General features: G+C 40.5%; 7 protein-coding genes across 9 annotated transcripts; 1 reads left to right on the forward strand and 6 right to left on the reverse strand.

Moving 5' to 3' along the window:
• Positions 1-33,135: 33,135 nt before the first annotated feature.
• On the reverse strand, positions 33,136-36,057 carry adra2a (adrenoceptor alpha 2A). The gene is made up of 2 exons (XM_088302598.1): positions 35,793-36,057; positions 33,136-35,141 (listed from the first exon to the last, which is right to left on the reverse strand). The coding sequence occupies exon 2, from the start codon at positions 35,016-35,018 to the stop codon at positions 33,753-33,755; it is 1,266 nt and encodes a 421-aa protein (XP_088158724.1). The 5' UTR covers positions 35,019-35,141; positions 35,793-36,057; the 3' UTR covers positions 33,136-33,752.
• Positions 36,058-41,708: 5,651 nt separating this feature from the next.
• On the reverse strand, positions 41,709-55,625 carry shoc2 (SHOC2 leucine rich repeat scaffold protein). Of its 2 annotated transcripts, XR_015844707.1 has the most exons (11): positions 55,550-55,625; positions 48,580-49,630; positions 48,279-48,416; positions 48,057-48,187; positions 47,398-47,586; positions 46,604-46,726; positions 46,227-46,364; positions 45,987-46,104; positions 44,076-44,773; positions 42,528-43,600; positions 41,709-41,723 (listed from the first exon to the last, which is right to left on the reverse strand). XR_015844707.1 is itself a non-coding variant. In XM_088303636.1 (9 exons), the coding sequence occupies exons 2-9, from the start codon at positions 49,280-49,282 to the stop codon at positions 44,565-44,567; spliced, it is 1,749 nt and encodes a 582-aa protein (XP_088159762.1). In that variant the 5' UTR covers positions 49,283-49,630; positions 55,550-55,625; the 3' UTR covers positions 43,707-44,564. The 2 variants fall into 2 exon arrangements, 1 of the variants encoding a protein (XP_088159762.1); XM_088303636.1 differs by lacking the exons at positions 41,709-41,723; positions 42,528-43,600 and having other exon boundaries at positions 43,707-44,773.
• A 1,406-nt stretch (positions 55,626-57,031) lies between these two features.
• On the forward strand, positions 57,032-58,287 carry bbip1 (BBSome interacting protein 1). The gene is made up of 3 exons (XM_088303486.1): positions 57,032-57,168; positions 57,646-57,710; positions 57,795-58,287. The coding sequence occupies exons 2-3, from the start codon at positions 57,665-57,667 to the stop codon at positions 57,950-57,952; spliced, it is 204 nt and encodes a 67-aa protein (XP_088159612.1). The 5' UTR covers positions 57,032-57,168; positions 57,646-57,664; the 3' UTR covers positions 57,953-58,287.
• Positions 58,036-65,501, reverse strand: pdcd4b (programmed cell death 4b). 2 transcript variants are annotated; one of them, XM_088303484.1, is made up of 12 exons: positions 65,365-65,501; positions 64,856-64,951; positions 63,579-63,896; positions 62,482-62,576; positions 62,083-62,196; positions 61,785-62,006; positions 59,885-59,982; positions 59,464-59,578; positions 59,254-59,361; positions 59,073-59,183; positions 58,861-58,996; positions 58,036-58,770 (listed from the first exon to the last, which is right to left on the reverse strand). In XM_088303484.1, exons 2-12 carry the CDS (start codon positions 64,896-64,898, stop codon positions 58,697-58,699), a joined length of 1,434 nt encoding a protein of 477 aa, XP_088159610.1. In that variant the 5' UTR covers positions 64,899-64,951; positions 65,365-65,501; the 3' UTR covers positions 58,036-58,696. The 2 variants fall into 2 exon arrangements, with proteins under 2 accessions (XP_088159610.1, XP_088159611.1); XM_088303485.1 differs by having other exon boundaries at positions 58,857-58,996.
• Positions 65,502-66,616: 1,115 nt separating this feature from the next.
• On the reverse strand, positions 66,617-92,630 carry rbm20 (RNA binding motif protein 20). Its single transcript, XM_088303147.1, has 14 exons — positions 92,538-92,630; positions 79,928-80,927; positions 78,424-78,488; positions 78,030-78,133; positions 77,404-77,504; positions 73,887-74,033; positions 73,262-73,393; positions 73,115-73,194; positions 72,228-72,903; positions 71,494-71,577; positions 70,829-71,402; positions 70,200-70,265; positions 69,009-69,130; positions 66,617-67,865 (listed from the first exon to the last, which is right to left on the reverse strand). Exons 1-14 carry the CDS (start codon positions 92,597-92,599, stop codon positions 67,803-67,805), a joined length of 3,276 nt encoding a protein of 1,091 aa, XP_088159273.1. The 5' UTR covers positions 92,600-92,630; the 3' UTR covers positions 66,617-67,802.
• Positions 92,631-99,720: 7,090 nt separating this feature from the next.
• smc3 (structural maintenance of chromosomes 3) lies at positions 99,721-115,391 on the reverse strand. Its single transcript, XM_088302672.1, has 29 exons — positions 115,221-115,391; positions 114,754-114,829; positions 114,338-114,376; positions 114,190-114,257; positions 114,030-114,101; positions 113,871-113,950; positions 113,702-113,780; positions 113,437-113,554; positions 113,002-113,177; positions 112,727-112,807; positions 112,034-112,198; positions 110,860-110,981; positions 110,057-110,270; positions 109,669-109,772; positions 109,234-109,333; positions 108,464-108,624; positions 108,026-108,167; positions 107,659-107,809; positions 107,393-107,545; positions 105,912-106,063; positions 105,585-105,743; positions 104,896-105,003; positions 104,378-104,486; positions 103,987-104,234; positions 101,969-102,181; positions 101,690-101,878; positions 101,087-101,264; positions 100,885-100,991; positions 99,721-100,238 (listed from the first exon to the last, which is right to left on the reverse strand). Exons 1-29 carry the CDS (start codon positions 115,233-115,235, stop codon positions 100,167-100,169), a joined length of 3,651 nt encoding a protein of 1,216 aa, XP_088158798.1. The 5' UTR covers positions 115,236-115,391; the 3' UTR covers positions 99,721-100,166.
• Positions 115,392-116,550: 1,159 nt separating this feature from the next.
• On the reverse strand, positions 116,551-122,358 carry dusp5 (dual specificity phosphatase 5). Its single transcript, XM_088303326.1, has 4 exons — positions 121,877-122,358; positions 120,975-121,108; positions 119,571-119,790; positions 116,551-117,316 (listed from the first exon to the last, which is right to left on the reverse strand). The coding sequence occupies exons 1-4, from the start codon at positions 122,238-122,240 to the stop codon at positions 116,910-116,912; spliced, it is 1,125 nt and encodes a 374-aa protein (XP_088159452.1). The 5' UTR covers positions 122,241-122,358; the 3' UTR covers positions 116,551-116,909.
• Between the last annotated feature and the right edge of the window lie 20,626 nt (positions 122,359-142,984).

Below are 142,984 nucleotides of genomic sequence, written 5' to 3' on the forward strand. Positions count from 1 at the left end.
ATCACCCGTGAGCCAAATGAGGATAATAAGTATAGAAAATGGATGGGCCTATCAGTGACAGTGTCCTCGTAACATTTGACATGGACACCCCCCCCTCCCCCCTCATAATGACATCTATAAAAAAAGGCCTTCCAGTCAGCTCGTGGCAAGGTGGTGTGAAGGCTGCATCGTATGCACTCGGGAAGTCCGAATGCGCTCTCTCATTGGAGTCACTCAAAAAAGGAGACTCCTCCGAATGTAACACCACCGCCTCGCTGTGTAACACATTTAGTATAAAGAGTGTGTGAACGCGTCATGTATTGATTCAATCTGATTCCTCTGAATTAAATGCAATTTTACACTCAGTGGCCACAATATTAAGTACGTCAGACGATTGGAGTAATTCAAAATGACTTTACGTATAATGTTCAGCAACAGTTTTACACAATTACAACCACAATAATAATTATATTGTCAAATGATCACCTCTGAAAATGTGTATCTCTGTTAAAGCGGTTTCGGATATAGCTCTTGTACCGGATTGTGCAGGTGTACCTAATGCTATGGCCAGTGAGTGTTTTGAAATCTTTCTTTTTTTCACCACAGCAGACCGCAAATGGCTCAGAGTGCCGGCGCCCTAATCGAATGCATTAGTGGGTAACAAGTGCCGTGCATATGTGCTACGCATACAAATACGAAGGTATGTAAAGTTACATGTTTTAATGCATGTGTGGAAATAAGGAGGAGTGAGATGAAGGGATTACAATGGTGCTTATGTGTTCACGTGATGCCGTTTTTTCCTGATGTACTGGCCCGGTGTTAGTCACCATCCTGTGCTATTCAGCAGTGGATGTCAGGCTACAGGGGTCACGCTGCAATTATCCTCTTTACGCTAATGAGAGAACCTGTCCCTGGTCGTCACGGTCGTCGTCGTCCTCCCTCTCGCTTCTTTGTCTTCTCGTTTGACTCGCATGGCTTTCTGCGTGATCTGTTTGAATCGATGAACGGTTGATGAACAGGATTCTTGTAATTGCTCAAGTCATCAGACATGGCGACATGAAGCGATTCTTTAATGGCAAAAAAGTCAGATTTCGTGTTTGTATTTCATAGTGATGCTCATTAATATATGTACTGTCCCTTTCAAATAAACCGAAGACATTTGTAGGCACTTCACATGCACGGCCTCCTAATGTCTCGTAAGTCGATGCATTGTCAGATGAGCAATATGGAGAACTATAGATAGCTCAGTCGCTTGATTGATCACATGTCAGCCTTTTGACTCCAATTTAATGAGTGTGAACTCTTGACAGAAATGACGACTGCAAAGTCAGGTTCTCGATCTAATGAGATCAAACAAGCTCATTATCACAAAAACAGCTTTGAAAAGTCGATGCGGCGATGGCCTTTGAAATGGTGCGCTCAAGTTGACAGATCTTGTCACAAAAGTGAGGACAACGGCTCACATTATATCATAGAAATTTCCAGTGGAAAATCGCTAGATTTGTCGCTTGTCTTGTTTTTGAAAAACAGTCACATGAGGGATTAAAAAAAACAAAAAAAAACGTCTGTATCACAGCTAGCCAGTTGGTGGCTAGCTAATTCGCGGCTAAAGTCTGTATCACAGCTAGCCATTTTGTGGCTAGCTAATTAGCGGCTAACGTCTGTATCACAGTTAGCCAGTTGGTGGCTAGCTAATTAGTGGCTAACGTCTGTATAACAGCTAGCCATTTTGTGGCTAGCTAATTAGCGGCTAAGGGTAGCAGTCCAGTGCCTGGACTTGACTGTTTTGTATGCTGTATATTCATGATATTTTCGCACTCCTTATTGTCTTTTTTTGGGAGTTTTGGAAAATAGATTGTTTTTCATTGTGGCTTTTGTAAAACACATTCACAAGTTGTTTTTATTGAAACCTTATTTTTGCTGATGTAGTTCGTACTCTTTGACAACCGACACTGTCTTAACATAAAGGGCACTTTTTCTTCTTAAAGCACAAATATGTTTTTAATTTGCCTTCCCATCTTGCTTAACACTGCTTTCCATCTGTATCTATGTGATCCGGACATTTTCGAGATCATCATTAGTATTTCTTAGTTCCACTTGTTGGGAAAATCACATTGATGTGGATATATACACTGCAATCTCGTGGTGGGATGCCATCCCGTCACAGCTGACATGACTACCTTAAACAGTAAATCATCTAAATTTTTTTGGTGTCAAAGAAAAGTTTTCTCCGCTGTAAGTCAACTGACAGAGGCCGCAATGCATCTTTCAACTCGTTTCTGACAACCGACCATCTAGTGACTTCACTTCTGTCGAATCTCATTAGCTCAGTCGACACCTATTTTTCACAGCTACAGTGAAAACGCTCTGGTAACTACCTGCCCATCATCACAAGCAACAAACCACAGCTGTGCAGCATAGCCGATGATTTAACGGCTCAAGTGTCACGCATTTTCCTCTGGAGAGTTCCAATGAAAGTGCATATCGGATAACTGGTGGGCAGAAAGAGAATTCAAAAAAAGAATGCAAATGTTGCTGTGCACCTGAATTCTTTGTTGCACTTTGCTGACACGTCACCTTCAACATGAAATTTTTGCTTCAGAGATGCATTATGCTTAATTATTTTGTTGAATCTTCTTTCGGCAAATTGAATTAGAAGTCCCTTTATATTGAGCATGCTTGTGCTGTATATCATTTTTGTCAGCCTCCCACAAATCGGGAAAGCCATCCCTCAGCCCCTGGGGAGAAAAAAATCCTGGCGCCGTGCCTGCTTTACAGGTTCCGCTGTTGTTCTGTTGCTTCGTAGAACGACACATCGTACCATAAAGAAAATATGACAACATATTTGATTGTCATGGTTGAAAAATCAGAAGAGCATCAGCATTCTGCTGTTGTCATACTTTGTTTTGAATCCGTGTGTTTTTTTATGACACAAGCCCAGCTGGATCACAGTCGAGTTTAACATATAAATCATTTTCTCCCTCATTTGCAATGTTTTTTCCTGAGACATTTTTCTTCACTAGCCAACAAAACCCCTCATTGACACTTTTGTCATATGTGGACCTTCAGTCCGGGATTTATGAACCTGAGAGCCTTGTGGGTTTTTTTTTTTTTTTTACAACACAAGGAGTCTGCTTAGAATACTGTATGAATGTCATCTTGGCTTGTTAAACAAACCGACATGCCAGCACAACATCGTAACTTAATGAATCTTCTAATTGGTTTGTGCAAGATGAACAGATTGTCATCATTAGCCTGTTCAAAAGTCGCTTGTAGGTCCCATTCTCTCATTACTGTGTGTGCGTGACGCAGGCAACATTATTACAAGACTCAATTTGCTGTCATCAACTCTTAATCACTCAGTTGAAGTTGACCTAAAAACTCATGTACAGCTAAAGAGAATTGAACATTCAATGTGTTAAACACCAAAATCCATTCAAGACTAACTTACAGAAATTTGCATTCAAATTTAGAACCCTTCAAACAGCTTTAAATCCTAGATCCCTTAAAAATATGTTCTTTGCAATGAACCACAATTTAGCAGTAAAGGCAAACCACCATTCACACTCGCGTCAAGCAAGCTATCTCGCGCAAGCTAGCTCGCGCAATTCTCCTTAATCGTTTTTAAAAAGGTCACTCGGGAAACAACATGGCCGACATTATATAAACTCTTGATGAGCCGTTTCGAAGGTTACGGCAACATTTAGGAAGTCATCATGCGAGCACTGATAACATCCAATTTAATATATGCTTCTGACAACACATCACCCTTCCGGTTCCCTTCATCATGCGAGACATAAAGCCAAGATTTCATTGGCCTCCCATTGGTGGCTCCTGTCAGACAAAAAAAAACAAACGCTGGCATGCAGGCATTGTCATTACCCAGTGTGGTCTGGGTTCACATGTGGTGTAGACATGTACTTTCTGTTGATGTGTGTGTCTTTACTCAGTGGAAAGTGGCTTCACACTGTGGTAACGAGAGATCCGGCCTGACATCCGTCAGGGCAGATCTCATTATGTCAATGCTGCCCAACCAGTGCATGTGTATTTGCTTTGAGCAAATGTATTTGGAAGCTTTTGTTCAAGTGGGAGAATTCCGTCGTAGCTGGGCTTAGCAACGCAAACAGCTGCTTGTCCGCTCATTTATGCGACCAAGTTAGTCAGTCTGCTGTGAAATATCGTGGTAATGAAGTCTTTGACATTTTGATTATGTGCAACCATCATTATAATGCGGACTACACTGATTCACTGTCACAAGATGAAAAGACCCTTGACCAGCCATTTATTGAACATCCCATAAACGCTATGGCTAATCCCATAAAACATTAAGTCCCCATCAATAGTAGCATAATTAGCCATCCATTTTTTATTGTACTTAACGGGTCATGGGTGAGCTTGGAGCCCTTCCCAACTGACTTTAGGAAAGAGGCAGGGATGTGAAACTCATTTTTTTGTCGTAGTTATGGTTTCCTTCGGAGGGCCGTTATGCGAAACTAAATCGATGTCTGATTGCCTCACATTAACATATCACTTGTGTTGGGCGGAATCCTTGTATGTCCAAAATCAACACTTTTCGGGACAGGACACCCCAAAAAATGAATGCAAGCTATTTTTCAACTCTTTAGACTGGTTAGACTGGGCTGCGTAAAATGATGTGACGGGACCTGACCCACGAGCCTTGAGTTTGGTGTCAAATATAGAGAAGGGAAGGATAAATATTTGTAAATATTGAGGGTCACGACAATCGGCTGGCAACCCGTGCAGGGTGTGTGCCGTCTCTCCAAACTTCGCTGGGTGAGACTCCAGCTCAACCGCAACCTAGTGAGGATAGGAAGTGGTATTGAAAAATGGGTAGATGATGGACATTGAGGTTCCATTGCAGACCTTTAGCATCATGCAGTCTCAAAATAATGATCAGATCTGATTTTACACAAAAAAAATCATATGCCGTATTGTCACTAATTACAGTTAAAAACATAAACTCAACAACATTTAAAACAACTCTTGCTAAATTTTGTGCAAATTAATCTAATTTACTGTATATTAAAAAAATAAGTAATTAATTCATTTATTTATTTATTAAAGCATCCTCTGGCTGTCATCATTGTCTAAAAAAAAAAATTTTTAAAAAGAAATTAAAAAGAAAAAAAAAAAAAAAAAATTAATTGTCTTAAAGGTTCCGGTCAGCTTGCAAAATAATTTCATAGAGACTGTTTCTTTTTTTGGGCTAAAATTGATTAGATTTAAATTACAGGCAGATGCTCATCGCTCGAGGGCCTTTGTTGCCATGGTTATAGAAATGGTATAGCAACAATCATGTCTGCGCATAAATAGAACTTGGACTTTTGGCTGGAGACAGCAACGTAAGAGCAGTCTCCCAGGGAATTCCGCATTTCCTTTTTCCTTTCGATGACTCTTAGGTGCCCTGATTCATCAACTTATGATGCGCTCGCTGTTCGGACCAATAAACAACTTTATGGCACGTCAACATCTGTAACCCCCAACTTGATGCAAAGCCCGCAGGTGCGTTTACACACAACTTTTCAAAGTGCTTCATCTTTGAGTCTTTTATAATATCCTGAAAAATATGTTCACAGGGGGCCAAGCGTGTCACCAGCTGCTACACGCCTGAGAAGACACAAGTGGTATTTAATTATATTTCATGTGTTTATGTAAAACACTCGTCGGTTGCAACAGAATCACAAATTTGTCAACAAGTGTTTCCTAAACAGCAGCGAGTTATTCAACACATGAGCCGGCGAGATGTCAATTTGCGCATATTTCAGCAAGATGCTTGATGTGCACTCAAATCTTTGCATAAAAACTAATTATTTCACTCACACATTTGCTTGTGCTATTACGTGAAAAATGAAACGAGACCGTGTAATAAAATAGCATTTTCTTTGAGAACATATTTGGTCGGCTTTGAGTTGACAATGATGTTAAATGCGCACAGATGTTCTGAAAAGATTCACAAAGGATGGAATTAGTCATTCAATATATTCGCTTTAGTAGCATTCCCATCAGTAAAAATAGATAATACCAAGCTGTCTGAGGTCGTTTCAGAACGCATAGCTTTTGCCAGTGCACTTTCAGATATATACTGTATTTCATGGGACAATCAAACACACAAATACAGAATAAGAGAGCTTGCGCCAGACTTTATTCACTAGACCAGGTGTGGGCAAACTACGGCCCAGGGGCCACATGCGGTTCGTTATTCGTTTTAATTCGGCCCACCGAGCTTGAAATGAATTAAATGAATAAACCGTGTTCATGTTTTATTTTCTAAATACTGTGGTTTTTCACAAGACATATATTGTTGCAATCCTTTTGTTCACTTTCGTTTAAAATTAAATTAATTTTTTTCTCCGATGAGGTGAGGTTATCAAAACACTCCATTAATCTGCTCCTGGTCCGGCCCCTCTGTCAAATTTCCGAACCCATTGTGGCCCGCCAATCAAAAAGTTTGCCCACCCCTCCACAAGGCCATGCCTCTCAAAGGGACACAGCTCTCACACAAATACACCAGAAACAAACGTGATTAAAGAAAAAAAAAAAAATCAATGTAGCAAACAAACTGAGGAGCTGAAGTGGCGAATGAGCTCTTTAAAAGTTGAGGCTGAAAAAAAAGAAAAAGCGCCAGTCAAAGTGCTGGGAAAAAAACTCTCAAGTTATGCACAGAAATTTACTAAAATGGGAGCAAGACGAATGTGCAATTGCGGCAGGTAAGGAAACTTTATTGAGCAAAAAGAAAGGAGGCGTGGAAGTCAGACTGGTGGAAATTCTGCAGTTGATGAATAATGGAGGACATCCCCAGTCCTGCAAACAAAACAAATACAAACTGGAACTAACTTTGACTGCCCACAATAATTTTTGCCAATTTAACTAAAAACAAACTATTTTCCTCATTATTGTGATTGCTATTTAATAGAAGAATATTTTTCCAAGGTACTTTTTAACAAACACCAGCGGTAAATATAAAAATAATATAATATAATAATATAAATAAATTTTATCGGTATCACGAGAAGCAATTTCATTGTTCATTTATATTTTGCGCTAAAATAACTTTTTTTGTTTGTTTTGACTCAGTCTTTTTTAGCGTTCACTCTAACAGCTTCACAAAAAGAGAAAGGCGAGACGCCGACGAACAATGGATATTTATTTAAAGATTTATTTTCCGGATACATCGCCAGCATAGAAACGAAACTCGCTTGTAACCCGAATACCGCCGTTATATGTGCCTTGTGTTAAAGCCAAGTGTAGTTTTTCTGACATGTAATTGGGAAGCGCCTGACGGTGTGTGTCACATAAAAATTGACCGCCTCACAGCGCAACGCGCCACGTGCACTCAATCTTAACTGCCACGGCCACGACTCAGATGGAGTCCACTCTCAGGGTTGACCAACGTGCTGGTTACAGATGCTTGCTGCTGAAACTTTGCAGCCCGGCGCCAAGCATTGGAGTGGACACAGATGGTGCTATTTTGCTTCGAAAGCGCAACGACTCGGACATGACCGCCCAGCTCGTCAACAACCATGTGTTTGTTGGCTGGCATGATGAAAGAGAGAAAGAAGAGAAGGAGGCGGTCAGCATTGACAGATGCTCGCAATTAGGCCGATTGGGAAGAACCTTCTCGTCAGGGCCGTCACGTTGTTTTTGAATAGCTTGCTGTCAAGGTGTTGGAAATGATGCCACCGTGGCCTGACGCTGATCACCTTGGCAAAACAAGAACAGATAATGAGCTCCACTGCATCTCAAAGCGACATGCTCGACAATCTAAATAAAGAACGACTGTCGGGATGGGAGCTTTTCCTCAGTCAAACACTTTTTTAGTGCTGAGGTTGAGCAGGTGATGGATTGTGACATTCACCAGCCAATTTGCTCTCATTGCTGCCAAAGTGGTTTCAAGGTAGAAAAATGCATGACCCCATCCAGGCTGGATGTATGCCAAGGTCAAGTATTGTACGTCTGCATTAATAACTGCCAGTGTGACAGCAGCCTGCATGACAAGAGTGGAATATTGTTCTCTTTCCAAGACATATAGAATCAACAGACATAAAGAATTACAGATGATAGAAAGACAGACCTGATTATAAGCTTTATTGTCAAAGGAAAAATTATAAAAGACCATATGGCAGGATAAAACACACAAAAAAGAACACTATAAAAAAGTAACAATATACACAATCGGATGGCTGCCACGCAAAAAAAAAAAAACACCAAAAATGATAATGTAAAAACTTACCAGAACACAAGAACGCGAAAACTAGGGCTGCACGATATTGGGAAAAAAATTACATTGCGATTTTTTGGGGAGGCTGCGATGTACATTGCGATATTGAGACCAAAAAAATGTCACCAGATGACTCAAATAGCTCTGTTTGGGTAGACTTTGCTTAGCAGGGGGGGTGAGCAAGACGGTCTGTGTAGTCTCAACAATGTAGAGCATAGTGTAGCGTGCTGCTTTTATGAAACAAACCAAAAGTTTCCGTGTTCTAAAAAAAAAACCATCGCACGTCCTACGATGTGACTATTGCGTATGCACACATGCACAGATTGCGATGTTCAAACCACATATCGGGCAAGCCTAGCGAAAACTATCATGTAAAAATGTGTAAATTTCCCAGTGCGGCACTTCCATACAAATACACTAAAATAAAATTACAATTAAATAGAAAAAGAATGAATTGCCAATTAAGTAAATATGACAATAGAAAATAAGTCAATTAAAAATGAACCCGAATAGGTGAGTAGTGAGCCTCCTTTTTAAAAAAAAAAAAAAAAAAAATCTAAAGTCTTTGCACCACTGACGGCCTGTGATTGGCTGTTCCAGAAACAGCGTCTCTGTAGGGTTTCGTTCGAGCTTTAGGAATATTCAAAGGCTAGAGAACCTCAAGGTCTGCATAACAGTTCGATATGATGGCCCAGGTCGTAAAAGAACCTTCAAAATCGTCCCTGAAACCCACGGGGAGCCACTGCAGTGATCTTGAATGTGCCGTTATGACAATCCATTAAAGGAACAATGATGTAGCGCCCGTGAGAGTCCGTTTTCTGGGTAATCCTACAGAAAATGTCCGACTCGCGGACTTGTCATCACTTGGTCGTCATGGTCGAAGCCCTAACTTCGTTGCTTCGTGAAAGCATGTGATTGGTGTTGATAAATGAAGCAATAACGCTTCATTGAACGTTGATGATTCCGAGCGACTTGAATCAACTCATTTGTTCGGCTTGTTGTTTTTCTGACATCGCAAAAAGAACAACCTTAGCACGTCGTTAAGGGTGATTTATGAGTCGAAATGGTTAAAGCGAATCTAATGAACTTTTTTCATGCTTCCACGGCGAAAACACGAAGGTTACGGATCGAACCAGAAGTAATCTTTGGGCCCTTTTTTTTTTTTTTCCTTGACACAAATGTGCGTGAAATACATGCCAACTCCCACCTCTGGATTGAATCTCATTTGATATTTCAAAGACAGTCATTGAAGCGTGTTGCTGTCTGTGACAAAAAAAGAAAAAAGAAATTGCTACTCGGCCTTGCGTGAAAGTGCGTTTTCTAATCGGCCAAATGGAAATGATGCTGCTCTCCGGGCTTATTTGTTGGTAATAATACATCAACTAGACAGCGACACGAGTGCGGCTGGACTGTGACTGTCGAAAAGCAACGCGGCACACCAAATAATGGTTCAAAAGTCCGTCTGTTTCCAGGTGACAGTAACCACGCTTTGAGGTGTCTGGGACATGTAAGAGAGAAACTATGGAGGGCATATTTTGTTCAGAAAGGCCAGGGTCAAAGATGGGAGACACTCAGCATTGCGGTAGAATGACAGTAAATATAATTATGTGTCATTTTCTGCCGCTGAAAGCAGCCTTGTTCATGTAAATACTATCAAAGTGAGAGGTGCACAATAGTTCTGCCAAACAGCACCTCTTCGCCACGGATAATATGACAGCAGATCTCACACGTCCTGATGGATGATTGTGGCGCGATAATTTTCACCTTTGACCCGGTGCGGTAGCACGCTTCCGTTGGTTTCTGCATTGACAATCTCGCTTGTCTTCTGTCCCCTCCCCCCCAAAAAAAAAATTGTGCTCAAACTTTATATTCTGACTAAATTGTGATGCAAATGCACTCTATGATTGCTCTCTTTTCGACGTTATCTTGCCCACTGTGGAAAGAGGAAATTGCGCATTTAACATTATCGCTGGCCATTTTCCTGAGCAGATTGTGAATTTTTCTGATTGATGCCCTCGCCGGGGACGGCAGCTCGCTTTGGTGATGATAGTTTTTTAGAACACTGCTTTGATTCATAGCTTGTATTTTCTCAACAGTAAAACTCTTCCTGAGGATGGATTCAAGGCCGCTGCCACGTTTAGTTGTGATATGATGAAACGCTGGCAAAAAACTGTGAGGAGTGAATCACCTCATTCAGTATACCAATTACAGTAAGATTTTTTTTTTCCACTGAAGAACATGTTTTAATGGCCTCTGCTTTGTTCAAGTCCATATTCTCACTCTGAAATGGATCATTTTTAGCCTCATAGTCTACTTTGGAAAATCGCTTTTTAAGAATGAAACAATAGGGAAGCATGGTAAATAGTGGTTATTATGTCTGCCTCACAGTTGAGAGGTTCTGGGTTTGAAGCAACTGCCGATTTGCATATTACAGCTTCAGAACATATCGCATGTGCTTGTGAAGTGTGTTTCTGAACAGGATGTCCAGATAAGAACACAACATAGTCCTTCGTCTGAATTCCCATGAGAAGAAACTGCGCCAGAATGTCAGAGAATTTATGCCAGTGGTCTCATCTGAACATTGGAATACTATAACGTTTGTCTCCGGAGTCCGTGTGAACGTCTTCGCTGTTGGATCAGATAGCTTGAATTATTTACTATCACGCAAGCTGATAAAATATGAAGTAGCAAAACCTTGAGGTCAATATGTTTTCCTTATAATGACACACAGAGGAATAGTGGGTCAACTACAGTAAAAGGCAGGATATTAATTTCATAACATTTGTTTTGAACGGCCCAGAGAGGAAATTGATTTTTTTTTTTTCCCCCTCCTGCCGTCGTCACCTTCCCACAACCTCTCTGTTCCCGTTTCTCGTGTCAGCGAGCTAATCGTGCCCGTAAAGTTGACTCAAGAGGAGAAGTCCAAATAGAATTAGCCCCGTTCTGCCTCATTAGATGTTATCCCAATAATCCAGCCTTCCTTGCTACGCGGTCCAGCGACGCTTCCCACTTGTGCAGATATAGGTAACCATGGAGAAGTCTCCTTGTCCTTCAGTGTGCCTCAAGGCGGACGGCTGCTCGATTTGATTTCTGAAAACAGATCATTGCAGATCATTAAAATATACTATAAAGCATTGAGTCGCTGGTTCATAGGCAATAGGTGCTTTTCAAAGCTTCATTTGAATACTTTAAAGATACAATTAGGAATTGTCAACAACATAATGGGCAAATAACATACATGCTAATTCCTCACAGTAGTTTTATCGTCATCATCTCACTTCCTGGATAGATGAGATCAATGGGATGAGTGGCAGGTGGACATCTTGGCAATTACATTCAATAGTTGGTTGACTCTACGCGCTTCCGTAGGAGTTGTCTCCGCCTAACACTGACGAGGGGTAATGAGTCACTTGACCCACCCGCATCAGGTGAACAGCCACACTATTTACTTTCTTTTTTTTTTTTTCTGTTTTACCCCACCATAATCCTTTGGTGGGTTATCGCTAATGGCTAGCTATGCTCTCACGTGGGAAGCTAATTTCAACTTCATTCAGTTTCCTTCTTGTCCAACATAAAAAAAATTCACAACCTGATGATTTGTACCAAGATTTCATTCACTAAATTTTCAAGGTAATACAGTTGGGAAAAAAAATGGAATTCCATCTGTCACTACTGAAATGCCGTTTTGATTAGCACAAGCTAATACAAGAATTGTGTCTTTTTGAGCAAATATGTATGAAATAAACACATTTTTTTTTTCTAGTACCGCTTCAAATAATTTAATTACGTCCGCCCCACAGTTAGGAAATAGGGGTTTCAATCTCCATCGGAACATCTCTTTATCAATAGTAAGCATGTTCTCGCTGTGCATACGAATTGTCGTTTTCTCTTCCCAAAAAAATGCATGTAAAGTTATTCAAACATTCTAAATTGCCGATAACTTTGAATATTAATGTGGTAAAGGTACCCTCTGCCTCCTTTCAATGTCGGCTGAGTTTCAAAAACAATTAGCCCAGCCACTGGAACCTGGTTGGATAGCTTGTTCAAGTACAACCATTAAAGTTGCCATTGTGTGTAGATGCTGGAACTTGTTCTCTGTTTGCTCTGTACTGTGTGATCCTAACGAAGCATGAGTAAGACCCCAGTACATGAGCACAGTTCAAGTGCGGTTCAGTGACACAGTGTCCATCTTGCAAACATTGATAACTCCTTTCTTAACACTGTGGCCACTGTGACTGGCAGGCAGTGTGTCCTTCTTTGCACCATTTATCTTCTTTTGTTTACTCGCTCAGCGGTTGGGAAGCTTTAACACGGTTCCCATGGAGGCCGGCCAGAAAGTATGCTGGCTGGTTAATGTGCTATTAGTCTGCAGGATTTGACTCCAGTTCTCTTCCTGTGCATTCCAGTGTGCGCGTGTGTGTCTTTTCCTACTTTGTAATTGGCCTTTTTCTTCCAGCCTGCAGCGTCTCTGACATGAAAGTAGACTATTTTCCTCAACATGTCCCTTTCTTCTCTCAGGTTCAAGCTATTCATTTTCCCTGTGGTACTCTCAGTCTCTTGACACATCCACCAGATGGGAGAAATTACAGCTGGTGGCACGGTGAAGATGTATCACACTCTCTGTCTTTTTTCCCCCCCCTTCATTCTCCACAATTTACTGTTAAAAACGTTTTTGTGTGGTGGGGGGCAGTTTCTCATTTTTTTTTTAGACTGCTTTTGACTTTCTGCCTTTTTGACTCTAGGCAGGATTGGGGGGGTTTATAAAAAAAAAAAAAAAAAAAAAAAAAAAGAATGCCAAATCTTATTTGCTGTTGGAACCCAAACAGGATTAGGCCAGGTTACAATGTAGACGGGAGACCACTGGAGAATACCAAGTGCAGGAAGCTCCCTAACCTTTTCCCTCCACAGAGGGCGAATTGAATTAAGTAATCTCCAGCGCTCGGGCAACTTAGCTTATCATCATATGCCAAAACATGTCCACGCAAACTATAAATAAATGTTATTGAAATGAAACAGAAAACAATGGAATGTGTTTGACAATAACTCTCCAGGGGGAAATCTCTAAATTCAAACTTAAATACACAGTGCGCCAAAAAGTAAAACAAACAAAGCTGCGGGCCAGCATTTAATATTTTATATAAATTAAACATTTTTATTATAAGTGGTTTTATTTTTAGTTTTTAAAATTACTATTATCATTTTGAATGTTACTATTATCAGAGTAATTTTATATAGCCTCATGGGTAATTACACTGTAATTACACTGCGGGCCAAATCTGGCCCCCGGGCCAGAGTTTGATCCCTATGCTGCATGTACGCATCTTGACTCTTAAAATATTTTCTGAACATTTGGTGTTCATATTTTTAATATTTTTGTCATAAGTGCTTATCACGCAGAGCAGCACTAATTGTATGAGTCATGGGCGGCGATTTAAATGTGGCGATAACTTTTAAGTCCACAATTTCCTTTATGCAGATGAAGGCACGTTCTGTTTTAATGAGCCTAATGAAAGCAGTGTGCACATGTGAATATGAAGCGCCAAGAGCCACTAAATTGACCGGCAAAGCACACAATCCATCTGCTCGCACAAACGCTCCAAGCATAACCTTTTTCAACTTCCAAACAGATGGTGAAAAAAAATAATAATAAATGAAAACAGCAGCTATGTCAGCCTCAACGAATTTTCTTTTTATGTTATTTTATTTTACATACCTTTAATTTGGAGTTACATGATTCCATTGGAGCATGCGGATGAGCATGTGGTGTGTGTCGTGTTTGATGGTAGACAAGGTGGAGTGGTTGAACAGCTGCTTCATAAACATGATGAGTATGTTTGTTTTGAAACGTGGATTACAAGAAGAGTTTTCTGCCAGATGTGAACATTGAGTGTCTGCATGGATGGAGCGTCAGATAAAATGCGCCTTCCAGATACCATCCAGAACAAAATATGCCTCTGGTTACGTTATTTATGAATGTAAACACAGCTTTGATGTTAATAAATGTGTAATTAGTCAAAAAAAAATAATCGAGAATGAATTGAAAGAAAAATTTCCAGTTACATACATGAATTAATCAAGGACACCTCGGCAAATAGCCTGATTAAAAAAAAATTGTAGTTTTAATCATCTCTTCATGAACAGTGTGTTGCTGGTATACTTCCCTAAAGGCAAACGCCGTTTAATTGTCTCGGTTTTTTCCTGTTATTTTCAAGGGAAAACCGCACGCTCTGCTGCTCATTTCAAATAACCTCGTGGAAAAAGAGTGATAAATTACTAAATCCCAAGAATAGTAAGATGAATATCAATCTTCTCTTCAAATGTGCCTGTTATCGTCATAGAAGTCTTCATGTGGCTTCAAAGCAATCAAGAGGTGTGGTTATCGACAGGAGGCTGAGGAAAGTTGCCATTCAAGCTCCCTCACAAGGACGTCATTGTTATGGAAACCGTCTCACAGAAATGTAGCCGAAAGGTATGGAAATGCTCCCCCCACCCCCCACCCCCCCACCCCCTCCCCGCCAGTCGAAGCCTCTTTGTGCAAACACGCCGAATCTAACTCTGATTCAGCCGAATGATAGGTTCTCTTTAGTCCTCCAAAATCAATTTTCAAACTGTGAGAGGAAACGCAGACAGATTGACTGTTTTCATGCCGCGACTGTATTAAATCAGTGAGAAGCACAGACAACAAAGAAAGAGTTCTGCAGAATATTTGTTGATACCTTTTTAATAATAAAAAAAAAAAATCATCTAAAATTAATCCCCCAAAAATTGATGAGCTTCTCAATGGCTCTTTGGAGCTAACGGTTATGTTTTGACGCATGCCAACCTTGCTTTTCAAAGGTTAACAACGGCACGGACCGGTTGGACATGATCTCATGCGAGCCTCATCTGATTTGCTGCATGGAAATATTAAGAGTCATAAAGGCTTAGTCATCTGCCACATTTACGCTCATTAACCCTTGGCCCCTGTCCTTTTCTCACAGGTCCAGTCTTGAACTTGCATAAGGATTAGACGTTAAAGAAAGTCGCAGTGAGGACTGTCGTTCAAAGGCCCCACGAGAAGAGAAAAACGGATCAAAACTTGGAGGACGCCAGTCAGATCCTCAGATGTGTCTCAATCACAGCTGAGCATCAGCAAAGTCATTTCTCTTGCAGTTCTACGGTTTGGGATTCAAATTTTAGCTCCTGTTTGTGACTTGCATGTTTTGCCGTATCCCAAAAACAGGCAAACTGATTTTCATCTCAGACTTCAAAAACGGAAAGACCGAACATATTTTCCAGACTGTCAGACACACCTGTATATAAGCCGCAGCAACTCTTTTGGGGGAACCCCCCCCCAAAAAAAAGATATACAATCCACACCAGGCTATAAGCGGCAGTTTTTTATGTTGCAAAAAATTTTGGGGTTTACTGCCTGTACGGAACAATTTTGTACTGTGAATGCACATAATGGTATATAAACAGATAGTTAAAACAGTGCCTTTTAACTTTGCTTATTAAAACAGAACAGACCGAAGAGAAAAAAAAAAATCGAGATTTATCTAGCTCATATACTGCCATTGACGGCTGAATACGTCCAAATGACTTTTTTTTGCCCCACTCGGCTGCTAGTGAATGAGTCAAGCATATTTTCTGAACTATAGAGCACCCCTGCTGGTGAAAGAAATGTATTTGCCGCATGGTTCAAAATCTAGGAAAAAAATAGCGGCTTATAGTCCAGAAAATACGGTACATACAAAAATGAATAGCTTTATTATCATTGGGCTTTTTTAGTCTGTGAGAAAAAAAAACCAAATTTAGCCTGAAATAGAATTTTTTTTTTAAATAAATGCCAATGCCACTGCCTCCTACTGTAGTGGATATGCAATTACGCTTTCATTCTAGTTGATAAAAGCATGTTCTCAGGGTCGCAAGCTCCGCCCCTTCTTCAGTTAATCTTTTTTTTTTTGGAAGTGTTCTACTTCCTTTTTGTGTGGAATTATTTTGGTAGTTGTCTAAAAGTGCATCAAAAATGTGAGTACTTAATTTTAAAACACCACAGCATCAAGGAAAAAGGAAGTGGCCTCGCACAGAGCCTTTGAAATATTTTATCCTGAATGATTCTTCCGCATGACAAGTCACTTCTTTGCTTTGAGTGAATGCATCCATTTAGTGGCACAACATTAGCAACGAGACAGACGGACCCCTGGCAATAATCAACAATGAATAATCCAGACTGCTCTAATGACATCAGAGCCTCGTGGTGATTTTTATTTATTTTTTTTTAATATAATGAGCCTCACAAAATTCAAATTAGACCTACATTAGCTGGCGTTGGTTGCCATTACCAGAGGGCACTTGCAATATGCTGAAGTATTGTCTTATAAAGTTGCTCATGTCTTCAAGCAAGAGAGCAGCAAAATTATATTCAGCACCGTCCCCGACTATGTGATGATATGTGTGATAATAACTCAAACGTGAATATTTGATGAATGGCTCCATCAAGGGATTAGAACATGCATATTTAACTTTCAATAGAATTTGTTCATTTCAGTCAATAATCTGTGAATTTTGCGAGCAATATAGAATATAAATGTATATTTATATAACAACGGAACCTCTCAAGTGAAGTCATGATTTTTATTTTTTTTTTCTCAGCCGGTCAAGCCCAAACCCTTCTTAACTTGTTCACTCCCGTTGACGGATATATACGTCAAAAAGTCGACGCTGGCAGTAAAGGAGTTGACCCGGGGAGGGAAAGAAAATCTTCAAGTTTGCAATGCCAAATCCAACCGCAAAAAACAACCGAAAAACTCTGGAGTCGGATAGCTATATATTTTTTTCAGACAGCGCTTGCAGCTACTGTGAAAAAATATTAATGGCATTGAGTTGAATTGAGTTATTGGCTTTAGACAGGTGTACCTAATGAAGTGTCTGAATTAATTATATAATATGTAAAACATTGCGGGGAAATCAAAACAAAAACTTTATTTAGACTGGAAGCACGTTTGGCCCAGAGGGGGGCCGATGTGTTGACTGCTTGCGTCCTCGCACCTTATTAGAGCTCAGTTTGTGTCCGTGCATGGTCACCTAGCAAGGTTAATGCACTGCGACGATGTCTAATCCGATACACATTTCCATTCGGTCGATGTTCTCTCGTCCTTCGCTGGCCTCGCATTACAAATTCATGACTTCACAACAAGAGAGGACTCAAGAGAAAGAGAAGGATGGGAAGGAAAAAAAAGCTCATTTGGTGTCCTGGCGAGAAAACTGTGACAGAACCAACAAGTCATATGTGAGGCCAATTCCTACTTTTTCTTGCTTCCAAGCTTAGCCATGATGAACTACATCATACATACATGATTGTATACAATGGTAATGTAATAACGTTGAGTGAGGGTATGAATTTATCACACGCAAAACCAACGTCTTTCTTTTGTTAAACGTGACCAATTGTGTCTCACATTTTGAGAATCATCTCCGTCTATTCTCCGGTGGAATAGGTGAGTAATGACATCCTCCTGCCTTACACGACGACTGAAGGAAGGAGGGAATTACAAGGTGCAGCTTGGCATGTGATGAAATATTTCATTTGGTAAACTAAATTAAAGAATGCGGGCAGAAATTGGAGCTTTGAAGAAAAAAAAAAAAAAAAGAAAAACGAGCTCATGCTAAACTGGGGGGGGGCACCTGCCTGCAGGCAAGTCTACAATGTGACTTCAATATTTCATCATTAAAAATCAACAAACATTCAAGCATGCTGTTAAAACTCATTTGTCTGATGGCTTTTGAAGGTTTCCACGGCTTCTTCATATTGAGAACAAAAGGAGTAAGAGAGCAATAAAACCCTCCGCAGGGAGGATGCACATATAGAGAACAAAAACTGAATTAACGAATGAGCGAAACAGCTGGCTGAACTGAGCAACCGCATGTCGTCAAAGTTGGAGTGAAACGGAGAAAAGAAAAGAAAGAAAGTACAATGCAAAGGCAAATAGGTTGCCGCGCGCCCCAGAAGAAAGAGCTTTGTTTATGGAAATTAAAAAAAAAAAAAAAAACACAAAATGACAATGCACTAATCCCTAATTACACCTGCTCAACATCTCTCCATTGTGCAAATCGTTTCTGGCTGCTGGTGGAAAGATTGCGAGCGGGCCACTTATCCCAATTACAGCAAGCTTGTTTGTTTTGTGTTAGAAAGAAATACTTTCAGGACATATTGTTGAGCATTTCTTAACAGTTTTGGGCTACATGAATACAATGACCTGTGAGAAAATGAAATCCTTTCTGTCCCCATCTTGTGCCTGCATACCATCAGAAACAACCAATCGCAGACAAAGGTGTGAGTAACGAGGTGTCAATCATTTCTAATATGGAGTGGAAACTACCAAGTATCTGTCCGATATCAGCCTTATTTCAAGGTATCGAGGTTTCACAAAAGCGACCGATACCAGTCATCAAAACCAGTCCCTGGCGTCCTCTTGTGGCCGTTCTGTAAATAAATGGCATCCATGCTGATAGAACTGTTTTCTAATGGCGCTTTTCCATTCGGCCCAAACAGCTGCCCACCACACCGCTTCGCTTCGTCGGGCACCGCACCACACGTCCATTACATCAAGCGCGAGAGGCAGGATGGGGTGAGATCAACTGGACTGCGCAACCCTGTGTTGCATGATTCACGCTCTCGTCATGTATTTATGCGATTACATTTCTTAAGTGTCGAGTTTCTCCGAATGTTTTTGCGCAAGTTGTAAATTTTTCATTGCCGTTGCATCTTGTGGCGAGAGTACGAACCATCGAATGCATAGACGCTTTCACATATCGACAATTAGACAGTTTACATTCATTTTGAACGGAGTGCTCACGCTAATTCATTTGGACGACACTCGTCAACGGCTCGTTGTCTTGACTCTCCGGAGTCCAAAGCTAACCGGCGGCCGCCCAAAGCCGCCACCCCTGAGGCGGAGGCCACGGCCATTGTCGAGATGGGGCTGGAGACCTCTCACTCAAGTGAATGGCACCCAACAGCGCACACACAACTTTTTACTCCAAGCTTCGTAAATATGAACTCGTAAATATGGTTCAGTGTAGACTAGAAAACAGAAACAAAGTGAAAAAGCAACAGAAGCTAAAGAGAAAGAAATGAACAGATCCCGAGACAAAAATAGGTGGAGGGACCTCAGGCAAGTGAGAAGTGACACAGAATTAGCAACATTTATGCCTAAGACGTGCGTTTGGCACCTCTTTGTGAGTGCCACGATAATGCTCTTCATATTTGTACCACGTCTGGGGGATTATGTGTTATGTTGTTATATATTAACCAAATCAATTCACATCTGTGACATTTGCTCTGCTTCACGGGCAGTTTGAGGGAGCTGACGTACTGGTTTAATCAGGCATAGTGTTTATTTTAGTCAGCTTTACAATCACTGATTGTGCAGCATTAAGTGAATTGTATTTTTGGTCCAGGTCTTCGATGTAAAACAAAATGGAGCAGAAAGCGGAAATCAATTTTCTCACATAAGAGACATACAATGTACATGTATTGGCCAATAAAGCATAAATGCATTCAAATTGGAGCACTGTGTCATGACGGGTGCAGTCAGCGTGACGCTGAGATGTCATCTCAGCTTTGCTGGCCGCATTATGTAATGAGAGCTTTAATCTTAACCTGGCAGAGTTGATACCAATCCCCCTGTTGTCTTTGCGTTAATGAATTACACTAAATGCCAGTAGCTGCTGCCGGCAAATGCGCTGAAGGTTAAGGACAGCCACCCTTAAAGCGTTCGTGAATCTGATCTTGTCCATTAGCCCACAAGCGGAGGCAGAAAATCAATCGGGAACAAAAGAGGCTACCTCATAGGGAGTCCTGGGAACAAGAGAAGAGGAAAGAATCATGTGTAAAAGAAATTTCAACCATTAATTAGCGTGACTGCGAGTTTGTAGCATCCATAAGTGTAAACACAACATACACCTGTAAAGTCATTTCAAACTGCTGCTCATTCAGACCATGAATGCTAACCAGGCCCAACCTTGCTTCGCTTCTGAGATCAGGCAAGGTTTGTCCGTTCTCAGGGTAGGGTGGTTGTGATTTTTAGCTGTGGTCATTTTTTTTGTGCAATATTCAGCCAGGGTGGCTGTTCAAGCAGTTTTGTCAGGTTTGGGTTTCAAGTTATGGGAAGAGATTTTTTTTTTTTTATGTCCTCAGCTATTGCAAATTTAGTGTTTGCCAGGAAGAAATTGTTTCCAAATGATTCCATAACCAGTCAACTTCGTTAAGACAGAGGACAAATGCTGTTAAAAATACTGATAAAAAGTGTGAGAGTAAGAACTCTTCTTTTTGTGGATCGTTTTCGAAGTCGTTGATGTTAGCGCATCTGTTTCAATAGTGGATCTTTGACTGCCGAAGAAAAAGAATAGAAAATGCTGTCGTATTTGCATAAGAGTAGCTCATGACGTGGTAAACGTACTCCAAAACACCGGAGCCTCGGAAGACTTTCGTCTTTGTGAGTGTTTCTAATTTCATAAACATTTATTTTAGGTCAAGTGTGTACTTTATTTTGAACGCAGGTGTATAGAAGTGTGTGGTTTCATTAGGCTAACTGCTCATGTACAGACCTACAGTATATTAAAGTACTCTGTTTATTTCCTCTTTGTTGCAGTTAATATATTTATAAATTACCTTATAATTGTTCCTGTCCGTTTTTTCTGTTAATTCTGCACTTGGTCGTATAAGCTTCTTATTTGTGAATGGCTCTGAGCAAAATGATATTGCGTCTGCAATGAAAATATTTTAACGATAGCCATTCACACGTATTAGTGAAAAGTCAAGGAAAGTGGTGAAAAGTCACAACCAGCCTTGCAAAATCATCCTTGAGTGAACTCACTGTCCCCGTGATGCTTCATTGACCCACACGGACACGTGGACTGTACTCTGTACCAAAGTCGAACTCACAGAAAGTCATAAAAGCACATCAAAAGTGTCCAAACAAGATGAAAGTGGTGACGCATGTTGCTCACAAATTATTTTTTTTATATCCACCCTGTCATTTCACTGTTCAAATACAACAGAAGAAAGCTGACCAGAAAATCAACGGGAAAACATCACATCTGGATGAGCGTGACAATCCACAATTTTAATCTATTCCAAACCTAATTTGTTAGTTGAATTAAAAAGAGCAAAATTATTTAAGACAGAAAGGAAATTAAACAAAATTTTAGGCTTTCAACATTTAACTCTGCCAGGGTTTGTTCGGTCTAAATATGTATTGGTACTTTTCAGAGAATTTCCATTAAATGGCACAAAAGTACCAAAACTTTTGAGTATGATCCACATGGAAAGTATTTACAGGCAATTATTTGTATGCCACCTCAGCGTGTGATTGGATATCCTCCTTCAGCTATCTTGATGAGAGGTGTAAAATGTTCATTAATTTGTATTTTTTTCATTGTTGTTAGTTTGTTTGTTTTAATCATTTTGGGAGGGGTTGTTGGTTTATTTCGACTGACTAATTTCATTCAATTTCAGGGATTTAAAATTATGTTTGCAAGTGGATAGTATGACAAAAAGTATGTTCTGGTTGGTTAAAAAGCTAGTGAAGCCATTTTTTTTTAACAAATCTTTCCTGAAGTAAAAGCTGTCCACACATACAAAGAACCATTTTCTGTCTTTTTTGGCAGGCAAGAACATGATGCTATTCCAGCAGGATTAAGATTTGTGAAAAAAAAAAAAAAAAAAATCATGCCGTTCCCATTTACCACTCTCCATTTCACATCGTTTTCCTCAGTCAAGAGCAAAATGCCACACATTGATGAAATAGCTGCTTATCCCATTAGAGAAAGGCAGCAATCTGTGTACTATTTCAAACTCTGTGCATCCTGACGACTATTCCATTTGTTCCATTTGACATGAAAGGTGCTCTATTAGTGTAGTGTGCTGAATGGGTGCAGTGGGGGATGTTAATGCTGGCGGGAACTCGACACGGGTAAAATCCCCCACTGGGAGCAATACATGCAACACAATATGTAAGGTGCAAGCGGATTTTACAGCAGCCGAGGTGTCACATGATGAAGTCGTTGCTGCAAATTAGATTTTTTTTTTTTTTTTTTTAACTCATCTTAGCGTTGGAACCCTCCAGAGATCAAGGCTAATGTGGAGTTACAACAAGGAGCGGTGTGTTAAATAATACTGTCAACACATGATTAGTTGGATGCATAAAACAACTGTCTAGCTGTGTGACACAAATCACATTAACCAAAAACATAACCTGCATTAATAATATGTGTTATACTGTCGCCTGAATCGGCACGCAAAGCTTTGCTATTCACTGTAGTAATGTATGCGGGAGTGTGGCCAGTCGCAGTTCCTTAATTGTACATTTGTATGCACGCAGAATGAACATTTGTGTCTTCATGGAATTTGAGTGAGGCAGTAATGTCTTATTCCTTCTCCTAATTGTCTGACGTCAAGCCAACATTACGCCAGTGTCTTCCTTCAACCACCTTTGTTTGTTATCTATCACGCTGTGCTCTGATAGACAGAGACGAGTAAAATAATCTTTAAAAAAAAATATTCTCAATACCTACAATACAGCGCTTCTAAAGCAAAATTTATTCATGAAGAAAATATATTCCTGTCAAATTAGAGCACTGAAAATCTCTGATTCCAGGATAATGCTAAATAGGAACAAAAGCGTAGAAAATAAGTGTGTTTTAGGTCGATAAAAGTTTAATATAAATATAATGTTTCACGCTATTTGTGAGTGTACAAGTCATCAGGGTAAATACAAAGTTGCAGTTAAAAAAAAAGGTGTTTTGCGCCGTTGTGGGCATGAACAGCTCACTTGATTCGCTGCCAATCAAAGCGCCTCCTCTCATTCCGTTTAAATTCGCCGCACAAGAGCAACACATCACACATGATGCTCTCTCATTCTTGTGCCACGACACACCGGTTGCAATACCCGAACATAACAAAAGGTGCAGCGGACATCACAAAGGCCAATGACAGTCGATGGTTTGGACTGAAAAAATTGGTTGAACTTTGGTGTACGTTTTTGGTCCGTCAAATGATACGTGTTCATACTTGAAGGTACCACTTACTCACCAGAGTGCACATCGTACATGGCACACGCGCAGGCTGTGCTCCTCACCAACACTCAGGCAAACAATTGCCTATTGTCTGATGACTGACAGGCCTCCCTCTCTGCGAAAACATTCGCATCTCCCCGTTAGGTCTGAAAAATGACATGCATAATCCATGATTTTGAAGACGTCTGCTCTAAAAAAAAACAAGCAAAATGATAATTTCTCCCGTTTTACATTTACACTTTCATCTTAATTGTGCCATTACAGGATATGCATGTTTCTTAGTATCGCATCTCTACTGTGTCACACCGCAAAGCCAAGTTCATCATCCCCCTGCAAAATAGCACCGTAATGGGAGTATGGAGGAAGCGCCATTGGGAGCGCCCTCAAATTGCGCGCAAGGTTCCTGCAATTGAATTCGCTTCAGGTGACCTCATGTTTCCTGTCCGGCAAATGCATTGGCGCCATTACCTGCCAGCTGCTCAATGCACCTGCTTTGGCGGTGTCAGAGTGCCTCTTTCTGTGCGCACGTGTCTGACTGAGTGCATGTCTGTCTCTACGTGTGTGTGTGTGTCTTTTCTGTATGCATCGTATGTGCAGTGGTGGGAAATAACAAAGTACAAATACTTTGTTACTGTCCTTTAAAGGCTCTTGTAAGAATGACAACAGGTGGACACAAAGGTTAATTGGACCATCTGCCATCTTGTGGAAGAGCATGTCATTGTTCTACCTGTCACTATATGTCACTGGAATAGATAGATAACCATTTTTTTTTTTTTTTTACTCGGCTGGTAGTGAATGAGTTATATAACTTAATTTGAGGCGCAATTTCCAAATTTGAGGAGCAATTTATGTATTTATTTTACAGGTTAATCCCAAGGATTTTTGCAAGGGTTTTATTAAACAATAAAAATATAACAATTCAATAAATGAAAATTTTTTTGGGCGTATTAAGTTGAATTTATTATCATCAGAGAAAAGTCTCAAAGGTTTCAAAACAAGAGTTTTTTTCTTTCTTATGTTCACCCTATATATAACATAGTCTAATCCTTGACTAGCAAAAAAAAATAAAAGAAAATATCTAATGTGATGAAATTTCAGAACATTTATCGTGAAGAACTCAAAAGTCAAAATCAAAATTTGATTGTGAAAACAAACGAATGATATTGCTGATATTATAAATATTAATACTATTTGGTTATTCATCTAATTTCAATTTCATGTACGATTATTAATTTCCCTTTCTTGTTTCTCTCTGGAGACACTTCACGAATTTGTCTGCTATTTTGTTGTTCCAATTTGGACGTTGTCGCTTAAATGCGATTCTCGCCAGACATCTGTGAAAAGTGTAATCCATCACCCAAGCGATGTTAAACATGCTATCCGTGTTACTCTTAGGTTAGTTTAGCAATTAACATGACTTTTCCGTCTTTCCTCATCATGAGTAGCTTATTCGCCGCCATGGAGGTGATTTTTCCTCACTCAGGTGATGAAAGCAAATTGCGTTTTTTTTTTTTTTTAAATGAGCCACAAAATACCAATTTGGATTGCAAACTGCGATACGAAGCAACTTATTTGACGCCATACCTCTACTTAAGTGCTCCGTCCGCTCTTCAATGCACCTGCTCTGAAAGTGTGAACGTGCGTGTTTCTGTGTGTGAGCAGGCAGCGTGTCAATTATCACCAGGCAGTGGCAAAATCCCTGTCCCCCGTTATTATACTTCTGCTGCAAGTTCTCACTTAATCAACAGGTCACCGGGGAGGAGAGGTCACCAGAATCAGGGGGAGGAAGAGGAGAAACAGATGAGGACAGGAGGGTAATGACTGCGAAAGACGGGGGAGGAGAGAACCGAAAGGATGGATCGACGTGAGCGACGATGGGAGCAGAGAAAGTGATAAAGCGGGTGAAAGAACGCGAGGAGGGAAGTCATGATGATGAGAGCGAAGGCGACGTGGCCAGTTGGATGAGCGGGGGGGGGGGGGGGGGCAGCTCCGGAATAATCTTTGCTGTTTATGCTTGTGCTTAAATCCTGGGAGAACCGACTACTGTGGAAGCAGGATCCTTGTCGACGGATACACTCGTGCACACGCGCACGCCCGCACACACTGTCGACGACGTTCACAACTCAGCGGGTGTCCAAGTGTTACAAACTAGCTCAGTCCAAGTCCATTTTGACAAAATAATCCTCCGTTGACAGGTTTAATTTGCTGTTGTCTAAATCTCAATGACGGATGACGGCGCTCATGCAAACAAGTCCACAGTAAACACACATGACCAGAACATGCATGTTTGAGTGTCATGTCACGTAATTGTTGATAAATACCCGTCCGTGTCCTGGGAACAACTCCACTCGTTCGTCATCATGCTAGAGAGATTGATGTCTGTATCCCTCGCATCACTCCCACGTGGCCCCGACAATTCCCCAAGAAACAAACAAGGAGCCAGAAAAACGTGACGGGAGTGAGCGACTGTGCCAGATGTTTGGTTTTCCCCAAAGCTCAGCTCGCACTTTGTTTTCTCACTCAGCGGTCCAGCGCCGCCTGTTTTTTTGTATGCAAAAACTTCCATAATTACAGCATCAGTATTCAGCAGCAGGTCTTCTCCTGGCTCCCGTCTACCTCTCTGTTGCTCATACGTAGCCACGCTGTCGCCTTTTTCCACTTTCTCTACTGAATGTTTCAATTTATTCATCCCTAACAGGATTTTCTTTGCCTGCATGTTGCTGCTTTTGGAGTTTCATTCAAATCGTTATAGAAGTGGGAAGAATAGGGAATAAAAGCAGAATTAGTTACAGCTAGTGATGGGTAAATGAAGCTTCAAATGTGCTTCATGAACCAGTTGTAGTATTTTTGGACTCCTGTAGATGGCACTCTCTGTTCAACATTGAGCTGAAAAGCAGACTAACTTGCCATTTTTTAAATCCTTTATTTAAAACAACAGTGCCATCTAGACGAGTCAAAAAATACAACAACTGGTTCATGAAACATCTTGAAGCTTCATTTTCCCATCACTGGTTACAGCTGAAAGGAGCGAACGGAAGGATTGACCACTAGAACATTTTCAGATTCGAGCATCCATCCATCCATTATCTGTACCGCTTGTCCTCACTAGGGTCGCGGGGGCGATGCTGGAGCCTATCCGAGCTGACATCGGGCAGTAGGCGGCGGGGACACCCTGAACCGGTTGCCAGCCAATCGCAGGGCACACAAAGACAAACAACCATCTGCGCTCACATTCACACCTAGGGGCAATTTAGAGTGTCCAATCAACCTGCCACGCATGTTTTTGGAACGTGGGAGGAAACCGGAGTACCCGGAGGAAACCCACGCAGGCACGGGGGAGAACATGCAAACTCCACACAGGAAGGCCGGAGCTGGAATCGAACCCACGACCTCTGCACTGTGAGGCCATCGTGCTCACCGGTCGTTCACCGTGCCGCAGATTGAAGGGGCCCCTATCCTACATGTTTTGGATGTTTCCCTCCTCCCTTCCACACCTGATTCAAACGGTGCCTGATAACGATCCTCGTCTGATGGTTTGGAACTGAAGAAAATGAAGGCTGTCAGGGAAGCGCAGATGCGCTGGCACTCACTTGGCGTGACACACCACCAGCAGCTGTTATTTTTTAATTATGCACAATGTTGGGCTATTGTCTGCTTCCCAAAACCCATTTGCTCCCATCCGCTCCACTGATTCATGCACACGTCACTTGTCTGCTGCGTTCATTTTGGGCTCGCAGCATTCCAGAGAGAACGCTGGTGGTTTTTCTTTCATTTGTTTTTGCGAGCCACCGAACCCATTTTCCTCATAAATATTTCCTCATGTCCATTTTCCGAGGCTGGGCTTCGGCCTAATTTACCACTGGCATTGATATGAAACATGAATCTTGTCCCAAGGAAATCGGATTATTCTTATTGATGGGAAGGAAGAGGTGGAGTCACATCAGCGGGGTTTAGTCAGCGGACTTCTGGATGAGAGGAGGACGCTCACAATGCATTTTGGGTGGGAAGCGATATATTCAGGAATTAGCGGGGCTCGACCGTGAAGAGGTTTCAAGATCTTGTTGTGCAAATGGAGTGGAAGCCTTTAGCATCTAAATGAGATGGACTTTGTGTCCCCGCTCCCAAGTAGTTTGTGTACTCACTCTAAAACTCACCTACTCGCTCGCAGATGCATAAAACACACCTGCGGCCCGTGCACCTCGACTGCTCTCAATTAGCGCTTTGTTTTGGCAAGATCGAGTGCTTTGCTGCTTCTGTTGTTGCTGCTCTTTGTCATGCTCGCTCCCGCTGCTGTCATCTGCCTTCGCAACCATCTCCCGTCTGCCCTTGCCGTATGCTTCGTCCCACAACGAAGATGAATGTCACTTCGACCCGTGTTCCTCGTGGGAATCTGATCACGGGATACCAACGTAGTATGTCGCCAATTGTTTGCACTACTGTATATTTAATGTAATGGTGACAAAATGAGGCACGGCGTCGCTCGTTAAAGGAGGCCGCAATCTGAGGAGACGCTCATTCTTTTGGGGGAGTTTCGCTTCCTCCACATCAAAAATTTAACAACCAAGAACTAACATGGACCCTAAAGGCTGATTTGAAAACTGTCACTACAAAAAAAAAAAATAATAATATTTGTGAGTTTGAATGTCCCATAGGTTTCAGTTGGCCATCCGACGGGAAGCAGTTACGAAAGGAGAACAAAATCAGATTCCTGTTCCTGGAAGCTCTTTATGATCGTTCACGCAAAAACTACGCTGCTTCGAAAAGGCTCCATTTGGACAAACTCATCACTTAGTGAGCGATCGTTGCAGAACAAGTCAGCACAAACAAAAATTGGATTTTTTTTTTTTCTTAAAGAGGACATATTTGGAGAAAATGGACTTTTCCACTGCTTGCGTCCAAATAGTTATGTCTCTGGAGTGGCTGGCCACCAGTCAAGTGTAAAATTACACAAGCAAGTCATTTTTGAGTGAGCCATCAGGGTGAAGAGCTGCCATTTTGTTTGTTTACACGTGAAGCAGGCTACACAGAAGCGCAAATGTTAAAAAGTCATCAGCTAAGCAGAGCTGCAATGTTGTGGGATGTGAATTAGCTGACGTCAGGGAAAAAGCAGACTACAGTCACTTATTGGCGTAACAAACATTTTATTGTAAAAATTTATTTTTATGGTCCATGAACTGATTCCTTTGTTGAGTGAACACTAAAAAGCTCGAATTTAACTCTATTGTTTATATTAGAAGATGCACATTTACGAAAAGCGGTTTGTCAGTTTGAATAAAATATTAACATCATCGTTAAACGCCACATCAGAATAAACCTCAAGTCGAAAAGAACATGAGTTCATTGGGTTAAATAAATTGTGTTTAATGGACCTGAATGGAGTGGGTGGAATGATCCTCTCGGATGCACTTTTGTTCCATTTGTCTCCGTTTATGGAAGTTTACGCTCTGGAATTTTATTTTTAATCGAGCACCAATAATGAGGTCAATTTACCGGAAACTGTAAAGCTTTTTCCGTGATGCTTTACTCGGAAAAATGAGTTGAGATAACGGCTTTCGAGGTCTTCTACACCAAACTCATCCAAGCATGTTTTTTTTTTTTTTTAGTGAGCTGGAAATTTAAAGTGTTTTCACGAAATTGTTGGAACATAGCTGGAAGCATGCAGCACACCTGGAAAAGGTCTACAGCATATCAATTGTTTAATCTGCAATGCGAGTAAACTTTTCTAGATTTTTTCGATTGAGAATCTGCCTTCATTTTTTTTCTGTAGCACATCAGGTTTTTATTACGATAAAATAATATATCATATATATTAGTAATATTCATGAATTATGGATTTGGTTCAACAACAGTTGGATTTTCTTTCTGAAACGTCATAGCTACGAATGACAGCGGAGGGTAAAATCCATATTGTGAAAGTTTTCACAAGTCAAACATAAAAACAATCAATGAAAATATCTCGAAAACAAAATGTCAAAAATACATTTAAGAACACAAAAAAGCCATCTCTGATTAAATGTCCTATTGACGAGTATAATCGAGCCCATTTACAAACAAGGCTTGAACAAAACAAGCACCGTGACAACTTTCTGGATGCTCTGTGCAATCGTTCGGTCTCGCTAAGGGAAATAAAGAAAGACTAATAAAACCTACAGCTAATCGAGCCGTTATAATCGTCCGTCTGAGTCTTTAAAGCATATGCATGACAAACGCGGAGCTATTTACCAAACTGTTGTGTCCATGAAGCGAGAGAGTGCTTGGATGTAAACTCCTTCAAACGCCCACCGGCCCGCCCATCAGCGTGCACTAGACAACCATTACAAACACAAGAGCTTCCCACTTGCGCTGCCCTCTCCTCCACGCTGCTCTCACCCAGACAAACTTCTATTCATCTGGGCTGTCCATCATCGGTGGACAGAGCTGGGATTTTATCACGCGGGGTCCAGCAGAGTCATGGAAGAGAGCTTTTATCGCTGGTTATTACTGCTGCATGCGCCGAATGGTGTTTTTTTTGTTTTGTTTTTTGAAATCTTCCACCGTATTAGAAGCTCTAATGCAACCCTTCACCGTCATCAGCGGCTAAAACAGCACTTGACTCCTGATTGATGAACGATAGCCACCGTGTGTTTGCGTGTCCACTAGAAAGAGGTCGAGTCGTCCACCTTTTTTTCAAATATTTATGCTGATTAAAATCCCTCAAGGAGAAATTCAACTGACATGCTTCATCTACTTTTACTGAGTCGCTCTCCTATGCACGTTATGGTTGCACGTCACGTCCCTTTATGCAGCACCCGACAGCAAATAAAGTGTAGTTACCTGTAACCTGTGTGTCTTGTTAAATTTAAATGATTTAAATAGAAATGTTTTCTTTTCATTTTGACTGAAAATCTCAATTAAATTCATTTCCCTTTAACACATAACAAAACAAATTCAATATATATATATATATTTTTTTTTTTATTATTTAATTTAGTTTTCCCATTCAAATAGATAGCAGTCTGAAACTAGATATGGCCCAAATGGACACAATTCTATCAAATACATTTTATAGTAATGGCATTTTGAGTTGACATTACTCACAAGGTTCTAGTGTGTGAATTCAAAATGGTTCCAGTAGAGCTATTATAAGATTTTATTTATTTTTTTTAATAAACCGCAGCACTTTTAATGTCTTGGGGACATATTTGTTTTACTTTCAAGGACATGGAAACCTTTAAATATCCTTGGCCAAGGCTCAAGTGGAAACAGAGCCAGTTTAATATAAAGAGCCATTGCTAGCATCTAAAATGGTCAACCAACAAAAACAGAAGACGTCCCTTGACTGACATAAATCTCCTTTTACGTAATTTGCTCTTCTGCACACTTCCAACAGGCCGTTTAGTGAAAACAAAGTTTTCATACACCAGCGTTAGCAAGGCAGCAGATGGTTTAAAAAAATTCAACCGGGTGAGAAAAGTCGACTCATCGTGAAAATTCTGAAAATCGTTTGCGTTGACTCGGAAATGGTTAAAAATCTTACTTTTCAAGCAAGGCGCTCTCATTGATGTTGGTCTGTGCATAGAATCTATAATGGTTAGAATTTCCATCTTTTTTACAAGCCGTTCCTTCAGCCAAAGCAAGAATATTGAGGCGTCGTATGCATTAGTGAGAAATTAAGTCAAGCGTTTACATTCCGCACTTCAGCCAGGTGACGTCAAGTAGCTGGGCTCTATCCGGGGAGGAGGACGTGACATGAGAAAGCAGTGGAAGTACCACGTTACCATGGAGACAGTTAAAAAATCATTTGATTAAATAAAAGTAAACACTAGGTGCAACTTTATAGCGCTGCTTCTTACTGTCAGAGGATGACTGTGATCTCTTCTCATGCTCCGATGGGTTTTCTATTACTGTCACCCTGGGAGTTGCCTGCAATCAGTTGAGAAACTCGCTGTTTATTCCCGAGCTGTAATCACAAATTCCTCATCCATATTGTCGCCAAAATGTTTCAGGCATAAAACTGCCCTATTTTGAAAATCGACCACCCGCTCTTCCAACTTTGAAAATATTTTCAAACAGGGACATGAAAGCCAGCAACATGTTTCTCCTTCAGCCAGAATGAATTGCCTGGCAGGTCTAATAATCACGTTGCATAGTGCAGCGTGGTCTCTGGGACCATCAGAGCTGATTGCTCTCGATCATAATGAGCTCCTGGAAAATAGATTTGTCTAGACAAATTATTTTCCAGGGAAATATCTGCTGGCCCGGCATTGTTTTGCGGTTCCAATCATACCCAGAGGCTTGACAGCTAATCAGCTCCTCTTAATGAGACCGGAATCCCATTTGAAATGATAGCCCTGAGACACTTCTTGAAAGTCTTCTCGGAGAAATGAGCCAACGGCGAGCAATGATGCTGCTTGCACCTCAAACACTCCTGGATGGTGCTGGTCACACACACGGCAAAGACACCTCTGTGAAACTGCCATATTCAAGTGGGACTAATAAGTAGGAAAAAAAAAAAAACAAGAGTGAGTCATCGGTGACTCTGTAAATAGTCACATTGAAACCTTCCCAAATGGGTGGATGTCACTCTGGAAAAAAACATGCGCATCAGTTTGTGTCGTATGTGGGTGCCACACTTAACAGTCATCATAACGGCGTCCTTTTCACCCCAACACCTACGAACCGTTTGCACACAGCCGAGACACGCCCATCCTCCCACATCCGTGCGCAAAGAAATGAAATCAGCCTTTTGCTTTCAGATGCGTTACAAATGAAACTTTTGCGCCTTGTCTCATTCTACAAATGAGAGCTTGTCCTTAAAGTTTGCCGGCCGTGTTGACACGTTGCCCCCCCCCCTCCTGTCTCTTTGAATTGCAGCCACCCGGCTCAGCCTTCCGGTGACAGATGTGCAGTCTAACATGATGATCCATGCTTCGATTTGATTCCCAGAGGCGACGTGTTTGCGCGCATGCGCGTGTGGCTGTATACTGTTTTTAAGGTTGAAGTTCAGTCACTCTCCGCTACTGCAACAAGGAAGTGAACTCGGCAAACTAGTGAAGCATCTGACAACTGTTTACATGTTCAAATACATATTTTTACCCCTCTAACCCCCCCGCCCTCTTTCTCACAGGCCCACATGTTGAAATGATGTAGACGTGCAGCCACAAGACGGATTAACCGAGAAACTCTCTCAAGCACCATTGATCTTCCTGAGGAGGGCCTTGTTAAAAAGTCAGAGGCTGGCAGACGGAACACTTTTACTTAAACTCCCTCTACTGGGAAAAGCGAAATTCTCTGTATTCACCGTTGCACTTTTGTTTTCCCCACCACCCGTCTCTTTATGCTTGACAGAGCGAGGTGCGAAACGCGAGAGACATTCTGGTTTGACAAGCTTGTTACTTTATGACACATACACCGCAACACAAAAGTGAAACTGAACCATTATTTTGTGATTTCTCGCTTCCCAGTGCTTCACGCATGCTCTGGATTCATAAACTTCGAAACCCTGAAGCCAACCAGATAATGAGAAATGTTATTTGCTGTGGAGAATGCACAATATTCAACAAAACAGCCTCCATCTAATCCCCGACATGATTAATTCCAGCCCCAAGAATATTTACACATGTTGGATTCCGGCTCATTAACGAGGTTCCTTTTTTAATTGCTTGTAAAGGTCAGCCTCACGGGTGGTTTACTTTTTTCTCTTAGAATCTAAGAGTACCATGTACCATGTGATAGAGATAAAAGCCCAGCTTCCATTTTCAGATCTCTGTCATTTTTGGTAATAAATTCAGACTGCGTGTGTGTGCGCGTGCGTATTCATCCGTTGCTGCGAGATAACGTCACCAAATTGATATCACAAGTTAACGTGCAGCCTAGAATGAGTTTCAGAGAATGGGTTTTATTCGAGTGTCACCATTTCTCCAATATTTTGATCAGCATCATCAACACCAGACAATTTTCATATCGTACAAAATGGCACAATACAGGATTTGAAGCAATATTCACACAGGTTTTATACATCAAATTATAGCAAAATAAAACAATGCCATTGACGGGAATGTGTTTATAAAAAAATAAAAATGACATTTACAATAAATTTAGTGCTGAGCGCTCCGCAGTGCTGAGGCGGTTGTCGAAGATGCTTTTGAAAAATCAACAGGAATCAAGCGGATGGTCAGTGTAAAGCTTCTCCAATTGTGTCAGGGGGGCGGCCCTCTCAGGTGAGAAAAAAAAAAAAAAGAATATACATTGTACAGATCAGATTATTTCAGATACCGGTTAGCATCGTCACAAAACTGATTTTTTTTCTTTTTTCCTTCAGATGGTCTTGGTTGGTGGACGTGAGCCATGCCACAGGCCCACATATATTTTTGCTTGGCGACCAACGCCACGCCGCTGCTCTCCAAGCAGTCACACCGGGAGCACATTTCTAGATTTATCATATCAGTTATGTGCGAAAAAAAAAAAAAAAGGTATTTACAAGAGCTTCAGTCCATCATCCGTATCGTCTAGCATCCCTGTTGCACAGAATCTTCTTGAAGGATCTGCGGAAGTCATTATTGAAGATGGTGTAGATGATGGGGTTCAGCGCGCTGTTGCAATAGCCGAACCAGAAGAAGAACTTGAAGAGGGTATCTGGGACGGGACACGACTTGCACAGCATCATCAGCATGTACGTAAAGAAAAAGGGGAACCAGCAGATGACGAACACGCCGATGACCACCGCCAGGACGAAGGTGAAGCGTTTCTCTCGATTCTGCCGGCCCTTCCAGCGGCTTCCTTTGGAGCTCTTCTTCTGCACCTCACTGTCCCCTGGTTTGATTTTACTTCTGCCCTTGGCAGCTTTCTTCTTCATGTAGCAGGGATTGTTGACTTTGTGATCCGAAGAGGACGACTCCTCAATGTCCACGCCGTTGACCTCGCCTTCTTTGCCACCGACGCCTTCCTTCAGCTCGATATCCTCATGCTCCTTCAGCTTCTCGGCCTCACCTGCCGCCACCCCGTTCTCCTTCTGATTGGAGGTTGCGACGGCGTTCGACTTGTCTGTCCGCTTGCGGTCCCCCGGGGGCGCCCGCGTCCTCTTTTTGGCGATCTGGTAGATCCTGACGTAGACCAGCACCATGATGACGCAGGGGAGGAAGAAGGAGCCGATGCAGGAGGAGATGACGTACCACTTTTCGTTGTTGATCTTGCAAACGGGGTCCTCCTTGCTGTTTTCCTTCTCCATGGTGATTAGGGGCGGGAAGGAGATGACAGCTGCAATGACCCAAACGATGAAGATGATGCACTTGATGCGGCGCGGCGTCCTCTTCAGGTTGTACTCGATGGCCTGTGTGATGGACCAGTAGCGGTCCAGACTGATGGCACAGAGGTGTGCGATGGAGGCGGTGCAGAAAAGAACGTCGAGGGCCAGATAGATCTCGCACCAGACCTCCCCAAAGTACCAATATCCCATGATCTCATTGGCCAAGGAGAAGGGCATCACCAGGGTGGCCACTAAAATGTCCGCCGATGCCAGAGACACCAGGAAGAGGTTCTGTGGCGCCCTCAGCGCCCGGCTTGTAAACACAGCAATGACCACCAGTACATTTCCAAAAACAGTGAGGAGGATTATGACGCTCACCAGCGCCGTGAGTGGCAGGGCGACGTGCAGGCTCAACCGGCTCTCCCCTGGGAGAGTCTGGTTGGTGTCGTTGCCGAATCCCATGATGGCAGATTGTCCCAATTCCCGTGCGATCAATGCCAGGTTGACAAATATCATCCACAAGGACGCACACGGCTCGACGCTCGACACGGGACTCAGAGCAAATGAATCAGTCCTTTGGGGACAGGCTGCTCTCTCTCATGCTGCACTGACTGGTCACAGAGAAGGTGTTTTGTCCATCTGAAAATGTGAAGTCCAATCAGTTTTTATTAGAGTTAGCTTACATGTATAATACTATAGTAATCCATTCTCATTATTGTATTACACACATGCACAGAGAATTGAGGCAAGAGGGTACCCCCTCCTCCCCTTTCCAATAATGAAAAGGAGTGTGATTAATTCAATTGTTTGACTCATTGCCTGGTCAAGGGAATCTCGACAGCACTCGGGAAGCGCATTGGCATCGCCATTTCATTGGTCGTTTTACAAAAGCATATCACAGTCAGTGATATGTTCATAAATAAATAAATATATTACATTATCGGTCTTGCATAAAATGTATTGTCTTTCTTGTAGTCATAAAGTACTCTGTGATAGATTCCGGAAACGTACACTTTTTATAGCCGAAACGACAAATGACAACTACAAAAGTAAAAGATTTTTAAAAAAAAAAGCATTTCAAAGAACACAAGCAAAAGAAAAAAAGGTTTCGCTGGGGTAAAGAGTAAATTACGCTTTTTAATTACTCAGTGTGATGATAAAAACAGGTATTTTTTTTTAGGGGGGGTGATATATACACAAATCGGTTTATATACTTCTATTGTGCGAGCTACCATCCTAAAATCCTGACGCCGACATTAAAAAGAGCACATAAAGTGCAAACAATGTTACCTGAGGCAGCTGTGACTCTCCCGGTGTTCAAGTAACATTAACAACTGTGGGTGTGTAACTTCTTGAAGCGGATCATTAGGAAGCCAAGAAGATCCATCCACGAGGCGGATACGAAGTCCTTCCTGCCCGGACCACCTTCCACGGGCGTGCCGCACATACTCGCGCCCAGCATTGGCGGAGGCAATAAAGCGCTAATCATGTTCTTATGGCGTTGTTGCGCTGAGCGGCCGCTCCTGAGCTGCGTTGTGCGTGCTGGAAGCGAGTTGTTCTCCAAGTGCGCTTAGCCCGGCGCCACTCCCTCGCTTTATAGCCCGCACGCTGTAAGAAGTGACCCGCTGACCGCCGCGCGCCACAGCGCCGCGCAACATGCGGGCGCCTCGACGTGTGCCAGCTCCACCAAAAAAAAAAAAAAAAGTGTCGTGATCATTTTTTGTTTAGCTTCATCGCCACGACCACGTCGAAAAGGGTAAACGCAGGTGTGGAGGTCCGCGGCCAAACTAATATGACCATCACCACAAGTTGAGGACAATCCAGTGGCGCGAGCAAATGTGGTCATTTCGTTCAAGACAAGGAATCGGCCATTTCCCATGAATTAAATGTAATCAGCATGTTGGGGAGAAATTTGAGGGTTTTAATCAGATCAGTGATTGGTTATTGCTTTTTTTTTTAACTCACTAATTGGAGATTGGCTGCAAAATTCTGATTGTGTACATCTTTGTTGAAGTGAGATCTTATCTAGCTCAAGGAAGTATAATTTCTATGTTGTGGGAAAATTTGGTATTTCGCGAAGGATACCATGTTGGTTAAAACAAGGAAGTGACTCAAAGTGTCATGGCGGCATGTGTATGTTCTTGCTTTGCTAAGTGGTTAATTAAAAGTGCAAGATAACCTGCGACGAGGCCATGTAATTGTTGACAATTGCAAGTTGCACTTTTTTTTTTATTTAGTTCAAATATATTGACATTAAATCAGCAAGTCAAGTTGAGGACATGTGTGATGTGGTCCAGTTTCCTGGTATTTTTAAGGACTCTGGTGGCAGCATTTTGGATTAGCCTGAATTATGATTTTTTTTTTTACTACAAAAAAAATCCCACCAATATTCCTGGCTCTATTGTAGCTTTCAATGACAAAGAGAGTTAAGATGAGCGCTGATCTTGGACCTTTCATTTTTTCACATTTGCATGGCACAAAATAAGAACAGTGTGAACATTTGTATACGTTACTATAGAAGAAAGGGTGGGTGGCGGAATGGAAGATATTTCTTAAGGCAAATGAACCTACGGCACAACATATAATTCAAATAGCCCAAAACACAATCAAATATATCACAATCAAATCAATAAACCATTATACTAGCTCCAATTGAGCAAGTCCAAAGAAGCAATAAAATGGCAGATGCTTTCTTATCCGACAGGAAGTAATAACATCATGCCTGCAAGTAATCCATTTCAGTTGGAGCTAGAATGAGTGGTGAAGGGGAGATGCTGTGGTTGTTGGAGAAATGACATGTATTGAGAACGTGAGAGCATGAGGTGCTTTGTCCACTTGTGCCCTGCAACTGACTGGCGACCAGTCCAGGGTATACCCCGCCTCTTAACCAACATCATCTGGGATAAACTCCAGCTCACCTTTGACCCGACAGGAGAGAAAATGCATGGCTGGGTGGATGGACTTTTTCAAGCAAGCTCCACATCCTTTTGGGATGCGCATTTCTTGCAGTGTGCAGCTGGTTGCCTAGCAGCAGCCAGGGCCTGCTACGCTATGTTCTGTACACGTGTAGATGCATCACCTCCAGCATTTTGTCATTAGACTTGAGGCACCTTCCATTTGTGACAAGTGCAACACGCGTGAGAAACACTGAGCTCATCTCACTCGTGTATTAGCGGGAAGAACTTGAGCGATACTCACGTGGCAAGTGTGGAGTGTTACAAGCACGCGGAAGCTTGTCAGTCATCCTTACAATGTCAACATGAGTCGCGTTGCTTTGACGTGAAGACTTCGGTCCATCAAGTTTTTGCTCTCGTGTACCTGTTGGAGACAACAGGGCCCCTAAGCGAGCCGTGACTAGGCAAATATGTACGCCTGAGCAAAGTATTTGCCTTTGCCAGTCAACCTCATCACAATTTGTGTTTAAGCATACATTGCATCTGCAAGCGAATAATTAAAAAAAATTTAAAAAAAATTAAAAAAGGAAAAGGTCTGGGGTGAGAAAACAAGCCTGGGTTTTTGGACAAAAATGTTTGGGATGTTTAAAGTGCAAAAAATGCTACAATATTGATATTATTTACAGCACTGGTATTATTATATAATTATTTACAGTATGAATTATTATTGTACAGTATTGTTTGGGGTTCTAAAACGATCTAAAAGATCCAAGACAGATGACATACAATTTAACCAAGAATTGCAAAGAAAACATGCGCCTGATTGACGATCAATAAAATACGTTAGGTGATATCTCTTTATTATTGTCCGCCAAATAAAAAAACGATCTGCGCTATTTCGAGGGAGACGCATCTCCCCTCCTGACCTACCTGACATGCCAGCCAGATGGAGGGAATCATTATTTTCACACACACACACACACACACACACACACTGGAAGTGGAGCCCTTATTGCCACCAAGTTCTGCACTTAAAACCCCCCCAGGGTCATAAGATGGGAAATGAAACTTTTGGAGAAACTGAGGGAGAACTACATTACTCATTAATGTGGTCAGCTTCTCTCCAACTCTTCTGCAGAAAACTGCATCCAATATTTGCGAGATGATGAAGTGAAGTTGGTTTTATGTCGGAGAGTCCAGACAGTGAAAAGTGAAAGATCGAACACAATCATTTCACAGGTCTTGTGCTGGATATTATTCGGGAAAATGGGAGTGGAGTGTTCATTTACAAAACTGGCACAGAACTCAAACTTATTGCAGCGTGTTCTTTTAGAACGCGAATAAATACTCACGGTTGCGGATCAGCTAATACATGTTTAATATATTTCCATTTAGTTTTCTCGTTTTTCATGAGAGTGCGCCATTATCTCTTTCAAGGGGGGAAATGTTTCATTCCAAATCCAGCCTACTGAGAAAATTAAAGGCACGGGGTTTGACTAGGGCAGGTGTCTAAGACAGGCGTGGGCAAACTACGGCCCGGGGGCCACACGCGGCCCGTTTTAATCCGGCCTGCCAAACTTGAAAATAATTAAATGAATAAACCTTGTTTATGTTTTATTTTCTAATTACTGTGGTTTTTCAAAGACATATATATTATAATGCTTTTATTCACTTTCATTTAAAATTAAATTTATTATTTTTTTTCTCCAATGGCTGCCAGGATGGCCGAGTGGTCTAAGGCGCCGCGTTCGGGACCCAGTCTCCCCAGGAGGCCTGGGTTCGAATCTCGAATTTCCCCATTGTGGGACTAATAAAGGGAATATTATTATTATTATTATGTTACCAACACACTCCATCTATCTGCTCCTGGTCCGGCCCCTCTATCAAATTTTAGAACCCTTTGTGGCCCGCCAATCAAAAGTTTAAAAACTATTTTTTTTTCTCATCAAGACCAATGCCATGGGAAAGAGCTGGAACAAAGGAACATAACCCTGTTTCAATTGTGTCAATATGATAAGATTTTCAAGTTATGACTTTTTAAAAGGCTTCAAAAAGCGAGCAAAAAAAGTCATCTTGTTTCAAATTCAAAACAAGGGCCTGTGATTAGTTTTTCAAAAAAAGTATAAAGCTAAAGTCTTGAGGCCTAACAGTTTCCTTAAATGTAATCAAAGTCTTTCATTTCACAAGGCAAGTAATCATAGTTAATTAATTAATGACAATTCATTAGTTTTAAATTAATTACACGCAATTAAATTGTCACTCACCATCGCTGTCCGCACAGAAAGAAGGAAGGGAGTCAGTGGACGAGCCAGATGATCTTGAGATCTTAATCGATTGAGACTTTGGCAACCCATATAAGCAAAGTGGGGAAACAGTAAAAGCACCAACATGGAAGGACAGCGAACAGATTGAGAGAAGCAAGCTATTCCCCATGTGATGTCTTGTGGCAGCCTAAGACAGACAACTGCGATAGACTCCAGCTCAACCGTGACCCAAATGACGACAAGCGCAATTAAAAATGGATCGATGCGTCTGCACTTAGCTTCGCGTGTAGTCTGAACATTTCATCTTCATCGAACAGCTGAAGTGTATTCATTATTTTGGGCTAAACACTGATGGGAAGTGACGCTGCTTGATGCATGGAGATACAGATGAAGTGATACAGTGACATCTGTCGTCTCCTCCAAGAGCCTTCTCGGCAGCATCATTCTCCATCAGCAATCAGTGGGGACACGTACTTTTATTATTTAATCAGTACTTCAATTGACCGGCAGGGGGTAGTGTTGTACAGGGGCATGAATTCACTACACAGAACACTTGATGACTATTTTTTTGTCTACATATGAAGGAACTTAAATCATCGTAAATCAAGTGTCATTCGTGGTTTTTATTTGAATATATACTAGGTAGTACAGATGTACACTAGTATTTCTTCTCAGAGCCATTTTGAGTAATATTCCTCTTTGCAGAAGCTCAACTCATCAGCGCTTTCACGATAGCAACGGCTGTAACAAAGAGCTTTAAAGAATATAGAACATAAAACATATACATTATATTGTAAATATAAATAAACTATATAAATATACACACATACATATAGATATACATATATATATATACAGACAGACAGCTAGATGGAAAGATAAACAAATATTTAAAAAAAAATAATAATAATAGAAAGACAGATACACACTCGACTGACCTTCAGGCATGTTGGGAATAGGCAGGTGCATTGAGGAGCAAAAGACGACGACTTGTGTGGCCAGTCGTATTTCTTCTTGTCCTGCTAAAATGCAACAAAACGTCAGTTTTGTCACCATTCGGTAATGCTTGCTGATACATACTGGTTATGATCTAAGGTCTTGCAAAAAAAAAAAGTACATGAGGCTTCTCCTCTGCCATCTGTAACGACAATTACATATTGGGAAGGGACCAGTTAATGGGCAGTTTGAACAAGAGGCACAATCCAAGCTAGTGCGTAATTTCACATACAATACCTGACAGTGTTCTACAAGTCTCATCACAGTTGTTTAAAAGAAGACATAAACTGTGAAGTGTATTGAAAGTTTCATCTGACACTTCTTTCTTTGCAGCAAAGATTAGGACCAAGTCTGCGAGTCACTCTAGTTGTCAAACTCAGGCCCGAGGGCCAGATCTGGCCTGCCACATCATTTCAGGTGGCCCACCAAGGCAAATCATGTGCATCCAATTCATGTTTCCTACGACAAGACCAAAACTGGCTAATAATATTGAGAAATTGCAATTATTTTCAATTTCAAACCCCACTTTTAGAATAAATTGAAAAGCAGTAGAAACTATTTTTTTTACCGGCTTTTGATTTCAAAACTAGCTGTGTCTATCAATTTGTTGTATTTTTCTGATGGGTTCACAGTCATAATGGCCGCGTAGGGAAACCATAACAACAATGTGGCCCATAACAAAAATGAGTTTGACAGAACCTTCTCTTGTCAATTTGGACTTTTTCAATTAGTCGCAGTTGTGGACCGCTTACCCAGAGTTCGCTGACAGTCGGCAGCTCACCTGCTTGATTGGGGACAAGCGTCATACACAAAAAAAAAAATAATAAATACATGGATTGAATGAAGAACTAACTGCATCCAAATTGACAACATAAGATGTAATTGTATATCAGGTAAAAAATATGAACAACAAAGGCACATGAAGACAGCCTGTCAATGTGTACAACAAAGATTAGCATTACGATTACACAATGCTTTGACATAGAAAAATGGAACATTTGCAGACATACCAGAAGGCCACTAAAACTAAAGTGATCCGTATAAGAGAAGCTTGCTTCATAAGCACACTGTAAATAAAAACAAAAATAAAAAAATGTGTCAACTCTCCTGCATGCCTGCATTCTTAAAAAGCAGGATGAGGACAAATGGGCGTTAATGCTCACTGCATCATCCTAAAAAGTAAAGGTACCCAATAGAGCAGTCCTCACAGTGAATTATATAAACTAATAATCAGTGATGAGATTAACACGTGGCGATCCAAAAATCCTTTTGTTTGTCTTCACACCTCCTCTCCGCACATTCACACTCAGGACACAACCAGAAATGGAATGTAAAATTGGGTCATGTGCAGCTATAGCATGCCGCCAATCGAATAGCAGTCTGACAAGCACTTGTGGGCTTTTTCACATTATTTAAAGATCTTTTTTTTTTTTTTCAGGAAAAAGCATGACTCAAATGTATGTTTTAAAACGAATTTTGGATATTTTGCATTTACAACCATTGACGGCTAAAGACGTCAAAGATACATTAGCCGGTAGTGAAGAAGTTCATAATTAACTCTGTATATATTTTTGGGGTCATACATAACATCACACCATCTTGTACATATACGCTAAATAATTCTTTTTTTTTTCACCCATTTCCTTTTCTGTATTTGTAAGTCTTGCAATGTAACTACAGTCATGTCCATAAATATTAAGACACAAATTTCCGTATTCCAGCTCTGTAACCCACCACAAATAGATTTAAAATGAGAGAATCAAGCCGTGCTTCAAGTGTCGACTCTGAGCTTTAATTTGAGGGTGTTTACATCCAAATCAGGTGAACGTTGTAGGAACTGCCACACATTTTAAATAAGCATCAGAGCCCACCTGATTTGCGGCTTTGTGGCAGTGGTGCTTCACTTTCCCGACGTAGCGGCCATCCCGGTGGGTGCCCTTGGAGGAAACAAGACAACAGACTAAAAGACATTAAGATGCTTCTGCAGGGGATGGGGGCGGATGGTTGGAGTCTGATAAGCGCAACCGCACATTAAATTTGGTTCAATACACGGGGTGCCGTGGAAGATTTCGTGTCGTGCTAGGATGCAACACATGCACAACATTATAAGGTTTGATTACCATTGTTGGCATTTTTTTTAATGTACAGTCACTTGAAATAATACTAAGTGAATACACATATTTAGAAAAAAAACATTCAATGATATAAAATAAAAACGCTGAGCAGAACAAGTCATTTCACTTGCCATGAAGAAAGAAGCAGGATATGCAAATTGTTTGACTGATCACAAGAGTAAGTTCCTTTGAACATTGACAGGATAAAACCTCCTCAAAAGAAATTCAATTCTTACTCCAAGCCTGCGAAATTCAATTCTTTCCAAGTGATGCAAACTTACAAGATAAACTTAAAGATCAATTACTTCTTAATGAAAGAAAATGCCCCCATTGAAAAATAACCGATGAGAGGCTACTGCGTTTTGTTAAACAGAGGATGCCAATGTTTTTATTCCAAAAAAGTGCAATAGAGCAGCAGCATTACTGGGACAGTGTGGGACAAAATATCATATTAAAAAAAATGAAATTAGACGGGATTTTTTTTTTTTTAAACGAGACAAATTAAGGATATTAATAGAAAAAAATGTCAAGGGATTACCTGCCAATGTTTTATTATCAAACCTGTTTTTTTTTTTGAGGCTCTGATACACTCGCCAAGTGAAGTCCTTTAAAAATGTTTGATATGTTGGTCAATGATCGAGTGGATGACAGCTATGCAGCCCAACACTGAACAAAATATCAAACAAGTAAACAAAACTAAAATTGCACTCAAGGCAACAACCAGGATTTGTATACATTATATAAAAACATCTCCTATCATTTATCCCATCACCTGTTTCTTTTTATCACACAACCACAGATGGGGGCGGAGTCACACAGCACCACCCACACTGAAAGAAAAAAAAAAGGCCAATTTGCTTTTTTTTTTTTGATTGGTATTTCTCATATGTATACATTACTCGCTATACATTTGACAACTACTGCTGCTATTTCTTAAAAAAAAAAGAAAAATTGCCCAATTTCATTAACGATGAGAGCGCTGCAATAGATTCATTAAACAGCTACACTAAAGTGAAAACAGCAGTAATAAGAAAAATTTTCAAATAATTTACGTCTTTGTATTCTCATGGACAATAGTGTTTAGAAATGAACCACTGGATCACTCTAAACATAGGCACAGTTTAAAAAAAAAAAAGAAAAAAAAAGAAAGATTTAAAAATTGTTTAAAAAAAAAAAAAAAGTACAAACAAACCATCATTAGACCTTTGTTCTCTGTGGTCAAAAAGTAATTAACACAAGTAATCATCTCAAGAGAGCGAGGTTGATGTGTAAAGTGAAAATATCAAAAGAAAAGAAAAATGACACCTTTGACTTATGGCAGCAGCAGTAAATGTGAGGATCCAAAGACTTGTTTCGTTTGTTTTTGCATATAGCTGTGTCCTCGCTCACATCGTAGATGCTTGGAATTACTGTAAATAGTACATTGGCAATGGGAGCACGGTTTATATGATTAAAAGACTTGCCACTTAGCTCACAGTTACTCAATATAGAAATTCGTGTATCTTCAGTTTTGGCAAAGAGATGGGAATATTTTTCCTCCTGTACGACTCGGAATGGGAAGATGAGCGTGAGTGACGTGGGGTGGAGGGGGTCCAAGAATGACCAGAATTAATTGGATCCTCAAATGTGTCTCCTTTTGTCTGCCCAAGGATGGTGAGAGAAAGTCTCTTCTGCGTCCATCTCCACCGCTTTGTCACCGACACTGATGCTGGGGGGGGGGGCGTGGCTGACTTCTTTACAGTGTATGATACACGGAATGGGGCGGGCAGGCAGGCATGACGGTGGGCTCTGTCCTCAGACCATGGCACGGTACGGTCCCTGCATCTTGAGGAACTGGATGATGAAGGAGGGGCCTCCGGCCACAATCTGGGGCGGCAGGTGGCTGAGGGGACAGTTTTCAATGCTCATAATGGACAGCTTGCTGCACAGGGCCAGCTCAAAGGGCAGGCTGTGCAGGTTGGGGTTGTCGTTGAGGTACAATTCCTCCAGGTTCTCCAGTGTGCCTAAAGAGCGAGACGAGTGGAGTGTAAAAAAAAGAAATATGTTAACAAATAACACACAGGAATAAAAATGGGGATCGACTGCCACTGTGAAAAGGCTCAAGACCAGCCCTCGTCATTTATGCCGGTAGTTACTCAGAAGCCGAGTTTTTTTTTCTTCTTGCAAATCAACAAAAATAATAAACCTTTTAATTTTTTAAGTGTACAACTCAACAGATTTTTTTCTTCAAGTGGAACCAAAAATAGACAAATCAGATAATGTGGTTGCATAATATATCTACACCCTCTTATAACTTTAGATGCGACTGTGTTCAAAATTAACCAATCATTTTTAAACCACTGCTAAGGAGAAGTCAGCACACACAGGCCGCCACTGAAATTGCCTCTGATGAATACCGAATAAAGTTTAGATATTCTAGTAGACAGTTACTGATGTTTTTCTGAAACATCTTTTAGTAAAAGATGCATGGTACACAGAAAGCTTTTCCAGCATCAGAGGGAACTTATGGCTCAAATTTAAACGCAATGATTAATTGATTCATGGACAAATAATATAATTAATCACAAATTATTTTTGAGAATCGATGAATCATTTAAAGACCTTGTCTAATTTGAAATTTGTCCGAAACCTCTCAAGAATAAATATTCTCAATTTCTTGCAGTCTTCCAAACTTTATTTCACAATTTGAATAGCTTGGCATCATTATTTGGAATTTTGGAAATAAAACACAGTCCATCCTTTTAAAAATTAAAAGAGATGGATTATTTAAAAAAAAAAAAAAAAAAGAAAAATGTAATGCTCCTTTAATATCCATCTTTCCTGTGATTGGTGATGCAAATTACATTGAAAAAAAAAAAATCCACAACAACAAAACAGACAGCCAGAGTAAAACCACTGACCCCAAATAGACACTACGATGTCTCTTAGCCAAGTCCGCATACTTCACCTTCAGTCACTCAGCATAAGCTTCCAATACTAGCACCGATGTCTCCCTCATCCCCCGTGTTAATCTTGGTTGAGCTTAGACGCAGCAGTAACCTGCCTCGCCCCGTCCAATCAACCAGTCCAAGGGTCAAAAGTGGGACAAATTGTGGACTGTTGAGCTCTTAAACCATAATTGTTTACTACATTGTTACGATATTCAGGAACTGATGGAAAAAAAAAAAAGGTTGCTTGGAGCGGCAACCAGTCAACACAAGAAAATAAAGTACTTACCAATCTCTTCGGGGAGATGTTGCAGCAGGTTCTCCCCCAAACCCAGATGAGTCAAGTTGGTGAGGTGGCCAATGCCTCTGGGTAATGTTGTCAGCTGGTTGTTTGTCAACACCAATTTCTAATGAATTTACAGTACAAGTCAGTCCCAAAGTAGAAAAGGCTTTTCTTTAAAAAGCCAAATCCTTCAAGATTTAAAGATTGGGTCTGAACACTACTCAAACGATTGTTTGCAAAACTTGCCTGTAAATCTTTGAGATATGCTATTTCATTGGGGAGACATTCCAACTTGTTTTCCTCCAAGTCGAGCTCCCGAAGCTTTCTCAAATTGCCGATACCGTGCGGTAACTTCTTTAGAAGATTATTGGACAAAATTAACACCTGTGAATAAGAAGAGAAAAAAATATAAATCAAGGTGTCAAACGCGATTTATACGTCTTTCCAATATTCTGTGGCTAAATGGAGCTTATTACGTAACTGTTGGTCCAATCGTGCTTTTGCCTTTACACTTGCCTGATATTTTGAACACATCTCAATTCAAGTCATTCCGTTTCCAATAGGCCATAAAACGGAACCGTTTTGACATGCAAGCTTCTCCCCAATGGGCATTTGAGACTCACCTCTAGAGACACCAGACCGCAGACGTCTTCTGATATTTTCGTCAGCTGATTGGTGGCGAGGTTAAGCTCCACCATGCTGGTCCATGTGCCAAAGTCCAACGGCAGAGAAGTTAACTGGTTGTCCTGAGGAAGACAATGGCATGCATTTATAAGCTAAATGAGAGACAACTCGGAGGGTCAATACAAGAATCTGTTGAAGCAGCTGAGCACGGCAGCGCACTCGGCGAATCGTGTTAGGTGGCGCCAGAATCGATTCATTCAGACTTCAATTCAAATGGCACCCAGTGCCGATGGGTCGGTAAACAATGTCTACCCCAAATGCCAATTCAGACTTGAGTAGAATTATTGTTCACACAGTTTGGGAACAAGGTGAGTGAAAAGACATATAAGGAAAAAAAATTTAAATCCTAAATGAAAATTGCTACAAGAGAAATACTTTAGTTATGAACTTCTCAGCCTTCTTGGACGAAAGTTAAGAGTCAAGAATACCTTTAGAAGACACTTCTTTAGCTCTAGTTGTGATTTATTGTTATTATATTAACTTTTATGACGGTAGACAGTAATTGAATTGAATTGAATATATCAAAATGAGCTTTGTGAGTTTCTCTCTATTTGAGAAGGTACAACTATGTTTTATGAGTTTCTAAAGAGAAAAGACGAAAAGAGCAAACTATCTCAGAGTACGTATTATCTGTTACACCTATAAAAGAGAACATGACATTACAGGTGCAGTAAATTGCTCATGCTGAATGTAATTGATGTGAAATGCAATTTATTCCAGAGAAAACATGTACCTTCATGTTGAGCTTGCTTAAAACTTTGGCCCTGATGAATATTCCAAAAGGGATCTTGTTTATGCGGTTGTGCTCCATGTTGAGCGAGTAGATGGTTGAGAACTGGGAAGGTCCACCCACAGGGTATGACTGGAAGCAGTTCCTTGCTAGTGTCAGGCTGGTCAGGTTGACCAAACTTGACAGGAGACCCTGATTAATAACAAACAGAGAGAGGCACAACACAAGCCAAATATGATCACATGGAAACTCTAGGAAACAAAGGCTGCTTTTATTTGAAACGAACCTCCTTTGAAACACTTCTTGAGTCTTGAGAGTTTCAGCGAAACTAAATTATTGCCTTTTGAGCAGCACTTGAAATCATGGCTGTCCAGCAGAATTTGTGGCCTGATTTCTAACGAGACGATTTGATATCGATATGCATTGCGATAAACACGTGAACAATAACGATAGAAAAAATGTTTGAGAGAAGAAGCTAGCTAGACACACATGCATACATATAAGTACCAAGAATTGTCAATACTGACTTATGTAAAATACTCAGATCGTGATACATTTTTCAGCCATATCGCTGTCTGAAAAATTTTGGGATGAAAATAAAAAAAAAAAACAACATTTGGAGCAACATGCATTTTGTGGACTGAGTTACTGATTTTACTCACCTCTGGTAACACTGAAATGTTATTGTTTTCAAGATTTAGCTCTTCCAGTTCTCGACATTTGGCTAATGATCTGGGGATGGCGGACAATCGATTGTATCTTAGACCCAAGCGGTTTATGCTGGCAAGATTTCCTGAAACATAAGAGTTGCACGATTATTTCCGACCGACATTACACACAAATCGCTATTTCTGAGATTAAAAGGTACACTGTAAATGGCATACCTATAGTCTCGGGGAGGTCTAAGAGCTCATTGTGCTGCAAATCTAAGTTGGTTATTTGTGTGCAATTCCCAATCTCCTTTGGTAAGTGCTCCAACTGATTATGGGCAACATCCAAAGTAATAAGGATGCGAAGTTCCCCTGAAAAAGCATTATTTAAAAAAATAAAAACACAGCACATGCTTTAAAAAGCAAATAAATAAAAATCAAACTCAACTATGTCCTTGAAAAAATATATATACTTCATACGTAAAGACAACAGCAGCCTTTAACAATGTAGATTTGATTCGTCGGTATGACCCACCTATTTCCGCGGGAAGCTGCTTGATCTTGTTCTCTCGGATGCTGAGCATGGTGAGCTTGGAAAGGTTCCGGATGTCTTTCTCCACGGTGGTGATGCGGTTGAAGCGTAGGTAGAGCGTGGCCAGCGACGTCAGTCGGTAGACTACTGGCGGGATCTCCCTCAGCTTGTTGTGCCGGAGATCAAGCATCCGAAGCTTCTTCAGGGAGTCCAATGAGTCGGGCAAGCTGGTCAAGGAGTTCTCGCTCAAGGCCAAAGTAAGCAGGCCCGAGAGGCAACCCACTTCAGGTGGTAGGCTCTGCAGTTTGTTGCTGTATAGGTAGAGTTCAGCCAGCTGAGTCAGCTCCTTGATGGAGGTGGGCAACATGTGAATCGAGCGTTTCGACAGATCCAGCCTCATGGAATTTTCCTCCCGGCACTTGTTAAGCTCCTTAATCACCTCGGCATTGCTGGACTTCTTGCGTGTACCTGGTGCTGGGTTTGGCCGCTTTATCGTATTGTCAACTGAGAAGGCAACACCCGGTGTTGAGCTGCTGGTGTCCTTCTTACCTTCTTTGGTTTCTTTCCCTTTGGTCTTGGTTTCTTTGCCGCCGTCTTTAACGAGACCTGCCAGAGCCTTGGCCTCCTTTTCCCTTTCTTTGCCTCCCGAACCGCTCTTAGGGTCCTTTTCTTTTGCATCTTTTTCTTTGCCTAAATTACTACTCATGTCGACGTTATCGCGGGTCCTGCAGAGTTGCTCATGAGTTTCTTGTCAGGTTACTAATTTAGGGAAAAAAAAGGGACGCGGACAGTTGAGCAGGCTTTTAAAGAAAACATGACTGTGCCGGATCGCGCACTTGTGATTCTTCTGGAGAAAAGAAGATTTTGTAACACTTTTAAAATGTTGTTCTTTTGTTAAAATGCCAGTGGGTAAAAAATCCGTTGAAGAATCTGGACTGTGGCATCCGTGGGCCACATTCTTAAGTGTTGAAGCTGCATACAATCGCTGGAGTTTTAGGGAAAACTTGTGGAATTCTTTCAGGCTCAAAGGGTCATCAAGGTCTTTGTAATCCTCCTGTTGAAAAAAACCCAAACATTTTTACATGTTAACAGTGATTGCAAGCTCTTGCTGTTCAAGAGTTCAAATTATACATGAAACAGTTTATGGATTATTAATAAAACATAACATATTAGTTATTAGTAGTAAAGTAGTAATAAGAAGCTGTAGTTTTCGGCATTTGCCAAGCAGCAATTCCAATCAAGTTGGGACGTTTTCAAGCTACTGTATATTCAATTGAACACACGACAAGACGAGCTGTGCTGAAATAAGCAAGGATGTTCCTGAAAAAAGACGTTGCTTGGATGGCAGCATGCGTTAGGTTGCTCCCAAATCTGGATGTTTTCAGCATTATTGGTGCCTACGCAGGTGTGCAATGGGCACAAACACACCCCACGTTTCAAACTTGCATGTCGCCGTTCATCAAAACAATATATATTATACATGTGCAAATCAACTTGTCAAATCACGGAGTTCTAATCAAGTCAAGTCTTTCCGAAGCTTGTTGCAAGTCATTTTTCGAGTCCAGGTCATGTGACTTCTATACTCGGACAATCATTTTTCTCTTACAGGATGAAACAAAAAGCCTTGCAATCAGGTTTGGTGAGGTGTCAGAAAGTACCACAGAGTACGCAAATGAAAGTTAAAGCGGTCAAAGCAATTCTGTTGAATGCAATGCACCGAACCTCACACCAACTTTCCGCCACGAAATAAACATCGCCTAGCGGGTGTTGACATTACAGATGCCTCAACGTGTATTCGGCAATTGAGCTATTCTGAGTTGTCAGCAACACAGAGAATCATGGGCTATTTACGTCTTTTGTCTTTGCATTTTTAACATAAAGCAGTTGCGCTTGTGATGGACTGTGTCCGTTTCGTGTCCGTTTCGTCTCAGTGAGTGCATAAAGCGGCTTCGTGCATGCTAAGCCGCAGCACAGAGAGACATGTTTGGATGAGGATCAGAACTAAGTGAAAAGGTTAGCACTGCGGAGACTAATCTTTAGAAGTGGCCTTCAAAGCATTGAGCCCCCCCACAAGAGGTCACATGACCTTTAAGGGAAAACAAAAAAAAAAAATCACGGCACCTCTTACATAGCAGACAGACCTTCCCGAAATTAAACATGAAATCATAAATCAAAGGGCTAACATATACTGTGGTCTGTGACAGGCCTGTCTGAGTGTAAAAGAATTCGGACCATAAAATGACAAATGCCAGATCCTCCCCTCCACCTCCCTAGCATTGTCATTTAATCCAAACCGAACAAGAACTTCCTTATATGGATGTACGTTCCGTGTCTCCGCATGAGAACATGCTTTGACATTAAACACGTCATACGAGTACTATTAGGTTCTTTTTTTTTAGAGAGCGATAAGTAAATTAGTATTTTTATTTTAATCAAAACCCTTTTTCCATATGAGGGGAAACGCATCAAGCAATCATGAGCTGTACTGTATGCTAGTTAATTGTTCAAGAGCAGCTTTTAGGGAACTAAATAATAATAAATAATAAAAAACAGAAGTTTGGGTGGCCAAATAAAATCACATTTTAAAGGAAGGATAACTAAAAGAACAACAGCAAAGTTTAAAAAAATAAGAGAAAGTAAATTAGAAAGGTTGGTATTAAATATCATGGCAGTGGCAATATATATTTATGATAGAATATGAGAAGTTTCAACGATAAATTCATATTTGGCATCACTAATGTATTTAAGACAAAAAGAAAATATTACTTCTGTGTACAGTAGCTACTTTTTTAGCATGTTATTCTTCCCCCACGGTTCCACATCTAGTGAGGCAGCAGTTCCAACCAAGTCAACAAATGACATCAGTAGTGCTGTACGAAATAATGATGCGAATAAATTACATTTAAATATCCTGTCGTAAATAAACAAACTAAACTCAACAAACCAAGAAAAATCTCATTTAGTGCACCAACAAACAACAAATCAATCCCACACAGCGCAACATTGTACGAGCAAAACTAGAGCACTTAACTCATTAACTCCCATTGACGGCCAAAGACGTCAGAGATCCTTTTTTTTTTTTTTTTTAAACTCGGCTGGTAGTGAATGAGTTAACTCCACTTTTAAGAGGTAGCTGCACGGACACATTTCCAATCCCATTTCAGTGCTGTGCAAAATGTAAACCGACTGCTCTCGTTTAGAAATGAAATAAATCTCAGTTCTACCTAAAACACTCCATTTACAGACATTACAAGTCAACGTTGCACTGTCATTACATTCCAAATTAAACTCTTTCCAAACTGCAGACATTATCCCCGTGCTGAGACACCAGCCTGAGATTTCCACACGATACAGAAGGCCAAAACGACTAATGCTCCCTCAATGTTCTCCTGAAACTTGTGTTAAGTTTACCTCGGCTGCTTCCTGCATGTGTATTGTGTAACAATGAAAACTGATGTTGACGTAACGGTCGTTCGGGAAAGCGAGTTCTCGCAGACCCCCCTTTTATACAACAGCTGTGCCACAAAGAGGGCACAAAACAGAGACAACACATATTTTTCTAACTTCTCCCATCTGGCAGACGCTACAGGAACGTCACAACGAGAAAAGGAAAATTAAAATAAAAAACAGCTTCTATACCCACGCGCCAAAAGACTCCCGAAATAATGACATCACAATCTGCCAACCAAATCATACACTATTTTTCTTTTGCAATCCTGCTCACTTGAATGTTTAAACTGCGCAACACCGCTGCAACTTGCAATACTTAGTCGAATGCCGGCATTTTCCACACACAGTAATCCCCCGCTGTGTGGCCAATTTATTTTGTTGCGTTATTACTGTTTTGTTAAATTGTTTGTACAGTGTTTTTATTATCGATTGATCTTGCTCAATATATTGCGCGTTTAAACGTGTTTTTGCGGTTTTAAATGTTCTTTAAAGAGATTATAAATAACTTTAAGTGTATTTTATGGCGGGCGAATTTGAACAGGGAATTTCGATTTTGCAGATTTTCTCTGGTTGGACCACCGCAGGAACCGAAACGTTAATTGTGTAACATAAAAATAAGATAGTGCTGTTCCATTTGGCAATATATTTGTTGTAACAATTTATTCAGCAATTAGAGATAATTTCCACTCATTTCATGAAAAATACTATATCAGGATTAGTGCTGTGTGATACGGGCAAAATCTTATATCTTAATATAAGTAATTGCATATCCCAATACCCCTCCCAACATTGCATTTTTCCTTAAAGTTTCAAGAAATCTGCGACAATTTTATTAAAACGGAACACACACAGCACTCTAACTTTTGATTACAAATGATACACATAATCACGGCGAGGCATTCCAAGTTAATGTCGCAGCCAATATTGTCACTCAGGGCTCGCTTCTTGTCAAAGAGCATACAAAAATGCGCGACAACAGTCACAGATTATCCCGATCAAATGAACTTTGGGTGCAAAAAAAAAAGGTCGCTACCGGCTCCAAGTGAGCATCCAATCAAGCCAATGGAAAGAAAAACAAGCGGGAAATAAAGTTAATGGCAGGACGCAATGGACCCAACACTTCGACATTCACACAGATCAGGGCAAGCATCTCCAACTGGCATGCAACCGAAATAACTCTGGTCAAAAGTACTTGGACAGAGCCAGAGTGCGCTTACGTCACACTAACTCGTCCCCCCCAAGAATATACAGAAAAGAATTGTTGATCACAGGCACCTTATGTTCGCTGCAGCGGAAAATTCCGCAATCGCAGAACTAACTTCTGGGGCATATTCTTATATTTTTCACATTATTCCCCCATTCTGGAAAAAAAAAAAGTGTTGTAAAAGACAAAACACACGAGAGTTATTAATCCTTTGAGATGTTGGCTGAAAGAAGGTCTCCAGTGAGGTGCACAACCAGCAGGCATAATATGCTGACATCACAATTTGACCATCCAATGTCCAAAGTATGCACAGCACGTAAAGCATATTTTCCTGAAACATTTGGTCGAGCTCCAAATTTCACAAGCTTATAAGGCATTCAAGGACTGACATTCAGCTGCAATAGCTTGGTACTTCTCATACAGTTGAGCATTTATATATTACGTTTAGACATTTCTTTTAGTTTGGTTAACTTAGACTGTTGCTGTCATACAAAACATTGGTCTCCTAATGAATGTCATATCAGAATTTTTCACTGTCAGCACAGAACCTGTTGCATTTCCCTCCTTTGTTCTTTACACAGTGAGAGTAGGAAAAAAAACGACAGGGTTTGCTTCAAGTTCAAGTGAACATTCAAGCGTCAATCAATTGATAGCAGCATGCCAAATGTGCACATCGAAAAAGTTTGCAGGATGCAACTTGAAGTAATTGCTTCTGGTAAACAATGATTTTGAAAACTATTGACAAAAAAATAGAAACTGGTTGAGCTGTACTTTTATGTTAATAAAATGGAAATATGACAATGCCGTAAGTCTTCAACAAAACTGGAAATTAGGCCCATTAGCAGCAACGACACAACAATAACACGGTTGCTCCACACTTCGATTATGTTACAAGTAATATTCATGAATTAAGGGTTAGCAAAATGGTGAATTTATTTCAATATAGTCGGTGCAAAATCCTTATGACAGCTTCTATAGGTCAAATTTAAAAACAAAGGAAAATTTCTCAATACACTGATGTGCTATGGAAAAAAAGTATATTTTTTTTTAATCAGCACCAAAAATAAATTTAAGGGCAAATCAAGCCATCTCTGATTAAAATTAGCAGTTGACCAGTGTAATATAACATGATCAGAATTAAACATATTAATGAATGTCAATCGCATATGCCTTTATGGGATTTAAATTAAATAAAGCTGGCTGAGAAAATTCAATTCAGTCCTTGCGTTGCTGATAATGACAACCCATTTGATTGTTGGTAAGACTACAGTTCAAATTCTGCACGGCTGCTGTGCTTAATGACAAATCCTGGGAATCAGATTAACGGCACATCACTAGCAAGGACGTGCATGTCATGAGTCGTGACACCTTTTCTAGATTAGTTCATGTGCATGCGATGCAATAACGTGTTGTCTCATGCCTGGCACACACAACTTCTTGACGTCATTTTTGGGGTTACGTGGACTTGAGGTAACAGACTTGTGAAACATCCCGCGTAAGACAAAACACTTTCGACTGCTTGGGTGGGGAAGAACGAAAACATTTGTTGCACCCCATGAAGATGAAAACTATTTGAATGTGGGACTGACACGGATACATGAAATAAATGCAAGTAAGCTAAACGTCAAGAGCCAAATGTCAGTGTTGCAGACTGCTAACTTGCTAACGTCAGCGAGCCAGGTTAGCCACTCGAGCTAACTGAATTCCAAGACATGTAACAAGTAGAAACACACCGCTGCAGTTCGATTTTTCCTAACAAGCTCGTGTTCTTTCCGTTTATTCGGTGAGGTGGCAAACGTCTTGTGTTTGCCACTGTCTGCGAGCGATGATCTTTGTCTCGAATGGAGCTAGCGGTTACGTAGGCCCAAGCAGAGTGACTGGCTGACGCGAAGCCGCTCGTCAGCCACGACTTGGACCGAGAAGCGAAGCCTCCACTGAGGCCAGCTGAGGGCCATCGCTCGGTCGGGCGGTAGACACCCACCACCAAGAGCCACGGAAGCAAGCGACATCTTGGCGCAAGAGTCAGTGACGCTAAAGAGGGCGCGGACTGATCTTTACTACAGCATCCGAGCGGTTCCAGTATTGAATGTGAGCCGAAGAAAGAAAGGGGGAAAAAAAGAAAACACTCCTAAAACAGCGGCCATTCCGAAGCTGAACAAAAGAGTGCGTTTGTGCTCGTTACAGTAAAAAAAACACTCGGGCGTTACGTAGGTTTTTGCAAAAGCCTGATCAGTGTACAGTCTCTGGACTTGCGTGACAAGGCGAAATGTGTGCGAAATGTTAAGTGTGAATCTGATAATATAGCGTAAGTGTTTTTACCTTCAGAGGTGTGACTCCGCCATCCTCGCTGCTTCCTCCTCTTTTCCAACCAACACTGGTGCTCGGCACCCCAACCCCGCCCTCACTGCCACCAAACTGCGTCATTACCTCGCGCACCAATCGCGTCGCTCGACACCAGCTGCGCCTCGCCTACCTCTGCTCCGCGGACATGCGCAGTGGGATGCGGCGGCCGGCGAGACAACAGGCTGCAACCAACCAACTTCTGGTCAGCTTTCCAAGAACAGGAAATTCAGAGTGCCTGTCCACTGTCCACGAAGTCTCTTTACAATTAATTAATATTTTTTGAGGAGATAGCGCGGCACGATGGCCTCTCAGTGCAGAGTTCGTGAGATCGATTCCGGCTCCGGCCTTCCTGTGTGGATTTCGCATGTTCTCCTGGGCCTGCGTGGCTTTTCTCCGGGTACTCTGGTTTCCTCCCACGTTCCCAAAACATGCATGCCAGGTTGATTGAACACTTTATATTTCCCCTAGGTATGAGTGCAATCGTGGATAGTTGTTCTTCTTTGTGTGCCCTGTGATTGGCTGGCAACCAGTTCAGGGTGTACCCTGCCTACTGCCCAAAGACACCAGCACCCCCCAGGACCCTTGTGAGGAGAAGCGGTACAGATAATGGATTGAAGGATGGATGCCACTCTGTTGCGCAGGCTTATCCTGTAAAGTAGTAAACCTGACTCTACCAATGCCTCAACTGCTATGACTGTCGCTGCATGTCACTGAAACAAATGAATAACTTTATTACATACCCCACATTTGTAATCATTTACACACTTCTATTCCGCAGGAACCTTTTGGGCAGGAGTCTTAAATTATGTTCCTTAAGGGTCGTAGTCCTGCCTGTTTTGCATCTCTACCTGCTGCAACGCAACTGTTTCAAATGATCAGGATTGCTATCTAGCTTCTGCATTGCTGATTATCTGATTATTTGGGTTTTCAGTTCCAGACAGTGGCAATCACTCACTTGTTTTGGACCAACACTATGAAAACGTCTACAGATTTGTTCACTTGACTTAACTTTAAGACTTTATGAACACTATACTTTTGTCAATTTTGTTTCGTTGTTTTTTTTTTTTGCAACACATTTTCAACAGATCAGTCATTGGTTCATAGCCTTCATAATGAATATGTTGTATCAGAGGTGATGAAAAGTAGGAAAAATAATATTTTGCAACTGTACAGATAAATATCTTCTACAAATGTTTAACCGAAAAAAAGAAAAAGTCTCAAAAACCTCATAGGAAAAAGTAGGCCAACAGAGTTTTTAAATCAGGGTAAAAAAAACGTAGAGGGACACACAAAGCACTGTGTGATTAAAATTAACTTTTGACCAGCATTATCAAAATAACCAAACAAAACACTTTAGTTATGCTTAATATTACAGTTTGTTGCAAAACAATCAAAAACAAACATGCTTTTTATGTTACTCACATTTCCTCATTAACAGGAAATCAAGGGAAAGGTCGCCGAGAGCTCGTGTTTGTGTTCGTCTCAGCGTTGCCTGTAGGTGTCAGTAGATCACACTTCGGGTGGTAAAGACGAAGAAGAAAGTGACGTCATCCATCAAAAACGTTGTCTTGACAACTGCAAATTCCGACTGGAAGGTGAGTAGTCAAACATCCTTTGGCAGTACAGCAATTGACGGAACGAATGGACACATTATTTTTTAACCGCAAATCAAAGCCTGCGTCGTGAGCACGTTTCTCCAAATCGTCCGTGTTACACAATACAGCAGTGTTTATGCATAATCTAGCTACATGCTAATCGGAGCGCCAGATCGGCTAGCTCAATGTTGTTTTCAAATTACAAAGCACTTCACCGTGAAATACTTCATTCCCATTTAAGACTAAATTCAGTTCAGAATTGCCGTGCACGGCATGCAACAATAGATGCGTGCAAAATGCCAGACGAAAGCACTTCGCATGAGAAGCGTTCATTGCATGCACTATGCCGGTGTTTTGTTGTGCCGTATTCACAGAGAGATGTTGACTATAGTCATACTTTACTGCCTCTACTCGTCTGGGAAAAATACTGCAGTATAATACGTATCGTGTATTCAAGTATTTACCGCTCATCAACAGGTCCCACGAAGAGGACACAATGCCCGAGGTGAAGTCAGTCTTCAGAGAAGTTCTGCCGAAGCAAGGTTTGCAATTTTTAAATGTAACTTCCTAAGATTGTCAAAAATCTGATTTTGTTCACATTACTGGTGTATTTCTTGTCATCACAGGGCAACTTTCTATGGAAGATGTCCCTACGATGGTTCTTTGTAAACCCAAACTGCTCCCACTCAAGTCAGTCACACTTGAGAAGCTGGAGAAAATGCAGATGGAGGCTCAAGAGGCTGTCAAACAACAAGAACTTGCAATGAAGGAGCAGTCACAGTAGAGACCTGCGGCGGATTCCCTCCATTAGGGCTTTGAATAAACGAAGAATTGCACTTGTTGGATACAAACCAGCCAGCAATGAAATACATTTATAATGCTTTATTGAGCTGTGGATGGAAGTTGGTAACTGAAATGTTCGTCATTTACAACTATGTCTTATCTTTTTAGTTTTATTTATAACCTGAGTGCTTCAGCTGTGAATTTTTGGTACAAAAAAAAAAAAAGAAATAAAAATGTAGTTTTTATCGTTGTTTTAATGAACAAACAGGGAGAAACGCATGGTAAATCACATGTACCAGTATGTGATTGATATAAAAATAAACACTCTTAACACCACTTCTTGGAACCTGAACTGACCTTCAATAACAAAAGAAAACGAGTCACACAGCATAGAAAAAAGCAGCTAGTAAAGGGGGGGCAGTATTGCGTATAACATTTTCCCCTTTATTTTCCACCTTTTTTTTTTTTTTTTTTTATAAAGCTCTTGACACAAAGCAGTCGTGTGTATGAACAGTTGCCTCTGATAACACACAAAAGGTGTGGCAGTGAACTCAGTCGAATACTGTACATCATAACATGGAATGACTGACACAGAGGTGTGGCACTTTCAAGGTTAGCTTATGTTATTGTTTATGGTGAAACACAGAAGGAAATCAACTAATGAGCTTCAGTTTCAAAAGTGCATTTTTTTCGCCCGTGGTTTGGAAAAATATGCAAGTAAAAAAAAAAAAAAAGTACGGGAGCTTTAAAAGCACTTCTCCTTAGCTTTCAGTTTTGATGACACCCCCGTCTCCCTCACTGACAAATCTCTTGCGACCCCTGTCAGGAGACAGAAACTGGCATTGTTCAGAAGTTTCATACACGTATACGTTTTAACACTTTTTGCAAAGAAGGAGTACACTCACCTACAGGGACAAAGATCTCGTAACTTTACATCAATGATTCCCATATTAAAGCTCTTTTCAACAAACTGCTCAAGGATGAAGTACGCACGAGGAACATCTATGTTAATTTCAGCTATATCCATATAAACTCTTTCATAGCCCTAAGGAAGAATAAAAAAGAAAATACTGAGTGAAACCATGTGCAGTACTTAACTAAAACAGCAGGTGGCGTCTTACCCTTCTCATTTGGTCCACGGTGATAATGGAGGACACAGAGAGTGACATAAGAAGCTGCAGAACCATTTTGAATGTCTTCTCTCCCTTGGACTCCAATACCATTACTATAGCCTTAAAGAAAAAAGTCACAATTCAGAGCCAGGTCTGTCGGTAGCTGCCTACGCATGCAAGACCGACTTACCTCATAGACAAACTCATGGTGAAAATGAGGGACCTCCAAATCTTTCAGGCATCTCTCAGCCTCCTTGCTGTCTCCGGATAGAATGTATTCCTTTAACAGCAGGTTCATCTGACAAATAAAACATGTTTTTGTTTTACCTTGCAACAGTGGCTTTCCAGCCGCTAAATGTCAACAGCAGATGGTGAGAAGTGATGATGCAATGAGCTTTACCTCTTTGACAAGCTGTGTGACAGGTCTCTGACCCCCGCCTGTGCCCCATTGGTTGTCAATACGAACCCCACCCTTACTCATCTTCAAAAGCACAGCCGCCCGGTCGAGGGCCGCCCTGCAAGATGAATGACTTAAGTCACAACATGAGGTACACTTCCTCATTCGGACAAGAGCTCGATCGAAACTAAATCTGCCTTTACAAGGAAAATAATGCGGCAGTGAGATACAACCAACACACATCTTGGTATGATGCTGAAAATTACAAAAATAAAAATATCATCGTGAAACATTGACTCTGTGAAATGTTTTTAACTTGAACTTGAGTCATATTACTGTAAATAGCAGCACTCTTACTTGAGTCAATTTTTTTTGGGCAACTTCACCCACCTGTGAGTAAACGGCCTAAATTTAAATCACATACCTTGTGTATTCACAGCCAACTCTGCCTTTGTAGCCTTCAATGTAGCTCCTTGACAATATTTGGTCACAGACCGCACGTGCGATGAACTGGCCCATTAGCTAGGAAACAAAAAAATACATTTGTCTTTAACGTCGCAATGATTTTCACTGACATGATTTCCTTTATGTATGAGAACGACAGAAACGACTCAACTGTAAGGGGAGTGTTGGTTGAATTGGGAGTGAAACCACCTGAAGTTGTGGTCTTCTGCTCATGACTTTCATATCATGAAAGCTCAAATGATGATGAAATGTTGTGCTAACTGTCATGTTCCTGATTTGCTGATGACTAACGAAATGCTTACGTTATTGTGCCTTTTTTTTTTTTAATGATCAAAATAAAATGCTCAATCTGATCCAGACACTGCCATGAACCAGCATTGCGCCTCACTTTTTATTTTACATTTCACGTCATAAAGGGGAGTCACAGTTCTGAGGTTCAAGGTTTGAATCTCAGCCCAGGGCTACACATGAAAAGAGTTGTCCCCCATGCATTCCCAAAACATCCAAGTAATCCAAAATGCATGCTATATTCAAAATTATCAATTAATGTGAACGTGAATGTTCGTTTGTCCAAACGTGCTCTGCGATTGGCTGGCTGTCATGTGTGCGTACGCTTGTTTACAGTTGTGCAGGCGTAATTTTCGGTAATCAAAAGAGCTGGCTTTGTCGCCCCGGCACCCGCAAAGCAAGCACTCAGCACTCTTGACTGTTGTTCCTGTACAGACGAGTCAGTTCACTCTCAATTTGGTGCTGGCTTGACTGGCTGCTGCGAGAAGAACAAAAGGGGGTGTGTGTGTGTGTGAATGTATGAGAATCTGAGAAAACTAGAGGAGTGAGGGATGTTTATACTGGCCCTATGAACACACACAGATCTGTGAGAAAGAGCCAACAGGACCAACTGAGACAGAGAGGGATGGGTCATGAGGGAGAGGGCCACTAATAGGCCTTTCAGAGCGCTTTGCTGAGCTCGCATTTTTACTGCTCAGCCAGACAATGACCGCAGATCTCATGTCTGTGCTACAGAAAAAGGACACACACACACACACACGCGCACACATTTGCCTCACTTGCGCAAAATGTTTGAAATATGTAGCTAAATACGTTTAAATCCTCAAGAAAAAAAAGTGTGGACCAGAGATTTGGTTAAACTTCAAAGGTTTGAATATGACAACTTTTGTTCCAGAAAAGTACTGCGCGCAACCTAAAAAGTCCAATGCCACGTGTTACAATTTGGATGCCTCAAATGTCAAATAAAGCACCAGAAGAATTCATTCCACTTTTCTTTTGGCTTTTGTGTGACGTCACCACAAAATTATTACAGTGATTAAAAAAACGCGTGAATCTAGCGATTGAATTGAAAATTCTCACTACAATATTAGCATTACACTTATCGTATTTTTGGGACAAGTGGTACTGTAAGCTGCATGCTTACAAAATGGGTTTGCATTTTTAAATTGAAAACTAATTCCATCAATAAGACGTAATTGAATGAGGGGCTTTCCTGTGAGCGGGTGCCAACGCAATTCAATTCCAGGACCAGAACCAAAATGATCACCAGTTCTTAGCTGGGTAATTGTAGTTTTGGAATTATTATTATATTAGTTTTTATTTAGTTTTGAGTTGTTTTTTACTATTTTAGTTTGCTTTCAAAACACGTAGTTTGAGGTTAGTTTTAGTATTAGTTTTCTTTTTTTAATTTTTGTTTTTTAAAAAAGACCATGGTAAGTATTGAGAAGAGCTGGACTAAGTGGCGGGGGAGTGGGAAGTCTGGGTTTCCCTGCTTAAGCTCCCCCCCCCAACCTAAACCCCGATAACCAGAAGATGGATGGATGGCTGGGTTTAATGACAGAAACACTCACCTGTGGGGCTCCAGGTGTGTCCAGCACCAGATCTGGGAGTTCTCGTAGCAGTTTGTCAAAGGACTTCTCCATGTCACTGCGGAATAAGATAGGCCCACAGAGGTCAGCCAGCAGCCTGGAGGTCAGCTCCCGCTGGCTGGCTTTGGCCTCCAGGGCCAACGACACAGCCAGCGAGGGCACTTCGCTTCTCATGGGCCCCAGGTTGAGATCTGCTAGCAGTTCCTACACGAGGAGAGAGATGTTAACACAAGGTGTAAACTCAAGTCTTTGTGTCAGAGATTACATTCCTTATGCTTACCGCAACTTCATTTGTGTCGCCATGTTCAAAATACTCCTGCACGATGGGCGTGACCATCTTCTCAAAGTCTCTCTCATCCAGCGGAGGGACCACAGTCTCATACACGCAGTTTTCCTGGCAAAACATTTCAGATGTTCCCAACAATATTATAGTTGAACCATTGTATGACATTTGATTTCATTCTGCTTTGTTTTACTGCAGCCAGGTTACAAATGAGACTGTTCTCAATTACCGTCGGATAATTGTTAACTTTAATTAGTAGTTGACCAGGTAAAAGTATTGATTTAACCTAAGTTTAAAATTCACATAATTCATTGGGAAATGGTTATCTCCTTTTATAATTTGGGGGGTAAAAGTACTTTAACACAGGTGTTTGCATGTTCTTTATCCACTGCGTACCTGAGCTTCGTCATAGTTTGGGTCTTTCTCGTCTACTTGCTCTGGTTCATACACTTCACCGGATCTGCCCCACACGCCTTTGCCTCCAGCCCCGCCTGTGGAAACAGTACAATGTTTGAAATCAAAGCCAATGATAGAAACAAGTACAATAAAATGATTTATATGCTCATATGTCGTGGTTTGTAGACACGCGTGATGTGTAATTGTTAAAGAAGGGGGATAAGGCAAGCAGGAGTGTGTGACTGGTTTTGAGTGGGAGTGTCTGCAATATGATCCCTGATATTTTGCTACAGATGTAAAAAAAAAAAAAACTTTTATAGGGATGATGTCATTCAATAAACACTGTTACAATCGGACAGAATGCTGATTTAAATCCGTCTTTAAGCTTAAGGAAGCTTTTCTTATACTGAAGATGAAAACGATTTGCTTCTTGTGAGCCACCCAGGCTCAAGCACAAGACCAGTTCTAGTAGCCAGACCCCCCCCCCCCCTTTTTACTGTGAAGGGTTCTGCTCAGCGCCGATTCTTTGGTCAATATTGAGTTCTGTTGTGAAGAACTTCTACATGCAGCAACAGATTGCAGATATTTTGAAACAACGTGTAGCAAAGCAGCTTTCGTGCCAAGCTTAACTCGACATCTTACTATATTTAGCCCCGCTGGTTATGTGAACACATTTTCCTCAGTCTCTGTCTCTGTTTGCACGCTGCTCACATTACTCCTTTTAAACTTTTAAAGCAGGAGAGATCAGACATAAAAATTGCAAGTGTGCTGAGAATATCCCGTCAGTTATGAGGGGATTGGTGAGTTGACGACTTGTCTGAAATGCTCCGACATATTTACTAATTTCTGTCTTATTTTTTAATGGATTCTTCTTCTCATCAATTTTTCAATTTCTTTGAATGAGCCGAATATGAAAATGAAAAAAAGCCAATGCAGTTCGCATTATAATTTTTTTTTTTTTGATGCACTGTATGCATTTGTTGTGCGCAGGTTATATCTATCCAAGTATAGCAACCAGGCAATAACAATCACTGATCACACGTTTGCTAGCATATACAACAGTTACTTTCATCACTTGTTATTTTCCGCACTCTTGCCTTTCTTTGGCAGACCTCTGCCTTTGCCCAGTCTGGACTTCCTGTCCAGCAGCTTACTCTTAGGGCTGGTGGGGGCCACCGCCGTCCCCCTGACCAGATCGCCGTTATCACTAAGTGAGTCCCCCCTGCCAGAATCCCTGGACGAGTTCTTCCTGAGCCTCCGTTTAGCTTTGGCCTTGAGACGTGCCTCATGGATGCTGTTGCTCGACGACAACAACCAGTTGCCATTGATCTCGTTGCTGACGTTCTTGTTGGCGATAAGCGCGCCGCCGTTGCTTTCGTCTTCAGACACAAAGGAGTCACTCCCATTGTCGACTTCTGTTGGGTTAAAAAAAAGTGTTGATTAATTATGACGTGAAACAATCAAGGCAAAAATAAAGATTGCTCTAATTTGCGTCAACCAGCTGTGGCGCTGTTGATTCATTTCTGTAGAATAACATGACATTATTCAACCATGTATTTTTTATATTGCTTGTCATTAGAATCATGATTAAGATGGGGCCTGTCCTTTCGAGAGGTGCAAGACAGCCTGGACTGGTCGCCAGTCGATTGCAGAGCACATCAAGCCAACCAACCATTAACACCGGCATTCACATCAACGTACAATTTAGAGTTAACCAAACATGTTTGCAATGGTACTACAGGTTGTGTGAGTTTGATTACTGTGGAGTAACCCAATACTCCAAGGCCGGATTTGTAAAAAATCTGAGGTTTGCGTCAAAAAGGGCAACAGCTGTAAAGACTGCGCCAAAAAAATCATGCACTTAGCTCACAGTGGTGACTCCCGATGGGACAAGCTGAATCAAAACAAACCAAAAAAAAAACCATACCAAACATGAATGTTTTGGGAACGTGAGCAGAAGAGTACACAGAGAACACCTCAGCAAGCACAGGGAGAACATGCAAAGTCTACACGAAAAGGTAGGATTTTCTTCACAACTGTGAGGCAAGACGTGTTGCAGAGACATGACATCAACTTGTTACATCGCATGTCATGTTTTAGTACGTAATTATTGAGATTACATCACACGACATCAGACACTTACTGTGTATGAGGAGTGACGTTTTCACATATTTCAACAAGTTTTTCCCAATAAAATGAGTTTTAAAAAAATAATAATAAAATAAATGCCAAACCGAGTATTATTCCTGTTTGGGCGACTGATTATTTTCTGAAGGAATGAAAACTAAGCCCACTTCCACGTACAAAGCCCCTTCTTCGCATTCTAACACAGCTGATGGTCCACTTAAAATGGGTCGGAATGGCTCACACTCACCGACGGGGTTCGAGTTGAGCCAGGCCTCGCAGTCAGCTGCCATGTCCGACAACAGGAAATAGATGTTGCAACGCCAAAAGAAGATTTAGAGGAAACCTGTAATGTCCAGAGCAGAATGTAGACGTCGGACGAAAAAACATGCCCAGACACGAACCAACGCAACAGAGGCCCACCCCCACGGTTCCCTTCATTCAAAGTCCCACTGTTGATAAACAATGGCTAGCAGTAGCATATAGCATGACAGTTCACTGACAGGGAGTGGATATATAAACTATATTGAGCAACGATACAGCGATAATACGAATGCTAGATGAGTATATGTGCAGTTTGCCGTCTGTTTAGCAGCCACGTCGTTGAAAAAGACAAGAAGACACGTCATTAGGCAATAAAACTACAAACTAACGCGTCATTATATGCATATAATGTATCGTTAAAAAAAATCTCAACAATGCATTAAAATATACAATTTTTGCCAACACTATGGCGAGTAAATTGTGTCAATAACTCACAAAAGAATCAGTGGTCGTCCGCAGTCGTCAAGCTCAGTGTTGACTAGAACTACGTCGTTTTCGAGTTGTCTACCCAGCAACTCATACACGTAAGCTCTATGTTTTGTTCTCTGATTGGCTGATAGAGGCGGGGTTTTAAAAACACCTCAGCCAATGGGAATGTATGGCTTATCCAATTTTCAAGGTCCAGCTGCTGGATTCGTTTATTTAAATGAAATATCTATACCGTATTACGATTATAATTGTGTATGAGTAATAGAAGCAAAAATATACATTTCATGTGTAAAATTTTAGCTGCATTGTGTAGGTCCCAGTAAATTTAAACTAAATGAAAATTTGACACCCTGCAGAGAAGAAACCATGCCTGAGCTAAAGTATGTCAGTGCTGGTGGGCATTTCACAATAACGACCGACCATTTCTTTACCAATTATTTGCCACAAATTGTGGACAGTGTAATCATGTAAGTTTGACTCAACTCACATGGCTTTTTTGTTGTTGTTGTTGAATAATAGCTCAGCTCTGCCTCCATGACCACAGTCAACGTGTTCGTTGAAACATCTGTTTGTGCGTGTGATAGTTTGTGTGCATGCCATAGATTGTGATCTGTTCAGGGTGATTTTGAAACGCCTGGCCTGTTATAGCACTTCTGACCCGTTGCCCTCCCAACTCTCATTCACACACTTGCCAAGTCAAACGCTTCTAACTGTATTGATGACAAAATTAATCTTATCCTAACCCTTACACAAATCCCAGAGAATCTTTACTAGATGATGCTCTGGAGAACTCTTTTGAGTGATAAATTTGTCTCTTCTTGTCACGTTAGGTGATCCCTGTCATACACCAAACCATCAAATGATTACCCGAATCTGATTTATACTGTATTGCACACTGGACCGATTTAGGATGAAGTTCTGTTCTGTATGGGTGCGACGCAACCCGAATTTGTACGTATGTCGGAACACGCCGGAGTGACAGAGTTTAAATTCACAGTCATACGTAGTCGTAATCGCGGACCCCATGTAACAAAAATTTCAAAGTATAGAATTTAAAAAAGCAGCAGTCTGTTGTATTAAAAAGGCACTAATGGACAATTCAATTTTGTATACGGGAAAATGAACCCAAATGAGTTTTTACCCAACTTTAAACTATTCTGCCTCAACACCGAGGGGCGCTCTTTTTTCAAATATAATATTCAGTTGCTTTATCACTAAATAGCGGGTTTGCAGTTAAGAAAGATAATAAAACAAAAAATTCAATGAAGTATTTATTCACATGAAAATGACATTTGTGAAGACAACTTCAGCATCAAGGATTAGGTTTCATAGTGTAGAAAATACATTTGGCTCCGAAACAAGCAACAGTTATGTATGTTGCAAGTTTAACTACCGCACTGTACATGGTCCAGTTTAATGTACCATATTTAAAATGTCAAGGCAATAAATTAAGATCATAAAACGGCTACTGTGAGCTGTTGACATTTTAAGGGACATTTATACACAGCAGAGATGATTTGCAAAGCCATTGCATTACTATTCTTATACATAAAGTGATTTTTACCTGAACGACAACTGTAGTGCACACAAGACCAGAGTTAAAGAAAAGCTTTACAAAGACTCCAGTTATTCGTAAATTGCAAAGAATACACACTGAGTTCAAAACTCAACAAATAAAATTAACCTGAGAATCTGCCTCAGTTTTAACTGAGTAAAAACATCCACCCATCATCTATACCGCTTCTCCTCACTAGGGTCGCGGGGGGTGCTGGAGCCTATCCCAGCTATCTTCGGGGAGTAGGCGGGGGACACCCTGAACTGGTTGCCAGCCAATTGCAGGGCACACAGAGACAAACAACCATCCGCACTCACACTCATACCTAGGGACAATTTCGAGTGTTCAATCGGCCTGCCATGCATGTTTTTGGAATGAGGGAGGAAACCGGAGTACCCGGAGGAAACCCACGCAAGCACGGGGAGAACATGCAAACTCCACACAGGATGGCCGGAGCCGGGATCGAACCCACGCCCGATGCTGTCTCTCACTGTTAGGCCATCGTGCTAACCAGTCGGCCACCGTGCCGCCGAGTAAAAACATTCATTGGCATAATTTAAGTCACTAGATAGTCGTAATAATAAAATATATTATTGTTATTTGGGTAATTCAGAGACCAAACGAGAAGTCAGTTATCTTGAAAGCAAATGAACGCGTAGTGTCAACATCCAAATTAAATAACACATAGCTTTGTAAGCACAAGAATACAATTCATAAATACCCTTGCTATACAATAGAGTATATACAAAATTGAACACAATTTATCATAAACATTTCAGATATCCAGCCATTATTCCAATATCCTAAAACAAGTGCAAGTATCCATATATATATTTTTTTATGCCTCCATGAAGTCCACTTGTGCCACTTGCTGTCAGAGGACAGGATGTTACTGTGTGGTTGAAAATTCAGCAAGGTTTAGGCTCTCGTGTGCCAGCTGGGACAGGTATTTCTGCATATACGGAAGAAAAACATTAAAAAAAAAAAAAAGTGTAAGCGAACGTCATTCCCCGAATCAGATGTGTGCCAACATTTATATTACAGTTGACTGACTATGTGAAAAAACTGCGTGTGGTTTAATGCATTATTATTTATATATTGGAAGAAATGTAAACCCTTAAATATCTATCTCCATAACACAGGGACCACATGCAGCTTTGACAGACAGCACAAGTGTGAAGAAAATTTTTCTTCCCGGAATGTCACACGCCGAATGCTCGGGAATCATTTCTCATCTGACTTGCGTCAGCTGTGCTGCCAGCCAAAAGAGAAATGTGACACGGCTCACTGCTGAATGGACGATATTGTAACAGACAACGCTTATGGATCAAGAGAACATGAAATATTTGTGTTTCTGCGTACATTGGGCGTGTTTTTAGACTTATTGGATCTCACGGAGTTGGCAAATCTGATTGAATGACATCCATCCATTTTCTGTTCCGCGGGGAGGGGGGGGGTCTTCTGGAGCCTATCCCAGCTATGTTCAGGCAGTAGGCGGGGTACACCCTGAACTGGTTGCCAGCCAATTGTAGGGCACACACAGACGAACAACCGTCCGCGCTCACAAACACACCTTGCGCTAATTCAGGGTGTCCAATCAACCTACGACGCATGTCTTTGGAATGTGGGAGGAAACCGGAGTACCCGGATAAAAGCCACGCAGGCACGGGGAGAACATGCAAAGTCCACACAGGAATTGAACCCTTAACCTCTGAACTGTGAGACCAGTTAGTTAAATTGTCATGTTCTATTATTTAGGAGTAGATCAGCAGGAATTGTCTTATGTATTATCTAGTAATTGTTGAACACTAAAATCATAACCTGAAAATAAAATACAATTATTGGCAGACTACATTCTGCTTATGTTTATGCTTGTTCCCGTGGCTTTTCATTTTCAACACTTATGTCACCCTGACTTGAGATAATTTTCCAACTGAGAAGCACAAAAGAAGCAGAATTTTAACAGTGACCCTGACGATTCTAACACAAGCGATCACAAACAGGAGTATAATGTTTGCTTGTTTCGCTCACACAATTATGAATTTAGTCGAGTGGCGCCAGTCAACTGGCTGGAGTACATTGACAGCACACACACCTGCAGGTTCCTGTAGTGCACAGTGCTGCGACAGTGACTCATTTTTGCTGTTTCCTCGCTGGTGTAGAACAGCTCACAAAGTTTACAGTAGAAGCCGGTCCTTGGCTCAATGAACTCCACCCCTGAAAAGCAATGAACATAATGTCAGGTTACTGTCTTAAAGGGAACTATTTCAGAGGCAGAGCTACAAAATGGCCAGGAGTGGGTATTGCCAACTCTTGTCACTCACTGGCCACGCCCACATCTGAGGGAAGATTTCGATAGCTGTGACTTTTTGGCTCTTTTCAAATGGATGGAGCATTCTTCGACCACTACATATCCATCCATCCATTTTCTATTGTGTTTCTCCTCATTCGGGTTGTGATGAGCTAGAGCCCCTCTCAGCTGATTTTTGTGCCGAGAGGCGGGGTGTACCCCGAGCTGGTGGTCAGTCCATCGCAGAGCACAGAGAAGCAACCATTCCAACTCACATTAACACCTATCGACAATTTAGATATTGTCACTCATTTACTGCCATTGACGGCTAAAGACGTCCAATATCCAATTTTTTTAAATTTGGCTGGTAACAAATGAATTAAAGTATACCTCAGTCCGTTGTTGCCATGATTCAAATATAAAACTCAAAAACAACAAACCTAGACACACAGTGACAAAATAAGTCCCCTTTCATTTGAAAAATCGCCAATTTCAGTTGTGCTGAGTTTGTTCTGGATAGAAACAGATTGTCGAGGCATCAGACAACTAAAATAACCTCATTACTCATGGCAGACAGCTCTCGTGTCTGTGATCTATTGTTGCCACGCAGCAGCGGCTTATGTAAGTCCCTCTGCAGCATGTGCTGGGCCATGCCATTCCAGTGCTAATAATAATATAAATACTCATCTCTCAGGGGTGCAGTTCTCAAGCAGATCACGGAAATAGGTCAGCAAGTGGCCAGCCAATTCCCGTCAATTAGAGTGCTAATGCAACAGGTTGTCGGTGGCGTTATTAGCTGTGTACACGATAACGCTCCAACGTTCACGCCAAGACGGCAGACGCCAGAGTCTGAGATCTCAAGGCTGTTTGATTGATTGACTATAAAAAGGACAAATGAGCCTTTTCTATTTGGAGTATAACTGGAGAACCTTAATGATATTTTTGCTCATTTCTATCTCACTCGAACAGAGGTGCAATAAAATGTATCCATCTTACCTAAAGGGATGATGTGCTCAATTAAAACCTTCTCCTGTTCAACAGATGATGAGGTCGCTTCAACATCTGCAAAAAGAAAATTACAAAAAGGAGGGAAATAACTTGCTATTAAACATTTCAAACATAATAATAATGTACTTATTTGTGGTCATAACTTTGTTTTCTTTCGTGCAGGCTAGTTTATGTGCAACTTTTTGTGTTTGAAATTTTAATGATGGGTCGTATCACAGATCAACAGCAAATTCTAATCAGAGCGGGCTCTATGTGTCGCTAAAAATATTTTGTTGCTAATTTAAAATAATGAAAAAAAAATCTTATTTTGTGTAGCACACTGGGTTTTTGACATATTTATTTTTTTGGTATTCAAGTTTGACCGATGAAAGGTTGCGCAATATGGCTGTTACCATGTGTTGTCATCTCAAACTGACATTTCAGGAAAAAAAATATTCCACCTGTTGCAGAACCCAACTCTCAATGCCGAAATATGACTAAATATATTACGACATTGTTATTATCATTATCATCATTATGAAAAATGAGATTAAAAAAAAATTAATAGATTTTTTATAAAAAATTAAGTGGCAATGAAAAAAACATTGAATCTTGAAAATATCTCTGGAGTAAAGTACCTTTTTTAAGAATGCTGTCCTTGTGTTGCGTGACATTAGAACTTGTCTCGGTGACCTGTACTTCGTCCTGGACCTTGCTGTCCTCCGATATTTGAATGTGGTTCTTTACGGGCTCTTCTTCTAAGGGGTCACTGTTAGGAACTTTGTCTTCTGTTCGCGTCTCCTCCGGCGCCGGCTTCAACTCCTCATTGGGAAATTCGCTCTCGTCCACTATTGGTGACTCAGAAGCCACAACACTCTTTATTTGTTCCTCCACATTTGTCTCGGTTATAACTGCTTTTTCTGTTCCAGAACTTTCTGGGACTTCAGTGCCCTCACTTGTCTGGTCCTGGACGGATTTGTTAACAGACGTCTCCTGCTCTTCCAAACGGAGTGAAGGCGGCTCCTCCATTGTTTGTCTTTGTTCCTCTACAGACTCTTCGGGACAAGTCACATCCTCTTCCAGCTCTGGAAGATCCGGCTCGATAATGAAATTGTCGTCTTCTCCCACTTCATCAACTGTAAGAAATTCCGCCATGTCCTTGGGATAGCAACACTCATCATCAGTGCTTTCTCCACTTTCCAACTCCTTCTCCTTTTAAAGTAATCAAGAAAAAGTCTTTTAATACACAGAGAAGCACATTTACAGAGGTTGCCTTCTTTTTTGACGTCTTCTCGTTACTTACAGTGTCTTTATGCTTCAAACATTCAGCGGCATCTTTTGACTTGTTGCCGCTCTGAGGTGAGACGTGTTCTTTAGATTGGCCATCCTACAAAGGAAAGTCAATAAGTGTCTCCAAGAAGATGGCGACTGTATTTCAACTGCCTTCGGCTCGCGTCGTTTTTTAAAATTTCTTTTTTTTTTTTTTTTTTACACACAGCACAGTATAAAGGTGATTTGTTGATTTAGTCTTCACTGAGATGCACTGGAAGAGATGGAGCATAATTAACAGCAAGACAAGAGGCAGAGAAGGTCCCTAACTAATCTGACTTTTTATTTTTATTTTTTCCCAGTGCCTCGTTTGCCTTTTCCATTACATTAAAATATGCGTTTTAGTTTGAATTCAAATTCACTGCTAATTTTTGACGCCATATGGAAAGTGCTTTGTTCCAGCTCCAGCTGTTCTGAAATGCACTATATAAATTAAGTTGTATTATATTATATTTATTTATCTCGAACAATTAAAAAGTACAATGAAAGTAAATAAAGACTTATACAAAGAGTTAGGTTCAAGAAGGAGCAAAAGGACCCCAAAGCTTAATTTGTTTTAAGTCTTTGGATGGGGGTGGGGTCAAATTATAAATTGGATGTTTTTTATATGAGCCTTATAAATCACGGATTTTCACATATTGCGGGTCTGGAATTTATCCCACAAGATAAACTGTGTTTCACTGTAATCTAGATGTATTTGTTACTCACAGCACTTGTAGCTGGGCTTTCACGTTTCTCCGTAGGGGTGCCCCTCTTGTTTGACTTTCTACTCCTTCCTCTGCTGGGTGAATGCAGCTTCTTATGTTCTGGAGTTCTGCGGTGTGGCTCATTATTCATCTCGCCCTCCAGATGCCTCGAATGCCTGCTGTGGTCGCTGCCATTCCTCCTTCTGGACTTGCTATCGTGCCTTTGGTATGTGGATCTGCTCACCTTGTCCGACTTCATGTAGTAGTTTTCCTCCATGCTCCGATAGCAACCGAAGGACTTGCTTTGAGGACTGCCTCGAGGGAACTCTCTATTTCCAGTCGTCCCTTTATCAAATCCTCGCTCATCTGAAGACCTGGAGATGATGTAATCCGAGGGTTTCCCGTAGGCTTTCCGCCGGTCTGATGGTCGTTCGAGGTGGCGATCGCCATCAGTGCTGCAGCCATTCCGTCTGGTGGGTTCATCCCTCTCTTTGTCATCCTCACCTCGTCTATAATGTGAAGACCAGTCCCAAGAACCTCGGCGTGGGCCAAGGCCATTGGAGCCTCGCTCCTGAGCCCTGCAGGGTGCCGCTTGGGGGCTGTGGGCTGAGCTACATGATGTGAAACTGGGACTGTGCGAGTGAGGGCTGAGGGAGCTTCTGAGGGGGCTGCGGGAGCGAGCTCTGTCTGCCATGTAGCTGGAGGAAAGTGATAGGTAAATGAAATGAATAAAATAATAATAATTTTTTTTTTGGTTAGTTAAATTTCAAACATGATTAACCTTGCTGCTGTCATACACAAGTAATTTTTTTTTGCCTAAATGGCTAGCAAACTGTTGCTGTCAGAGATTGAATGACATTCCAATAATCTGATGTTTTCCATGTTAGAGAAAATGAAACATTTCCTTACTGCTCAGGTTCTTTCATGCCATCTCTTTCCCAATGAGAAGCAATATCTTGGATGATTGCCTGGACATCTTTACCCGGTTTCTATACAAATAAGACATTTGAATTGGAACTTTGAACACAAGTCGTACACGTTTTACTCAAGTCTTACCTTTAGTTGTAGCTCCTGGTATCTTTTAGACATTCGGATCAGAAGTTTCTGATTGTTTATCAGAGCTGGAGTCAATTGATAGTACTGAACCATGGCTTGAGCTGCCTCGATGTAGGCCATCTCCAGAAAGGCCTGATTGGAGAGAGCATCAAAACTAATCTTGATTTTTTTTTTTTTTAGATGACATTAAAAGGCACTCTGGTTTCCTCTCAAATTGCAAAAAACAGGCCTTGCGATTTTGCTGACAACCAGTTCAAGGTGTACCTTGGCTATCCTGTATTCTGCTTCGGATAAGGAATGAATGAATATTAAAATACAAGCATGTATTACTTTTCATATTAAAATTGAATATTTCATGAAGATGCAAATTGAAGCTCGTATTTTAATTTTGGTGGTGATCTCAAGGTTGTGGTCCAGTTTTGACTTGAAACACTGGAACTCGAGTACCAATAAACTGCAATAACAAAATGTCACCCAAATGTGCCTGGGCAAAGTTGTTCAGCAACACAGATTTCGTCAGAGTTGTAATAAATATTTGAGAGAAACAGGCCTTTTGTGTACACAGAAAAAGTATTAACCATTAATGAAGCATCAGTGACAAAAAAACAATATTTTCTTGTTCTACCTGATGGGTTGAGCGCATCAGGATGTAATTGGTAACTTTGCCAAAGGGCAGTCCCAGATTGATGACATCATTCTCTGTACAACTGCCTTCAGGGAGGTTGCAGATATGAACAACACGTCCTGTGGTGGCTTTTCTCGGGGGAAACGGCTGGAAAATATAACAAGAAAAACATCAATATCGGCAAAAACAAAGAATTGAAAGCAGGGGTTCAGTCTTTGACTTGGCAATTAGGACATGCTCCCCTTGAGCAAGGTCATGAAACCCCAACTGCTTGGGGGTGTGACATAGTTGCGCAGCAGCCTGACTCTGACATTTCTCTTCAGAATGTAATGAGAATTTCCCAAAGGGCCTCCGGCGAGTGTGAAGTTACCATAATTGGTAACTTAAGCAGGTGTTCGAAACTCAACTAACATGCACAACCATGCGATTGGTCCTTGACAATCACCCCAAAAAGAAAAAATAATGATAACAATGCCACTTGTGTGATTAAATATATAATATCAATTTTATGTCAGAATAATCTATGCAGCATTGTAGTGCAGGTTGCAGCAGAATATTATTCTCCTCATCTCTTTGATCCACTTGCTTCTATTAATACCAACAGTAGAACTGTGGCAGTATAATTAAACTTTCTCACATTTAGATTTACACTCTTGTCAGCATACTGCCAAGAGAGGTTGCAAACATTTGATACTGCAAAGTACACTGACCTATATTTAATTGCATATTCAACATCCCTTTTCATAATGAGACACAGGTCGTACGTCAATAAACAGAGCACCACATGTAATATCTACTTACTTGGGGGTGTTGTATTTTTGCCACCATTTTTATTGCACATTTTGTGAAATGGTAGTTACAAAAATATGTATGCATCAACTCCTTCTGTGGAAAGTTTTTATCTGTAAATATATGTACAGGCTGTCTGACCCATCAGGCAGTTTCATGTGAACAACAATTGTTGTTTGGAATTACTCGTTCGACCAGCAGAAATCCAAACACTAAAAATTCCATAGTTTAGAAAATACGCTGAATAAATCTAAAAAAATAATTCTCATGGGTCTGTTCTGTTTTAATTAGCAAAGTTTTAAGAAACTGTTTTAATAATCCGTTTATGTACCTTTACGTGTATTCACAGTGCAAAATGGTTCTGTACATGCGGTAAACAACAATTTTCTTTTCAACATAAAAAACTGCAGCTTATAGCCTGGTGCGCCTTGTGTATCGTATCGGGCCGGTTTTTAATTTTTTAATTTTTTTAATTTATTTTTTGGCGACTTACTAGGATGTGCGCCGTATACATTAAAATACATTACTCATTATGATTGTATGCTTCTACCTGTTGTCGCTAAAGGTTTTTAAACATGCAGCCCACATACATTTACAATCAAACCCCGTTTAAAAATAAGTGCGTTTTTTGTTACTTGTAGTTTCAAAGAGTGGAAAGTCTGGATAACGGTGACAACTTGATGGTTTTTGGCCAGCAAGATAACTTTGGCAGTTTGTAAGGTACAAGTGCGATAATTCTATTAACAGCTCTATGCCACCATCTGAACACATAAAGAAAGGTCAATATACACCGGGCTCAATAAACAGATCCCATTATAGGCTGTTAACGTTTGCTGAATGTTCAAATGAAGACGCGTTTTGGCCGTTGCTCTCTGCACTTTACTAGCGTTGCAAATGTTGTGTGCTTGTGAAAAAATTATTTGCAATAAAATGTTTTATACGCCTCCACAAGTCGAAACACGGCATTCTGATTAATTTTGCTGATTGATTCAGAGACTACGGGCGACAGTGCGCCACTTATTTTCTTTTTCTAAATCAGTATGGCGCTGGTTAGTCAGTCCTGCTTTGTGAGTGTGCGGCAGAAGAGCCCTTAAAAAAAACAAACAAAAAAAAACCGCAGCTTTGACGATCTCAAAATCGCATTGTCTGAGATCACGATTTTGGTCCCAAAACGAAATATCGTTCAGCCCTAGTTGGTGAGGAATCATTTTCTATTCTTAAGTTGGGATTCTCTATCAATTTACATTTCCAAAGTAGCCAAATAAATCCTTTATTGTGAATCAATTTGAGTGTGATGAATAGCTTTTTAAGCGGCAATTTTTTATTTATTTTGTGAGCTCAAATTAATTATGGAAATGCTGTATTAAGTTAAACATTATGAACATACCCAAAGCTCACTTCTCAAAATATTTCTCTAGGCTATCTATTAAATACACTAATTAACTCATTCACTACAAGCCAAATAAAAAAAAAAAATGCATCTTTGACGTGTTTTGCCGTCAATGGTAGTGAACGAGTTAAAAAAGTGACAGTAATAAATAGCAAAATCGCCACGACCAGTGGTCAGTTTAATTCAGTGCAATACAATGCAAGGAAAATTAAGAAATCAATTTTCAATTGAATTTTTATTCTGACCGCCCGAGCTAGTTATTCACATTCTGAATGTGCTCAGTCATGTGAACTGCTGCTGAATTTTCCGGCCAACCATATGGAGCCTATACAAGTCTTTAACATGGCACTGAGTGACAGGGAGCTACGCGGAGGACATGCTGCTTGTTTTTACAAAGCAGTATTCATGTTTGATGATCCAAGAAGTTGGGCCGCTTACTTTAATAGTTCCTCCCAGTCCCAACGTTCCACAACTCTTGCATGCTGATCCCTGGGATCACTTTACTGGGCTCGACTCTATGTGTAGCGTCACACAGCTGCCGGGAGGTTGTCAGGGCTCACAGTATTTAACTTTATAATCCTGTGTTTACTGTTTTTGTATTTGGTTTCTCCTTACTTGATGCTACCGTCTTAGTTGAAGGGGGACAGAGAGAAAGTTTAGTTTGAAGAAACTACTGCGTATATGGCAGTATGAAAACGGACTAAATTTGTATATAGACACCCCCCTGTTTTACACTCATTTTCAAATCCTTCGTTCTGATTGGTTACTGATTTTTTTTTAGAATTCTTTTTGATTCCATTGTTTGAACAAATAGTGTGTCACAGGATTTTTTTTTTTTACTTTCACTGTGGACACATTCAGTATATAAACACTGGACAACACTTGGATTTAAAATAACAAAACTCCACCGCTTCTGCTCAGCCAAGAGTGTGTTTATAGAAACTAACTTCCGCTCATGTCGAAGAGCCTACAAATATTTTCACACTAATACAATAAAAAGAATTTCCCATCACTGGGTCTGATGCATGTGTGGCAATTCAAAATTTGCATTCAAATGTTTGAATATTTTATTACGTTAATATTTATATTTCTTTAATAACTTACGGACAACAATACTGGTTATTGATGTCGATACCACTTTTTTTTCCAGTCCGAAAACAGTATGAGCAAAAAAAAAAAACCGCACTGTCAGCCATGCAGAAATTGAGTTAGCAAATAAACACATTTCCTGAGCCACATGCTAATAATGCTAAATATGCTGCTTTGCATATTTTCATTTATAGGGATACAGGACTTTAATGTGGTAGAGAAAAAAAAAAAAAGCAACATTTGTCAGACCTTTGACTCTGCCTGGTGTGTTGTAAATCCCGTGCTGGGCAAAGCGTAATTCTTCATGGCTGCAGCTGGCAAGTACGAGTTGTTGACTCCAGAGGAAACATCTGTATGACAACAATTTCCGACATGTAAATTGGGCAATTGTAACAAATACCATTTTGATAATGATGAATATAGACACCAAGGGTAAAAATGTTGCAATACTGTTACATGGTTGGATGTAGAGTATTTTAAAATATTAGTCGTAGTTTCCTCCATGCTTATATGTACCTGAACAATAAAATAAATATAAATTAGAAGTCCAGCTTTAATATCTGCCGAAAATCTCGACAATGGTTTTGAAAAGTTTCCCCAAGCTAGCTAACATTTTTAATACAACATATTGGCACCATTGATTTTTTTATTTTTAATCAATGCTGCTTGTATATTGGTCTTGCCACGCTCAGTAATTAGACACAATCATAAATATGGCATGTAACGAGAGGAGATCGGCCCATATTTTCACATCTTGACACGGCAATGCCCTGTATCTATTTATAATCGCGTGTTACCTCACTCTGTCATTTACTCTCATTTATGTACTGACATCATTTGAAAAACTGCACACTGACAGACCCACTGTAACTTACCTTGACCTGCAGCAGTGTAGCTCATTGAGTCGCTTCCATTGAGAACGTCATCAGAGGGCCTAGCAAGCGTGTAGTGAGCAGCTCCGGCTGATACCACCGCCGAGCTGGAAAAAATCAAGCGCACGGCTCATTTTAGCCACCTTTGCCCTGCCCAGCGCGCTCGTATCTTATGACAGTGCTCATATTCATGGAAACATCAAGACAGTTGTATGTAACAGCAAACTAATTTTAAAATCATTTATAAACATGTATAAAGACAAAGAGATACATCTGTTGTTAGCAAGCTAATATTGTGTAAGATTAAATCAATCAAATTTTGGGGACAATCACTGAAAAGGTAGCCGGTTGGCAACGATATGCTAATAAAAATAATGACATTGATTTGAGCACTCACCCTTCGTTTTTGTACAACATAAGGTTCTGCAGGTGTAGTTTACCCTTGACATGATGCTCCCAGTCCTGAAAATACACACACACACGCACACCCCCACACACGTACACGTGAGTCAACACGCATGAACTTGACATCTAACACCAGAAGCATTCACACTTGTGTACAAACTCAAAGCTACGAGCAATTAAAAAAGCTTGACGTATGTTGTGGTTTTCACTTGTGATTTTTACATGCGGTACAGTACTTCGACCTTTGTGACAAAAATTGCAACATATCCCACAATCCCGTGCGGTGGACCAAACTCAGTTTAGCGTTTTCTGTGCGAATGTTGGTGTGCTACTAAGTGTAAATATTTGGATTCGTTTACGCGACTCCAAGCTTTAAGTGGACTTTGATGATTTGTAGCCATGGAGAAGTACACAGAGACCTAAGCCAGGAAACTGTGTTTGATTGGAGATTTGAATCATTATAAACTTCAAGAGGAAGACTGGATTGCTGACCCGATCGTACTGCCAATCTTGTCAATTATGCATGCAAAATAGATAAGTTTGTGCAAATAGTCCAATGGTGGTAATCATCTGAATTCAGTTTGACAGTACTGCGACGTTAGAGGCAAATTAAATTAGCGTGTTCTCGATTTAATGTTCATTCAAGAGTATCTGTTGGGGTTGGGCACTTTTCAGTCATTTCCACCAATAAGAGGCAAAAGTTCTCACCTCAAGTTGTTTATTTGTCACTCCAAGCTAACGTGTAAAAAAATGATTCAACAACAAACATCTGCTAGCTTAATGCTATCATACAGTAAAAGGCAGACATGCTAACCAAAATTAGCACGAGTGTTACTGATACGGCAAACCTTCAAACAACAAGCAGTTTGTAATCTTAGGGTTTTGTAATCTTATTTTCTTCTCTGATAAAACTATTAACAAGGACACAGGAAATAACAGCACATCCGCGTTTAAATGTGAAGCTCTCTTCAGAATGCTAACCAAATGCGATGTGTGTGCCTGGTAACCAAGGCACAAAAAAAAAGTGATTCAAATTTTTTGTTGACATCCGCTTTAACTTCATTTGTCGCACTAAACCTCACAGAACCAGGTAAGCTATGTTCCGTTTAGCTAGCAGATATCTAATAAAGTAGCTATGAGCTAAACGCCATGTCTGTTATGCGTTTAATCGAGACGAATATTAAGAACCATAATTGCCAATACAGAGACCTTGTTGGCACCATTAAAAAAAATTAAAAATAAATAATAAATAAATAAATATATTTTTAATTTTTATTTTTTTAATGTACAGCTAACGAACACAAGTACTGTCTTGACTCAAATTGCTTGATTTTTGCTTCAGTAACTTGAGACTTGAAGTTTGGTTACGTCTTGAAACAACGCACGATATGCTAAACGTTTAATAAACTGGGTCAAATTTAATGAATCAATAATTCACCTCTTTTTTCTTTCATCACATTCTGTTTTCATGACTTTTTACCAAATTATTGACTCACCTTTAGGTTGTAGACTTTCTTGTCACAAATGCTGCACTGGTGTGGCAATTGAGCTGGTGTGACAGCATGGTAGTCATTAACTTGGTATGGCTGAAGTGTCCTGGAACCGGAACACAAAGTTTCCTCGCTTCCATGTAAGGGTTGGTAACTCCCAAAGCCCTGCATGCCGTCAGTGACAAAAGACGAACCGCCACTCTTGGCCTTGAATTTGTGGTCAGAAGTCGGCTCCTCTGGGTTATACAGATCATTTCTGGACCTCACTGCTTGCCCAGCTGCTGTCCAAACAGTGGCGACATCAGAGGCCAATGGTGCATTCACGGCGTGACTCACATTTGTTGGACCGTTCCATTGTTCTGTCTGTCCAGTACACTTATACAGATTTCTGTTCAGATCACCAACATTGAATCCAGATTGTTGGCTGGAGATATCTTGTCCATAGAAGTCTTGTTTGAACCCAACATTGTTCACTTGTTTTGCTTGAGCGCTGACCATGGAGTAATGTCCATCAGCAGCAGAGGCTGTTGCCGTAGACGTCCCTCCCAAGTTGTACTGAACACGCCTGTCGATATCCGAGGGGAACGTGGGCCCGGATATTTTACCAAACTCCACGCCTTTTTGGCCCACTGTTGGGCCTCCACCATGATGGTTCAGTCTCACATTCCCTGGGCTCGGGGTGAAGGCAGAATTTGAAGTGGGAAACCCGAGCATGCCCGTGGGAAAGCCAACTTGGGGGTTTCGCAGTTGATTGAAGAGGGGCTGGGCCATGGCAACATCGGAAAGAACCTGATTGAGAACAGTGGCTGCCGTGGCTGTGTTGCCTCTGTGAGCCAGTTTAAGGCGATGGAGGGTAAGCTGGGCCTGGAGCTGAGCAAGCTGGAGGCTGGCTGGTGTCAGGAGGAGCTGTTGGTTCTGCTGCTGGGCCCCCAGTTGCAAACTGCCGGGCAGCTGGCCCCCCGCCTTCGGGCCCTTCTTGTCTGCACTGTCCACCACTGGCACCGAACTGATGGCAGACGGAACACAATTATGTTTTTCACATTTTTAATATGTGAATATTATTTTTCAAGGAAATCTCTTAGTAATCTGCTTTGATCAACACATCCACAATATGAATACAAAATCTCTGATAACCAAGATGGGCAAATGTGCAAAATATCGGAAAATGCTTTCAGCATAATGTAAGAACAGTTTTAGACTACTACAATCGACAGCACATTGACACACTTTGCTAAATTATAATCTGTCAATTAAAACCTTAGAATGATTCAGAATTTTATTGTTGGGCATTATACATTCTAAAATTATTTTTTTTTATTAATTAAAATATTTCTTTCTCCATAATTCAGTCATTGTGATGGCATGTACTTCAGTCTAAACATGGCACTTTCCACTTTGAAAGACGTGCTTAGAAACAAATCGTCTATACGATTGCCATGACCCACTTTGACTGGTTGGTCATGTCGTTTTCGGACAAATACTCTCGCATAATCTAAATTTAGTCATCTCAATTATTCGTCACTTCATCTGTTAAATTGTGGACAACACGATCTTGACCCAACTGTTACTCGTCCTACGAAAGCAGGGACGGGCAAACTTTTTGATTGGCGGGCCACAATGGGTTCTAAAATTTGACGGAGGGGCCGGACCAGGAGCAGATGGATGGAGTGTTTTGGTAACCTCACCTCATCGGAGAAAAAAAATAAATTGAATTATAAATGAAAGTGAACGACAGCATTACAACAATATATGTCTTTGAAAAACCACAGCATTTAGAAAATAAAACATTAACAATGAATTCTTTTTCCAAGTACGTCGGGCCGGATTAAAACGTTTAATGGGCCGCAAGTGGCCCCCGGGCCGTAGTTTACCCACGCCTGTAGTAAAGGGTTTTTAGACTAATCAATTCAATTGTATTGTACGGTTGTAGAGGCCAATATGTGCAATTATGATCATACAAGCATCATCTTTCAGTTTAGCGCTACCCGAAGATGTTTTTGAGACGTCAACTATTACATGCATGCATTGAATTATGAAAAGCAATTTCACTTTGAACAATAGGCAATTACCAGTCACAGAGTGGACTGTAAACACTCGTAAGTGAACGTGCATGCTGATGGAGCGAGATACCCTTACATCGCCCCAGCCGATGACTCTGAAGCTATAAATACAAGAGTTGCCCTCTTCCACCACAACAGAGTGTCCTTAATAGACCAGTATGGACCATTTGGTGAGCTAGAACACTGATGAAGTTTAGAAATCTCATGCAAGCACGTGTACATTTTGAAAGAAATCTTACTATACACTGAAAAATAAAATTAACTGACTCCATTTTATTGCGCAAAGTGGTAGCACAAAATAAAATAACGTGGGTCCGGATATTTCTTTTTTAGATGGATATTTTATTAAAAAAAAAAAAAAAAAAAATCTGCATCCACATAATTTTGTTTCAAAACCCTTTAAAAAGTACTATTTGAAGTTCAACCAAATATTTGAAGAATAATACATCTTGAAAGTCGCAGGAAAGCATTATGTCACACACTCGTGAGTTTCATTTAGCACCCAAAGCCATGCAAGTCCGGTCCTCGAGAGCCGCTATCATCCAGCCTCTTTTCGATGTCTCCCTCTTCCAACACACCCGATTGCAATGATCAGGATCAGGATCGTATTTCTCAGAGCTTGCTGATGAGCTGATCATTTAAAGTTTGTTTTTTTTCCCCCTATGATGTCACGACATAAGTGTCGGTACCGTTGTGGACAAAAAGGAAAGGTGTAATGACCACGGACCCTGAAATATAATTTCAAATTAACTTAACTTCTTTCTCCACTCCGAACTTTTATGTTCGGAATTTTTACAATTCCATGAAGTTAACTCGACTCATTCCCGAATAATTACGTCTCTGTAAGACATCATCAAATGATGAGTAATTTTACTGTATTTTAGTCTTATATAATTTCATTTTACACGTATGACGGAAAATAATTTCTAAATCTGACTTTGCCTTATAGCAAATATTTTTTTTTACATTTACATGATTTCTAATGAAAAAAATCAAACATGTTCTGTACATACAAATTGGAGGTCCATCATCATCCTAGAACATACATGTTTTTTTTTTTCTTTACAATTCTATTACCAAGTGACAAAATCAATCACATTATTATGTTGAAGTATTTGAAATGGTCACACCTATGAAATATGTCCGGCACTCATGTCAGAACAGTCTCTACACCAACAAACCAGCTTGTTTAGAAACAGGATTACATTTAAAAAAAAAAAAAAGAGAAATTAAGCATTGTTTTATATTTAGATTAAGATCAACTTTTTTTCCAAACATGACAAGCCCGTTTCTGCAGACACACTGCAAAACAAAATCACGCATCACAAACAAAACCATGTTAAAAACCTTACTCCCAAAGTTTCTATTTCGCCGTGACTTGAAGGCAGACACATCTTAATCAAGCTTTTCAAGAATATTTAAGTATCAGGACGTGTGAGAGCCTTTCCCTCCTTGCAGAACGTTCAGCACCATATCAGACAGCTGAACAACCAAAACAAAACACCACATGGACCCAATCAGTCCGCACAGCCTCACTGGAGGATGTAACAAATTAGTTCCAATTCCCGTCCAAACCCAGAAAAGCCCTCCCGTGAGCCCCAAGGAAACATGCTCCGCACACACCCCGACATCCACACGCCGTGTCGCTTCACAGACAGCTGCATGTCCCGCCGGGCTTCGGTTCGCCGGCATAGTTCAGCCGGCAACGCTTAAATCCACCACGCTTGTAACGACAAGTCTACGGAACAAGCAGTCAAACCTTTAGGATGTGCAGCGAGGCTCCGAATTAAAGCTGAGACACAAGGCGGCACACGGCCTTTCTGCCCAGGGTCGACCTCTGCTCACAGGCCGAGACTGACGCATGACTCGCTCGGCCCTGAGATAAAACATGTACGCCAGCTTAACATCACCGCAAGTACTCTGCAGCCTATGCGAGTGACGCGGCCGGCCTCCGTTATGAACCGCCAGACAGGCAACGGGGGCCCATGTGATGAAAAGGCACAAGTGGTCAGCTTGTGTGCGGGGACGGGGGGGCTTGACCGACACACATTGTGACGAAAGTATTTTCAGAGGAGGCCTGGGGGGTCATTTCGTGCCAGCTACGGTATGAGCTGCTCTTGGCCCACGTGGAGATTGAGGCACACTGCAGCCAACTTTTGCAAAAGCTTGAAATATTGTGTTCTAATAAATAGTTACGCTCCATTGTATGAAGATGAATTTAATTGCAGAGTAAAACAACAACGTTGCAATAAATTGTTTAATTTTGCATGTTTTGGAAATGTCTTTTGAGATACCGTTTTTTTTTTCCAGCCTACTCTAGTTTACACTGAGACGTGGGTCTACGATTTTGTCAGCCTACTTACATGTACAGGATTACTAACACCTCCAAGTATAACCTAGGAGAATTTTAATAGCAACGGAAGATGCGGGGAGGCACAGACAGACAAATTCAGCAGTACTTTAAAAAAAGCAAACCGTATAAAATTAAAAATAAAAAGTGCACTCGATTGATGTGTACAAGTGGGTGGGGGGTAACAATTTAAATACAATACATTGATAGAAATTGAGTACAGAGAGTCCCCTTTCATGATATATTCAGTCAAGGTAAAAAAAAAAAAAGTTATTTAAAATATGTTTTATGCAGCCACACTAGACTAAAGACACTATGCTGATTAATATCGGGTTCGTGGACTATGAATTAAGCTCTCTCTCTCTCTCTCTCTCTCTCTCAAATGGGGAGCGATTTGGGGGACTACAATGGGATAATGCAAGTAAGCAGATTAATATTTAAAAACTGTATATGATAAATAATTTAAAAATGCGTCATACATTGGAATTACTTGGCACTGATATCAAAATAGATGCAGACTCATTTTGATGCACTGTCACTATCAATATTGTCACTGAGAATAAATGACAGTACACGCGACCCTCGTGAGGACAAGCGGCACAGGTAATGGATGGATTGATGGAGTCTATATGGAATTGGATTTGTATCAAATAAATATATTATTATAACAATTGTGGTTTTCAAGCCAAAAACAAAAAGTGTTGACAGCTCAGGAGAAGGGATACAACTTTAAACTTCAAGTTCCAAGCTTTTGCTGTTTCTTCTTCATCAAGCCACTAGATGGTGCCAGATCTTGCCATAAGTGATAGATGACAAAAGAGTGTGTGCCACCCTATGAGGGCGCCTTCCCCATTACCAGTAGTTGAATTGTTTGATTATTGCCCTTGTAAGGTAAATTATTATCAGACACCGAAGTAGCAGTTATACCATACAATAACAAAAATTAGTGAACTCTCTCTAAGAACAGATAATGTAAAGTTGGCCAGGACAATTCCAGATCACGGGTGTGAAGTGGGGACTTGGAGACCGCTCTCCAACCAGACCGTTCGAGTATGAGTGTGGACCCGCTATGTGCGGGGGTCCACTGTACACCGTCTGCACCAAAACCTAGACCTGGTTCCAGCAGGTATAAAGTTTCAGCCACTAATTGCCAGGTACGTTAGCATAAAAGCCCCATAACATAAAACTTTACAAGAACGCGCTCACAAAGAAGTCCTCCCACTCACGCACATATAGAGTCGTACGGCACACATTATTTCTGATTGCGACGCTGTTTCGGCCGTTTTCATGGTGCCACATGGGAAACTGGGCTCACTGAATCCAAGCGGGTTGAAGGAAACTTTCTGCTTTGACAGCTGCCACCCAACTGTGAAACCTAAAGAGCATTCCAACAAATACATCCCCTCCGCCGTACAAGTGCAATTAGTTTTAGAAGTCCGCTGACACCGTTCCCACTGGAGCACATCAGAGTGGCACCTGTCTGATGGATTTGCTGAAGAAATTAAATCTCAGGGGCCACATGCCAAACCTGTAACTGATAAATGTAATTCTGTTCAGGCGGCCTTGTTCTCTTTTAAAATGTAAAGCATGCTGAGGTTTTTGTGACAATATTTCAACACTTAGCCTCTTTTCGGGGCTATCAGGTTTTAGTGTAGTTAGCTATGTGTCGAAAGTGATGACAAGGGCTAAGAAAAACAGCCCAAATTACCACCAATCTGCTGAGTGTCAAACGGGGTGCTGAGAGCAGAGTGAGGGAGTCTCCAAACAAGAGCTAAACTGGTCGGCAAGGTGATGTAGTCACGAATCCCATCTACCCTCGCTTAACCCCTCCTTCCGTATGCGCAGCATCTCATTTTCATTCTTACATCACACCGATGCGATTCCAGCGCCTTCAAAAATCAAATGCAACCCGTTAAAAATGGCCTATGAGGCTCAAAGATTTTTAATACTGCTGTTCGATAAATTAGCGGCAAGGACTGATTGTCAAAGTACTTTTCTATTTTTTCAAAATTCAAAGGAAATCTGTTTTTCGTATTTTTGATGTTGATGATAAAGTGCCTTTAAAAAAACCCATCATACCCCCTGGAAATAATTTGTCATAAAACTAGAAATATATATTTTTTTCCAGATTTATTCGCAAATTTTGTCGTAACTCAAAATAATGAAACTAAACGTCAGTCAAATATCATTATTCACACCATCAGTTAAATAAAGCACTAATGAGAACGCTATCTATACCTTCCAGAACTTCTTTAAGCATCCAGACCATTCAGGTCCCATGGGACGGGGTAGAAGTCAGTGCTCTTAAGATAGCGACCCATGGAGGTTAAGTCGCTGTTGGTTACGATGGTCTTTACCGTCAATTTTGTTTTGATAAAAAAAAACAAAGCAAAAAATAAAAAAGAGGTAATAAAATAAAAAGGCAAAAAGGAGTTACTCTAACATTTGTTAGTTTCTTATATCATCTGATATAAATGACAGTCGTTGCATTATCATCAGGAGCGGAAATGAATGTTCGGAGCCATTAGAGCCGAGCGGTTGCAGGCAGGCAACGGGATTGTCGCTACCCCTCTATCTTCAAACTGATGACTTACTGACAAGCGTGTGTCTGAGCAGATCCAGACGCACAATAAACATGATCCCACTTTAATTCATGCCATGCAATCCTTTCGCTTACGTGCGGGAGACTGAAATAGAAGAGATTCAGCGAGTAGCCACAAACAGTAACATCGTCCGGACAATCTCAAACGAAGGAAACTATTCATTTGTAGCTCACTTTCAAAAAAAAAAAAAATGTCAGAACATCTCTGACTTTTTTCATCGAGATAATGATGATATATGAATCCACCCTTACTACATGACGGCTTTACATGAAAATGGAAGAAGAAAACCACAAGTGTACGTTGAAGGCTGACCGTACGTGCGTCGCTTCCATGCAAGGACACAAGGTGATCGTTCTCAGCTGTCGACAACTTTGCAAAATGCCAGCGGCCCTGTTCACCTGCTGCGTCTCTTATGGCAGAGGGCAGTCACATGACCTACACGGTGGATACCTGACATTTTTATTCATTAACATCGCTCCCCGTCGTGGTGACATTGGCATTCGTGGACCGCTAAGGTTACTGAAGCACAACCCCCCCTCCTCCCTTATCAAGCAAGTACTGGGAATTCGGCGTTCTCCATCGTTTACACACTCCGCACCTTGTGACCCTTTTCAAAATATTCCGCACAGAATCTGGCAGCTTAACACCTTAACCTCCAAGCCTTCCTTCAGACAGGTGAAAAACAAAACAGCAACATGATCCAGAGTGAGCCATTTAACATGTCTAAATGCATCATATTGCCAGCGCAAATCACACAACTTTCATGAGCGTCCACAGCCAGACAGAAGTGCGAACAGTTTCACTCGATGGAAAATAGCCTCCAACATCATTGTGGGGCAACGCGTGTAACTTTAAACCCTATGAACAACAAGTAAGTCCTTTCTGTAATGCTTTCACGTGTCATGAGCCACTATTCACTCGAAATAAGTATTCGGCTCGGAGTGTCTTTCACGCGTCTAGAGAGGCATGAGAGAGAACAAAATCAGACCTTTATGAAATAGTGCAGCTGTTGCACGGCAATGTGCCAAAGCATTTTCTGTCGGGGCTCACAATGTACACATTCAAATACATGAACTGCGGTCTGCAGTGAATTGTGCACATAACACAGTAGGACACAGGTGCAAGCGAGAACAATGGCATTGTTAAAGAGTCGCGTATAGGAGCTTCACGCCAACAGCAGATATCTGTCATCACTGTTTGACAAGTAAATGCAGTTGCACACTTTATGACGTTTTTTTTCGGGTGATGTTGATTTCAGTGATACCGCTCTAGGAATGTCAACGTAGCAAATCCAAACCAGTGATTCACCACATGGACGGCGCTGAATATTAATGTGGCATGAATATCGGGGTACTTCGGGGAATTAACCAATTTCGCTTAATTAGTCTGAAAATAATGGATTGACTATTAAAAAATTTTTTTGCGGCTGCAATGTTAAAGGCTCTTCATAATAAGTGGAATTTTCAAACAGACAATGGTATTAAAAAAAAAAAACGCACAATAAATAAATAAATAAATTATATATAAATAAAAAAATAAATTATATATAAATAAATAAATTATATATATATAAATAAATAAATTATATATATATATATATATATATATATATATATATATATATATATATACATACACACATTAGTTTTATTGTAGACGGTGAAAACAAGAAACTAACAATCTGAACTAAATTTAAAATTAGGACACGGATTTTGTTAAGCAATTCACATCGATCAAATTAAGCATTTAGTTCTCCCAAAATATGTCTTGGGAATTTTTTTTTACCACAGATCCCAAATTGATAGTCAATAATTGGTTAATCACAGTTACCCTAACCCGAAACTGTAAAATATAGATAAAAAGTGTTTCATGACAGAAAACCCTGGACCCCATGACTGCAAATTTCTTTCACATCAAAACCAAACAGTTGAAAACAGATCCAACAATATGCATGTGAGATTTAAGAGGAAACAACGACACAAAGCCAAGCTTTTAAGAAGTATCAAGCACGGTGCATCCACTATCTTAACACTGAACAAAGTTATGAGAAGGCCTGACATCAAATTAACCATTCGATCCCCACTGAAGCCCACACCAGATGACTTTTGAAAACTTAGTGGCAAAGACAAACACACGGCTCAAAAGCTGTTAGAGGAACGTATCAGAGACTCCTCCACCTAATTACATAATTTTCATGGAGTCACATTTCACTCGCAGGTCATTTATCTCGCGATTATGAAGAATTACAGGATGGTAATCATCACTCCTCACCTCTTTCCAGCCTGCTCTGTGTTTGCTTTAAATTTTGAGTAGCCAATCTCGTTCTAGACACAGAGGCGGGACCTGCTATCTCTGTTATTCAGGACCTAAACATAGCCAGACCTCCACTCATCATCGCTATGACAGTGAAAGAATTCAAGCCTTGATTCAATAATCGCTGACAGGCCTGCTTTTTTTGCTTTATGGAACCAGTTAAATTAGAGTAAATCCTTCGCCTCTAACAAACCGTATGTCGCCGCCTCTGTTCTTCTGGGCTGTCTGCCTCTAATGTACTCGTAAATTCTTGTGTGGGCCCCGTCATTCCAAAATAAGAAGGGATTTCATAGATTATCACGCTGCAAATTCATCGGATATAAAAGCCCCGAGCCAAGTTTTGATTTCCACGCAACCGCAAGCGTTTCGAAAGTGTCCAACACAGCTCAACTCGACTACTCGTTGCCTTCATGTTTAACACTTTAAGCTGGAGGATGATATTGACACAACTTAACAGACGACCAAGCAAGGAGGCCTTTCGTTTTACAACACAATGATCATAATCAGTTCAAACAATATGAGTAAAGATGTCCTTTATTAGTCCCACAATGGGGAAATTTGAACGTACTATCCATCCATACTGTTTCACAATACATGAAATTGGAAGTAAAATAAAGCTTCATAGAAAATAAACATGGAAGCGCACAACACTGTGGAGAGGACACATAGGCGAGTGGAACGATAATTGCTGTAAAAGACGCCTCCTGATAACATCAATCAATAAATAAATGAAGAAAAAATCAATAAATAAATGAAGAAAAAATCAATAAATAAATGAAAAAAAAATCAATAAATAAATGAAGAAAAAAAAATCAATAAATAAATGAAAAAAAAATCAATAAATAAATGGAAAAAAAAAAAAAAATATATATATATATATATATATATATATATATATAGTTAGCGATAGAGTTTGTGGGTTCAGTTGTGTCAGTGGTTGAACGTCTGTGGCCCCAAAAAAAAAAAAAAAATAAAATAAAATAAAAAAGAAGATTTAGGGGAAGATGACAGAGTTAGAGATTTTATTTGAGACAGTGTTTGCTCAAGCGGAGGCTCTTATGTGAGGAAATATGTTGTTTGAATTTGATGTCTGAGGTTGTCACATTGCCAAAAAAAAAAATAAAAAATTCTGCACCATTATTTGTCACCCATCAGCATCCATCCATCATTCGTCAGTGTGAAATTTTTGCTCAGTCGGCACATCAGTCCGACCCCCGTCCACACCCAAAAAAAATAACACGTCAGCAAAGCAAGCGTCCATCCGTCTGACGGAATGCCCACCTCTGGATAAAGTCATATTTCCCAGTAATTCCAACCAAATTTGGATAAATTATTATTTTTATTTCATGCCTCTTGGGGTCACCAATGACCACAAAACTATCGGGCAAACAACAGCGTTACATTTAGCAATGACACTTTGTGCTCGTATGTGTGTACTTGAGTGTTTTGCACCTGTCAGCTACAATAACGTGGATTTCCTGTTTTCTTGCCCTCCCATATTGTGAAAGGCACAGTGCCATTAGGGTGAGCACATGTGTTTTAATGACCTTACTTCAGCTGTTGGCCGTGGTTCCGAACAGCAGTCTGTATGGGACATAAAACAGGAGGTTGCTGTATGTGCCACTTCACCACCCCCCCGCAATTCCTCTGGTCAACGTCGGTGGTAGCATGCACACCGTTTAACGTCTATATTCGCATCAGAACTGATTTTTTTTTTTTTTAACTATGAGTACGTTTGCATTGCTGGCTAACGAAACGAGGCGAGTGGGGAATATTAAAATTGCAACGAAAATCTCGTAAGAGCAGAGTTGATTTGTGTCCTTGTCAGGTTCCATGCAACTGTCGCATGTGAGATTAGCGTCAGAAGCGGCAATGTGTCAACGCAGCAATGAACACGTGCTTAAATTTGCGGCAGCAGAAGAAGGAGGTCCGAAAGAAAGCAGGAGGTTTCGCTATCGGCCTGTCACGATAATTGCGATAACTTATCGATTGTGGGTAAATTCCACACTTATAAGGCACAATTCTTCAATTTATTTTTTTTTGCCCAACATATTTTGTTGTTCAATATTTCATTGCAAAGGTTCAACATTCTTGACAGTTGACAGATAATTGCTCTTTAAAACTCCATTTATCGTTTATCATGACAGTTTCTGGGAAAATATATCTTCCTGAGAAGTTTGTTATCGTGACGGGCAATTATAAGGTATGGTCAAGAACAAACGTTGAGAAAAGACACCGTCGCGAGCAGTTAAACAAGCAGCAGATCATGAGTTATCACCATTTTTTTTTTTTTTTCATATTACAACCACCTCTTTCACACTACATTTTTGGGGTAATCGAGAATCCATGAGGAGCTATGACATTTAAAAATAATAATAAATAATAAATAATAAATAATAAATAATAAATAATAAATAATAAATAATAAATAATAAATAATAAATAATAAATAATAAATAAATAAAAATTCTAAATCTAAATCTAAATCTAAAAGTCCTGCCAACCATTCTCATGGCGGAGAACTCCCAAATCATATAAGATATAAGAGAAGGACAATCGGTGGCAAAGTGCTGAACCATCATTGCAAAATGGTTGTAAATTATCAGACAGGCCGCAGGAGCCCCGAAGTCAGACTGCTCACGGTTAGCAACTGTGTCACATGTACACATACAAACACACCAGGACACGAGGGAAAATGCGAAACTGCAAAATGCTTCTGTGCGAGTTGTTTTACAACTGGCACATACGTAATAAAATGAATCGTTTACATATGAAACCAAATGTTCTCATTCAAACTTTACTTAACTTTTGAAACTTTAATTAAGAAATTCAGTTATTTTAATTTATTATTAGACAAATAAGACATAATAATCCTTAATAAAGTACTCTGGAAATTTTGCCTTGAATCTGCTAAAGAATCATTTGCAGTGATTTATATTGAGTGGAAATATGATTTTTTTCCTATTAATAATACAATTTTTGTATGTGCAGTGAATTAGCTAGAGAATTTTTTTCTGTGATATGAAGTCAATCTTTAAAATACATTTGTATTATGTCAGTGGACATTTTAATTTCAACATTGTTAACACTGTTCATATTCCTGATTAATTAATACATGCTCAGGCAAATATAAAATACTTTGAAAGTTAGTGCACAGACATGCTAAAACAAATACATTTTTCAAAACACATTACGAACTTTAAGACTTTATTGACATGAATGCCAATAAAACAATCTATAAAAATGTATACACAAGTGGCTGAGCGGAGTCTATTCGAAATTTGTCTTACCTTTGTAAAACATCTCCAGGTGTCTCTGAGGAGTATCCACCACTTTGTCCTTTCCCAAGCATTTTTCTTTGGCCTTCCTAAAATAAAAAAAAAAAATAATAAAAAACTTTCCCGTCTACTTCTCCGATCCAAAGCCTGCTGCAAGACGGGATGCAGAAAAAAAAAAACCTCCCTAGCACCACCTGCAGCCTTAACACCTCCTAAGCCTCGACCACTCACAGCGGCAACTTTCTCTTGGCAGCTCAATTCTTCTCAAGCTGCCTGGTGGGAAACGCAAAAAAACTCTTGATCAACATCGAATACTCTCTTGTTTCCTATAAGCAACGATGTACTGAATTCGGTTCCCCCCGAAAGATGTGGATATCAGAGCAGGGTCTCTTCCATTGGCCACGGAAGGTTGAGTGGATGGGCCTCTGGAGGGGGAGGGTGGGCTCTGGGGACGGCCCAAAGGGGGGTTGAGTTGGAGCAAGCCAAGTGGAAGTCCCTGGCTGGAACAGCTCAGTACAGCAACAATCGGGACAAGAAATCCTCTCAGGACATGACTGATTAGCACCTCGGCGCTCACAAGTAGACAGACAGACACACACAAAGCTCACAAAGTCTGGGAAACAGTGGGAGGCAATGGTGTTTGGTGGCCCTTGCATCCTTTATTTCTTTTCTGTATAAGCCCCTTGAAAGAAAATTTAGGAAATCCCTGGCTTAAGGCCTCTGGTGCTTTCCAGGTTGTGATGATAGGTGCTAGCTAGCAGCTAGCTTGCGAGCTAACAGGCTTCTGGGGCTGTTCTCGGCCTGTGGACGGGTGACAAGGAGATGATCTTAGCTAGCTAGCTAGCATACTTTGTCAACACACATATTTCTGAGTAAGATACATTAGTTTCAGTTACCAAGGTAACTAGTATTTCCTTTACTTTGTTACGGTTGATTTGGCATTAGAAAGTGAAAAGGTTTTGCTCTCTCTCTTCACTGCCTTTCCGTTCTTTTGCTTTTTCCATTGATTTTTTTTTCTTTCTTGGCATTCAATGTTAAATTGAAATCCAATTTCATGAAAAGGAAGTCACAGTTTGAAAACAGGCTATTTTTATTCGGACACCTAGATTGACTTATGATCCAACCAGTTATCGAGGGGCAACATACTATTCAGAATGTGCCCCATCTTCACAATGTCGGTTTCAATAACAAATGACAGACTTGAGTAGTTATCTCTTTCGGGACTGACAAGCATCCGGAAAAGCTTACTCCCAAGCGTTGTGTTATGCAAATATTCCCGACAACTCTACACAACAATCTCTCCATCTATTTTCGGCTCTGTGAGAAAGGAGATACCACTGTATCATCAACTGGTGTTGACAATAAGTCAAGCCAGGATGATGGAGAGTCTAGTGACATGATAATAGTAAAGTGATAAAACCTTCTCAGAGACCACCAACACGCCACTATTTCTCACAAAAGTATTTATGGATACACAATCACTGTTAAGTATTACTGTATTATTCAAGTGACTGCTTCTCACAACTTAATTAACGGAAACATAATGCATGTTTTGGATGACATCCAGTGATACTATTTCACAATACATTATCTTCTTAAGCCAAGAGGAATTGTGAAAATTTGAAGGACTTAACCCAGGTAAACAAATCAGAATCGCCATTCCACTATCATCACCGCTCATGGTGCGTTTAGCCCTGTAAGAAATGTGACATAAAAAGAAAAAAAAAAATCTCTCAGACGTTATGAATGCCACCTGCAACTCCAGACAGACTAATGTCAGGTTTTGGTTAAATAATCACAACCTGTGTTTTGACGCCGATTAGGGATCAATATACATAATTCAAGTAATCCTGACTTGAGAATGTCCCAGTGAAGCTGAACATGCACATGAAGGCGAGAACGTTTATTCTGCGGTGGATTTACGATGACATGTGTGAAGTCATTAGGTGGGGTTAGTCTACTAATTAAATCATTCTAATTTTCTACCTTTAACCTCATCAGAGGTGGACTTTTATGTTGGGATCCCAGAGGGCGACACTAGCTAACCAACTAAAGTTGTGACACAAACGCACGTTGCACTGAAGGTCAAATATCCTTAGATTGAGGAGAAGGGATCTATTTCAGGTTGCTCCTTTTGTGCACACACAAATTCATAACAGTGTTTAGCTACACAAATTCATAACAGTATATATAAATATATATATATATATATTATATACAATACATTTTTTAAGTTATTGCAACAATCTAAATAAAAATTCCCACATTAATTCCAAGATTTTAATCAAGTTAATATCTGGTGCAAACTTCGTAGAAATATTTAGTTGAAAAATGTGATTGACTGCGATAAATTATCAATAATTATCAATTATTATTATTATTATTTTTTTTAAATACTTATGGTTTATTTTAATTTCCCTAAATATTCAGCAGAAAAGATTTTCATTGAAATGCCTTGCATGTTATAATGTTATGTAAAAAATGTTTTGTTTTGATCACTGCTCGATGCAACGCATGATGTCACCACTTGGAATACACAAATATTGAATTTTTCATTTTGGGAGCCTGATTACATGAAAACAAAAATAAAAAAAACAACAACAACAAAAAAACAAATATACACAGAACAACCACAACTTTCCATTATAGTACACAGTATTAATATCCAAAACAATAACAATGGCATTTCTTTTTTATCTTGGCTTGGAACCAGTGAGGCCACAATTCATTTGTGCAAACCAAAAGAAAATAACCCAGTTTTACAAATTCATACAACGTAATCATGCATACAGATGCACCAACAGGCAAGGCATTTCGTTCTCTTAAAAAAAAAAAAAAAAAAGGGTGAAAAATGACACCAGCGCTGGCATTTGGAAAACGATCCAGAGTCTTTATGAGGTCATAAAGCCAACTTAAGCGCAGGCAATCACTGACAACACTCGCCAAATTGTAAAAAGAAGATATAACATTTATTAATGTGCAAAAATATTGCAAAACATTTCCAATTCCAAATCATCGTCGGGCCAATGTTACCAATGTTATAGGATTCGAACAGAGCTGGTCGTTTTCAAATAAAGCCCAAAATAGAAGCAAAGTTATAAACAGTTAACATAAAACTGAACGACAGCAACACAAGTACTGCATCCTTGTAAATGATTTCACCCACTTAATAAGCTTTGAACAGCCAAGCCTTAGCTTACATGTTCCATTTTATTGACGCCAGCCTAACAGCCATTGCATTGTAAACAAGTTTTGACAACTTGCATTCCTTAATTAACATTTGGCACTTTCAGTAAGCATGTGACCGAAGCTCTCTATCCCAAGATCTCATTTTGGGTGTGGCTCGCTCACTCACCTTTGTGAACACGGAACAGTACAGGGCAGTACGTGAACGTAAAGTAAAGGGACAGTGTGTAAAAAAAAAAAAAAAAATTTATTTTGTAATGTTCATTATTTCAAAAGCTCACTATTAATTTCAATAATATGCAAAAAAAAAATGTTCTATCACATCAACTTAATTTTTTCTTATGATATTGTAGGTGAAGTAATCGCTAATTATATTAGACGAGGCATTAGTTCCTTATAAACAAGACAGGAAATAAATCACCCGATCATAAATTTGCTGGATTAATGACAACAGCATGTGTAACAAACGCAATTCACTTACTTGGTCACTTGAGGGAGTACTAAAAAGTTGTTTGCGATGACATTTTGCTTGCACCTCGACTGGAGAAATTGGTGGTAGGCTTGCAAAGTGCGTTCTATCTGAGGCACCGTATGACAAGTTCCGGTGGAGAAAACGTTGACAAGGATGAATGAACAAAAAGAGATTTTTTACAGAAATACAAGACCAAAAAAAGTACAATGAAAGACGCTGGCAACAAAGAGCCAGAGTAAAACTAAATTACGGCAACATAAAACGCTTGCAAAAAGGCACAGAAATGAACAAGAAACCGAAAAATCAAAGCAACATAATGAAATACTTACACATTGAGACAAAACACGACGACGGGAGGGCTATGAAGGCAATACGGAGAAAATCGAAGACTTGGTACAACAGAAGTGAGCAAGGTTGAATAATCCGACAATGGAGTGCTGTTGCGATTGCCCGTTTTTGGACGGCTTATCCTGTTCCGGTAGCGAGGAGGTGCTGGAGCCGATACCATTTGATTTTTGGCGATAAGTGATGTACACCCTGAACTGGTCGCCAGCCAGTCGCAGGGCACGCAGTTAATTAATGCCAGAATTTTTCACGAGAGGAAAGCCCTCAATTCCAGCGTTTTTCTGGATTTCGACGGATTTTGCGAGGCCAACAGAATATTGTGTTCTAATATTATAAAAACACGGAGATGTAACGTAAAAAAAAACAAATAAATCTCAGACGTATAAATGCGTCTTTGGGAGGGGTGACTACTTTTTTGAAAACGCATATGTATGTCTTATGAATTGAATGATTTACAAGGGATACTTCACATACGTGTGCCGTTTAAACTGACGGAGCAACTGATAATTACCATTTGAAAACATCGCCATGCATATCTGGCTGCAAAGAAAATTGCGGGATTATTTGCGTACGGACATTTGTACTTTGTCGCCATTGCTTTTGACGGAAGAGTGGCGAATACGGCAAATATTTACCACGCCACTCCCCATTTGAACTCGTCATTGGCGACGCGGCTAATGGGGGAGCGCGAACCCTGATATGTCCCAACAACCTCACACTCAAAGGTCAGAGCGCTGCTTTGGTCCTGTGTCTCCTCAGCTTAATTTAGAAGCGCGGACTGCACTCGCGTTATGGATCCAACACTCACATCGCCGCCTGCGCCCGCTGGGGATGGCTGAGGGCTGAGACAGCCAGTGGGAGGGGCTCAGCATCGAGACATTGAAAGGAGACAGATGAGGTGGCTTGGGCAACTTGTCACCTGACTGCCTCCCTGTTACGGTTCTCCAGGGATGTCCCACTGGGAGGAGGCCCCGAGGACACCCGAGGGACCATGTCTCTCGGTTGGCTTGGGAACGCTTTGGGATCACCCAGGACAAACTGAATGAAGTGGCTCGGGATAGTGATATATGGAGTGTCCTGCTTAAACCGCTCCTCCCGCGACCCAACCTCGGATAAGCGATAGAGAATGAATGATGCACGTCATGACGCAAATAGACGTCATTTCTGCTTCTTACTTCTACCAACGATAAAGCAAAGATTGTCGATGCCAGATTCCTGATCTCTGGAAGTCCATCAGTGATTTAAAAAAAAATATATAATACACTCATGACATGGCCGAACTAACTTTAAACTTTGCTGTTGAGAAGTGGCCGCGAAATACCATTCTGCGGGCAGTAATTGGCCCCCAGGCGACAAGTTTGAGACCCCTGCTATACCAAGATGTGGCCGGCGATGAAGTTCGACACCGCTGCATTCCAGTTTCATTACAAAAATGAAACATCAGGAGAGGAGAATGCTCAGATGGCTTTGGTCATGTGACAGGCGTATAAATAAGAATTGGAGAAGACGTCGTCGTGTGTGGCAGACAAGACCGCTGGATAGTGCAAGAAAACAAGACTTGACACAGCAGTGCCAGCTGATGGACAACAAATTAACGTGACTAGGACAACTATCAACAAGCATAACTTTTTTTTTTTTAACTCATTTACTCCCATTGACGGCAAAAGACGTCATAGATCCTTTTTTTTTTTTTTTTTTACTCGGCTGGTAGTGAATGAGTTAATTAATGAAGAGCATCTTTACGATGGAGCAATGGTTATCCGTCCCCCCCTTTTCTGATAGCAGAGGCCAGGGCGAGACCTTGAAGCGATGGTGTCACAAAGGAAGACGGCACCAAGGAGTAAGGGAGGGAATGGACAGCTTTGGACACGTTTGAGAACGTGTTGGGGCCAGGCAGACGTCAACAAGGAGCGTGAATCTACCCGATGGTGGCCATCTGTCATGTGAATTGACGACAGATACAGTAGTTTGCAGGCTTGTAAATGTTTGGCACGCAAAGGCTGAGCGGCGCATGGATATGAGGTGTTCTGTCAATATCACACCCAGCTCAATGACATGTGGCCATCTGCTTTCCAACCAACCGCCTCTGAGGTCATGGTGGTTCACTCCAGTCCAAAGACAGCCACCAGCGCAATGACACCATTTCTGCAAAATCACACGCACACGTATCTGGCCGTTTTTTTTCGTTAAGTGCTGTAAAATACAGTCGATTGAAATCACATTTTAAAGGCAGACTTAAAGACAGAGTATTTCCATCCAAAACAGATCAAAAGTGTAACAATTAATACAGTTTTTATACTGTATTAGCCGAACAATTTTTCAGGGACCGAATATAATAGGCCGGGTAAACAATCATAAATCAAACTTTCATTTTTTTACGACTTGCTTAGAATTTTTTTTGCAATCAATTATAGCCCAAAGTCTGAAATAGACATCACCGGGTGTTGGATTTCATCACTGGTGATGCTCTGCCAAGCCTCTAATGGAACGGTCTTCAGTCCCTGCTTGTTGATTGGGCATTTTCTCTTCAGTCTTGTCTTCAGCAAGTCTGCATGCTCAATCGGTTTCAGGTCAGGTGATGAACTTGGCCATTGTATAACTTTGTTTGAAGTGTGAATGATGATTGTATCAACAATGCAGTAAACTGTAGAGCAAAGTGAAATGTAATAGCTCAGTTGGCTGTTGGAATATTCAAAGCATAACTGCTGCGAAGAGGAGGCGTTATAAGAGAGGCTGGCGTGCACCACGCCATGACAGGCAGCATAATCTGGAGGGCTGCCACATGAGAGCCACGCATGTGACGTACGAGCTCCCAGCTGAGACGCAAGGCCACAGGAGCAGTGACAGTGAGTCACTGCGACTGTGAGCTACTGTTGCAAGAAATACTGCTACTGTTGCTTCAAATTAAAGGATAAAATTGGCATGTAGACTTTTTTGCAATTGATGGTGGCAAATTGACTGTGGCAAAATTGGATTGCTCAGTAAATAGCAATATAATTATTAATTATTCCAGCAATGAAATAGATGGTTTTAACATTTTGCAAACTATCATGATATTAATTTTTGATATTCAATTTTTGTTTATATTTTGTTAGAGCAACCTACTCGTCATAAAATTCTGTGTAATAAACCAGCTATATACGCTACAGTAGAATGGCGCCATCTAGCGGTCGGAACAGGAGCAGGCTATCCTTTCCTTTTCCCCCTCACTTTATTGCATACAAAAGGAGCAAATAAAATTGCAAATTCAAATTAACAGGAAGATTACAACATCATATTCAATGAGAAAACTGACTTTCTGGAAAATGACTTTCCATCACTGGCGCTGCAGATTTCAAATCAACTCATGTATATAAATATGCTAAAAGAGAAAATGACAAGATAGTAACTAGGGTGCAAGCGCCACTAGCTTTGAACATTTAATGGCACAGAGTATAGCGGGACAAGTGGTTTAATTGGATGGAACGGGTATAAGTTAAAAAAACATTTGTAAAACTTTTCCGCAGAACTTTAACCTCAAAATGTTCAAGTCATACAAATTCAGTCAAATCCAATTAAGAATCCCTGTGAACAACTAAGAGGGTAACAGTGTACTTTGAACCTTAAGAACACAGAAGAAGCAAAGTCGGAGTCAACCATTAACCATGGGTGGTGTCATCCTCCACAAAGTCTTTGGCTTGCTCTGCTGTGATAACGTCAATGTGGCTCACCTAGAAAAAAAAATACAAATCACAATTTCATACCCATTGGGGACTGTTATATATACGCTTACAAAAGACCATACGGATGTACAGTATATATCATATTGATTTTTTTTTTAATATGGGTTTGTTTTGGAATAATATAAAAGTAATTAAAATGATTCAAGTTACATTACTTTAATATTATGGCACTTGGATCACTAACTACATTCATTTTAATAGGTAACTAATTATTGTATTGGATTACATCTTTAAAATTACGCTCCTAACCCTGAATATATGTAAAGACATACAGTAGATATGATGCATGCGTTTACAGTGTCCATGAATATGAGGGAGGCTTGCTGATTTGACTGCATTACTGTCCTGTTTTGCAGTTTTCGACAGTTGTGACTCAGAAAAAGCGTTACTATCACTCGTGGCAGCAGAGGGCGCTCTTGCTATGGCTCAAAAAGCTACCAAGTGTTGACGTGAGGATGAAAAGCCTCAACAGGGGGTCTGTAATGTTAAGCACACCAAACCAAGGGCCACTTCCTTCAGGTTTACCACATGTGCAAGGAAGGCAAACCTAACATGCACCCGCAGAACACGCGGAAAATCAACTTTGCAAGATCTACTTTAAGACTTTTTAAGGATCCAGCGGCACCCAGCTCACCTTGTTTCTGAATTTGACTCCATAAAACTTGTCAGCAGACTCCAGCAGCTCGGGCCTGAAGGTTGTCGTGATGAACTGAGCGTGGCCGGCCAACTCGACAATCATGTCTTCAATGGACATGCAACAAAAATATGTGAATGTTAGAATTGTATCCACGTTAATTGCATGTGCCCAGTGTTTGTGCGAAATCGCCCCCAGTTACCTGAGACAGCCTTCCTGTGTTGGGCGTCAAGGGCCTGGTCAATCTCGTCAAAAAGGTAGAAAGGGGCGGGGTCACACTTTTGGATGGCAAAGATCAGAGCCAGGGCTACCAGAGACTTCTGACCTCCAGATAACTGCTGCATTTCTCTCATCTCACCCTGCTTGCCGGTGAAAGACACCTGCACACACGTCGCAACACACCGAATTGTGTCACTTTCTCTGTCAATCTCTGTCGAATCAAATAAACAATCCAACACTGCACAGTACATAAAAACGGGAAAACTTGGCAACACAGACCAGGTTAGCAGCAGCCAGCAGGTACGATTAACTCAAAAATAGTTCTTGTTGAGGAAAATTATCATATCTCCCTTTTCAGGCAGTGTGCTTGAGCAACGTGGAAAGACAGTGTCTGCTGCAGTTCAGAACACCTGCTCAAAATAGATATGTTAATTTTCACAGTTTTTTGTTTCCATTGCAGCTGAGTTGACCCGTCATTTTAGTTGCGGTTTAACCTGTTGGCCGTTTCAGTGTTGGCATAAGACTAAGTAGGGAACATGTCAGAGAGGGAACTCTGTGACTTGTGGCGAAGGGGGGGGGCTCTTACCCTGATCCCTACTCCGGTAAACTGATCCACAGAGGGCACGCTGCTCTGTGACCCGGAGCCCCTTTCGCTGTCCGCGCCGCCCTCTTCATCCTGGGACTGACTGCCTTCAGCGTCTCCCTTCTTCATCACCAGCGTAGCTTTGCCTCCAGGCACAAGCTTCTGGAATACTTCGCTGAAATTCTTTGACACCTGCACGTGCGAGACAAGACAAGCGTCAGGTGACTGACTCAAATATGGAAGCTTGTCAACATAAAAAAAAAAGTTTGAGGAGAGCGATACCTGTTTGAATGTGAGCTGGATGGCTTCATACTTGCGCAGCTCCAGGACATTCATGAGCTCCATGATGGATTTGTAACCTCGGTCCAGTTCGTCCTGACGCTTGATCAGTTTCTCCTTTTGCTCAGAGAAGTTGACAAACTGATCCAAGGCCTTTTTGTTTACGTGACTATACTTCTTCAGCTCCGTGTTGCACTGCTCCAGTTTACGGAAGAGCTGGCCGGGTGAAAGAATAGAACGAGTAATTCAACACGATAATGATGCGTTTTTTACTCCATGTGCTACTATGGTCAATTTTTACAGAGAAGAAAAGAACGAAATACAGTGCTGCCCTTTCATTGGTAGTAGTTTTACCAGGTCGCAAGCTGCCATAGTAGTTAAGTATGGTAGTTTACCGCACCGAGGTGCATTGATAGTCTCTTTTGTGATCACACTGATGACACTCGAAGAGTAATACTATTTGGGAGCTATGGAAAAAAAAAAAGAGTGTTCATGAAACTAAGGTAATTACAGTCACTAAACATTTTTGTCCACCCAATGGATAAAGAGAGGTATCCTTGGAGGTTTTAGCATGCTTTTGGATGATGATCTCAGACACTAATGGGGGCACTGTGTCTATTAGAAGGAAGGCCACTACTTGAGAGGAAATGCAGTGCAAGAGTCCTTTGTTTACGATCGAGAATGAACTTTTAAGTAAGATGTAAGGCACTTTTGCTTACCACTAATTTAACACATTCAGTACCGGACGAGTAAAAAAAAAAAAGAAAATGGATCTCGGACGTCTTCAGCCGTCAATGGCAGTAAATTGAATGTCATTCTCAGTTTCTGAAAACAAAGTAAGCTGATTACTAAGCTTGCGATACAAAAAAAAAAAAGCTCTCTAAACCTCATGACCTACAAATTAATTGGAGTTGTAGAAGGAACAGCACTGAGCATTGTCCATCATCTCTCTGATCCACTTCTGTAATCAATGCCATAGTCCTTCCAAAGAGAAAGCGTTATTATGTGGGCTGTTTGACAAAAGTGTAGGGCTATTCTCAGCCTTGTCATAGAAAGAAAACAGCACACACACACACTAGAGTACCAGTACATGCTTAGACATTAATGAAGTTGCAGCCAAGTGCACTCAGTCACAGTCCGAGCCCCCCAGAGGCAACAAGCTGAGCACTGACTCGTATCTGAGTCACTGTTGAGAGAGTGGGTGGGCGAAGGCCTCAGGCCTCAATCCTGAGGGGAGCGTCTGCTTTCTCGACTGCATCAGAGTTTAACAGTCGTTTATTTTTTAATTGCCCAGTGATTCAAGTGGAGCAGAAATCTACTTGGCCAAAGCCTATTTTGAAAGGCTTGTTTTGTGTCTTAAGAGTGCTTCTGAAAAGAAAGCAAGCAAACTACAAAAGGCAAAGTTTGGTGCAGGCCGAGTAACAAATAACATTTTTGTGAATATTATAATCCAGTAGAAAGGGGGGGAAAATAACCACTGTGAGGCTCAAAAGTCAAGTTAAATTAGCAGGAGCCTGTGGGCCTGTTCTAAAAATAGCTCACCAGTGATCACAATAATTATTGTGAGGTATCATTGACATGATCAGTGCATTCACATAGATGAATACTCTTAATTATTAATAAAAAGACGATTAAAAGACATTTGTGCATTTTTCTGTTTTTGTTTTAGAAGCATGTATCAAACGGCATTAATCAATACCCAAGAAGTAGCTCTAAAAAACGGTTGTTGACCTCTGCTCTACATCAATCTGTAGGAGGCTCGAGTTGCTCTATTTTGTTCAGAGTTGGTGTATGCTGTTTTCATTCGCGGCCCAGAAAACAATAAACTCAAATTAAATACATGGAAAATTATGACAACAGGGCGGCGATGGCAATACGTTATATGTTGGACTCTTTGACAATTGATGTCAATTTCCGAATTGGTTTGGCTATTTGGAGAGGTGTGGAAATAGGTGATCCCATAGTTGTTTTTTTGGTCAAGAAGTCTTTCTTCTAACAGAGCAAGTGAAGGATGGAAATACCTGCTTAAGTGTGAGGGTCTGGTACTTCTCAAAAGCCTCCTGAGGTAGCGATCCCAACTCCCTGATCTTCTTCATGCACTCCTCCTTCTTCTTGAGCAGCATGCCCTGCCGGTTGGTCATCTTCTCCAGCTCCTTGGTGTCGTGGTTGATTGCATCGTTTTGTTCCTTCTCAATGTTCTTCCAGCGGTCCATGCTCTTAATGTGATCCTTGATCTCTGACTCTGTCTTGTCAACCAAAGAGTCCAGGTCTAGGTAATGACACGAGTAGTTGTCAGTGTTAATTGTAATCCATTTTATAGTAGTACAGATCACCAAGTTGAATGTTTGTTCGATTTTCTTACTTCACAGCGTCATACTAAGACAATCAACCGATCCGTGCTGTTGACCATACCTTCTGATCGTGCCAATGTCTCCTTCACCCGTTTGTTAATGCCATCGAGCTCAGATGTTGTGGCTGTGAGTACAGTGCCTCCTTCGGTCTCTCGCAGCTCATTTAGCTCCTGTGTTTGCAAATCAAAATAATTAGCTTGTGATACAAATCCCTATTCTGCATGACATGAACAGTCAAATTTATTCTGGGTCTTGCCCAGAGTATATATAAACATGTATTTGCGTGGATAGGATCAAAAATTAATTCACAAAACACACAGGTTGAACACCTGGCATTTAAATGCATCTCTAGTGGCCACTTGAGACTGGGATCTGAATTTCCTGCTCTGTATGCAAATAAAGTGGAGTGGACCAAAATCTCTCTCGGTGACAAGAAGGTAAGGAAAGTACTAAGTGGGGTTTGGCTAGGGGATTGAAATACAGTACCTATATCACTCAATCAAATGCATTCTCATTACATTCAGCAGGGAATCTCATAATTACGTCCCCCTCCCACAGGAAACTGAAGGCGCACTATACCTGCTCCACTTGATCAAGACGCTTCCTCAAATTCTCATTAAGGTACGTCTCCACTCGTGTCATGATGCCCTCCAACTTGATTCTCTCATTCAGCAATTGTCTGTTGTCCTGTGGGTGACACAAGAAAGCACAATGTCATTGGTCTTGCTTTAACAACCGAGAAAAGAAGTGATATAATCTATTCACCACTAAATACTACAGCAAAATTCACTTGAATAAAAAGTTTGTTGTGTTACATGTCACACAAGAATAAGTTCAAACACGGGAATAACATGCATGAAAGGCTCTGGGTCGTGCGGGTGAAGTTGTGTAACACAAGTGGGGACAACTTGAGTTTATCCGGGTGAGCACTGAAAGAAGCTGGCACGGGAAAAAAAAAAAAAGATCACAGGAACCTCCCACACACAGCTGCTGTCTACTCCTTTTACAGCACCCAGGTCATTTAAATGCACCAGCAGCGGCGGGAATAAGAGGACGATGGCGTAATTAAGACAACAATGGTTTGTTTAGCACTGAAGTGCACATGAATTGATCTATTTTAGTCAGAAAATTTTCAATTTTAATAATGTTGAAAGCAATAACGAACGTTGCCAATCCGTCTGGTAAATTGTTCGCGATCACCGCTCATTTTTTAATTCGGAGACTTTCTAAATTTTTATTAGGTTCAATGAGGGCCATTTTCTCCTAACCTGCTGAAGCTGACGAATCTCATCATTGAGGTCATCCACACGCCTCTGGTCCTCCAGGCTGAGTTGGGAGAGCAAATCTGTGCCCAGCTCATCCTTCAGGGACTCCCTGGTGGACTCCATGGCATGGAGGCTGGCCTCCAGACTCTGAAGACTTCGTTGCTGCACAAGAAAGAAACGAAGATACATTGGGTCAACAAAACGGAGAGATGATTACGTTTCAACGAATGACCTGTTTTTACTGAAATACAGACAATGAAACATTTGGTATAAATGACCACAAGTCCTGGTGATATGTGGTCCATAGAATATTAAGGTAATCTTGGTCACCTTGGGCATGAAAGTCTTTTCTGACTGCTGCCTCTTCTCTTTCAGCATCTTCATCTCTGACAGAATACTGTCACGGGAGGCCTTAAACTTCCTTTGCTGTGTCTCTATCTGCTGCATCTGGTTCATCAGCTGGTCGATCTCATTGTTGATACGTGAAAGCACACGTTAAGGAAGTCTTCACTGTGTTTTATAACTATTTTTTCATTAAAAAAAAAATCATTAAATGTTCAATAGTATAATTTTGCGACATTGTGTAACACATACTTGTGGAAAAAGTCAAACAAAATTATTGACTTCATTTTGGGAAGGATAAAAATGCTCATCCAGGGTTCTTACAATTTAAATTCAAGACTGTTGTTAATCCATTTGCAATTAAATTTGAAACCAACATCAGATGGTTCCCAATCATCACTATATTTGTTGGTGCCACTATTGCGACTGCGCATGTCACCACGAGAGTCTTTCTGTAAATTATTTTTGAAAGAACGGTTTGGATAATGGATGGATGTTTTGAGACGCGAGACAATTATACAATCCAAAAATCCCAGTGAAGACTCAAGACTTTTCACTTTTTAACTTGAGTGGCATGACAACGCCGCTGAAGAACATGTTTTCGGATTTTAAAGACTTTTTAAGGATCTGCGGGAACCCCGCCACCTCAAAGCTAATTGAACAGGCAGCATTATTGATTGTCAATGACTTATACACTCCACAGGGCCTTGGAGGTTTCAATGAAGTCCATTAATCCAGGGAAATCAATTTGCTGGTGGCTTAATTGATTTAATTATGGTCCAGGCAATGCAGCTCAAGAGCATTTCCTTGAGTGAAAACGAAAGGTGTGTAACAAATATTAAAAAAATAAAATTAAAAAAAAACGTGACAAGCACTCAAACAAATTCCAGACTAAAAATTGTGTAAGTGCTCAGCCATCTGAGCACAGCTTCTTTTACTAGTCAGTCTCAGCAAAAAGCAGATGGACTGGACACTAAAATCTAAGTGACAGGTGGGGTGAATCAGTGCCATCTCCCGCTTAGACAGGGCAGAGGTGGAGAGATAGAAAACAACGATGGGCTTTTGAATAATTGAAGTTAACTGTGACTCACCACTGCGGTGGAGAAAGATGCGGTGACATAATTTGCTCATTGGTCCTTTTGTCTGCCTTCTCACGTATACTTAAGCAGCAGGTGCACACACTAACACGCATCGCCTGATTCACCACAGATATGCCAACACAAGAAGTGACCATGTCATCAAAAAATACCGCAGCAACAACACAAAATCCTCTTGCTTGTTTATCCTGACGTGCAGGCCAGTTCTGACAGCAGTGAGTCATTGTGGCTCTGTCCAAAATGACCTATTTCTTAATCCTCCTTTATTACATTATTAAGACAGCCATGGAACATACTGTATATACACACACAAACCAAGCCCAAATCCTACGGAAAATGCGTTACCAAAGCAGTGCATATCAAAAAGGATATGTTCAATATTCCTGCGCAGATTCTCATTCAGCTTAGCCTCCAGCTCACCCAGCTCCTCCTCAGCCTTCCTCATGTCCTTCTGCAGCTCCAGTCGAGACTTTCTGGTATCATAATAGCCTCCTGTCAGAGCTCCGCGGTGGCTCACCTGGTCACCTACAAGGTCAAACAGACGTCAAAACCTCTTCACTCCTTCTACTGCTTAGCTTCCAATTTGAAACGGTTCTCATGGTGTCCCATCTATGACTGTGGAGTGTTGTTGACCATACCTTCCAGAGTGATACAGTCCATGGTGAAAGCTCGGGCCAGCTGTGTAGAAACCTCCATGCTGCGACAAATCAAGGTCTTCCCAAACACGTGCTTGAAGGCCTTGTCGAAGTTGTGGCTGTAGCGCAACTTGCTGATCATTGGAATGGCATCCTGATGTAAAGTTTAAACAAGGTTGCATGAACACATGAACGCACTCTTGTGGCCGTCTTGTACAATGGCTCGCATGGCTGGCAAGTGAACTGTATCTATGTCAATTCTCTCATATGCCCATAAAGATGCAATACTTAGGTTAATAAGGTTTATAGTCATGCTCAGAGTATTGCTACTAGGCTCTGCATACAACAAGTACAGCACACAAGTCCTTACGTTGGTCTCCGGGTAGGCAGTGTCCCTGACATCGAGCTTGCTGAGGGGCAGGAATGTTACTTCTCCAGGGAGATTCATCTTGTTGAACTCCATTAGTATTTTGGTGCTGACCTCATCGGTCTCCACAATGTGGTAGAACAGTCTGAAAGTACAACCATGTTAAATCAAATCAACACGGATGGCCACGTACCAAAATATTGAACATAGAAAGAATATAGTGAATCTGCCATTTCAATTTATTAATGGTTGAACCCCTGCGAATAGTGGTCATAGGGACCAAGCATTGTCGTGACATTGATTAATTTCCATCCAGGTTGAATGCTTCATGATGCAGAGTCTTTTATTCACCAGCTCCAAATGGATCACTTGTAAGCTCCAAATGGGATGATTTGTTATATATAATAGAAGGAAATGGTTATGTAAAACAACATGACGCACCTGGTACCAGCAGTCACCTCCACACAGGTGTAAAAGGCAGGCTCACACTCAAAGTTATTCATAACGATGCCGTGGTAACCATTGATCACATGCTGGTTAATGCCCTTGCGGCGGAAATGCTCAAGGACTTTGTTGATGCTGTCAATGCCATTCAGGATGGCCTGAAGGGAGGAAAAACACATCAATAAATTATTCATTGCTGTTAAAAAAAAAAAGACAGAACCTATTAAAATCTGAAGAAAGACGGTCAGGAGAAACAGGAAGTGTATCCCTGAGGCATGAAACAACCATATTTATTGTGGTAGTCCTCAGATGGGAATAATTTGCACATCCAAGACTTTGATTTGGTCTCATGGCGGAATTTAAGGTGAGGCAGATAAATGATACTGTGAAAAGAAGGGTTATCATAGTTTTTTTCTACTAAAGGTCATTTTCATTTTGAATTCAGTTATTTTTAATTACATTTTAGAGCAGGTTTTGTGGATTTTATTTATTCATTTTTTTAGATGCTTCATTTTAATTGAGTTTTCATTATTTATTTATTTTTAATATATGGAGAATTTATCGAGTGCAAGATTTTAAAAAAAAAAAGTCAATACGTATTGTGTAATCAAAAAATAATAATAATCTATATATCTATCAATAGATACTCTCTTCTTGAGTGAAGCTTAGACTTTCTCTTCAACAAGCCTAGCCTGCTGGAGTACAATTGTGCTCTGGTTCTTGCTTTTGAAACAATTTATGATGTGTTGCATCAGTCAGTGACAGACCTTGCCTGTGGCAGCTCTGAGGAGCTGCTGTTTCTTCTCCAGGTCTTCACGTTTGGCCGCCAAAGCCTGCTGCTCTGCGTTCTCCTCACGCCACAGGTAGCTTCACACAAAGTTACACTTATGTCACCAGACAAAATTCTTCACATCTAAAGTACCATAGGTACATTCAATATGGCCAGAGAGGGGAAAGCACTCATCCACTAAGAATGCATAATGAACATAAAAGAAAAAAATATTATTAGTTATGTATACAGTAACTAGTGGGATAGGCAGTAGTTACTTGTGCCCCTCATGGGAATGCAAGAGACAGAAAATGGAAGGATGAATATTTGGAAGTAAGAGACTCCAGGATGTCATTTTAAAGACAGTTCGAGTTTTTCAAGCACACTTTCTAGTGTCTACATTTAAGTGAAAGGGTTGCAAAATGAATCTTACTTTCTTTCACTCTGCAGTTCATCTTTCCGGTTCTTCACTTCGTAGTACTTTTTGTCCAACTCCTCAACACGGGTCTTCACTTCGTTAAGATCTTGGTCCAGTTTCTAGAGACAAAAAAAAGTCAACTCAACTATATATACTTGCCACAATTAAGAGCTCTTGCTTACTCTCAATCTAGTCACAAATGTACCTAAATGCACTTCAGAAGAATGTAATTCAATTATTTTTGTTTTAACATCACTAAATAAATAAAAGTTGTATTGAATTGTATTATATATCAGTGTTATAAACAAAAAACAATATTTTATTTCAATAGTTTTTTTATCATGACAGGCCTAAAAACACATTATAAACACACACATTCTAACATATTAAAATGACTTCTTACATTATACTGCTCCAGGTTCTTCTCTTTGTTGGTCTCTGTATCCTCCAGATCTTTATTGATAGCAGCAATTTGCCTCTTTTTATCATTGATGGCCTGGTCCAGAGATTTCAGCTCTTTCTTGATCCATTTGTCCCTCTCCTCTTTGGAGGTGAACTGACTGCCACGGCCCTGCTTGGCATACAGGTCTGTCCTCTCCTGTGTAGCCTGGGCAAGTCTGAACGGAGATGAAAATGTTTCCACCAGCGTGTATTCATGATGCTATGCGTGTTTCGATAAGATTCAAAGATTTCCACCATTTTAGGTATGCATTTATATTTCTGTTTAGCGTCTATCCATAACAACGTGCACTAGAGATGTCATGACTAAATCACCAATTAACACTTAACATCCAGAGACTTGTATAATTTATAATTGTCCAAAGCCTCTGAATTTCAGCCTCAATGCTATATATTATTTCTGTAGTCTTCCATGGAAGCAGATTAATTTATTTGAGTTTAATCAAAACATTTCTAAAAATCTGTTTTTACTTTACAAAACAATGAGTAACATTTTTGCCTGTTTTCTGCCATTTTACTAACCAACCCACAAACTATATTATCAACAAGTTATATAGTTATGTTATATAGCTGCACTGTCAATTTCAAATAATAAAAGGATGGAAGTTAGTAACAGACCACACGCTCCAAATTTCCAGCAGCTGCTACGGTCAATATACATTTAGATTAAGACAACTGACTGACAAAATTAGATCTGCTCCACAGTTGCTCAGGAAATTTGTGATGTGGTGAATGAGTCATCCCTACCTGGAGATACCTCGCTCCTCCTTTTCTTTCACCATATTGAATTTGGGCTCTGTCTCCTGCAGCTCCTTTTGCTTCTCCTCAATTTTCTCCAGCAACTTCTGACGTTCTTTCAGCAGACGTTTCTACAAAAGTGAAATTGTTTTTTTTTTTTTTTTTGTTTTTTTATTCTCTATGCTTGCTTCTTCATATTTAAAGATTTATCACACAATTGTCTGCTATTCTATGTTGGATTTCCTTGACCAAAACAAACTAAAGCTTAACTCATTCACTACCAGCCAAGTAAAAAAAGCAAAACAAAAAACAAAACAAAACAAAAAAAAAAAAGCCACATACACACACACACACACACAGAGACACGCACAAACAAACAAAACCACTATGTAACCAATGCCAACAAAAAGCAGCACTGTATCACTCATATTGGACTGTCAAAGCAAGCGACTCACAAGACTTCAACAATGTGCTGTAATTGCAAAGAAAGCCACGCATTGCCAACACGCTTTGTAGAGTTCCTCTGCTATCGGATGTATTATATGAGCAGACAAAAAACAAAAAAAAATGGCATTGATGCACAAAGTAGCAGAGCATAAAATACTCCTATTGAAAAGGACAGTCGTAAATAAAACACTGATATACTTGTCCAGTTGGCCAACACTATAGCCTCACTGCCAGCAGCCAGAAGGTATTCCTTTTCATTTTGCTCCAGTAACATTTGGCTGATGCTAAGCCACCACCAACCAGCATGCTGCCCGGGACTCATCATGGCCATCACAAAGACTGAGCCAATAAAGCTGTTATTTATGACAATCTTCATACACACACGCACACACACGTGCCCACAAACATGAGGCCATATTGAGAGTGAGTCATACCAGCTCTGCAAACAAATCAATGCCAGTAAGATGTGCAGTGGGAATTATGCATGCTGCTGCTTCCTCTTCTTGAATCACAAATTTAGTTATACAGAAATACAACTCAATAGTATTATGATAGAGGGTTAAATGGAAGATGAAATGACACCTTGGCTACACTTTGTGCCACTTGCCACGTGACTAAGTTGAGCAGAACAATTGAACACATGTTCAGTGACTGCAGGGGGGAATACATACAGTGCTCTCAAGGAAGGATAGGTGTTGCTGGTAAGCAGAGTGACGCAGATGGGAGGCTTCCATACCCTCTGTTCGCTGTTTCCTGCCAGCTCATCCTGCAGGTCCTTGGCCTTCAGCTCCAGTTTGGTCCTCTGTTTAATCTGCTCCTGGCGCTCGGCCGACAATTGCTCCCTCTCCTCCTTCATGGCAGAGATCTTGGATTTCAATTCCCGCACAACTCGCTCTGTCTCCTACATGAGGAAAGAAAAGGAAAAGGTGATTGGAGTCACTAAGTAGGGCAACAACTGCTTATTTCTATTCAAGGGAATGAATTACTTTAGATGTATCAGACGTGCAAACTCAGAACTGCTTAGCTTTTTCAAGCGCCTCTGTGCGTTTATTATAGGACTACCAGTACTTTTTTTTAGTAAAATGTCAACAACTACTTGGCACATTGTACAAAGCGTGCAAAATAAAGCCTTTGTTGTCGGTGCATCACCAGCCGGTTGTAGGAGTGTGAATATTAGCTACTTCAGGCATGTTTCCAACAAACACTCAAATTTGGTGTAAAAATATGTGGGCATCAAAATAGCAAATGTACTTGATACAACACAACCTTTTGTTGCTTTTCTGTTTACTACAGATGGCAGGCACCTAAAGAGCAAATACAGCTTTTCCCAGAAAGTACATGTCAACAGTTTTTACTTCCTGTGTTTCTTTTGGTAACATAATCCAATATTTTTTTTTTTGTTAATAGTTTGGATGGGGTTTTTTTGTACCTCAACTTTGTCTCGGGCATCTTGCTGAGCGTCACGTAACTGTCTGGATTTGTCTCCACACGTTTCTCTCTTGGAGGACAGCTGAAGAGAATAGACAGGGAAAAAAAATTGATGCAATCAACACAATAAAAAGAACATGTGACGTAAATGGCACTTTTTTAAATTATGATTACTACTGCAGCAATTATTACTAATACCATTAATTGCACAACAGTGGGGAAGTTTTTTTTTTTTTTTAGCAAACAGACATATTCCCTCAACTTTGGCCACAATACCTCATCCAATTTGGCGCGGGTTTCATTGAGCTCCTGGTTGTAGATGGTATACTCAAGAGCTCTTCTCATCTTGTCCCATTTCTGGTACTGAGCCAGCTCTTCTTTTTCATCCTCCAGTGTGTGCAAGCGCTCCTCAATGTACTTCAACAGCTCATTGATCTTCTCCCTTTTCCCCTCTGATGAACACATGCGTTATCATTATTATTATTAGATTACCGGTACTAGGTTTATAATTACATAGAACATCAAACCAAGCAGAAAAAAAGCTTATTTTGCAAATTAGGGATAGGTACATCTGAGAATACATGTGCTGACAGTACATGATTAAACTATAGTAACAGTAAGTAAAATTTGAGTTTGCTTTACATCAGATTATCATGCTCAAAGTTGATGATGGTGCTTTGATCTCAATTTGACGGAAATATCCGAACACACCTGTCTCCTTCATGAGCGAAATACTCTCTTCTTTGCGTTCATCATACACTCTTGTTCCTGCCACCTCTCTCAGCAGCTTCAGACGCTGAGAATCAGGTGCTGTGGCCATTTGGTTGATCTGTATGAAACATTGAAATAATAACATATATATAAAGAGATAAAACATATATTGCATAAAGTGACGTATGAGAGTGGAAACATAAGAGAGGAAACCATTTATGACACGTTGAGCAAGTTGGAGATCAGACCATCACTTCTTTCTCACCTTGCCCTGTTTGACAATATAGTATGGGTTGCAGCGGGAGAAACCGGCACTTTCCAGAAGGTTCATGACGTCATTCTTCCTGCATCAATCACAAATGCCACCAAACATGTGATCACATGAATTCAGCAGGGCCAATATTTCCTGTGATTACAGGGACACAAACACTTACGTCACCATCTTCTTGTCCAAGAAATACTGGTCCTTCTTTGCACCGATGACGCGACGAAGGGAAACTTCTTCCTTGTCAATCTAGGGAGACAATCAAGTCGTTATTAAGTCGTTACATATTAATAAATCACAAAAGCTATAGCTTTGGTCACAGTCTTACCGGCAGCCGGTTGTCCGAGTTGTCAAATATAATCTCCACAAATGCAGAAATGACTCGAGGACCGGTTCCCTCCTACAAAAACGTCAGAGGAAAAATTATGTCTGCATGATTACTAAAGTAAGCCAAACTTACATCTTATACTACCTGTGTAGTTACTTACATGGAGCAAGGCCAGGCGCTGCTCAGGTCGGAGGTGGCTGAACTCATCACTGAGCACGAACTGAATAGCTAGGGAGGAAGAAATATGCAATTAGCCCGAACTCTCAAATGATCATGGAAGTAGCCGTTATTCTAAGTGGCCCACTTACCATAGAAAAAGTTACTTTTTCCTGATCCATTTCGCCCAACTGTGAAAGACAGGGGGAAAATAACTAAAGTGTGTCAAAAGAGATAAAACTATCCACATTCACTTATTCATTATAAAAATAATTATTTTCTACAAAGGTACTGCGTAATTTAGTGCCAGGCACAACAATTATGTATCAGTGTATATTGTTCAACCAAACAGGTGCAGAGTTCACCCAAAATAATACAAAATAAATTTCTAAGTATCAGATTAAATATGATTTTTCTAATAAACAATATATGCCTTGATACAAAAATGTTGGGAAATGCTGCTCTACTAAACTCATGTGGCTGTCATCAATCAAATAACTCAGGTGTCTGTTCTCAATAAAATATTGTAAAATAAATGAGGTTGAGCCTCAGTGAACCAGTTACCCACCGATGACATTATGCTTGGGACTAAACGGGTCTACCACAGTCTGATCCCGGTAACTTCGGAACCCCTGGATGATAACCTGCACAAGAACCAAGGGACATCAATGCATCTTTTTGAGAAGGTACGAGAATTTCAAACGCATTATGTTTATTACAGTGCAAATGAGAAAGGGGTTATATTTATGTTTAATGATTCGGATTCGTGGATTGACATTTCGGCTAGCTTTAGCCTAGCATCCTTGAAAGTGGGACGGGCAATTTAAGGGAGGACTTTCTCTGGAGTTCTGGTCAACTTTAGCATGGCGGCTATTTATTTTGTGTTGAATGCGACATTTTAGAACTTTGTTATCGAAACGAAACAAGTTTTTGAATTAAAATTGCATTTTCATCAGAGCGTTCATTCAGTGCTAGCCCATTCGGCCCAGTAAATAACGAGCACGTAACAGGGACTCATTCGTGTCATTAGCTTACCTGTTTGATGTACATCCTTGTCTATTTCGGGTGTCTCCTTGTCTGAATCAGGAGGCAACCGAACAGCTCCACGTAAATGGAGATGGAAGGCAAGTAAAAGCCCACACTTGGACAAAGATTATCGTTTCAGCATTTAAAACTGGTGAACCACTCCGCAGTAGAGGAAAACAAGGAAAATGGCGGCGGGGGCGGGATGAAATGGATCGTATCAAAATGTAAAAACAGGGTGATAGCGTAAACATCCACATGGTAACGCGGAACGTTCATCGGTTTTGGGTCAAATCTGGCAAAATTACTACGTTTAAATAATACAGGCAAAACATCTAATATTGTATAGTTGCGTTTGTGCAAATATATAATAATCTTGAAAGTTTGGTTGTTTCAATGAGTCCCCATTTCTAAAATTGGTACAGACCAGCTGGCTTTCTTATGGGCGCGAAAGAGGTGAGATGGAATCATATCGCTACAAAAGTGGTGTGAGATGATGGATAGAAAAAAGCCCGAATGAAACTATACATGTAGTTTAAAAATCAAGTCTAAATAATACAGGTAAATATAATATTCAATGTAGCAATACACTGTGCTCATCCATAGGGAACTAAAACCTGTGTACAACATATCTAAAGAAAATTATGGAATCCATGTTGGTGTCACATATACAAAGACTGTATTGTATTGTATTAACAAATCAAAATTAAAGCAACCTGTTCATCTACACGGAATTAGCCAACTAAAAGCCACTCCACATGTTAGTCTTGCCTCTTTATATTAAGAGGTTGTGGAAACATTTGCATTTTCTGACATGTTCATTTTGCCACCATGTGTTACGCTGATATGCTGTTACCTGTATATTTAGCAGTCATGGGTGAAGTACAATGAGTGGATTTTTTTTTAGGTATCTGTGCATTTCTTGAGTGTTTCTTTTTCGATTGACTTTTTACTTTTATTCAGGGATGAATTTAGCCATTGGGAGGCCTGAGGCAAACCTAGTCTTGGGGCCCTCCACAGATGTGTAGTGCAAGGATTTGGAATATTAATGTTAAATTGTGAATTGAAGGAAATACTCTCTTTTCCAGAGCTCGATAAAGTCCTTAAAATACTTATCAAAAAAGTGAATCATCACAACGCTTCAATTAACATTTGGAGGCTGAGTTGTATGCACCCCCACGGTTTTAAACGGCATTCTTATTAATGTTGCGTTTGTAAAATATCAGATAAGCAGCAGTGAACAGCAAGTGACAAAATGGCCGCCACCTGAGACTTCTACCGAGTACAGTTTGATTACTTTTGTCACCTCTGATATTTATTCAATAACAGCATTAGGACAACGTGATTTTTCAACTTTTATTAAACACATTGACATCAACATTATTGAAAAAAATCACAAAGATTGCAATTTTAAATAAATTAGATTCAAATGACTGACTGTATTTGTGAATGAACATAAAAATCACAATATCAACCTAAGGCATGTATATTGTAGGTTTATCACTGTGCTGTTGCCGCTATAGCGCCATCAATGTCATACTATGAAATGTGTACTACTACCAATTTAGACTTGCTGGTCTCCAGTCTGGTCTGCTGGTTTCAACACCAGGTGCACAGGGAGCTTTTACATTTGATTCATTTTCAAGTAAGACTACAAGCGGTCACAGTTCTTTCTTTCTTTTTTTTTTTTTTGTTTTTTTTTTAAGGCAGTGCAGTTATTGGGCTCAGCTTGAGCTGATGATGGACCGGAGACTTCAGGCAAGAGGTAGGAAAGGTGAAAACAGATGGCTCAAAGTTTTTGGTGTTGAAGGAGGTGGTGATGTCATTGGCAAAAAAAGAAGCAGTCTCTGGGATACAGGGAATAGCGGGTTCAGGTGTGGCTGCATGAGCGGGCGCCGTCGAAAGGACCTCAGACTCAAACTGCAGCAACTGACCCATGAAACTAAAGTTGGGTGAGATAACAGCCCGGCGCTGCTTGATGATATCGAATGCTGCATCCAGTCTCAGCTGCTGGGTTCTCATGATGTAGGCCATGCAGATGGTGGGGGAACGAGAGATGCCCGCTTCACAGTGGACGAGGACCTTTCCCCCAGATTGCTTTACGTGATCTGGACACAGGACAAAAGGCCAACGAGTCAATCATTGGTCATAGATGTGCGATTTTCTTCCAACAGCTTACATAATATACAAAAAAAACTAACTAACAGTGCAATCACAATGGGAAATTCCAATGGACAACTCTGAATACTGTCACAGCATATAGAAAATTCTAAATCACATTTGAAGGAACTTTGAAGACATACCCTGCCTGCTATTTACTCCTACTCGCTAATTTGACAAAATACCACAGAGAACCTTTGCAGGGGCCACGTTTTGTATATTTTTATTATCTTTAATCTGTGTCATTTGCACACACATGCGAAGGTTCTGTAACACAGCTGCATGGAATTTCAGTCCTCCTCAGCCATTGTGGGGGCGATGGGTGCTACCTACTATGGCACAGTGAAGCGTGCACTTCAACAACATAGTGTAAACTATGTATGCATATGGTCATTCCTCGAAGTGGGTTTTCTTTTGAAGTGTGTATATATATATATATATATATATATATATATATATATATATATATATAGAGAGAGAGAGAGAGAGAACTGAGTCAGGCTTGATGGGTGGCCAGTCCGCCTCAGGGTGCTGCCAGGTGTCGCCATACCGGGGAAAAAATAAAGGAGGACATTTCTCCTCCAGGGCGGTTCGGCCAGCGTACCGCCCTGGCCACCTCAAAAGTGCACCTTTAAGTTTCAACGGGGCCAACACAATGACACAATACACCCATATATCAGCAACTAATTAAAGGAAAGATGTTTTTCATATCACATTAAGGAGAACAGTATCCTATCAACCAAAGATTATTTACATGTTGCATATGTTTTAAGATTAATGAGAAAACAGCACATTCAAAATCAACTATTCTGAAAAAAAAAATAGCCATCGCCAAATCAAATGATCTTATAAACCTGATAGGAAATGAAAGCTCGTTAAAAAGAAATAATTGTGGCATGGAACCTTTAACAGAATTCCTTGACTTAAAGGTCATTAAAATCAGCTCCAGTGGCCACTTTCCCTGATAGATCTTTTAATGACCGCACTGGTGGTGTTGTGATGGGCTTTGCCAGCTATTTTCAGTCAGAAGGTCAATAACATTTATTTTTAGCTCCTAAACTACAGGTGGGGAGCTTCCAGCTCTAAGAACATTTGAGCCAACCTGCCATACCACAGTTAACCCAGAGATGCTCATAAAATATAATAAGCATTTATTGTTCCATCATTTCAGCAGGGCTGGAAATAGCTTTAGATAGGAAAAACTTTCCCCACCCCTGTCCCAAACTGTCAATCATTTTCACTTAATTGAATAAACTCAGGAGCTTAGTAGATGAATTTTAGAGCTCCCGCAGGCTAAATGTAGGTTAAACCCGCTCCTGGTACAATTATCTGCCTTATGTAATGAGGACTAAATGTAGGCTGCATCCTCAAACAATACACAATAGCAACAACAACAGCCATCCAATACAGGTTAGACCAGTAGATCCTGGCTGAGCATTGTCCTTGCTTCTGCCTGTCTATAAATAACCATCAAAATATTGTGTGCGCCGCTTGCTGCTGCTGTTATGATCTACCATCGCTCTCCCACACACTCTTCTCCACAGGCTGCTACCCTCAGGCCCACCTGTGAGCAACCAACCGCTGTCGAGGTGTGGCACCCCTCATTCAACCTCCCCTGCCTGCTCATTACCACTCAGCCACTTGTCACACTGACCGCACCCACCGGAGATTAGACCTAGTAGGCGATGACAACATTCGAATTGCTTTTTCAAGCTAAGAACCAGGAGGGCGTCCACTCCTAAGCAAATCCTGAATGGAAGGGAGAGGTTGGATGCGTTGGCGGAGGCTTGAGGGCAGGCGATCAAGCTAAACTGATTACCACTGGGTGTCTTATAGCTCTATTTGTGAATGGTAGGAGGCAAGCACAGTGAGGGTTTATTTGAGGGTGACGAAGACGCCTTTTAAAAATAAGCACCTATGCATAGGCGCCGGCTAATTCAGACAGAATATTTCCATGACTTTGTGCGTGTAATCTGCAACTATAAATATACAGACGCTTGAAGGTGGAGTTATTCTGGGTTAAGATCTATCCTTAGGATGGTTGCGTATATCTCCCTTGGCAAATAGTCCGACTGAGCCCACTATTTTGAGCAGGGAGTCAAGACAAAAAATAAACGAGTGGCATTTTGGTTCAGAAATAAACCTTCAGGTGGAGGCCCCAGGAAACTGGTTTAAACACCCATCTTAAAAGTTTGAACTCACCGATAAATTCTATTGCCTCTTGGAAGTGGGAGCTGATGTCTGCCATGTGGTTGTCTTCCACCGGGATCCATTTGTAATTGTAGTGGCCCTTGGTGGGCTTCATGTCTCTGCGTGACACGTTGAGCAAGGCAGTGATGTGAAGGTCAGTGAGATAGTCCTGCCTGGAGGCGTGGTAGGCACTACCGAGGTAGAGGAAAGGCAGGATCTCCACGGGTTTACCCTGAAAGTGAGAAATGGGTGGGGGGAAACCAGATGTGAGTGGGCTCAATATACAACAAGGTGTAATGTGGGCCCCTCAGGGGTGGCCAAACTTTTTCATTGGCGGGCCACAATGGGTTCTAAAATTTGACACAGGGGCCGGACCAGTAGCAGATGGATGGAGTGTTTTGGTAACCTCACCTCATCGGAGAAAATAAATAAATTTCATTTGAAATGAAAGTGAACAAAAGCACTACAGCAATATGTATGTCTTTGAAAAACCACAGTATTTCGAAAATAAAACATTAACAAGGTTTATTCATTTAATTTTTTTCAAGTTCGGCGGACCGGATTAAAACGCTTAACGGGCCACATGTGGCCCCCGGGCCGTAGTTTGCCCACAGCTCATCTAAATGATTGTAATGCTGCTGGTACATTAGCCAGTGTGGGGATGACATCAGAGTAACCTGACTGAATGATTTATGGTGATCCAGTAAAGTTTCTCCACAGTACAGTACATTCCTGATGAGGCTATGAGGTGTCAAGTGTGGATGGCAGAAGCTGTGACATCATAGCAGCGAGACAGCGTATGAATGAATTGAAGCACTGTGCCGTTTGGTGAAAACAAGACTTCAGCAAGTGCCTCAAGGCAATGCCATGACGTCACGAGTCTGTTTTAGTAACTGATGCAACTGCGCATTTTCGCATAGCGACGTCGGTGTCATCAAATATTTTAGAACAATGTAACAGGACCAAATCTGAAGAATACTACTATTCTAAATAAAACGGTCAACAACTACCGTTATATTGTCAAAATTTAAAAAAACATGACACCCATCCATTAATTTTCTGAAGTGTTTGCTCTCATTATGTGAATTGGTTGCTAGGAAATTTCAATACACAATTAAAATGTGGATTTTTATTACCGGTAATTACGTTTTGGTATCACACAATTGATATTTGAGATGATTGTACACAGAGGAAAGGTCATGGATGAAAGGGTGTTTTTCTCCTTCTGACCTACTCCCTTTCAGGGCCTCATATAGGTCACACAATATCACAGCAGCATATGGCTGTGTACAGTACAGATATGTATAGACGGACAAATATAAATCACACTTGTATTATATCATGCTGTTGGATGTAATGATAGAAAACGATGGGTGTGGGGGTGGGGTCGTTGGTGAGATGATGAGTTGCCCTCACCTGATCATAATCTGGTTTGCGGTGACCAAACTTCTCACTGCTGGCCCTTTTCTCGCTTTCAGTTCCGCTCTGCTCGATGCTTTTCACTTCAGTGCAAAGTTCAGGGTATTGCGAGTGGAAGCTCTCATATCCTCCTATGAAAATGAGTGGCAGAGAAGGGGGACGTGAAGACTCATAAGCAACACACGAATACACACCTTGTGAAATCGCAGAGTTTATGAAACAGGTTTAGCGACGGATTATAAACTGATTATAAGAGCCCCATTAATTACTGGAGTCCGCTAATCCTTTTCACTTCCACAGGATGTAAAGGCGACAGACGGAAATTGAGGTGTTTTAACACATGATTACAAACACGGCCAATTATTTAGATTACATTGTAGTTGTTTTCCTTGCCCTTCTTTTGTTTCTTGCGACAGAGAGTCGCTTTCAATTTGTTCATATTTGTCAGCACTGACTCATCGGCTCCGTTGACGCATTATGTAGACTACTTACAACACCAACTTGACATATAAAGAGTTTAAGGTGGATGGCAATATAGATCACAGTTGTTTTAAAAAGCTAGAAACAAATAGAAACAGACCACACGCGAGATAAAACAGATTGTGCAGCTACATCAGGAAAAACGTCATTTACAATGACTATTTTTGGGGGCGAAATTTAATTTTGATGTACTGTTCTGAACAAGGGGAAATGAGTCATCTTCAAGGGATAAAGGTTAGGTGTCGACGATGAATTATTGTGTGTCAAGACACTGGCAACAATATGTCATCGACATGACTGCTTGTGCTTTCTTTCCTACATAATAAAATAGTCGATTTGACGAGCAAAAGCAAAGTACCTTCTTTTTCACCCAAACCCACCACTTTTTTTTTTTTAAATATAGAAATGTTGTTCGTTACCTTTTAAGAAGCATATGTTGGCCCCGCTGGCCACATGCGTCAGGGTGTTTATTACTATTTGTGCTACGCTGTCCTTCTTCAGCTTCTGCCAGTGGGACGTCCGGTCGTCAAGAGCCACCACCGCCGATATGCTCCCCTCCCGGAGCCGGATGAGGGCTCTCTCGTCCGGGATAACAAACTGCAGAGGCACCGGTCCTCCCCGCGACCTGCGGACCACCACGGAGTTAAGAGTGACGTTGACGGAGCCGTTGATGTTGGAGTTCGTAAATGACAAATAAGGTCGACAGTCCACTATAAGGCAGCTCCCGCGCTCCTTCCTGATGATCCTCCGCAAGTGGCGGCAGTCGATGCTCGACACTTTCATTTTTATTCTTTATTATTGCCCAAAGAATGCGTGTGGATTCCTGAATGAGAGTGGCTGCGGGCGAACGATGAGCCCAGCGCGCCTCAGTGCCTACATTGCCTCTAAGGGGATTCCGGTGGAGTCTTTTTCTACGAATGGGACTTCAGCGCGTGTGACGTCACGATCCATATTTGGACAGCGGTAAGGCGTGGTCGCAGCTAAAGACACGCCTGCCAGGGTGACGTGAACCGTAATCCCGCCTTCTATGACGTAGCACAGCGATTGATTAACTACTACTATTACTCATTTTACGTCCTTTTCCCACCAGCTTTCAGTATCACTCACGAAAATCATTGCTGCTATATTTACTCATCAAAACAGATAATGTTGAAGGAACGACAAATAAGCACAAAAACGCTTATTATTTAAATGTGAATCATAGGCCAAGCATCTACATTATTTAGAATACAAAATGAATTTATTTGAAGCAAAGGACACTTATTAACCACTAATCAAGGGTGCCAATAATTGTGAAGGGTAGCATAAGTATCAAAATTACAAAGGTGCTACTGCTCAATTATCAATTAATACCACCACGTTCGTGTTACAAACTGCACTTTACAAAAAGTGCAATATAAAGCAACTTCATCTGGAGAATTTCAGAATCGATATTTAATAACTTGATAAACAGACAAAACATTTCAATAAAATGCATCATGCACACTAAGATGACCATTATTAAACTATTTAATGTGTGCAGCTCACTAGGGGTGGAATGGTTCACAAAACCCACATCACATTTTTGTGGTCACGGTTTTTGAGCCTATTGAGAATATTGTGATTGTTAGAAAAATCAATTGTCTTGTTTTGTCAGGTTAAAACACAAAGACTAATAAGGCAGCGAGAGAGGATGGATTACTGGTTCTAACGTGTATTTCATTTATTTGGCAACATAAATTATCTTTAACAATTGTTAGAAACAAATAGCTATTTACTGTCACTAAGACATAGTGGGACATGAAAGGAAAAATGTCTCTAGAAGTTCTGATCATTGAATTAGTCCATATAAGAGAATTTGCTTTTACAAAGTCCATTAAGGCGAGTTAATCGTAACATGCGGAACGCACTGAACGGTTCTCGCACTGTCACAGCCCTACTACAGATTTGTTTTACGAGTTGAAGTCAGCTATAACAAGTTTTGCTGTAACTAACCAATAAGAGAACAAAGAAATGCTGAGTCATGAAGAGTCAGCTCGCTAGCCCTTGCTGGCCTCATGAGGACAAATTTTAAATCTGATTGGTTCAAGAAACAGACCCTTTGCTTTGTTATTCTGAATGAACATAGCAGGTTGACATTTCTCAGTAGTAGACAAAAATAATCCAACATTTGGAAGCAGTGTATCCAAGATAAATGCCACTCCTCAAAAAAGACCCGACTGTTGGGACTCAACTACTTTGTAATACAATTTTGTGGAACAAATATTGGAATTTAGATTGCAAAAGTGAGTGAAAAGTCAGATTATTTAAAGGGGAAGTCAACCGACACAAAAATATTTCTTCACTACTCTTAAAATGACATTCTGATTAATATTAGTTAATAGAATGGGGGAGTCAAATTGTTTCGTGAATATTCAACCCTGAGAGGTAGTATCAGAGCTGGCTCTGACATAATCACGCATCTAATTATCTCTGAGAAAAAAAAGCACCTTAAAGATGAGTATGATTGAATATCATTCATATACACTGGCCAATATTATCGACTATTCACACAGCTCAGTTCATTAACAGAAAGGAAATAAAACTTTACTGGGCGTTCATTATTTTGTAAAAACGTTTAGTTTTCAGTCAATGCTATTGTTTTTTTCTCCCCCTAATCGGTCATGCTGTGCTATAGGAGACTTCACAGAGAGCTCAGCGGCTTGACAAGTCGCCGACAGAGGCAAACGCTAACTTCCGCTCAGGCCCATGTATAGCCGAATGAACCTGCCTTATATCCTTTGGCGTGTAAGCCTAAGCCGTCAAATGAATCAACTGGTTTAAAATGTCACACTGCGTGCACTCACATGACATGCAATCAATCCCCGGGCTCAAGGCTTGCCTGTGTTTGGGTCATGTATGGTTCCTGTGTCTTTGGCTTTCAACTGGTGTCAAACTCAAGGTCACGGGGCCAAATCCGGCCTGCCACATCCTTTAAAGTGGCCCGCGAAAACAAATCATGCGTGTCAACTTTCATGATTATTTATGTAACCTTTTACTTGTTTTTGACTAAAAAAGACGTAGCTCAGACGGAGTTAAAAAGTGGACTTCTTTAACTCTTCCGAGATAATTGGAATATCCAAGACTTAATAGATTTGCTTCAAGCCGTTGTCTAAGGAAAGTAAAAATAATAGACCAGTTACTGTGACTGACCAGTAGATTTGATTTGGGAAAAAATATTCAACTGACCATCATCAATTTCATTATTTTATTGTACAGAGTTGCCAAAATCCATTTCTACATTATAAAACTTGTGTGGTGGATGTCAGATGTATTTCATTCATAAATATGTGAACATCCGGCATCAAACCCTCGGATCATTTTTATTTTATTTTTTTAATTTACCGTGGGATGGGCATGGGGCTTTGGGGCAGTTCTCTAGGTGCGCTCTTCTCGGTCCAGATGTGCTTCCACCACGTCGAGACTCTTGTGAGTGACTAGCACGCCACATTTGAAGGGAATGAAAGGGCTTGATTTGATTGGACACTCCCACAGCTGCACAGCCCTCCCTCTTGCTGATTCGCCTACCTGTGCTTGTTTGGGAAATTACCAACCTCGGGTCTAATCTGCCTCCACGGGGATTTACACAGGTCACTGAAATAGAGCCCTTAATCTTTTCATTGAGCCTTTTGTAGTGTCATCAGAAAATCACCCCCCCCCCAAAAAATAAATAAATAAATAAATAAACAAAAAATAGAAAAGTTAATAAGCTAAATGTCATTGAAAAATTGAACACAAAAAAACATGAATAGTAAATATTTTCTAATTAATTTGCACGGAAATATAAATGAACAAATTTACTTTGAATGAGTGTTTAGTGTACTCTGAGTACTTCATACATACCATGAAGCAAAACGATTTGACCATATAAGTGTGGAATCTTGTGTCGTGTCTGCACTGTCATGTCACACATGTCCAGACACCAGATGAAAATCCTTGTCATCATGGCATCACGACGCAGTGAGTGGGCACTGCCCGAGAGAACCGAATGAATGAGTGAGTGAATGTGGGGTGGAGTTGTGCATGTTTGGTGTGGGGTTGGATGGAGGGAAAGATGTCTGGAAGGCTGAGGCCAAGCGGGCCAGCAGGCAGCATGCCATATGCTCCAGTCTAATCTGGGTTTGTGACATCACGGCTGATGAGCGCGCCAAGCCCTCATTTCATTATGGGGTTTGCTGGTGTCAGCTGTAAATAACAACAGTGCCGTATGAGCCAAAAAAAAAACACACCAGGTCTTCGACTCGCCTTTATGAGCACCTTCTCCGTTTATCTCACTTTCCTCTAGTTTCCACATGAGCAGTGTGAGCTCCTACACACGAACAGAATTGAATTCAGATATGATAAGTTTCCGCTCAGAGGATTTACTCCATTTTACATGACTTTAACATAGTTCCTCAGCGATGCAAAGAAAAGTTATTCTGTAATGTAATTTTCTTCCCAAACACACTGTACAATCCAGTCTTAGTGTTTTGCTGGAGAGCTACAAACTTAGTGTTCTACCCAAATATTCTTCATGCAAATTCTGTCAAACTTTTCATTTTCATAACCGACAGTAATGCTGGTTCGAGAAGTTAGTGGTTTGGTATGTGAGTGCGTCATGTCACTTCCTGTCCAGAAAGGCCCTTTTTCCATGTGATTTATAAAAAGCGCCCAAACACAATAGGCCCACCCCCTCCTCAGAGGCACAGGTGTTTCCTGGTTTGCAGCCATGTCCCAATAAGGCCGTGTGACTCATTTCAGTCACATGATTTGACCACAGTTGGCACCCAAAGCACGAGTTTCAAAATATGATTGTTTCAATACGGCATTTGGCACTGTTAAGAGCAGAAATGTAAAATCAAAATAAACGATATGTAATAATCGGCTTATTACTGTGTCGTAACTAACACCCCAGTAAAAAGTGAAGGAATTATTCTGATGCTAATGCTCCTATCTAAACACTTAATATATACTCTAGGTATAGTAACTAAAATGTGTGATTGTCTCAAATTAAATACCTATCATATTTTCATAGTCAATTGAGAAAATGTGTTGTACAGTGAAGGCGAAAGTAGGTGTGGGACAATGACTTTTTTTTTCTGTAAAGCAGAAAGATGTTCAAACGAATATCCCATTGCCTGATTCAGAATACAACAGGAATGTTTGGCATTCATGAGTTCAAGTCATGATCTGATGGCACATATGACACACGCTGCACACAAACACTCCGCCACATACGCACATGCTTCAAAGGCTTGAGTCATTCCTCAGTCCCACCCACTCTGCTCCGTTGCATGACTCCTAGAGACGAGCCAGTCCTTTCGCAAGACAGGCGAGGGCAGAGAAATAATAACAATAAATAAGTAAATGCAGTAGAAGTAAGCTCACCCTCTGGCTGAACTTTATTATTGTCTCACAAAAAGTCACTCCGAGTGAAATTTGAGCAGATAAAAATAGTTCAGGCCTCGGGATGTGACACATTTTGCATGTTTGTGCGCCAAAGGAACGACTGTTGTGGGATTTCAGTCGGAATTCCGAGCACTGTCATTGTATTCTCCCACTTGGTGATGGTTCGGGATACATTGTTAGTGTCTAGTGTAATGCTCTAGTTAGAGTTCTATTGCCAAGTTTGTGTTCTTTCTCATTTTGACATATCAAACTACCGTATGTAGATTTGTGAAAATGACCACAAACAGCAATCGTACATGACCGCACTCAAAAAGCTTTGTCACAACTGCCTATAAACCAAGTGAAGATTTATTAATGTCCCTTATTTGGACGAGACACTACAAAAGTATTACTACTGTGGTATGTTTTTTTTTTCTCATTTATTTTCAAAAAAATGTGTACAGGTAAATACAACCTGGAGTGTGTTACGGTAATGAAAGGAAATGACAAATTTTCCCAGACACAAATGCTGATGATGACATAAGATTTTTTTACATAACTTTTATAACCCACATTGTGGAGTACCTCATGCACCCTCTCCCTTGTGTTGCATTTTGATTCCCTTCACACTACTCGCTTACACAACCCCCGAGAATAATTCAGAGTAAAATTAACAATTTGGATTTGCTAGTCAAAGTTAAATCATTGTGATCATTTTTCATTTATTTCCCCGCCAATTTTCCCCACACTTGTCATGGAAAACACATATTGAATGTTTATCAGCATTTATAGTAAAATTAAACAAAAAAAATCCAATTTGAATTCAGTGAAGATCAATTGCGCGTTCGGCTGCACATGGTACACAATGATGGTTAGTGAGCACTTTTATAAAGAATATTTGTCTTATTGCTTGTCAACTGGTTTAAACTCAAACGCACAGCCATGAACCCATTTTTTATACAAGAAATGTTAAATTTAAACGGAAATGCATACTGTACTTGTGTTTGAAATTTTCCCATGGAAGATGTTTCTTTGTCTTTCGTACTTGGCTAAAGTTTGTCACACAGTATACACAAGGGAAATTACAAGAAGCACTTTTTTTTCTATCCAAAAGAACCCATGCTCCATATTTCTCAGCACCACCGACATTATGGCTCCTGTTGCACTAAATCCGTTCACACAGTCTCTTCCTGTTCCGACAGGATGTTGGATTAGAACATTAGACGGTGAGAGGATCACTGACAAGTATCACATGAGCACTGTGTGCAAGCCACGCACTACTTTGACAATGCAACACTTTTATAAACTTCAACCCTTTACAGTGAATAAATGCACATGTTCACTTTGTCATTGGGTCACCATAACGACTGAGAAAAGATGTCAGAGATTGCAGTACATACAGCGTACGCAAAAGAAACCGGAAAGGAATGATGCTTTAAAGAATAAAATTAATATCAATGAACGTGTGTATGAGCTATTTTAATTCTTTCTTGTAGATATAGCTTTGTCAGCTACCGTACAGATCCATACATGTGGCGCATGCAGCGGACACGTGACAAAACAACTCCCATCCTGTAACATGAAAATAACTTCAGCGAGCAATTTATTATATGTCACTGAACAGAAGCCAATGCTAATTAGAGTACCCAACGATACTAAATAAAGCCGACTTTGACAGAGTTTTAGACTGTGTTGTCCACTGTGGCTTGAAAGTGCTGGCGCTTTATGCTAGTCATGAGCAGAAAAACTCACTCACAACAAAATGGATACGTTCCCTACACAGATCACTATATAGCTGATAGGTAGTGAAACACAAAGCCTTTGTGCACCAGTGAATAAAAATTGGAGTGTCTTTCGGTATTGAATGGAAATGTCACAAAATTTCCCTGACACAAATGCTGATGATGACATAAGATTGTTTTCATAACAACTTTTATAACACAATATTGAAGAGTCCCTCCTACACCCGCTCCCATGTCTGTCACTTTGTTCCCCTTCACACAATTCGTTTCTCCCCGCCCGATGTCCAGACGGCTTCCTCTCTCCTCACCTGTGTGGGAGGCCCAAAACCCAATTCACTCAGCTGAGATTAAACTCACTGGGACCTTACAGATTGTGCTGAGCTGCCTTAATCACTCGCACACACACGCACCCCCCCACCCCACCCCCACACGCGCACGCGCACGCACAGACGTATACGTTAACAGAAATGTTCTCACAATGACACAGAACAGAAGTGCTCCCACTCAGTGGATGGAAAGACATGCAGAGGCAGGGATGGAAAGATGTAATAGATAGGAGCGTTGGGAGAGGGTGGCGACGTGATGGGGGAAGTAGCACACGTCACAGGAAGTGGGCACGGCTGTCACACGTACACACACACACACACGCACCGCACACTGTGTAAGCACACACTGTTATCATTGGAGGCAGGTGCCAGTGTGTCAGAGAAAGGAACGGTTAGCATGGTTCAATGATTCAATGCAGTACATTTCTCGGCTAAAATGGACTTTCTTAAAACTACTTGGCCAATTTTCACATCATTGTATTTAGTGTCGCGTTTCTTGGAACATAGTTTCAAATGCTTTGGCACATTCATTAAAATCAGAGGTGCGCAAACTTTTTGATTGGCGGGCCATAATGGGTTAAAAAATTTGACAGAGGAGGAGCAGATGGATGGAGTGTTTTGGTCACCTCACCCCATCGGAGAAAAAAAAATACATTTAATTTTAAATGAAAATGAACAAAAGGATTACAACAAAATAATATCTGTGTTTGACTCACCAGAGTATTTAGAAAATAAAACATTAACAAGGTTTATTCATTCAATTTTTTTCAAGTTTGGCGGGCCGGATTCAAACATTTAACGGGCCGCTTGTGGCCCCCGGGCCGTAGTTTGCCCATGGTTGCTTAAAATGTTTATATACAATTCTTGTCTGTTTTCAAAATGATCAATTGTTTATGTCATTTGGCATGACTTGGTCAAATAAGTCTTTCCATGCAAAATGGCTGAGTCAAGCATTTTTAAATACACTTCAAGTACAGTTTTTTTCCCCAGGCAAATATTGACTTTTTCTAATGAATACAAACGTGTGTAGCGTTAGATCACCAAATGAGCAACCAGTTTTGTGAAGTAGCTAATAGTGAAAATAATTGTTGTGATGTGGATGAGAATGCGTGCCTCAAAGGAAATAGTCAGATTGCGCGATAATTCCATCAGTGTCGCAATTGCTTTACAGTTTTTCCGAACGAGAATGCTCCAAGTTCACATTTGTACTATTTGATGAGTTTTTTTTTTTTTTTTTTTTACTTCACACCATCCGGCAAGAAGGTCTCAGAGCATCTGAGGTAGGGGGGACACGCCGGTGACTCATACGCAATCTCCATCTAACCTCCCCTCAATTAGTGGAGGAGGATGGAGTCAAGGGCGTAGGTGGTTTTGACTCTAAATTTCCTGCTGGTTGTACCTCCCCAGGCAACCACTTCAACCCACCGAGTCTAGGGGGAGGCTTTTTTTGATTGAAAGGACAGAAAGGTTATACTTTTCTTATTTTGGGAGCGAGCCCACCTCCTTTTGCCAAGCCTTCCTTCTTCCCACAGAGCTATCACGAGACTAATTTTATCTTAACCCACAGTCTTGATTATGAGGAACCGCTGCTTGATAAAGTTGGTCAGTGGGTGTTTTTCTAGGGCTGTCCAAAGTAGGAATGGTGGTGGGGGGTGTTCAGGAAAGTGTACAAGTGGCTGCATCCTATTCAAAGAAGGAAAATGGAAGTCAGATGAATGAGAGAGAAGAGGTGGCCACCTGGTTGACTGGTTAAAAAAAAAAAAAAAAAGAAGTGCTCCGACCAGAATGAGCTCACAAGTTTAACATTACAAAAATAAATGCAGTGTAATGAGTTCACCGGCCCTTTCTGCAATATTTTTGGAGAAGGCCGTACCATTATTTTGTAGTGTGCAGGCGTGTTGGGGTTTTGCACATACTCATGGAACTTCAAGTTTACAATTGCTGGAAAAATTGTCCACAGTTAAATAAAGATGTTCTTAGCAAATTGGCATGAAGCCAAATAAAATAATGCAAATATGAGCTATTAAAAATATATAACAGTTTTATTTAAAATGCAATCCGGGGTGTTAGACTGGCAAATCAGGCACCCTCCAAATGGAACAAGCGTACACGCATATATCAGCACATTATCTCAAGGAATACATTCTGAAGCATGACAGACTCAACTACTCAATCCGCAATCTAAGTGCGATGAATATAGTGTTCAATTTGTCGACCTTACTCAGTCGGGTCGACAAATAAACTGTGCTATGACGATAAGTGGATCAGAAAAAGGATGGATGGATTTTTTTTTTTTAAATGATGATCAAAGCATAGCACTTCATTGCGGCTCATTTTATGTGCAAGCTTTCAAATAATATTCCGGATAATTCCGTCCATCTTCTGTACCGCTTCTCCTCACTATTGCATAAAAGAAAATATCCGACTGCTTTTACTGCAAATGACCTTGACTGTGAAACGACATCAACATGTCCGAAGCGTGAATAACAGAATCACGAGCAAAACAGCTGGCAGGGTATTCTACAATGTTCAAATTGTACTATTTGACATGGCCAATGACTGGATGTACAGTGACAACAAGTAAAATCCCGAATTACTGATTGCTTTAGGCATTAATTTATTTTAGGTTTGAGGTGACATTAAAAAGACACTCAATGACTCAGCAAGGGAGAAATTAATTAAGTAATTTATTGATTGATTATTTATTTATTATTTATTTAGTATTTATTCATGATTAATAATAATTTATTTATTTAATAATATTTATTTAATTTATTTTATTCATACCAATTTATTTTAGGTTTGAGATGACATTAAAAAGCGTGGCAGAAAACGAATATCACTCTCGAGACAACTTTGAGAGATATGACGTGCAATAAAAAAAAAACTCCAACTTAGTGGTCAAGCTGAAATATATACAACGGAAGACATCAGGCCCTCGAGGGAACGCTCCATGCAGTCGTCATGGGGGTGGGAGAGCAGCGACCTGTTCATTTCCCCTCGCAACAAGCACGCAACGACAGCTCGGAGAAGCGAAATTAAAAGGAAAGTTCATGTGAACAAACATCAGCAACTCAAGAATCTCCCCTTAGTCATGTTATGGACTGAGAATTCACAGGGAATTTTACACTAACAACCATAATGAAAGACACATTTCTAAGGAAAAGCCATGAATTGTTTCAGTCTTTTTCCATTTCTATTTATTCATTCATTTAAAAATCTAGAATGCAGACATGACTTTGTATACAAGCTAATAATGTCACCGTCTTCAAAGAGACGTGTTCTCTCACGTCTTTGTAAAGTGAAAATAAATGCCTTCTGAAATTGTCTCATCACAGAGAAGAGTTTTGTTTATAAGAAGAATTTAAAATAATCACCAACTTTAAAAAACGTAGCTTCGAAAAATCAAGGTGCTAGCTTGGCTAGCAAACGCCGCTAGCATGTCCGCTCAACATGTGAAACTACGCCACGCTGAACAACGGAACCTTTGAAAGCAGAAAATATGTCTGCTCATAAGCCTCCTATGTTAAATTGCGTGTGTGTGCGTGTGTGTGTGTGTGTGGCGGGCGGGAGGATGTGTTTGGTTGACTTGTGCTAGTCGCCTGTGTCACTGGGCGCCATTTTAGCCCTCATCGAAAAATAAAAAAATTAAATGGTAATGAACAGTTCTACCGCCACAATTCAGCATGACACAGTTCTTAGTTTTCGGTGATTGTTTTTAAACACGTTTAGTGTGTTTCAAAACAAATCTGTTAATTTACTTTTCAGGGTGTTTTTAAGTTTGTATAAAATGACTGGCAATGCAGGACAAAAATAGCAAGTTTAATACAAATAGTCAGGAGAAAAAAACAACTGTTTCTTATTCAAGCAAGAAGTGGTCATTTCTTTTCACTGTTGATAATTTATTTTCAGTTTCTCCTTTTTTGTCCACTTTTCTACCGCCTATGTTGCAACAGTTTGAGTCATGTCATATCATCCAAGACTCATTTTGTGCTCTCTGAATTGCTTTTAAATGCTTTGTTTTGTTTGCGCTGCACCAATGTCCCTTCTAGCTAAAAGCCAATCACAATTTTGTGAGTGTATTAAAAAAAACACAAAAACAATTGGACTTCAATAAAAGGCAAAAGAAAATAAATTGAAGTAAATGACTGTCTCCTGTAACACAAGGCAGTGATTGTAGACTGATGGAACATTTTGCCACAATCCCTCCCCCGAGAGAGTAAACCGGGTTATCTCCCGTCTTTGTTTATCTGAGTTTTACTGCCATATTGTATGTAAACACAGAAGTCTTGAATATGAGTCGCCGAGATAACTTCTGGTCTGATTTGCTGCTATATAAATAAACCGGACTTGACTTAATGTGAAAGGCTCCGCGGCGTCTGCTCACGGAGGAAGCGATCAATAGCTGCAAACGAGGCCTTCTACCTGAATCCAATCAGCGTTGCAGCACAAGCCTGTTATCATGAGCTCTTTCGAAGTCTGATGAAAGGGGACAAGGCACGCAGACGAACTCCGGGGAAAAGGAGGCGGGTGGCGTTAGACGCACTGGAAAGAATTTTCTTGACAAATGGAATTCTTAGAGAGAAACAGAGGGCTGGATCCGGGTTGTAAATGTTAATGCGGAAACATTACGATTTTTGGGGACTATGGTCTCCAACTAAACTGCTGATTGAAGAATTGGCTTAAATTTGACTGCATTGAAGTCCAATGACGCCGTACAACGGCTGCTCCAATTGGAAGGCTCCTAGTAATGCATGGTTCTTTTCATATATTTGATCAACTTTTATGTAACAAGATCAGGTAGGCCTATAGGTTTTCCCAAAATAAAAAAATCACCAAAAAAATCTTTGTTTTTTTTAACCATTGAGAAAATAAATATACATTTTTAAATGAAAATACTATAAATGCTAAAGAGTTTTTAATTAAAAAAAATTATATATAAGAATCCCAGGCATGTTTAACTTCATGATTTTAAATCCTTCCAACTGGTGTTATAATGAGACTTAAGGTGTATCTACCGTACGAAACGGCAATTTGAAACATTAAGTACAAGTGTGAAAAATAATTCACCGTTTTTTTTTTTTCCAGCAAATCCAAATGAACAACACTTTGTTAGTAAATCTCCAAATGGAATACTCAACATCCATTTGTTGAACAACTGACCAATTTAGGCTACCGTAATGACTTGCCGCAACTGATTGGTAGCCTATATTGATATATTGATTAATGGATTGCTGATTGTTTGAAGTGGGTGGGTTGAGAATAATAATTAGGTCTCCAACAATATGCTTGCATCAACAAGTGCATCCCTGTGGACGTACAAACATTTATGAAGGAGACGGGTTCGTTCCTTTCGAGCAATCATGACTTGATCAGACCCTGCTGTGTAGCAAGATATTTATTGACCTAACAAATTTTGGTAAATTACAATCGACTTAAACCTCCCATCTTGCGTCGGCCCCTTACACATTGGACAACGAGCTGGTGAATGGATGGAGGGATGATGATGATGGAAGGATGCCGGAAAACAGAGAACCGACCGGCAAAGTAGGTTCAAGTGCCCATCTCTGTGACAGAGTGACAAACGATGCTGTCAAAAGCGTGTCGTTTGAATCCGAGGAATGACCACCTCCACCCCACCAACACTCAGCGAGCGCGTCTTATTCTCACACTTTTAATGACACTTACCTTTACCTCTTGACTCATCCGACCATCGAGTACTTTCTTTTCACCCGCCACAGAAAACCTGATAAACGTCACCTCAAATAGCTTTCGGTCTTCTCGAAAAACCGTTCTCGTCTATTTCCCACCTGATGTAATTTATTGGACGATATCAGTCATTGATCTGCTGAAGTAAGTGCACTCGTGAAAAAAAAAATGATGTACCTCGTTACAAACTATTTTTACTTCATTCATTTGGCCCGGCTGGAGGAGTCGAGCTTCACCCAATGACTCACCGCTCCGCAATTGCCTGAGCAAATTTGCAGTCGCATTACCAAGCGTGCTAATGATGTTGCTGACGAGGGGAGACGACGGACTGAGGTCATGACGATTTCTGTGTTTCTAATGTGATCCCTTGAATATTAGCAAGGAGGGGTTGTGTGACGAGCTGGATGACGGCAAAGCAATCAAACTTGGTTGGAACCAAATCAAACAATTGGAAGAAGTCCTCTTGGTTTGATTGAATAGTATGTTGAAGTCATATGTGAATCTGCTTATATGCCTAACTTCTGATTTACAGCGCCACAAAAAAGTATTTGGTCCAACTTGATCCGTTTTTTTTTTTTTTTAAGATGACAGCATATCCATTTGATTTTAGTCCAGACTTTGAGTTGGCCACTGCAAAACCTTGTAGACTTGCACGTATATATTTCTGGCTCTTGTCCTGCTCTATAATTCAACAGTTATTGAGTTTGATTGCAGGATTTTGTGGTCGAAAGCTGATTTTTCCATGAATCACAGGTCATCCAGGTCCTGAAGGAGCAAAGCAGCCCCATGCGTCACCTTTTGACGGCTCTTTTGATTAAATACAGTGTTATTTTTACACTAAAAATTCATATAAAAAACACATTTTGTATTAATTGTGTTGACTGCGAGATAATAAAATTGGCTTGATGAAAACACAGAAAACGGTTCATCAGAGAAGGGCCAAATACTTTTTCATGGCAACTGTGCATTCTTTTACACGTATTGCCCCTTGTTGAGGTTTTTCTGAATAAGTGTTGCAAAATTTCAAAGAACGGGGTACCTCAACCCACAGCACACCTTTGACAATTTATGAAACTCTCTTGCGAGGAAAGCCGACGATAATGATGGCGATGATGTAATGCGAGACACAGCTTGTTCTCCAAGGTTTTCAGCTTAATCGTAGAGTTGTAATCCCCCCACTATTTTGATGTACTGCATTGCATGTGTATGAACTCGGATCGTTTTGAAAACAATGGCATCAACACTTTAACCACACAAATTGAAAAAAAAAAAACGCTTGGTACAGTATGTTGAAATTTAGAGTATCACTCATCACAAAGAAAAGAGGAAGCAATTTGACGCTGTTGAAGACGCACAAAAAACGAGACAAATAAGGTAGACTTCCTGTTTCCGATACTACTGCAATGAGAATTTCTCGCCACATTGTAATTACAGACTGAGTGAAACGTGCATTTATGACGCCGCGATAAATTTCAACGTGTCGCGTTGATATTTTCATTATAAATGAAACACTGTTTTCATAAACTAATAATTCGGTTACACAATGTACATCCCATTACGATGAGAACGACGCGTCTGATTGCTTGCTCGTTTTCATTTCGATATAGACGTCATTCTAATTTGCATATAAATTACTGACATTCATGCATGTGCAGCCGTTCGGCCACATTGGAATTATAGATTCGAGCTAATCATTTATTCATTCAGTCCTTTTACTCTTTAACATTAGTCTTTGCTGATACATTGTGACTTTTGTCTCCTGTTATCTTGAAACAGGCTTGACAAGTTGTAGACGTCCTATGTGGGTAAAAAAAAAACTGCATTCAAGCTACTACAATTGATAAAAAAAAAAATGATCACGCAAACAAAGGGGCTGCAAAATGTTTGTCATGCTTGTAGAAATGGCTTGTTGCTGGCCAGCCGACACTTCCTGGCCCACATTGCAGAATGACACGGGACCAGCCACGCATTTCCTCAACAGGAAGAGGACCTACTTTTGTCGGGAGGTTCATTGGACGCCAAAACTTGCAACACTCCACCAACTGCACGGATTATTATGTTACACACAGTTTAGCGGTTTTCGAGATTCACCGTACATTTTGCCATTTGTTGCGGTGGGTCGACATTTTTGTCAATATTGACGCTACGGTCAAGCAAGTCGAGGTCAGACAAGATAAAAGTTAACCATACGTCTCAGGAAAAAAAAAAATGAAACAAACTGCTAGGTGCTGTCGCATATGATCGTACTGTCTTTGAGCAAATCACAAATTTACAAGAAGTTATGTGCTTGGTTGTTTTGTCACAGTCTGAGACTCTGTTGTGGATTAAACAAAAATAAAAAAAATAAAAAACGGTCCCGCGCAATTGGGAACGTTCGTTTTGCATTCATGTTGGCATTTTTAATCATTGCTCCAAAAGCTGCGCAGAACAATTAAATAAATACATAAATAAACAAACAGTCAATAAATAAATAAATACAAATATTCACAACCTAATTAAATTAAATAAATCTAGATGTAAAGGATTATGGATGTTGCATTTGTATGATTTCTTGGGCTCCTGATATGCTTTCGATATAGCAAACAGAGGCAAAATGTAACGTAGTGGTTCGCTTTGCTGATTTTCTGGTATTGGCTCGATTCTTATTCAATACCTCGGGCTTGTGTAGTAGTTTAATCTTAATTTTTCCACTCGTTTTCACGTCGAACCACCAAAGAGTTCTTTTGTCTGCCTTCATTACAATGCTAATGTCTTTGCGGCCGATCAAAGATAAAATAACATACATTTGTGAAATGTCAAAAGTTAGATGACAGTTAATTAAGGAGCAGCGCTCAGGCCGGGTGTGAGTCATCCATGTCAGCCTTAGGGAAAGGGTACTTCAAAGGGAAGGGAAGACGACTTGTTCACTTACCCGTGTACACAGAGAATGGATGTATATTCACGTTATTGTCTCTGCTGTGTTGTTTCCCGGTTAGTGTAGTTCCGCCTAAAACCACTTTAGCTCCCTGTTTGTCAAATGCTTATCAGTTAAGTTTGTGGCAAGATCAGGTTTCGTTTGTAGAAGTATCACATTTCATCTCACACTGACTGCCTCATTTAAAGTACAAAAAAATATATATATAATAACAAAAAATGAACATTGACAACTATAAAGCCATGTTATGGAATTTTTGGGGAGTTTCTAACCTGCCGAAAACAATATATATATATAACAATATAACAATATTTAAATAAATGTTAATGTTTCTCAGAAAGCGGAATTGTTATTTGACAGTCGGAAATCTAGGCCTTAGATTGGAGACACCAACATTTTCAGATTTAGTGTTTTTTTGGGTCAATTTACATTTATTTAGATACAATATGCAAATGGAACTGATTTGATGGCATGGCCCAAATATTGAATGTAAATATTGTCAGGTCATTTCAATTTGTGGCCTTATAAAATATATATAAATATAAAAAGTAGGTGAAAATGTACCTTGACTTGTAATACAGGCCTTTTAAAATTATTCAGTCAGTGAATGAAAGATTGTGGTTTGACTGAAAACAAGCGCGAAACAAGTGACAGCCCCTTTATTTTAGAAATAAAGGGGAAATAACATGAAAAGTGAAATGTATAGCGATCCTCTTTTCTAACCGTTTGCCTGACATTGAACGAGCGTATTTCCTGCAGTTCCTGTAATAAAGGCCATGGCGCTTCTCATTTTGAAGATGACCTAAAGCACGTAGGTGGTGGTAGTATGCAACTTGAGTTTGACATGGGTGGAAGTGATGACACCCTCGTTACCAACACAGGCGTGACAGGATTTGACTCAACCTCAAACAAGATTTTCAGATTTAATTGTAACCCAACCAGTAAACGTTTCAGCATTAGTATTAACATGATGACGCACAGATAGGAAACACAAGTGTTTACATAAATAATTAAAGGTGTGTTTCATCTTCATTAGCACGTCTCGTGTTTGTACAAAGCAAAACAAAACACACCCCTGGTGTTGTGTGCGTACGTGCCTTCCACGTGAATCACCTGTTTGTGTTGCTTTGGATATATTTGCAATGTGTCACGTGACCTTCCCTTGAAAGCGATTAAAGTGTTTCAAGACAGATCATGTGAGCGAGCGTCAACCTGTCAGCCTGAGGTAAAAAAATAAATAAATAAATAATAGGTGTCAAATTTACTTCCTGTAAAGAATGGCTTGATGAAGTTGTCGCTAATTTACTCAGCAAATACGGGTAACATTGTCGTCTACTATTTGTCTCAAAATAAATTTCCGATTCTGTGATTGGCGACCAGTACAGAGTGTACATCATGTCTTCTGGGTTAGGCTCCAGCTAACTGGCAACCCTTCTTAAGGACGAGCACTCTTGAAAATAAATGTATGGGTCAATGTTGTTTTTGGCAGACATTTTAGATTTAGTCTTCATCTTTTGGACGAAAATGCACATTAGTTTTCGTTTCATTTAGTTATTCCTATTCGTGCTAGTTTTAGTTGACGGAAACTCAAAAAGGTTTTAGTCTAGTTTTCGTCGATGGACACGCAAAAAAAAGTCTTAGTTTAGGGTTCGTACATTTAGTCAACAAAAACTCAAGGTTTCAGTTCATTTTCGTTAAAAATAAGCATATAAGGTTTCCACCTAATTGCAAAGACTTTCTAATCAACTACAAAGGATTATGCATTACAATCAGATAAAAGTGCTAATTGCTCCAAAAACAGCCGAGAGTCAAAATATTTTATTTGGCAACTATTGTGGCTTTAAAGCAACATAAACAAACGAAATAAAAACGTTTTAACAACAGACTTGTAGTAGACTTGTTCTAATACAGTAGCACAAGTACAAACTATCAAACATGTCTTCTTTATTTGTACCTGCTTGCTATCAGAACCAAGTAGCCTACCGAGTGACACTGTTGCCAAAAGTCCGTCGAACGAAAGTGTCGGCGTGTGTGTGTGTGTGTGTGGGGGTGAGCCGAGACGAATGACCACAGACGTGTTCGCGTTTTGTCTCGCGGGTGCGCGCACGTCGCGTGAGCGGCGCATGCGCCCCGCTTGTAGTGGGCGTGCCTAAACGATGATCGCCATTTTTGAACGACAGATTACGTGTACAATAGGAAGTGATGTCACGACGGACCACACGCTAACAAAAAAGTCTCGTCTTGTCAACGAAAATGAATTTATGTCACGTCATGTTTTCTTCAAAGAGCCATGTTTAGCTTGTCGTCGTCATGAAAAACAGGGGCGTTAATGAACTATTTTCACCGTTGACAAAAACAACACTGGTATGGGTATAATAATAAGATGGAAAAAATGTCGCCAATATTAGTTTAATAAACATCTCTTCTCAGTGCAGTAAGTATCAATATCTGAAAAGTAGCCTTAATTGTATGACTATGCTAAAAAAAAATAACACCTAAACACCAACCATTATGTGTCACACATTCACACTCACGTTGATGCTATTCCTGTTCCTTAAGGGAGCAATTTTCGTTCCCACTGAGAATCTGCCTTGACGTCTGCAGGCACTAGCCTTCTCCCTGAGGCCTTTGGATGACTCAAATCCCTTAGGGATTGCTTCCAATTCAGCCTCGTCTCCTTAGCGCTGGAAGGTTACGTCTATCATCTATTATATTTCGCCTTCTCAGGTTGGCTAGGTGTGATGCTTGTGACGCCGCGTATGCATTCAGAAAGAGAAGGATGTTGTTTCTTCGTCTTACATACTGTATGTTATGTAGGCGTGTGTTTATTTTAGCTTTAAGTTGGCGGTGTGAGTTGTGATGAAGGTTGAATCATATTGTATTGTCTCTGCTGGACTGGAGAGTGACGACAGTTCTGTGGGAGCTTGCACGTGTCCGTAAATAAAAATACAACACATAAAGTATGCGTGCGTGATGATATGAGAAGATTGAACATGAGAGGGAGTTGCAGGTTGACTAGTTGACTATTCGAAGGAATGACTTTACGACTGTCATTATCACGTTTTGGCAAGGGGCGGGCCGTGCATTTCACACGCAGGCCTTCAGTGAAGTTCTACTTAGTCCAACTTGAATTAATACTCCTCATAATACCATCATTTATGAGACCACGGCTGAAGACATAAAATACAGACACACACTTACGCACGACTGTGTGTTGGACCACCTCGGCTCACGAGAGAGCTTCTCTTGAAAGGTCCGTCTTCAAAATGGCTTTGCAAATATAACGGCAATGAAATCTATATTTTTCCCTCCTGCGGCCATAGTTGGTTAAAAAATTAATAAATGATACATTTGAAATTTTCAAACAGTCGCTGGGTAAGAACGTCTAGCCTGGCCCTGCCCTGTCACAAGTGATTATCGAATCACAGGACTCGTTCGCACCTTCAACGTAAGGCCTTCGAGAAGGCTTACCGTAACCAACTCGTGATCTGATTGGCTATCGTAACTGTCTATCAACTGTGACAGCCCGTTGACTCACACAGCACAGACGGCGGCAGGGAAGAATCTGAAGGCTCGGAGAAAAAAAACGTGCCGCTGGTGTTATGAAATCTGCCTGGCAACACAAGCTAGCTGAATCCTGATTGGATAAAAACTCTCACCTAAAAATACAAAAATTATATATATATATATATATATTTATAATTATTATAAATAATATCATAAACATGATTTCTTGATTATGTTAGTGATCTTTGGGATCCAGTAGCCTAAAACTGCAAATCTAAAGAGGGCAAGTGAGGAAAATGCCCAAGTCCAGATTTACGATCAAGTCCATATTTGTTGACTGCCAACCAATCTAAAAGCAATATTATATACGGCAAATAAACAACCCCCCAACCAATGTCACAGCGCCTCTGATAGAGGAACCTTGTCTCTTTGTCTGCTTTGCTTTCTGTCTGACACACATGACCAAGTGACATCATGAGATTCATCCACTTTCATTCTGCTGTCACGTGTATACACCCTCGTGTGTATAAAAAGCCCAGCCTCATTCCAATTTAGACATTTTTATCTTCTGATTGTGCCAACGGAAAAAAAAAATGGTCTGACGTCAGACTGTGTGACGTTTTTGGTTTGCGCGCACGTGTGTCTAGGTGCACTGCACACTGAGAAAGTAATTGTTCGACTAGTTAGGAATATTGCATGGATGAGGACAGGTAAGGGAAAAGGTGACAATGTTTTTGCTTTTGGGCAAATTCAGGCTATAGGTTCTATAAAGTGGTGATTTTAAATGTTTTTAAAAATTAATTAATTTTTTTTTTTAAATGGCTAATGTACTAATGACTATAAATATTGGATATGATAGGTTTTTTTTGCTTAGGGGCATGTACTAATAAAGAGAATATATAAGAGTGGAAGAAAAGCCAAGAGCAAGACAGGGAGGAAAGAAACTTACACATTCAGCAAGACTTTGTATATAATCAAGTGATGACTCATATTTAGTCAAAACATTAACATGGACGTCACATGCACATGCAGACACACATCCTAAATTCCCTATTCGAGAAGAAGAAAAACCTCATCCACTGGGTTTCAATCAAGCATCTTTTCTCCTCACATATTACCGTGTGGTTTTACTGCACCTAACAAAACCGTTGTTGTCAGGATCCACCCGCAGTCTGGCGGGCAATCACTCACCCGACTGGCTGTCAGAGGACAGACAAGACTGAACATTTCAAGCGACACATATCTGAAATGAATGTGATGACCTTGAAAGAACACGGGACACAGCCTGGATGCACAAATGTCCAAATTGCGCCTAAATAACGACACAAGCGTCAACAGTGAAGTGACAACTCAAAGAAAACAATAAAAATATATACTGTACGTTACATGTATGTTAGTTAGTCCTGGATTGACCTTTTGCCCGATTGATTTTAAATTTGACATGCTTGCAAAGTCCATATTAGTCCACTGGGAGCTGTTTGGCAATATAACAATGGCGACTTAGCAAAGACATTAAAATGCATGCAGCATGATTCAACTTGTTTCATTTCCTGTGGACCACGTAAACATAAGAGAGGGAGGTCCTGACGCTCTAATCTACACGTCACCGTGTCACACCAGTGAGGTCTCATTAGCGGCTTTGTGCCTGGCGAGAATGACGTCACACATCAGGCGAACCTGATCGCGCATTGCCAATTTGCTACCGTCTCATATCTAATTGGGCCGATGCTAACTTGAACTATGTTATTATCGTGGCGGAAGGTGTTGCGGCTGCTAGGAAGCTGCTCGGAGACAAAGAAGCATGAGACAACAATGGAATGGCTGAGAGACTCCGTCACATGAAGGAGTCAATAGCTCTCGCTGTACGGCTTCGCACATGCATTCTTTGAGGTATTTCGAATACACGAAGGAACACGCACACGCACACGCACACGCGCAGGCACG

This window comes from Idiotropiscis lumnitzeri, chromosome 8 (genome assembly GCF_059441095.1).
Source record: "Idiotropiscis lumnitzeri isolate Australia: NSW breed Sydney's pygmy pipehorse chromosome 8, RoL_Ilum_1.0, whole genome shotgun sequence".
Lineage (NCBI taxonomy): Eukaryota > Metazoa > Chordata > Actinopteri > Syngnathiformes > Syngnathidae > Idiotropiscis > Idiotropiscis lumnitzeri.

Coding starts and splice junctions, on each gene's coding strand:
- dusp5 (XM_088303326.1), bottom strand. CDS start 122,240: ATGAAAGTGTCGAGCATCGACTGCCGCCACTTGCGGAGGATCATCAGG. Junction 119,791..120,974: donor GCAAACCAGATTATGATCAG/GTGAGGGCAACT, acceptor TCTCACTTTCAG/GGTAAACCCGTGGAGATCCT. Junction 117,317..119,570: donor AGAGGCAATAGAATTTATCG/GTGAGTTCAAAC, acceptor TCCTGTGTCCAG/ATCACGTAAAGCAATCTGGG.
- bbip1 (XM_088303486.1), top strand. CDS start 57,665: ATGCCCGAGGTGAAGTCAGTCTTCAGAGAAGTTCTGCCGAAGCAAG. Junction 57,711..57,794: donor AGAAGTTCTGCCGAAGCAAG/GTTTGCAATTTT, acceptor TTGTCATCACAG/GGCAACTTTCTATGGAAGAT.
- smc3 (XM_088302672.1), bottom strand. Junction 113,781..113,870: donor TTGGACAAGAAGATGGTGAC/GTAAGTGTTTGT, acceptor TGATTGATGCAG/GAAGAATGACGTCATGAACC. Junction 102,182..103,986: donor AGACCCTCACACTTAAGCAG/GTATTTCCATCC, acceptor TCACCCGGCCAG/CTCTTCCGTAAACTGGAGCA.
- adra2a (XM_088302598.1), bottom strand. CDS start 35,018: ATGATATTTGTCAACCTGGCATTGATCGCACGGGAATTGGGACAATCT.
- rbm20 (XM_088303147.1), bottom strand. CDS start 92,599: ATGCTTGGGAAAGGACAAAGTGGTGGATACTCCTCAGAGACACCTGGA. Junction 72,904..73,114: donor GGCATGAAAGAACCTGAGCA/GTAAGGAAATGT, acceptor ACTTTCCTCCAG/CTACATGGCAGACAGAGCTC. Junction 71,403..71,493: donor GTTTGAAGCATAAAGACACT/GTAAGTAACGAG, acceptor TTACTTTAAAAG/GAGAAGGAGTTGGAAAGTGG.
- pdcd4b (XM_088303484.1), bottom strand. CDS start 64,898: ATGGCAGCTGACTGCGAGGCCTGGCTCAACTCGAACCCCGTCG. Junction 62,577..63,578: donor CAGAGGTCTGCCAAAGAAAG/GCAAGAGTGCGG, acceptor CTGTTTCCACAG/GCGGGGCTGGAGGCAAAGGC. Junction 58,997..59,072: donor CCGTGGACCAAATGAGAAGG/GTAAGACGCCAC, acceptor ATTCTTCCTTAG/GGCTATGAAAGAGTTTATAT.
- shoc2 (XM_088303636.1), bottom strand. CDS start 49,282: ATGAGTAGTAATTTAGGCAAAGAAAAAGATGCAAAAGAAAAGGACCCT. Junction 48,188..48,278: donor AGACCTCCCCGAGACTATAG/GTATGCCATTTA, acceptor CTTATGTTTCAG/GAAATCTTGCCAGCATAAAC. Junction 44,774..45,986: donor ACATCTCCCCGAAGAGATTG/GTAAGTACTTTA, acceptor CTCGCTCTTTAG/GCACACTGGAGAACCTGGAG.